General features: G+C 33.0%; 9 protein-coding genes and 1 pseudogene across 17 annotated transcripts; 4 read left to right on the top strand and 6 right to left on the bottom strand.

The window, feature by feature from the left end:
* The first annotated feature begins 45,910 nt into the window (after positions 1–45,910).
* LOC111298324 (uncharacterized) lies at positions 45,911–46,760 on the top strand. The gene is made up of 2 exons (XM_022893086.2): positions 45,911–46,022; positions 46,168–46,760. Exons 1-2 carry the CDS (start codon positions 45,911–45,913, stop codon positions 46,758–46,760), a joined length of 705 nt encoding a protein of 234 aa, XP_022748821.2.
* A 7,054-nt stretch (positions 46,761–53,814) lies between these two features.
* LOC111293963 (NADPH-dependent aldo-keto reductase, chloroplastic-like) lies at positions 53,815–56,717 on the bottom strand. Of its 3 annotated transcripts, XM_022887052.2 has the most exons (5): positions 56,482–56,717; positions 56,090–56,119; positions 55,848–55,985; positions 55,296–55,372; positions 53,815–54,045 (listed from the first exon to the last, which is right to left on the bottom strand). In XM_022887052.2, exons 3-5 carry the CDS (start codon positions 55,977–55,979, stop codon positions 53,994–53,996), a joined length of 261 nt encoding a protein of 86 aa, XP_022742787.2. In that variant the 5' UTR covers positions 55,980–55,985; positions 56,090–56,119; positions 56,482–56,717; the 3' UTR covers positions 53,815–53,993. The 3 variants fall into 3 exon arrangements, 2 of the variants coding, with proteins under 2 accessions (XP_022742787.2, XP_022742810.2); XR_016328650.1 differs by lacking the exon at positions 56,090–56,119 and having other exon boundaries at positions 54,655–55,372; XM_022887075.2 differs by lacking the exon at positions 56,090–56,119.
* A 1,002-nt stretch (positions 56,718–57,719) lies between these two features.
* On the top strand, positions 57,720–61,590 carry LOC111298323 (formin-like protein 3; annotated as a pseudogene).
* Positions 58,221–69,664, bottom strand: LOC149514404 (uncharacterized). The gene is made up of 2 exons (XM_089745300.1): positions 68,239–69,664; positions 58,221–58,359 (listed from the first exon to the last, which is right to left on the bottom strand). Exon 1 carries the CDS (start codon positions 69,660–69,662, stop codon positions 69,240–69,242), a length of 423 nt encoding a protein of 140 aa, XP_089601426.1. The 5' UTR covers positions 69,663–69,664; the 3' UTR covers positions 58,221–58,359; positions 68,239–69,239.
* Positions 64,448–66,806, bottom strand: LOC149514405 (uncharacterized). Its single transcript, XM_089744963.1, has 4 exons — positions 66,623–66,806; positions 66,175–66,446; positions 65,519–65,767; positions 64,448–65,206 (listed from the first exon to the last, which is right to left on the bottom strand). Exons 1-4 carry the CDS (start codon positions 66,804–66,806, stop codon positions 64,448–64,450), a joined length of 1,464 nt encoding a protein of 487 aa, XP_089601089.1.
* Positions 69,665–69,685: 21 nt separating the features above from the next.
* Positions 69,686–70,752, bottom strand: LOC149514403 (uncharacterized; the record flags this gene model as incomplete). Its single annotated transcript, XM_089744962.1, has 3 exons — positions 70,703–70,752; positions 70,490–70,646; positions 69,686–70,444 (listed from the first exon to the last, which is right to left on the bottom strand). Coding segments are annotated over exons 1-3 (966 nt in total), but the record flags the coding sequence as incomplete, so codon positions are not given.
* A 68-nt stretch (positions 70,753–70,820) lies between these two features.
* Positions 70,821–72,229, top strand: LOC149514402 (calcium-binding allergen Ole e 8-like). The gene is made up of 3 exons (XM_089745301.1): positions 70,821–71,225; positions 71,637–71,718; positions 71,955–72,229. The coding sequence occupies exons 1-2, from the start codon at positions 71,009–71,011 to the stop codon at positions 71,705–71,707; spliced, it is 288 nt and encodes a 95-aa protein (XP_089601427.1). The 5' UTR covers positions 70,821–71,008; the 3' UTR covers positions 71,708–71,718; positions 71,955–72,229.
* A 3,244-nt stretch (positions 72,230–75,473) lies between these two features.
* LOC111298322 (STOREKEEPER protein-like) lies at positions 75,474–78,245 on the top strand. Of its 3 annotated transcripts, none has more exons than XM_089745298.1 (2): positions 75,474–76,818; positions 77,975–78,245. In XM_089745298.1, exons 1-2 carry the CDS (start codon positions 75,674–75,676, stop codon positions 78,000–78,002), a joined length of 1,173 nt encoding a protein of 390 aa, XP_089601424.1. In that variant the 5' UTR covers positions 75,474–75,673; the 3' UTR covers positions 78,003–78,245. The 3 variants fall into 3 exon arrangements, with proteins under 3 accessions (XP_089601424.1, XP_089601423.1, XP_089601425.1); XM_089745297.1 differs by lacking the exon at positions 77,975–78,245 and adding an exon at positions 77,686–77,853 and having other exon boundaries at positions 75,522–76,818; XM_089745299.1 differs by lacking the exon at positions 77,975–78,245 and adding an exon at positions 77,898–77,928 and having other exon boundaries at positions 75,523–76,818.
* Positions 78,246–79,211: 966 nt separating this feature from the next.
* LOC111293954 (uncharacterized) lies at positions 79,212–80,333 on the bottom strand. Its single transcript, XM_022887040.2, has one exon. It carries the CDS (start codon positions 80,191–80,193, stop codon positions 79,357–79,359), a length of 837 nt encoding a protein of 278 aa, XP_022742775.2. The 5' UTR covers positions 80,194–80,333; the 3' UTR covers positions 79,212–79,356.
* Positions 80,334–81,179: 846 nt separating this feature from the next.
* Positions 81,180–95,778, bottom strand: LOC111293925 (histone-lysine N-methyltransferase ATXR3-like). Of its 5 annotated transcripts, none has more exons than XM_022887000.2 (20): positions 95,463–95,778; positions 92,675–95,317; positions 92,263–92,319; positions 90,218–91,399; positions 89,321–89,685; positions 88,680–89,234; positions 88,488–88,588; positions 86,838–87,897; positions 86,621–86,692; positions 85,489–85,599; positions 85,286–85,386; positions 84,469–84,568; positions 84,289–84,384; positions 84,004–84,171; positions 83,747–83,872; positions 83,546–83,599; positions 82,905–83,152; positions 82,715–82,823; positions 82,260–82,559; positions 81,180–81,760 (listed from the first exon to the last, which is right to left on the bottom strand). In XM_022887000.2, exons 2-20 carry the CDS (start codon positions 95,118–95,120, stop codon positions 81,584–81,586), a joined length of 7,428 nt encoding a protein of 2,475 aa, XP_022742735.2. In that variant the 5' UTR covers positions 95,121–95,317; positions 95,463–95,778; the 3' UTR covers positions 81,180–81,583. The 5 variants fall into 5 exon arrangements, with proteins under 5 accessions (XP_022742735.2, XP_022742742.2, XP_089601421.1 ...); XM_022887007.2 differs by having other exon boundaries at positions 89,321–89,682; XM_089745295.1 differs by lacking the exon at positions 83,747–83,872.
* Between the last annotated feature and the right edge of the window lie 38,132 nt (positions 95,779–133,910).

Here is a 133,910-nt window from a genome sequence, read left to right as displayed (position 1 = left end):
GTGGTACGGTCTACTTTTGATAGATGAACGACTTGATGGAGTGTTGATCATCAAGACATAATTGGGAGTTTTGTCGTCCTTTTCACTTATTTTTTTAATTTGGTCTATAAAGTTTTTATAACAAAAAAAACGCGATCTTTAATAAAAAAAAATCATACCTAATATTAATGGTTGAATAATAAACAAATAATATAAAATAAATCTTGCCTTGAAATCTTTAATAAAAAAAAATCATACCTAATAAACTTTTTAAATTATTATTTAATGAAATTTTTTATTCAGTCACGTGAATTGGTTTTTTCAAAGCATAAATATATGCAAAGCTTTTATAATTAAGAAAACAAAAAACCAAAAAGAGACAACCAAGAGTGGCATGTGGCGCAACGGTTCTAAACTCTTATTCTTTTTGATATATTTGTAAAATTTATCTTATGAATTAATTATTTTACTTTCTACCGGTTTAGAGGCAAATTATAGCAAAGGTTAAGTAGATTTTGAACTCTATATTCCATAAGCAACCAATGATTTGATACCAGAATTATTAGCAAAACGAAGCATACACAAAGCTATTGATATTTTGCCTCCTCAAGTGAGAGAGAGACTTTTTTCTTGCTTAAGAAAGAAAGGACTTGTCCTTCATGCTTCTGACACAGACATTACCTTTAAGCAGTGGTTCCAGACGTGTCTTATTTTTTAGTAGAAGATTTAAATTTTCAGCATGTTAAAAAAATGATTTAGATGTAGTACGTATAGATATCCTTTTACATGCAGCTCCTATATATATAAATATATATATATATTTTTTTACATGCCAAAAATGATTCACATCTATTTTGCTACATTACGAGAAAAGAAAAAAAAAAAAAAAGCCAAAAGAGGTTTGTTACATGCAAGTGATGTAAAAGAATACCTATAGGAACTCTTCAGATCTAGAGAGGGTGATTAATCACTCCATCACCTGTAATCCAGCATATCTACTATTAAAAATTCAAAATACTTAATAGCATTTGTAGATCATATTAGATAAATGCTTTTATACGTCCATCACTTACTTTATAGCCACTCATAAATATCTAAACCATTTGCTGGCATTTGTATCGTAATGTCCACAACTAAATTCTTAAAACAGGGTTATTAAAATATCATAATGCCTCTGTTCTAGGTAAATAGGATATATAATTTAACAAAATTTAAAATCAAAGTGCAACACAAGTCAAAGTCAAGATATATCCCCCACAAAAAAAAAAAAAAAAAAAAAAAAAAAAAACCTCAATAGAATGAAATTTTTTTGCATAATAACTAAGAAGTCAATAGCCACATATTTGATGAATTCAACCACTACCAAAGTATCAATTATGAAACAATTTAAATAGCGGGGATGTTTGCTTGCAGGTTTAAGGTAACCTTTTTGTACCAGATTCATTGTGTTGTAGCCATCATCTTTCATCAGACTAGTAGTTACAATATTCTTATGTCAAAACTTCACAAAACTAAAAAAATGTTCGTACTTTGTAGATGATCTGGTTAAATGCTGAACTTGTTATTGATGACATGATCTTTTTTTAGCAAAACAGCCTCGCAACAATTCTTTTGTAAACATTGATACAAAAAATGATATTAGAGTAATTTCCATATAAAAAACTGAATTGGTCTAGTATTATTAAGTAGGGATTTCTCAATAAACAAATAAAAAAGGGGCACAAAAGCATATATGAAAACACCAATTCTTGGAATCCATGAAAGCAAAGCGTATATGAAAGTATTTAAGCATTTTCAAGATCTGTTTGACATAGACTGGAGATGGAGTTCATTCCCACCTCTTAATGAGATAGCAATAATTCTGATGTTAGACATGCAAACAAAGAAATTATTATTCTCCTTTTATCCACAAATGCTTCATGACAAAGAATCATAGGTTCTGCATTCCAACTGTTTTTTACAATATAGAAATAAAAACTCTAGATGGACAAATATCTATCTATTTTAGTTTATAGTGCACTTTCTAAGATACATAGAGAAAAAGAGAAAAATTACCTGACCCACATCAGTCAGATAACTACCCATAGTAGCAAATTCCCTTCTATAAACTTGCATCAAAAGATTTATAGCACGCTAAAACAGCAAAACATTCACATTAAGCATAATGACATAAAATAGAGAAAAATCAGCAAGTGAAGCTATGGTAATTCCATACCTCGTTAATTTGGTTAAAAAAATCCAATTGAACTGGATGAATTAAAATATAAGCAATTAAACTTGAAAATTAAAAAAAAAAAAAAGACTCGATGAATTTGTAACATAAGCAATTAAAAATAAGAAAACAATAAAATAACAATCCTTCATTACCTGTAACAGGTAAGTTAATAATCCTTTATTACTTGACATAAGCAAATGTTGGTTTAATTGCAACATAAAAAAAACTTGGCCTAAAAAAAATCCATCTAGATTAGTAGCCAAATCAGCTTAATTCATCAACCAAACTCCTAAAATTTGCCAAATTAAAATAATATAAAATTCAGACAAAAATTCACCAAATGAGGCCCCTTGTGTTCCTCTTACAACAGATCTGTGAGGATTAACCCCTTGTCTTCCTCTTATACTTTAATGTATGGCTTCTCTATGCCTGTCGATCTATCATCTTCCTTCTTTTTCTTTTTTTTTTTCAAGAATCATGAAGCTCCTCTATCCTGCTTCTCTTTACATTTTTTTGTCCTTTTTTTCCTTTTTTTCAAAACTGTGAACCTTATGGATCCTCAAGTTTATAAAGGCTCAAAAATCTTCCTTTTTTATTCTTATGGAGGAGCCTTGAGCTTCTTCAAAACCTTCACTTTTTATTCTTTAACATTTAAACAATTTAAAAAATATATGTAAAGGAAAAAAATATATGTGCCAAGTAATTAGACTTGGATATTTGTCAGGTAGAAATTCAATCGACTACTATTAATGATGTTATAGAATTTATAGATATATGTAAAAAAAGAAAGGAATATTTGAATTTAAACAAAAGAGGTCCACACAATTCCTTTCCGCAATTTCATGCTCGTACCCCAACTTTTCATTATATGGCAATCTTGTTTTAATATGAGTCACATAGTTAATTCATTGTATCTAGCAAATCATTTAGTGAATCATTAAGAGAACTTTGCATAGGTTAAAGTGTTTTTATCATTAAAGGGATCAGCCAGATTTATCTTTTTCAGTGGAGCAAAGACACCATAAAGTTGTTGTCACTATAGAACCATGGCTAGTAATAAAGTTTAACACACATGCTTAAGAATATTTTTGACCTTTTCAGCAGGACAAAAATTTTAATCACATAATGCTAATTCATAAATTGTATGCCTCTAAAAATGTACTTTTGTAACTTAAAATTTTTGTCTATTCAATTTGCTTTTCAATAAATTTTTTATAGCAAACTACATGATCTTATTGGTGATAGGAAGAATATCTTACAGTTTGGAGAAGGAAAAAAATGGCCCAAACATGTCACTTAATTGGTTATGCAACTGGCTATAACCAGGAGTTCTGCATTTTCACAAATGGTAAGAGTTTAACTGGCCATGGACCTTGTACCAAGAGATAAACAATTACAACATTACTTACAGGTTTTGAAGAAAATACATCTGATTGATGGAATAAGTGACGCCTCTCATAAATTGATTAAACGCAAGATTTCTGCATATAAATGAGCATTATATATTGTAAACTCATTTATGTCCGAACCTAATCGGACTGATTCCTTTTATATTTTTGTTATTATAGTATATATGATATGGTACCATTAATAATGTCACTATTATTATTATTATACTATATGATTAATATATTATTATTATTAGTATTTATTTATTTTCCTTTTTTTTCTTTAGTATTTTTGTACATATCATGATGTAGTATTATTGATGCCATTATTATTATTACTGTTTTTCCTGTTCCTTTTCTTTCTTTCCTTATTTCCTTTTTTGTTCCAATTTGCACATGGACAAGAAAAGGGAATTAGGACCAGAATCCCTCAATCAAGGTTAATACAGAATTGTATTAATGTGATTGACTGAAATTTTGGACCAAAAATCACGTTGGACAAAATATAATCCTATGATTCAAACCTAGGATTGATTTTGTCCGTTTCTTAAAACTAATCCTAGAACTACCTATAAATTCAATTGGCTCCATAGAGGGTGGACACAGAAGAGTTATTAGAGAAAAAAATCTAAGAAATTTTGGGCAAAAGGGGTTTTGGGAGTTTGATTCTAGGATTTTGGGTACAATTTGAAGTTGTGGGTTTGATTTTAGGTTTCTAGGTTATAATTAGGGTTCGATACGATTTCAAGAGTAATTGAGACAAATTTTGAGAGAAATCTGAAAAGATTTGAAGAAATTTGGATTTTTCTGAAAATTTTTAGATTTTTTTAGGTTTGAATGAATTTTTTTGTGAAGGTTTGAATTTTTCGATGAAGTTTTCGACGATCTATTGAATTTTTCAGCCAATTTTTCAGAAATCGATGAATTTTTCAATTTTCGATTGAATTTTTTCAACGACATCCCCAGAAATCAATAAGATTTTCAGTTTTCGATTGAATTTATCGATAAGTTATTAGGAGATTTTTAAAAAGAAGGCAAAAAAAAAAACTGGGAGTAGAGAAAGAGGGAGTAGAGACCGTCTGAGAAAAAAGTTGAAGATTACCTTTTATATTGACCCAGAACGACGTTGTTTTAGACACCTAAGATCTACGCATTAACCTAATGACCTATGTGCTGACCCATGCTCTAATCCGACCCGATCACAATTTTTTTCTTTTTTCTTTTTTATTTTATTTTAATTTTTTGATTTGATTTGATTTTATTTTTAACCCATTTTATTTTATTTTTTGGTTTTATTTTTTTAAAAAAATGTTATTTCTATCATTTTTGTTTCTAAAAGTAAACAAGGAAAGAAAAATGATTCAATAAAAAAATCTTTTCAAATAAAGTTTTCAAAAATATTTATAAAATTTTTTCAATAAAAATAAAAAAAGGTAAAAAAAGAAATTTTTTTCAAACAAAAATCTTTACAAAATAAATTTGTGAAGTCCACCAAACTATTGAGAAATTTCATAAATTAATTTTCAAAGCAAAATATATATATATATATATATATCTTCTAAACTATTGGAGGAGTACTTCATATTAAGTTTTACCAAACTATTTGGAGATTTTATTGAATAAAATACTTTAATAAATCCGAAGATTGACTCTCTTCAGAATGAGACACTAGTTTCTATGAATACTCTTGAGGTAAAAAAAATATCTTAAATTACTACCAAACTATTGAGATAATTTGAAGATATATTTTCAATATGAAATTATTTAGTAGATCATAAAATAATCAAGATTTGGACAATTTGAAATCAAATTGGTACCTTTTTTGGATAGGCGTTGTAAGGGTGTTACAATCTTCCTCATGCGTAACCGACTCTCAAATCTAACATCTGTTTTCGCAGATCAGAATATGTTCTAGGTGACCAATCACACTTAAACAAAAAAGATTGGTGACAACTCCTTTCATCTATATCTAACGATAGATCCACAAATCTATACGTTATGCAATTTTCAATAAAAAAATAATTAAAAAAAAACAAAAAATATTTTTTTCAAACAAAAATCCTTACAAAATAGATTTGTGGAATCCATCAAACTATTGAAAAATTTCATAAATTAATTTTCAAAGCAAAAAAAAAAAATTATATGCTAAACTATTGGATGATTGCTTTATATTAGGTCCTACCAAACTATTAAGAGATTTTATTGCATAAAATATTTAATAAATCCAACGATAGAGCCTTTTTAGAATAAGACACTACTCTATGAATACTTCTGATGTAAAAAAATTATCTTCAATTACTACCAAACTATTGAGACAATTTCAAGATATATTTTCAATATGAAATTATTTGGTAAATCATAAAATGAACAAGAATTGGATAATTTGAAATCAAACTTGTACCATTCTTTGGATGAATGTTGTAAGGATGCTACAACTTTCTTCATGCGTAATCGACTCCTGAACCTAATATCTATTTTCGCAGATCAGAATATGTTCCAGATGACCAATCACACTTAAATAAAAAAAATTAGTAGCGACTTTTTTCGTCTATGTCTAACAGTAAGTTCACGGATCTATACATTATGATAGTTTAACGACTCCGTTGGGGACAATGAGAGTCAAGCCAGTAAATAATTTCTTATTATTCAAGTCTTGCTTAATAAATTTGAAATTATTTTATTCCCTTTCATTGCTTATATTTGCTTTATTATTTATTTTCTTTTTCATTGTGTATACCTACTTATTTATTTGTCTTTCTTTTTATTTATTGCTTATATTTGTTTAATTATCTATTTATTATATATATATATGTCATTCATTTACATGTGCATAATATAAGCCTTCCACCCAGGCTCTAATTTTAGGAAATAATAAAGTACATATGCTCTCTTGAGATTTCATGTCTCTGTATGAACCTACAAAACACTCATACTCGGATTGAATCATTTTCACTTGTAGCCTATGATGGGTGAAGATTGGATGCCTTACTAATTTGTAATGAACCATGATGTAGGGAAAAATTTAAGAACCTTTTAGAATTAACCCAAACGACATATAGTCAACATTAAGAGTCCAACCATAAATAGAGCCTTATCCCCACCCTTTATAGTCAATCCAAAATTCAAGGTCATGTTGTTATCTTACTTGTTATGTGATGTTTACTCTATATTTTATTGAAGTGACTAACTAATTTCTTTGTCTTCTTTTATTTTTTTTCCTTTTGTGCACATTTATAAACATGTTTACAGATCGTATAGTATTCTTCTCCCAAAGCTATTTCAACAAAAGCCCTCATGAATTCCACAGAAGGTCAGTTTTACACCTCATTTATGTTGTTCAAATGTGACTCTCCCATAAATGTGAAGATAAAACTAGAGAAGAAACAGCTAGAAGAAAGATATTGTTTATCACCTGGTCATACCTCTACACTACCAAAGTTTGCCTACTGCTCAAATAAAATGACTTGAAAAGCTTATCAGATATATAGAACAACATGACTCATCCAAGGCAAGAAGCTTTTTGTCAAAAATTTAAGCATATTGCACACTTCTTGTTAGTGGATGTTAATAACCCGTTTATTAAGGTGATGATACAATTATGGGATCCTTCCTACAATTGCTTTATCTTTAATGAGGTTGATTTAGTGCCAACCATAGAGGAGTATTGGACTTTAGTGGGCAAGCATCTACTATACCCAAATAGAATATATGTGAAAAACCCAAAATCAAGGAATCGTAAAAAATTAGACCAGATTCTAAGAGTGAGAAAGGAGATTATAGATTTTTACATCTGAGAAAAAAGAAAGCATAAGGGTTTCCCATGGGAAATTTTTTAAGATTTCATTGTCAAGCATCCACATGATGATTAAAGGATGAATGTGTTTGCTCTAGCCATATATAGGTTAGTCACTTTTTCCAAGGTTTTAGGCTACATTGAAATAGAAGTGATTGATTTTTTTAAATAGATTGAAAAAAAGTGTAATCCTTCTTCAACTATCTTGGTAGAAACTATCATATTTTTTAACTTTTACAAATAAAATAATAAGGCAAGATTCATGGGTTGCATACCATTACTATATCTATGGATGAAAAGCCATTTTGAATGAAAAAAGAGTGCCTTATCCAAGCTTTTATTTTTACAAGTGAAACTTGATTAAGGAGTTCTATCAGAGTAGTTGGCCAAAAGTAAAGACTTAGAAGGAATGGAAACAATTATTGCAAGAGCTCACAGTTGATCAAGTAAAATAATTAGCTCCATGGATGACAAGGAATCAATGTTATATTAGTGTGGGGATGAGACAAGGGGTTCCACTTTTAGGATTATGAGGATCAACAAGTTATACACCACTGATGATTAGGAGACAACATGGAACCGAACAATTTACTCTTAAAACAAATAAGCTCAACCGGTTCGATTGTTCTTATGAAGAGCCTAAAACTTTTCAGAGGATTGACAATGTGATCAAGGCTTGAAAAAAGCCCAAAAGGATAAGCCCAAGACTATTTACTAATAAGCCTATTCAGAAGTATTTGATTTAGAGAACTAAAAGGGGTTAGAAGGTGTCACTTACACCTAAAGACCGTTGCTAGTCAGTGGACCATGAGACATATGATGTATTTTTGAAATCTACAAAGAAAGAAAATGAAGTAGAAAAAGAGAAACTAAAATAAAAAATTTTAGAGCTTCAGAGAGAAAAGGACCAGTGGTAAAATAAAATAAAAAAAATTAGACATCCAAGTCCATAGGACTTCTAAGGAATACAACAAGGCCCAGAAGATTGTTAGAAAACGGAATGATACCCTTAAAGAATTGAATGAGCTGTAACAAAAACACAAGAGGTTGCACATATAAGTGCAGGCCAAAGAAATAAAAAACACAGATCTAGCTCATGAGAATGAAAAATTGAAAAAAAAATGTGCACAAATAGAAGAAGATTTTGAAAAAGTTCAACAAGAAAATGAAATATTCACAGACTATGTTTGGACTTTGATGGTGAAATTAAATGAATAAACAAATCGTGTCAGAACTCTTACAGAGAAGCACAGAGAATTATCCTATCAGGTGTGATGTGACAAAAGAGAAAGGTTAGGAAGACAAAGATACATAAAGTATCTCACAACTCAGATAGGTAAAGTAGTGACCAAAGTAGGTGAGATAGCAAAAAAGACTGAAGCACTAAGAACTTCGATTACACTAGTAGAGGAGCATGGACAGAGGCTGTTAAACTTCATTAAGGAGGCTAAGGATCAGTATAAACAAGTTAAGCATTTTTATAAAGGGACAGTATTAGGTTTGATGTAAAACAAAGTCCTATGGAATAAGCGAAAAAAATTTTTTGTTAAATTTTTAAGGGGCAAATATTTTATTTTTCTTTTCTTTTTCATGTATTTACATCACATTCATTCATTCATTATTATAACATCATCATTGAATTTTTAATTATGATACTAAGGTGTAAGAATAGCTACACATCCATACAATACTCGAGCTAAAACTAAGAAAATGGAGCAAGACAATGCAAGTCTTGAAAGGATAGAGAAGGCTCAAGGCACTGGAAGGAAAGTTGAGTAAGATTTTAAAAGCCCAAAAAAAAAGTAAACAGAGGAAAACAAATAGAGGGGGATGCCTCACTGGAAGCTACTGAATCAACATATTCTCTAAGTTTTGGTCTACAATAAACTCAAGCAGCCTCGATATTCCAATCTCAACAAGTAACTTTTTTAAAGTACAGTTATCCGAGGATGATTATGCACCGGTCATAAGAACGTTGTCGTAATGGTTTTGAGATCGCCAAACGTAAAACGAGTTTTAAAAATGAAGGAAAATAAAAAAAAAGAGTCGCCATAAATCTTTGTTAGGGTGTGATTGGCCACCCAAAAGGTTATCCTTTTAATAAAACTATAAAAACGGATTTAAAGTTTATAAAAAAGATAAATTTCGGTCTACGAAAAATCAAGTTGGGTCCAGGAGTCGGTTACGCGTAGGGAAGGATTAGCACCCCCATAACGCCCATAAATTGGTACCATTTAATTATGCGCTATTTTCGGTGTTGGATAAAAATTGTTTTAATTTGAAATTTAACAATAATTCCCTTCACTTTAAAATAAAATAAAATAAAATAAAATTTTGCTAAAATATTTATTTAGAACTATTGAAAAAATCTTTAAGTTAAAAAATTATCTTAAAATTCTCCATCGTCTAGGCAGAATTTAAAATAACTCTTTTCGCCTAAGATTTAACACAATAATCCTTAAAATGAAATAAAAATCTTTATAGAAAATAATTGTTAGTGACTCTCCAACATCTAAGCAAAGTACCAAGAATTATTTCTTTAGGAATGTTATTTTTGTTTTATTTTATAATATCACAAAAAGATTTTTTTTTAAGTATTATTTTTTTTATTATAAAATATTTTATCATTGAACAGTAAATTAAAGGGAGAATAATGTAATCAGTTATTGATGATAACATGCTAACGTATGTATGCTAATGAATGTCATGTAAAATACAATTTAAGAGTTGGATTCTTAAGTATAATGAGACCAACCTTAACTCTCTAACATCTAGACTGAGCTTAGGTGCGACTATTTATATTTAAGATCTCAATTTTATTATACTTTTTATTTATTAATCTTATTGTTAATGTGAATTAAGAACTCAGTGTGAAAAACTTAATGAAATGGAGTTTCTTAAATACCTCATCATTTAGGCAGCATTCGGGAACAAACCATCTCATGCGAGACTTTCACATGTGTCTTTAAAGTTTTGTAATAGATTTAGGGTGAAATTTTAGGGTTTAAGTAAACCACGAACATCTCTAAAAATCTCCATCATCTAGGTGGACTTTCGAAGCAAGTTTAATTTTTTTATATAATTTTTGAGAACTAATTAAAAATTTCTTATGTGTTTTTTTTTAGGAAAATTTATTCATAATAATTCCCCAACATCTAGGCGAAATTATTTGTTTGAAAAAATATTTTTTATTCCCTCCAACATCTGGGCAGAGAAAATAAAAAGCTTATTTCATTATTATTATTATTATTTAAACATTTTCAACATATTTTATTATTTTATATTATTTTTATTTTATTATTATTAATAACAATTAGATATTTATCCTAATAAATTTAAACATTTATGATACATAATTATAAAATAACAAAAATAATAACATAAAAAAAATTTAGAAAAAAAAATTATTTTTACTTGAACCGGATTGATCAACGGTCCGGTCAACGCTAATTCAAGTGGTTTAACCAGTTGACGGTTGGATCGATGGTTCGGGCGATCTAACCAATTTGACGATTCGGGTGACCAACGGTTCAGATCGATTCACTGACGGTTCATCTGAACCGATTCAAGGCTGGTTGAAGCGAGTCGTTGGGTCGGGTTGCGCGGATCTCAGATTGGGTTCGATCTATGCATGGATCCTCTACGCTTGGAACAACGTCGTTTTAGTCCTATGCTCAAAACGACGTCGTTTTGATCTTATGTTTTCTATAAAAGTCAAAAAAATTTTCTTTCCTCGGTCTATTTGGTTTCACAAAAAAAAAGCTCTTGGGGGGGTCTCTGGTCTCGCCGAAATTTGACGTCATGCTTGTACCGGCCGTCGTGTGAGTCACCATCGGCAGTGGTCGTTAGTGACCGAAAAATGGTCAGAAAGTCACCAAAGATTCCTCTAGACACCTTTTTTCCAGATCCGACCTTCGTTTGGCCTGAAAGTGGCTTGACTGTCGTGAATCTGTCTTTAAAGTTTTGGATCTCTCATTTTTTCTCTTTTTTTTTTGTTATGAACAAAAACTTATATATCTTCTTTGTTGCTGGTAGCTTGGTGCTGAGGTTCCTCCCTACGAGGAGGACTGTGTTGTTTTTTTTGTTTTTGTTTTTTTTGGCTAGATCTGTTTTGTTTTCGGTTTGGGTATTTTAGGGGGTATTTGAAGTTTGGTTTTTCTTTTTGCGTTGGATGGGGTCTATCTGGGGCTGTTGAGGGTGTTTTGAGGGGGGAAGAGTTCGTCTGAGTTCGAGGGTTTTCATGGGTAGATCGAATGGGTTTTTTTCTTTTTTTGTTAGAGAGCCGAGAGATATTGAAGGGGAAATGGCTAGGGATTTTAAAGGGCTTCAATTAATGGGATCTAGGTGGTTTGTAGGGTAGCTGTAGGTGGGTTGAAAGGGAGTTGGTCAGGGGGTTGGTCGGGAGGCTGACAGGGGCGACAGTGACGCCATACCAACCCCTGGTTTCTGTCTCATTTCCCTTTTTTTCTTTTTTTTTTAATTTAATTTAATTTTTTTAATTTTATAATTATTATATATTTTAAATATTTATTATTATTATTATTATTATTAATATTTAAAATGGAAACAGTAGACCCAGATAAAATCGATGTCTATAGCTACCCCTCTTTGCACATTACTGAGAATCAAGAATAGGACAAAGATAAAGACAACGATTTTTTTCGACAAGCAAGTCATAGATTTTTTTTTCAGATCAGGTCAAGTAATAAAGAAAGCAACATCGTGATTTGAAAAATAAAGAATCGATTAAGGCAACACCTAAAGTCGAATAAAAGAAAGTGTCGGGATGACACCGCGAGTCAAGGATTAAAGATGACTGAGACTGAACCGTAAGTCGAGGGAATTAATGAAATGACCGAGATTAAACCGTGAGTCAAAGATTAAATATGATTGAGCTGAACCGTAAGTCGAGGGAATTAATGAAATGGTCAAAATTAAATCGCGAGTCAAAGATTAAAGATGAATGAGACTGAACCGCAAGTCGAGTAATGAATGAAATGATCGAGATTAAACCACGAGTTAAAGGATAAAGGTGATTGGGACTGAACCACAAGTCAGACAATGAAATGATCGAGATCAAACCATGAGTCAGAGATTAAAAATGACTGAGATTGAACTGCAAGTCAGAGAATGAAATGATCGAGATTAAACCATAAGTTAAAGATTAAAGATGACTGAGACTGAATTGCTAGTCAGGCAATTAATGAAATGATCGGGATTAAACCACGAGTTAAAAGATAAAGATTACTGGGGCTGAACCGCAAGTCAGAGAATGAAATTATCGGGATTAAACCACGAACCAAAGATTAAAGATGATTGAGACCGAACCACAAATCAAAGAATTAATGAAATGATCGGGATTAAACCATGAGCCAAAGGTTAAAAATGACTGGGACAGAACTGTAAGTCAGAGAATTAATGAAATGATCGAGATTAAATCATGAGCCAAAGGTTAAAAATGATTGGGATTGAATTGCAAGTCAGAGAATGAAATGATCAGGATTAAACCACGAGTCAAACATTAAAGATGATTGAAACTGAATCGCAAGTTGGGCGATTAATGAAATGATCGGGATTAAACCACGAGTCAAAGATTAAAGATGGTTGGGACTGAACCGTAAGCCAGAGAATGAAATGATCGGGATTAAACTATGAGTCAGAGATTAAAGATCACTGGGACTGAATCGTAAGTTGGGCAATTAATGAAATGATCGGGATTAAATCACGAGTCAAAGATTAAAAATGATCGGGACTGAATCGTAAGTCAGAGAATGAAATGATCGGGATTAAACCACGAGTCAAAGATTAAATACGACTAAGACTGAATCGCAAGTCAGACAATTAATGAAATGATCGAGATTAAATCACGAGTCAAAGGATAAAGATGACTGGGATTGAACCACAAGTCAGAGAATGAAATGATCAAGATTAAACTACGAGTCAGAGATTAAAGATGACTGGGACTGAACCACAAGTCGAGCAATTAATGAAATGATCGAGATTAAATGCGAGCCAAAGATTAAAGATGACTGGGGCTAAATCGCAAGTCAAAGAATTAACGAAATCAAAGATTAAAGATGATTGAAACTGAACCACAAGTCAAAGATTAAAGATGACAGGAACTGAACTGCAAGTCAGAGAATGAAATAATCGAGATCAAACCACGAGTCAAAGATTAAAGATGATTGGACTGAATCGTAAGTCAGACAATTAATGAAATGATCGAGATTAAACCATGAGTCAAAGATTAAAGATGATTGGAACTGAACTGCAAGTCAAAGAATGAAATGATCAGGATTAAACCATGAGCCAAAGGTTAAAGATGATTAAGACTGAACCGCAAGTCAGAAAATTATACAAGACTGAGCTGTGAGTTGAGAAACAAGAGATTGGGTACTCCATGACCAATAGTTTTGATTTTAAAGATTGTGCTAACATACCATCTTCAAGGCCATCATCTTTGTTTCAAGAAAGTGAAATGTTGATTCTTTCTGATGTCTCATAAAGAAACCTTTTATGCAACTTATCGAGAGGCATATAATGCATGCAATGATTATGATGAAAGAAAAGATAAAGATGCCGTCAACAAATTATATCAATGCACACATCCAAGTTAATTCAACTTTTGGTTCAATTCTTTCAAACTTTAAAAGTCGCTTCCAGTAATCTCGACCAAAAATCTCTGTCTCATTGCAGACCCATCTGGCTTTTAGTCACTCCAAAATCTCTTTTTTTTTTTTATTCTTTATCCTTTTTTTTTTTTGTCTTCAGTAATCAATTGATTTTTTTTTATTCTTTTTGCCCCCATATTATTATTTTTGTCATCCTCATATATTCCATTCTCTTTTCAAGTAATGCATTGGTCTATTGTGAGCTTTATCAGTCAATATGTTAATTTTAAATGACAAATGCAATGATTTTAGGTTCAAAGTTGGGTGTGCAATATGACCAATAATAGGGTATTTTAGGTTTAGAAAGATAAGCTTTTCGAGACATAAAGAACAATTAACTCAAAATATTTCAAAAATCAAATATCAATTCTCTAAATAATGAACATTTGGATGACCTCGGCTTACTTAGACCAGGTCTTTTCCCAAAAACTCGTTACATTTACGATCTTGTCACATGTGATTTCATATGACCAATCTTTGCCCCATATCTGTGACTAATGAGAACTTACCCCCTAAAAGTCATCTCTTTTAATTCTGGTGACAATTCATCTTTTCGGTGTCACTCTTTCATTTTCTGAAAATTTTTTTTCGAGCTTCACCTTCATTCAAGCCGCCTTTACAGGTTTTCAGCTTAAATGACCCCCCCTTTGACTCAAATCGCCCTTTTTGAGTTTTCAATCCGAATCACTTCTGTTCTCATTTTTTTTTCATTTTTTGTTTTTTTTTTATTTTGTTTTCATTTTTTTGTATATTTTTTCTTTTTTTTTAAGGCAAAATATTTCTTAATAGTGTCTAAATTTACAGGATTTGGTAATTCATCTCCGTCTATTTCTATAAAGATCAGAGCTTTACCAGAAAAAACCTTTTTTACCACATATGGATCTTCCCAATTGGGCATCCATTTTTCTTTATTATCATGCTGACATGGCAAAATCTTTTTCAAAACTAATTCGCCCTTACGAAAGCATCGGGGTCGTATCTTTTTGTCATGTGCTCGCATGATTCTTCTTTGATACATTTGTCCATAATTGAGTGCTGAGAGCCTTTTCATTTTAGTAGGATTCAGTTGCTCGAAATGATCCTGAACCCATTCTGCCTCATCCAATTTTGTCTCCATAACAAAATTAGAGAAGAAATTTCCACTTCAATTGGCAGTACAGCTTCCATCTCATACACCAGTGAAAATGAGGTGGCCCTTATAGAGGTTCGAATTGATGTTCTATAGGCAAGCAAAGCAAAAGGTAACTTTTCATGCCAATCCTTATATGTATCAGTCATTTTTTCTAATATTCTCTTGATGTTTTTATTTGTAGCTTTCACTGCACCATTCATTTTTTAGCGATATGGTGCTGAATGATAATGCTTGATCTTGAATTGTGCACATAATTCTTTCATCATTTTATTATTTAAATTGCTAGCATTATCTGAGATAATCTTTTCTGGGAGACCATACTGGCATATTATCTCTCTTTTTATAAATCTACACACAACTGATTGCGTAATACTAGCATACGAAGCTACTTCCACCTATTTTGTAAAATAATCGATTACCATAAAGATAAATCGATGCCCATTTGAAGCTTTTGGGGTTATGGGTCCGATCACATTCATTCCCCACATGGAGAAAGGCCATAGTGGTGCCAAGACGTGTAGTGAGATGAAGGAGAGTAAATTTTATCTGCATAAATTTGGTATTTATGGTATTTTTTGGCATAACTGATGCAGTCATTTTCCACTAGAGACCAGTAGTAACCAGCTCTCATGATCTGTTTAGCCATTATATGCCCATTAGCATGTGTTCGACAAATCCCTTCATGTATTTCTTCAAGTATCATTCTTGCTTCCATAGCATCGATGCACCTTAGTAAAATCTGATCTCGACTCTTTTTATACAAGATTTCTCCATCAAGTATAAAACCTACTGTTAATCTTCGAATGATTCTTTTATCATTTTCTAAAGCCTACTTTGGGTAGTTTCGACACTTGATATACTATACAATGTTATAGTACCATGGTTGTCGATCCATCTTTTCTTTCACATTTGAACAGTGGGTTGGTGAAACTTTCATTTGTACTCTAATGGGCTGGATTCCCACACCATTGTTTAACTTAAACATCGTTGCCAAAGTGGCCAAGGCATCAACAATTTGGTTTCCTTCTCGAGAAACATGCTAAAATTGAATCCCTTTAAAATGTTTCCTCAAGTCAGCTATGTGCCTTTGGTATAACACTAGTTTCGAGTCTCTGGTCTATCATTCACCTTTGAGTTGATAAATTACCAAGGCTGAATCCCCATATACTTCTAGTGTTTCAATTTTTTTTTCAATAGCCATCTGTAACCTCATGACACATGCATCATATTTCGCGACATTATTTGTGTAATTAAAATCTAACCTTACAGTACATGAGTAATAATTTTCTTCTGGGAATATTAGCACTGCTCCAATGCCATGCCCCATTATATTGGATGCCTCATCGAAAAACATTTTCCATACTTCTTTTGTAGGCTTTTTATCTTCATCCTATAAGATTGCCATCAGATCTTCATCTGAAAAGTCAAACTTCATAGGTTCATAATCATCTGTAGTTTGATCAGCAAGAAAATCAGTAATTGCACTCCCTTTTATGGATTTTTGTGTCACATACATAATATCATATTCTGAGAGCATGACCTGCCATCTTGTTAGCCTGTCTGATAAGGATGGTTTTTCAAAAATGTACTTGACGGAATCCAATTTTGATATTAGCCACGTTGTATGGTAAAGCATGTATTGTCTGAGTCTACGAGTAGTCCAAGCCAGAGCACAACATATTTTTTCTATTTGGAGGTATTTGGCCTCGTACTCTATAAACTTTTTACTCAAATAGTACATAGCATGCTTTTTCTTGCTAGTTTCATCTCTTTGCACCAATATGCATCTCATTGATTTTTCTTGAACCGTTAGATATAAAATCAACGATCTTCTTGCAACTGGTGGAACCAACACCGGTAGGCTTATCAAATACTTTTTAATCTTTTGAAATGCATTTTGGCATTCTTTATCCCATTCACCAGGATTATTTTTATGAAGCAACTTGAAGATTGGATCACATTTTGAGGTAAATTGGGATATGAAGCAAGAAATATAATTTAACTACCCCAAAAAGCCTCTCATCTCTTTTTACGTGCGTGGTGCTGATAATTCTTGAATGGCTCGAATTTTATCAGGGTCTACTTCTATACCTCTTTCACTGACTATAAACCCTAACAATTTTCTAAATTTAACACCAAAGGTACATTTGACTGGATTCAGCTTGAGCTGGTATCTTCGTAATCTTTCAAAGAGCTTTCTGAGATTAACAACATGATCTTTCCTTTCTTGAGACTTAACTATCATGTCAGCAACATATACTTTTATCTCTTTATGTATCATATCATGAAAAAGGGTGACCATCGCTCTTTAATATGTGGCACCAACATTCTTTAACTTAAAAGGCATAACTTTATAGCAAAATATCCTTTACATTGTCACAAATATAGTTTTCTCCATATCTTCATGAGCCATTTTGATCTGATTGTAACCAGAGAACCCATCCATGAATGAAAAAGTGGAATGTTTAACAGTGTTATCCACAAATGTATCAATATGTGGCAATGAAAAGTTATCATTTGGGCTAGCCCTATTTAAATCTCGATAGTCCACATACATTCTAACTTTTTCATCTTTCTTGAGAACTGGGACTATATTGGCTACCCATTCAGGGTACTTGGCTACTTTTAAGAAACCAGTATCAAATTATTTTTTTACTTTTTCTTTTATTTTCAGTAACATTTCTAGCTTCATGCGTCTCAACTTCTGTTGTACTGGTCGATATTCTAGTTTTAAAGGTAGCCTATGCTCAACTACCTCTATGCTAAGTCTTAGCATATTCTGGTAAGACCATGCAAATACATCCATGAATTCTTGCAGTAGATTCACCAACTTTTGCTTCTCAATCGGTGATAGTAAAGTACCGATCTTGACTTTTTTTTTATTGTCACCATCTCTCAAATTTAATGGGTCAGTCGATCTCTGGTGGGGTTCTATAATTTTCTTCTCTTGTTCCATCCATTTCAATAGATCATGAGATAAATCATAGTCTTCTGAATCAACATCATTGCCGTAACGATTTTGGGACTGCCAGACGTAAAAATGAAGTTTTAAAATCGAGAAAAATAAATAAGAAGGGAGTCGCCACCAATCTTTGTTAGGGTGTGATTGGTCACCCAAAAGTTTATCTTTTTAATAAAACTATAAAAGCGGGTTTAAAGTTTGTCAAAAAAATCAATTTTGGTCTACGAAAAACCAGATTGAGTCCGGGAGTCGATTACGTATGGGGAAGGATTAGCACCCCCACAACGCCCATAAATTGGTACCATTCAATTACGCGTTATTTTCAATGTTAGATAAAAATGGTTTTAATTTGAAATTTAACATTAATTCCCTTCATTAAAAAATATTTATTGCTAAAATTTTTATTTAGGAATATTGAGAAAATCTTTAAGTTAAAGAATTATCTTGAAATTCTCCAACGTCTAGGCAGAATTTAAAATAACTCTTTTCACTTAAGATTTAACACAACAATCTTTAAAATAAAATAACACTCTTTATAGAAAATTATTGGTGACTCTTTAACATCTACGTAGAGTATCATGAGTAAATTAAAGAGAGAATAATGCAGACAATTATTAATGATAATACGATAACGTATGTATGCTAATGAATGTCCTTTATAATGAAATGCAATTTAAAAGTTGGATTCTTAAGTATAATGAGACCCAACCCGACTTTTCAATATCTAGGCAGAGCTTAGATGCGACTGTTTATATTTAAGATCCCAATTTTATTATACCTTTATTTATTAATCTTATTATTAATACGAATTAAGAAATCGTGTGAAAAGACTTCACGAAGTAAAATTTCCTAAATACCCCATCATCTAGGTGGCATTCGGGAACAAATTGCTTCAAATAAAATTTTCACACGTGTCCTTAGGATTTTTTTTAGGACTTTGGATTTCAAGGATTTTGGATTTCGGGGGATTTTGGATTTAATGGATTTTGGATTTTTAGGGGTTTTGGATTTAATGGATTTTGGATTTTTAGGGTTTTAGAATTCTAAGATTAGGAAATAGTGCTTAAGGTTTCGAACATCTCTAAAAATCCCCAACATCTAGGCGGATTTTTTAAGCAAGTTCGATTTTAATAATTTTTGAAGATTAATTAAAAATTTCTTATGTTTATTTATGAAAAATAATTAACAATAATTCTCCAACATCTAGGCGAAATTATTGTTTTAAAAAAATATTTTTATTTCCTCCAACATCTAGGCAGGAAAGATTATTATTATATATTTTTAAAGCATTTTAATATATTTTTTATTATTATTTGTTCTTAATTTTATTATTATTAAAACGATTAAACATTTATTCTAACAAATTTATAAATTTATCGTGCATAAATATAAAAATATATTTAAAATAACAAAAAATAATAATAAAAAAAATTAGAAAATTTAAAAAAAAAAATTTTTTTTTACCTGAACCGGACCGGTCAACGACCGGTTCGGTTGGACCACGGTTCCGTTCAGGAATGGTTCGAACCAACGCTCGGTTCGATTCAGGAACGGTTCGACCGGTTTGATGTTGGTTCGTCTGAACCGACTGGAGGTTGGCTGAGGCGGGTAGACGGTTCGGGTCACGCCGATCTCGGGTCAGATTCTGTCCACGCGCGGATCCTCTGCGCTTGAAACGGCGTCGTTTTGGCCCTATGCCCAAAACGACGTCGTTTTGCTCTTAATGTCTTCTATAAATAATTGAAATTTTTTTTTTTGCTCATTTGGTTCTGTTTCCAGAAAAAAAAAGGGAGAGAGAGAGAGCCGGGGGGAGAGTTCGGCCGGCTATCGTCCTGCCGTTGAACCACCGCGTCGGTTGCCATGCGGCTGGTTCTCGACCGTCGCTGCTGGTGGTTTTTGATCACTGAAAAATGCCAAAAAGTCACCAGAACTTCCTCTTGACGCCCTCTTTTCAGATCCGACGTCTGTTTTACCAGAAACAGCCCCGATCGACGTAGATCGGGACTTGAAGCTTTCGGTTTCCTTTCTTTTTTTTTTTTTTTTAGACAGCTTAAACTGATGATTTCTTTGCTTGTTTACAGGGCTTTCTGGCGCTGAGGTTCCTCCCTACGAGAGGACTGTTTGACTTTTTTTTTTTTGTTTCTGTTTCTGCGTTTTTGGCTTTTTACGTTTCTATTTCTGTTTTTTGGGTTTCTGTTTCAGTTTTTTTTTTTTTTGGTTTTTATTTTTGAGTATTTTTAGGGTGTTTTGAGGGAGTTTTTCAGAGGGTTGAAGGGATTCGAGAGTAGGGATTCCCGAGAGTTTTTTTTTTAGCCAGCTTTTGAATCAAATTTAAAAGGGGATCTAGTAGGGTGATTGTAGGTTGGTGAGTGTGGGGATGGTAGATAGGGCTGGTAGATAGGACTGGTAGATATGGCTGTAGGGTGGCTGGTCGGGTGCCAACCACCCTACAGCTTATTTTTTGTTTTCTTGTTTGACTTTTTTATGTCTTTTTTATCTTTTTATTTTTTTATTTTTTTATATTTTATATAATTAATAATTATTTATATATATTATTATTATTATTATTATTATTAAAGTAGACCCGAACAAAATCGGTGTCTACAGTTGTCCCTCTTTGCACATTACTGAGAATTAGAAATAGTGTAAAGACAAAGAAAACGATTTTGTCTGAATCATTTTTTTCTTGGAAAAGCTCCTCTCAGCAGAGGCTCAACAACTTTAAAATCTCATCTGAAAAGCTCCTCTCAACAGAGGCTCCACAACTTTAAAATTCTCATCTTGGAAAAGCTCCTCTCAGCAAAGGCTCAACAACTTTAAAATTTTTTCTTGAAAAAGTTCCTCTCAACAGAGGTTGCACAACTTTCAAATTCTCATCTTGTAAAAGCTCCCATTAGCAGAGGCTCAACAACTTTAAAATTTTTTCTTGAAAAAGCTTCTCTCAACAAAGGCTCCACATCTTTAAAATTCTCATCTTGGAAAAGCTTAACGCCGTAAGTCAAAAAATAATGAATCAATCAAGATAACATCGCGAATCAATTTTATGTTCGGAGGTCTTACAAATCATGCCCGGAAATCTTACAGAATTGATTGAGATAACACCACAAGTCAAAAATAAAGAATCGATCGGGATAACATCGCGAATCGAAATTATGCCCAGAGGTCTTAGAAATCATGTTCGGAGGTCTTACAGAATCATGCCCGGAGGTCTTACAGAATCGATTGGAATAATACCTCAAGTCAAAAGATAAAGAATCGATCGAGATAACACCGCGAATCAAATTTATGCCAGAAGGTCTTAGAAATCATGCACGGAGGTCTTACAGAATCATGCCCGGAGGTCTTAAAATCATACCCGAAGATCTTACAGAATTACCTGAAGATCTTAAAAATCATGTCCGAAGGTCTTACAAAATTACCCGGAGGTCTTAAAATCATACTCGAAGGTCTTAAAAATCATGCTCGAAGGTCTTACAGAATTGTCCGGAGGTCTTAAAATCATACTCGGAGGTCTTACAGAATTACACGGAGGTCTTAAAAATCATGTCCAGAGATTTTATAGAATTGATTGGGATAACAAGTTAAAATCATAGAATTGATCGGGATAACACCGCGAATCAAATTTATGCTCGGAAGTCTTAAAAATCATGCCCAGAGGTCTTACAGAATCTTAAAATCTTTGAATGCTCCTCATAATCAGAGTCAATAAAAACTTTAAAATTTGAAAATCTTTTAATCTTGAAAATCGTGCGCAAAAGCTTCTAGAGATTATGCCTGGAGGTCTTACTAATCTAAAAATCTTTGAATGCTCCTCATAATCAGAGGTAATGAAACTTTAAAATTTGATAATCTTTTGGAACATGACTTTTGCCTGATTAGATATTTTTGAGACTCTAAAGGTCTTTTCCGAGAAAGGTTCCCTTTAAACAGAGGCTTTAAAATCTTGATTGAAATTGGTTCTTCTTAAACAAAGGCTTTAAAATTTTGATTGAGAATGGTTTCTCTTAAACAAAGACTTTAAAATTTTAAAAACATGCCCCCTTTTTTTGTTTTTTAATATTTATAAAGTTGATAAATGCAAACATGATACAAATGTCTATTCTCATCAAATAATGTTGATGCAAATGTTAATGCCAACGTAAGAATGCAAATGCTTGATACATTTGACTTTTTCACAATGCAAATGACAATGTCTTTTCATGTAGATGCCTCTACAAATACCTTTTCTTAAGATGCAGATGCCATGATGCAAATGCAAATTCTTCTTATGGCGTGAATGCAAATGTCTTATACAAGTGATGCAAATACGAATGTCTTTCTTGTGATGCAGATACCATGATGCAAATGCAAAAACTCTTCTTGCCCTACTTTTTTTTGTGAAAAATTTTGTTTTTATCTTTTTTTTTTAAAAAAAAATTTTGTTTAAATTTTCATTGTTTTTCTTTCACCCAACAAATGATCTCAGTATTATGTGCAAAATGCTCCAATAATCTTGAAATTTTTCAAAAGTGATCAAAAATTACCCCACAAAAAGTATCTTTGTAATTGAATGAAAAGATTTAAAACTTAAGACTTTTGAAACTCTTGAAAATTGATGATTACTATTTGAAAGGCTCATAGGTGAGGTAATTGACAATTCAATTTTTTCACTAGTGGCATATCTCATGTAAAGCTCGACGAGGGTTGCAAGGATTTCTCTCGGGTTCCCAAAAGAGAAAATTTAAAAAAAAAAAAAACACTTCTTTTTATTGAAAACGTGATACTCCAATGTGAGTCAAAACTAGTCATTACTCTTCAAACAAGATTTGAGAAGAAGATAAGGCTTTTTTTTTTTTAAGAAAGGTTTTTAATGGGTACTGGTCTTTCAAAAGGTTTTGTATCGAAATTTTTTATTTCGGATAGAACCTTGAAACTCTGAAATTCATTTTAGGGCCTCAAAAAATGAATTTAGCTCTAAACTGCCCTTTTGGGGTTTTCACCTTAGAGCTAAATTTTATTTTTTATCAATGAAGAATTCAACAAGTATATACAAATTCAAGGATATTGCTCTTCAGTCTAAGTATCCAAATTTGATCAAAATGGGCTTTTCAAGGTGTGTAATATAAGCCAAGATTAAGGGTTCTGAAAAAAAATGGATAAATAGGCTTAAATATATTATTCAGGGTGATTAGGCCAAGGATCCTGATGAGCACTCTCTGACTTTCTTCTTTTGCCCCTCTTTTTTTTGAAAATTTGGCTTTAATTTCAGCAACTTCACGCACCCCTTTTTTTGCCTTGAATTCTCATTTTCAAGGTATATATATTTTTTCTTCTTTTTTTTTATTTTTTTTTGAATTCTAAGTGAAGCTTCATATTCTTATCTTTAAGGTTTTTTTTTTATTTTGCCTTAGAAATACTTAACTTTATCTTTGGCTATTCACTTTCTTGAATCTTGAAAATTTCAATCGAAGCCTTGTTCACTTTTTATCTCAGACATTCACCTCCGAAGGGCATGTTAGACGCTTTCAATATCGGATATTTTTCTTGAAATTAATCTTGAATGTATCCCAGCTTTGCCCCTTAATGTAGAAAATGATCCTTGGCTAAGGTTTATTTTGGAACAAAAAATTTAATAGGCTCAAATGGGTAGCAAATGGATAATTTTTATGTACGAGAAGGATAGAGAAAGATGGCCATTCATCATTTCAAACATGATCACTTGGGTAGAAGAGCAAATCATTGAATACGTCTCTTTTGTTTTTTTATTTTTTATTTTTTGTTTTTTTATTTTTTTTATTTTTTATGCCCTATCCTTTTTTACTCAAGGTTCTAACGACGATTAAGTCGTATAGGATTGATCGCATAGCTCAAAAAGGCTTTTTGGGCTCTAAAATTTTTTTTTTGACATTTTCTTGGTGAAAAGGAAGAGAAAAGGTATAAAGGTATGAAATAAATTGTCTTAGGCAGAAAGGGATTTTTTTTTTTTATGTGCCTTAAGACATGGAACAAAGGTTATTTAAGAAAAAGGCTCAAGTGTTTTTGTATCTATGGTCATAGTAAAATTTTGACACACATTGGACTATCAATTGAAAAATTTGAAAGAATATCTGATTTTTGAAATTCAAAACAATCTTTCAAAATTAATCTCTTTTGTTCTTTGCCCAGGAAAAGATTATCGGCCCTTTAAGGTCTGAACTCAAACTCACATTCCCTGAAAAGTTATGGTTGATGAGTCCAATCATTTAAGTGATTAAGGACATGAAAGTATTTGAAAAGGTGTGGAGGTATTTGATGAGCTTTTTCCTAACAGTAATCATCATTTCCTTTAAGAGTTCTTCCATCTTTATTACAAAATAAAACTTTCTTTTTTTTTCTTTTTTTTCTGTTTTTTTTTGTTTTTTTTTTTGTTTTTTGAAAATTACTTATGTGGGACTTTTATCCAAACAAATGCATAAAGAGAAAATTTCATGAAAAAGATCCAAAGTATTCAATTTTTTCCAAAATAAGTTAAATAACTCCTAGAGACACAATGCACATGTCCTACATACATAGTAAAAAAAATCATCCTATCCTGATTTTTAAAACTTGACACCTCTCTCTTCATCTCAACTTCTCACATTTAACAATTGAATGGAGTCAACAACTTCCATTGTTCTATTACCTCCGGAGTCAAAATACCATTCTTGATAAGATATTCAACTTTTTCTTCCAACTGTCTGCATTTTTCAGTTGAGTGACCAATTGCCCCCATATGGTAATCACATTTATCATTGGGATTGTAACTCCTTGCTGATGGATTTGGTGTTGTTTTCAAAGGCACAAGAGTGAGATATCGACCTTCTATTAGCAAAGGCAAAAGGTGAAAAATAGGGATGGGTAATTTCTCTTGATCATTTCTTGGTCTCTTTCGATTTTTTATTGGTCGGGTGATGGATTCAAATGTGGGAACAAGATCATGAATGACCATTTGAGGATGAGAGTTTGCTGGAAAGCTCAAATGCTGGCTTGGTTGGCAAAGATATAGGTTTTAAGAGATATGGCTTATGGTAAGGTGATGGGGTTGATAAGTAAGATAAAGATTATACGGGATAAAGCTATTAGGTAGATGTCCCTCTAGTGTGACTGCTTGCACCTCTTTTTTATTCTGTTCTGATGTACTTTCTTCTTCAACATCGGTCGCATCTTTTAACTTAATCCTGCCACTATTAATTGCATTTTCTATAATTTCACCAGAAATCACCATGTTCAAAATTTTTTTGAAGAGATTCCCAATCATTCTTTCATAATAGGGAGTGTCCAAAAAATTGACAAACAGAACAGTAATTTTTTTCTCTGATAAGGGTGGTTGTACTTGAGCTACTATGTCTCTTCATCTATGTGCATATTCTTTGAACGTTTCAGTTGATTTCTTCTTCATGTTCTACAAGGACAACCTATCTGGCATCATATCTTCAACATGCTTGTATTGTGCTAGAAAAGCCCTAGCCAATTCATTCCAAGAGTGAATCTTATTTCGATCTAACTGAGCATACCACCTTGCTGCAGGTCCAGTGAGACTATCTTGAAAGCAATGGATCAACAATTTATCATCATGAGTGTAACCTATCATCTTTCGACAATACATGGTAATGTGAATTAAAGGGCATTTCGTTCCATCATACTTCTCAAAACTTGGGACTTTGAATTTTGATGGAATAACAAGATCAGGTATTAGACTAAGTTCACTGGCGTCAACATTTCTGTACACATCATGGCTTTCAATTACTTTCAATCTATCTTCCAATAGATCATACTTATCTTTCATCACTATATCTTCTGATGGATCTGACACCCTTTTTAATTTTTTCAATTCTTTATGATCATCCACATTGGGCATAGTAGTGAAGTCGTGAGGAGTATGCCCAGGATTGACATTTGTCTGAACTGATGGTAACTTGGCAAAATGGCCAACATAAGGTTGATCAGTTGTTAGAGGCGCTTGTGACACATGAAGGTCTTGAACATATGTGAACCCAGATGGATACAATGGTTCTCGATAGCTGTTTCCTCCTTTATCCTCTGCGTCTCAACAATTTCTTTTTCTTTTGTCAATTCCACTATCATCTGTTTTAATTCTGCTAGTTGTCTAGTTAGGTTTTGTTGCATTCTCGTAACTATTTCACCAATCTCTCATTGGGCCTTTTCTACTCTGTCCATTCGACTGGCACCTTCATTTTCCATGATTATGGTACTGGCTCGAGTGCTATAAGTATGCAGACTCAAATGACCTTGTTTCCTAAAATAGCTATCCTTGAACCTTTTATTAATTACCAGAAGTCAGAAATGCATGGCATGAATTCTAAAAAAAAAAAAAAAAAATTGTTTCGAAGGTTATGACAAGTATATTTACAATTATCATTCCTTATCCTTAGCTGGCATTAAAAACAACGAATTCGAGCAAATGATGCATGATATGCAAGTCAAATTTTGTTACTTTGGTGAGGGGAAATTTGAATTTCATCCTATATTCAAAATAGGTCATCTAGATATATCCCTTCTATCTTAAAAAATTGGTGAAAACATACTTGCAACCATCATTCTTTAATAAAATAAACAGATGCATCAATTCATAGAAAATCTAGGTTAAAAGAAGTTTTCATTCATTTTCAAAAGCATCAAGTTTACACATCATGAACCATTCTAGGACTAGAGCCAAAAAGTGCCAAACATGCTCCCACTTCCTTTTATCTTTCCTAAAAAATAGTTGACTATGATTACTAGGGAGGATAACTCTTTGCTTAAAAAGCTTTTTATTCATCATTCTGACCAACTTTACTGTTAGCTGCAGCACTGCCTACCATTTCGACATGGATCAAAGAAGGGTTCTTGTGAATAACTGGTTTCATTTTGGCATCAAAACTCAGATATCCGACTGTCATCAATCCTTGCACCCTATGTTTCAAAGCTGTGCAATCTTCCAGAGAATGACCCACAACACCAAAATGGTATTCACATTGGGCATTAGGGTTATACCATTTAGGGAAAGGTGGTTTACGAGGTTCAGCAGGGATAGGGGCAATGAGGTAGTTCTCTAAGAGCAGCGAGTATAACTCTGTGTAGGACATGGGTATTGGATCAATAGGAGCTTTTCCTTTGGTGTTACCAGAGTTTTTCTGTCCTATGGTTGGTTTATTTTGTTGAAAAGGTGCTGGTATAGTTGGTCTCGAGGTAAATTGAGAAACTCTGGGTCAAAGATTGGGTTCAAAAGGTAGTGACGGGATAGCATGCTGAGCAGACGATTGTGAAACATGAGATGGTGGATATGGGTTCAGGTGTGAAATTTTTGGTGGTTGCATGAAAATTGGGGGTCTAACCCTAGGTGCTTGGAAATGAGGTTGAAAATGGTCATAAAGAGGATTTAGGTATGGGTTAAGACTAGAGATAGATGGTTGTTTGAAGCCAGGTGACTCCTTATTGGAAATCAAACTTTTAAGCTCAGTTATTTGAGTGGCTAATTCACCCATTCTTCTCTTAAATTCGCCCAAACTTCGATCACTGTTCAAATCACCCAATGCTTTAGCATACTCTGGCAGAGTGTTGGAACTAACAGGAGCTAATTGACCTTGACTTGACTGTAATGACAATGGTCTTTGAGGAGGAACAAACTCAACTCCATCACTTCCTCTAATCATTTTTATCAATTGAGCCATCTGTTGTTTCATCTCTCAAAGCTCAAGCCATAATTCCTCTTGATTCAACTCCAAAGCACTAATCCTTGCTTTCAATTGATCTTCCATTTTCGTCACTCTGAACCCCACCAAGACAGACATTTTATTCCAGAACTTAGATAAAAATTTCTAGACTATTACCCTTATTGAATGAATATCACAAAAAAAACAAAGACACACAAAGTTGTTTATGAATACATGAATATGAGAATGTCATGAAATGCATATATACTTATGACAATGAATTTTTATATGTACAAAGACCCAAATAAAAATTTCGTCAACCATGAATGCGTATGCAAAGAATGCAATGTTATGTTGCAAGAATGGTGGGATATGAAATGCAATGTATGTTCCATACGACCTTATGAATCTATATGCATGAAATGCAATGACATATTTACATGAATGGTGAGACGTATTCTTATGACTAATACAACATACTTGTATGGAATGCATGAACCTATCAAGTGCATGTTACATAGAATGCAATGCTTGTATTATGCCAACCTAGTGAAACTGATACTACCTTTTATAATGTATATGGGATGTGATACATGTATTATTTTTTTTATGATGTATGAAATGCAAAAGATGAAACAAAATAAAAAAAAATTTAAAAAGGAAAAACAAAATAACTAAGACATGAAAATTGATTTTTTGATTGGGCCAATAAACAAAAAATTTAAGAAAAAATTTTAATCTTTAAAAATGTTCTTTTGCCCTTTTTTTTTAATGATTGACCTAAAATAAATACCACATATTCAAATATAATACACACAAAGAAAGAAAGAAAAAAAATTAATAAAATAAAATGACTCAAGAATTCAAAACAAACAAGTAAGAGAAATAACCGTATAATGTCCTAATTTTTGGTAATTTTCTAAAAGGTGGCATAGCTTTATCCTAGGCAGGCTTCCTACAGCTCACGATATGCTAGGTTAGGATTTGTATGTCTAAAGGTTCTCAGACTATTCCTCACATCATCGTCTATTATAGACTAGTAAGGTTCACCGATCCTCGCCCATTATGGGTTATTAACGGAAAAGATTCAATCTGAGTGGAAGTGTTTTGCTAGCAAATGTGAAAGTTATCACCTCACGAGAGCGTAGCTACTTCACTTCCTATTAAAAGGGATGGAGCCCGGGTATAGAACTCATGCATGCGAGTGAATATACAAAGTGTGTGCAAGATAATGTATTAATTAAAATAATATGAATAAATCATAACCACAAAATCAAAATAAATTAATAACTATCATACAATTTATTTTGTTTATTAACTCTAATGTTTTTGACAAATAAAATAAAAGAAATTAAATTAAATATTAAATAAAATCAATTAAATCCAACCATCATCAATAGCGCATAATTAAAATTTTGGCCTGACTCTCGAATACGTCTCCAGCGGAGTCGCCAAGCTGTCGTAACGGTTTTGGGACCGCCAGACGTAAAAATGAAGTTTTAAAATCGAGAAAAATAAATAAGGAGGGAGTCGCCACCAATCTTTGTTAGGGTGTGATTGGTCACCCAAAAGTTTATCTTTTTAATAAAACTATAAAAACGGGTTTAAAGTTTATCAAAAAGATCAATTTTGGTCTACGAAAAACCAGATTGAGTCCAGGAGTCGATTACGTATGGGGAAGGATTAGCACCCCCACAACGCCCATAAATTGGTACCATTCAATTACGAGCTATTTTCGATGTTTGATAAAAATAGTTTTAATTTGAAATTTAACATTAATTCCCTTCATTAAAAAATATTTATTGCTAAAATTTTTATTTAGGAATATTGAGAAAATCTTTAAGTTAAAGAATTATCTTGAAATTCTCCAACATCTAGGCAGAATTTAAAATAACTCTTTTCACTTAAGATTTAACACAACAATCCTTAAAATAAAATAACACTCTTTATAGAAAATTGTTGGTGACTCTCCAACATTTAGGCAGAGTACCATGAGTAAATTAAAGAAAGAATAATGCAGACAATTATTAATGATAATACGATAACGTATTTATGCTAATGAATGTCTTTTATAATGAAATGCAATTTAAAAGTTGGATTCTTAAGTATAATGAGACCACGACGACTCTCCAACATCTAGGCAGAGCTTAGATGCGACTGTTTATATTTAAGATCCCAATTTTATTATACCTTTATTTATTAATTTTATTATTAATACGAATTAAGAAATCGTGTGAAAAGACTTCACGAAGTAAAATTTCCTAAATACCCTATCATCTAGGCGACATTCGGGAACAAATTGCTTCAAATAAAATTTTCACACGTGTCCTTAGGATTTTTTTTAGGACTTTGGATTTCAAGGATTTTGGATTTCGGGGGACTTTGGATTTAATGGATTTTGGATTTTTAGGGGTTTTAGAATCCTAGGATTAGGAAATAGTGCTTAAGGTTTCGAACATATCTAAAAACTCCCAACATCTAGGCGGATTTTTTAAGCAAGTTCGATTTTAATAATTTTTGAAGATTAATTAAAAATTTCTTATTTTTATTTATGAAAAATAATTAACAATAATTCCCCAACATCTAGGCGGAATTATTGTTTTAAAAAAATATTTTTATTTCCTCCAACATCTAGGTAGGGAAGATTATTATTATATTTTTTTAAAGCATTTTAATATATTTATTATTATTATTTGTTCTTAATTTTATTATTATTAAAACGATTAAACATTTATTCTAACAAATTTATAAATTTATCATGCATAAATATAAAATATATTTAAAATAACAAAAAATAATAATAAAAAAAATTAGAAAATTCAAAAAAAAAATTTTTTTTACCTGAATCGGATCGGTCAACGGTCCGATCAACGATCGGTTCGGCTGGACCACGGTTCGATTTAGGAATGGTTCGAACCGACGCTCGGTTCGGTTCAGGAACGGTTCGACCAATTCGATGGCGGTTCGTCTGAACCGGCTGGAGGTTGGCTGAGGCGGGTAGGCGGTTCGGATCGCACGGATCTCGGGTCAGATTCAGTCCACGCGCGGATCCTCTGCGCTTGAAACGGCATCGTTTTGGCCCTATGCCCAAAACGACATCGTTTTGCTCTTAATGTCTTCTATAAATAACTGAAATTTTTTTTTTTTGCTCATTTGGTTCTGTTTCCAAAAAAAAAGGAGAGAGAGAGAGAGAGAGCTGGGGGGAGAGTTTGACCGGCTGTCATCCTATCGTCGGACCACCGCGTCAGCCGTCGTGTGACTCGTCGCCGACCGTCACTGCTGGTGGTTTTTGATCATCGAAAAATGCCAGAAAGTCACCAAAACTTCCTATTAACGCCCTCTTTTCAGATCCGACGTCCGTTTTACTAGAAACAGCCCCGATCGACGTAGATCGAGGCTTGAAGCTTTCGGTTTCCTTTCTCTTTCTCTTTTTTTTTTTTAGACGGCTTAAACTGATGATTTTTTTGCTTGTTTACAGGGCTTTCTGGCGCTGAGGTTCCTCCCTACGGGAGGACTGTTTGACTTTTTTTTTGTTTTTGTTTCTGTGTTTTTGGTTTTTTGCGTTTCTGTTTCTGTTTTTTGGATTGCTGTTTCAATTTTTTTTTTGGGTTTCTGTTTTTGAGTATTTTGGGGTGTTTTGAGGGCGGTTTTCGGAGAGGTTGAAGGGATTCGAGAGTAGGGATTCCCGAGAGTTTATTTTTTAACCAGCTTTTGAATCAAATTTAAAAGGGGATCTAGTAGGGTGACTGTAGGTTGGTGAGTGTGGGGGTGGTAGATAAGGTTGGTAGATGGTTGGTCGGGGCTGGTAGATAGGGCTGGTAGATAGGACTGGTAGATAGGGCTGGTAGATAGGACTGGTAGATATGGCTGTAGGGTGGCTGGTCGGGTGGCTGGTTGGGTGCCAGCCACCTTACAGCCTGTTTTTTGTTTTCTTGTTTGACTTTTTTGTGTCTTTTTTTATCTTTTTATTTTTTTATTTTTTTATTTTTTTATATTTTATATAATTAATAATTATTTTTATATATTATTATTATTATTAATATTATTATTAAAGTAGACCCGGACAAAATCGGTGTCTACAATCGTTATCAAGCCTGTTAATGTGAGTTTTCAAAATCAAACCCAGTATTATTGCCTTGGTCATCCATAATGTTCATTATTAGAAAACCTGAAAATGGGTATAATCACAAAGAAATATATATTGATCTTGACAAGGGCAAAGAGAATGGTAATAAAAAAAAGATAAATGAAAAATAGGGAACACGGTATAAGTGAAATGTATTGCATTCATCATTTTATTAAGACAATGAAAATAAATCCATACACTTAACCCTCGCATGCCCTTGGGCAGAAGCAATTGAAATTTTTAAGTTTAAAGGTTCAAGGACAACAAAAATGATACACCATTCTTTAAGTCTCTTAAAAAGGAAAAAGATTTCTTCATTTTGCATGACTCCTTCATTTGCTTTCACTTGAAGTCGTGAGAAAGTTTTTTCTAATCCCATTACCAGTTTTCCTTATTCAACTCCTATCGACCCAGGATAGATATGTCGATTAATTGAAAAGTTTCATATAAATAAGGGAACACCATTTTCCCATCAATCAAATCTTATCCTTTGAAGCATGCCATTCTCTTTTTTTTTCCAGCATTACATTCTTTTTATCAGCAGCTGTAGGCTTATAACCTAACCTTCATCTTTCTTTATTTTCAATCGAACATGGTGCTCTTATGATCCCTTGTAAAGCTTTTTTTAAGTCTTACATCACTTGCCAACCCTTACCAACAGTCTGCTTAATTATCATATTCGTAGCTTTTGACAATTGAGGGATCGATATCTTTGACCCTTCTCTTACATAAGTAGCATTTACTACTTCAAAAGCTCCAAAAAAATATTCAATTGCTTATTCTACTGTCTCAACATAGGGAGTTGTTAAGGTCTTTGTTACCAATAAGTTCTCTTCACTATCCACACAGACTTGTTTTCCTTCTATGATGTATTTTACCTTCTGATGTAATGATAAAGGTACAACTCTAATCGTATGAATCCAAGGTCTTCCAAGTAGACAACTATATACTGGAGTTATGTATATTACTTGAAATATGACATTGAAGGTACAAAGATCAATCTATAATGAGATTTTTATATCGTCAATTACCTCTCTTCGTGCCCCGTCAAATGCTCTTACAATCATATGACTATTTCGCATGTGAGAGGGATCCACTGAAAGCTTTGATAATATCGTCAGAGGCATAACAGTAATAGATGATCCATTGCCAATCAATATTTTGGCCATAGTGTGAGACTTACACTTGACAGTAACATGTAAAGTCTTAACACTACCACGTTCTTTCGAAAATATTTCATCATCATTGAAGGTGATAAAATTTGAGATTATAATATTCCCAACCATATGGTCTACCTTTTCAACAGAAATATTATGCTCGACATAAGCTTGGTTAAGCACTTTCAGCAAAGTATTTCTATGCTATTCAGAATTCAGTAGTAACAACTGTAAAGAAATACGAGCTGGTAGTTTATTTAGCTAGTCCACCACACTGTACTCACTGTGTTTGATGATCTTCAGAAACTCACAAGCTTTTTTTTCTGATACCGATTTGTTAACTTGAACTTTCGAGCTTACCACCGATTGAGAATCTTAGCTTTTCTTTACGTCTTCTTCTCTTATCTTAATTTTCTCTTTTCTGACCTTTTCTGACATTTCAGGAGTGTAAATTCTCTGCACTCAAACTATTCGAGGTCATATTAGACCTTCGCATCACTACATCATAATCATATCGCCATGAGACTACTTTGTTGGTCTGATAAATGAATGGACTAGGGACATGAATGGTCATTGGTGTCCAGGAAGAGAAGATAATTTTTTCAGTTAGGGGCTCTGATTTCTCATCATAGTAAATAATGAGGGGTTTGAGGATAAAAGACTTGCTAGAACGCTCATCACCCATTATTTCCACCATATTCATCATAGAATTCAATGATGGCCTCATATCAAGCTCTGTAATATTTGCTTAGAGACCTCACAACTTTGGATCGAATGTCCAATTGCTCTCCCATGTTATTTACAAAAATGGTCAGGGTCTTCATGAATGCCATTGTGATCCAAAAATAATGGTTGAATCATGCCCATCTCATATAAACAGTCATACACCCATTCAAAAAGGGTCTTCACTTTATCCGTGTATTTTTTTATCTTCACATATTTTTTCTTACCCACCATATTGATTTTCCCTTCGGTGTGATCCGGTAAAGGGTTTCCATTGACATTTGACTTGAATTTAGTATCAAAAAATAAAAGCCCATCATTTATCAAACCTTACACCTTGTGTTTAAATGTTGTGCAATTTTCAGTAGTGTCCTACAACTCCGTAATGATAATCGCACTTGGCGTTAGGGTCATACCAACTTGGGTAAGGTGGTCTTAATGGTTTCGCATAAGTAGGAACGACAAGGTGACCTCTCATTAACTGGGGGTACAAATCGATATAAGACATGAGAATTGGGTCAAAATGAGGTCTTTCTCGATTGTTATTATTCTGTGAGTTTTTTTTATTGCTGTTTGGGTAGGTTGGTCAAGTAAATGGTCGAGCTGGAGGTGCAAGGGTGTAATTGGATGGTTGAGGGCTAAAACTTGGTCTGGGTAACGGTTGTTAGGGTGCTCGATAATGGTATGGTTATTAAGAGATTTGGTTTGTGGCAGGGTAGTAAGGGGGTATGGATTATACAGGATAAAAAGATGGTGTGAAAGATTTCTGTGAGTGATGGCATGTGTCTTCTACTCTTTCTTTCTTAAAGTAGCTGTCTTCTTTTCAGACCTTTTAATTTTATCACTTTTGATAGCGTTCTCTATCATCTCTCCTGAGATTACCATGTCAAAAAAGTTTTTCATGGTATTTCCCACCAATCTGTCATAATACGGAGCCTTCAGTGTATTGACGAATAACACAGTTATCTCTTTTTTAGTCAGTGGCGGTTGAACCTGGGTCATTGTATCTCTCCATCGATATACGTATTCTTTGAAGGTTTTTATCGATTTTTTCTTCATATTTTGTAATGACAGCCTATTAGGGGCTGTATCTAATATATGCTTGTACTGGACAAGAAAATTTTTGGTCAAATCTTTCCACGAATGGATCTTACTTTGATCTAACTGTATGTAACATTTAGCTGCTGAACCAATTAAACTATCTTGGAAACAATGTATCAATAGTTTGTCGTTATGGGTATGACCCATCATTTTTCTACAAAACATAGTGATATGAGCAGAATGACACTTTATCCCATCGTATTTCTCAAAATTTAAGGTCTTAAATTTTGATGGGATAACTAAGTCAGGTACTAGGCTAAGCTCATTGGCGTCAATAACCCCATAAATGTCATTACCTTCAACCGCTTTGAGCCTTTCTTCGGGTTGGTCATACTTGTCTCGATTTTTTGAATTTATAACAGGTTCTGACATTTCATGAGACTTTTTTTGTTCAACAGGGTCGTCAAGATTTGGTACCATGATTAGATCAACTAGGATGGGTCTCGAATTGGTATTTAAGTGGGTCGGTTGCTGACTTGCAGAATGATTGACATAGGGGTATGACTGTGCACTTGGTGGTTGTATGTGTATACCTCGAGGAACTTGAACCTGGACTTGAGGTGGAGTGAATCTCGAAGGGTATAATGGCTCTTTCATGTTAACCTCATCTCCTGTCCTTGATGCACCAGCGACTCTTTTTCCTTTCATTGATCCAATCAGCAGTTGTCTTAATTCAGCCATTTGTGCTTCAATTCTTTGTTGTATTTCCATCACTCTTTCTTGTATCTCTTCCTGTGCCCTTTCGACCCTTTCAAATCTAGCTATATTCTCTTCTTTCATGGCTCGAGTCTGAGAACGAGTATTATATCTATGCAAAATTAACAAATTTTGGTTCAGTGGCTTTGCTATCCTTAAACCTTAGTTTATTAACCATGAATTAGATTGCATGATATAATGTCGTTGATATTATTGTTAATATGAAAATGCATGCATGAAATGAATGAAATACAAATTAGGGTATTGTCTTGGATCGATCGAAACAAAAAAAAACTTTCATTAACCATGTGAGTCTTTATACATCATCCGATCATTCTTGTATTAAAGCTATAAAAATATTTGATTTGAGCATATTGCTCCCTAGCTTCATACAAAAAGTGTAGTAATTTTGACTATGGCTTTGGATTGGTACAATCTCTCGTTCCAGTGCTTTCGCCTTTTCAATCATGTTACTTGCTTTTCGAACAGCCTTGTAGATTTGAGCAGTCAAATGTTCGATGTATTATTGCCTCCCTAAACCTTTCGCTCTCCACATCTCTCGAGCATCTACCTTCATATTACAAGTGCGAGCCCAATAGTCCTCTCTCTCTCTTGCCACTTAGTCAAAATCTTGTCTGTGTGACTTTGATTGCTTGTCAATTGAAACTTTAAGCTCATTAATTCATGCTCTAAGGTTTTTTTCTCACTTTGCAAATTGGAGTTCTTGTTTTGCTCCCTTCTTAGTTCGACTTTTAGCTTTTCACTTTATCTTTGGGGCCTTGCTACCTTTTCAAAAGCTCTGAAAGTTTTTCTTTCCATTCATGCTGTTCTTTAATGAGTGTGAAGATCATTTCTTTGTTCTTTCAAGCTCTGTTCTTTCAATATTCCACCATATCTCGTAGTTCTTTCATATCCTTCTTGGATCCCTTCAAACCTCAATTTTTTATTTTCTTAATACAGATTTTGTAAATCTTCTTTCAATACTTTTTGTTCTTTTAGTCAACTTCTGTACTGCATCATCTCTCATCATCAAATCATATCTTAGTTGGTTAACCTGATCTATCATAGTCATCTTTTCTTTCTCTAACCTTTTCTTTTCAATCTCAAACTCTCGTTGAGCGATCTCAAGAGTAAAAAATAACGATACTGAAACAGGAGCTGATAATTTCTCTGAAACATCAGTTGGTAGAGGCCTAATTTCGTTAACCCTTTTCATCTTCCATGCAAGGTAACCTTCAACAACATTATTTGTGAATCTAGCTGGGCTCATTCGATTGACCTATTTTCATGCTTGGATGATTTCACGAACCCTTTTCACATAACTGGGTATTTCATAATCAAACTCGAGTGAACTGAACTTATGAGTCATAGGGATGAATTACCGTGAATCATATTGTCTTTGAACCATAAGGGACGCGTAACTCACTGCCCCTTATATTCTTAACAAGGGTACCCATGGCTCATCTCAACAACTATACAAGATGACCATCGGAAACATCCATGGTGCCCTCCATGTTACATCTTGGCTAGTGATCTTCAGAAAAAATGCCAACCACTAACCTTTTGTCCAATCTTTTCTCCATTCTTTAGCCATAAACTCCTTGATAGGACTAAAATGCACGGAGAACGACCAAAATGATATCTTTTTTTCCCCAAAAAATAGCTTCTAAACCAGACAAAAAGTAATTGAGCACACCCCATAAATCGTCCTTCACCTTTTTTTCGACAAAAATTAAGTGATCTAATAATCTCTGCCAAAATAATTGGTGAAGGGTTTATACCTTTATCTAATTGCTCAAAGAAATCAACCACTGATGCTTCTATATGTCCTAAAACCTTAAGAAATATCATCAATCCATAGATGGCCAAAGCAAACGCATCCAAACCCTGATCAGTATCAATATACTTTCTTATGTACTCGAGCAAAAAAGTTGATGGAATAATCTCAATCCCGTTTTTTTTTTCTTGTGCTTGTCTATCTTTTCAACTTCCACTTGCATGATCTTGGCCAATTTCTTTCTATCTGTGGTAGTTTATGCTCTTTTCAATATATCTTATCTTGACTGATAGACTCTATCCGAAGTAAAGAAGAATATTTTTCGATCGTGGGGGTCAAGTCTTCTTGGTTGAATCAAAGCATCGATAAGATGGATCCCAAAACTGTATTACGGCTCTCATCAGCTGTTCATCAACCTTCATTGACATAAGCAGTGCCACATCCCCATATTTCTTAGAAAAAGATTCCTTTTTTTTTGTTCTCCACTGTTTCCAAATGGCTTCCAATTCTGATATATTATTCTAACTGAGATCCATATACACTGACTATGGTAGCATTGATATGTGGCAATCTACTAAGCAATCTCTTTTTTTCCCTTGAATACTTTCTGAATGACTCTTGACCTCTAAGTAGCTCTTACACAGACATCCTTTCAGGTTTTCTGAAAGTTTTTCTTGCTAAAGATTGATTCAAAATAATACCCTCTAGAAATATGGTACATATATGATGCATGCAATAAAATTGAAGACAATAAAACAAATCAATAATGTAAATAAAACGAATAAATAAAACTAAGTAAATGAATGAACAAGCATAACAGAATATACATAGTATCCTAATTTAGGTAATTTTCTCGTAGAAGGGACTATATGGCTCTATCCTAAAGTTGGACTTTATGGCTCACTATATGTCGGGTTAAGATTTACGTGTCTAAAGGTTCTCAGACTATTTCTCACATCATCGTTCATTATAGACTAGTAAGGCTCTCCGATCCTCACCCATTACAGGCTATTAATGGAAAGGATTCAATCTGAGTGAAAGTGTTTGGCTAGCAAATGCGAAAGTTATCACCTCACGAAAGCGTAACTACTTCACTTCCTCTTAAATGGGATAGAGCTTGGGTCTAAAACTCATGCATGAATATGCAAAATGTGCACGAAATAATATATTAATCAAAATAACATGAATAAATCATAACCACAGAATCATACAATTCGTTTTATTCATTAACATATATATATATATATATTAAAATCGACATGAAGGGGATTAAATGAAATGTCAAATAAAACCAATTAAATCCAACAATTCTTAATAGCGCATAATTAAAAGTTTTGGCTTGACTCTCAAACTTTTTTTTCCAGTGGAGTCGCCAAGCTGTCGTAACGATTTTGAGACCGCCAGACGTAAAACAAGTTTTAAAAATAGAGAAAAATAAAAAAAAATCGTCACCAATCTTTGTTAGGGTGTGATTGACCACTCAAAATGTTATCCTTTTAATAAAACTATAAAAATGAATTTAAAGTTTATCAAAATGATAAATTTCGATCTACGAAAAATCAGGTTGGGTCTAAGAGTCGTTTACACGTTGAAAAGGATTAGCACCACCACAACGCCCATAAAATTGATATCATTTAATTACGCGTTATTTTTTATGTTGGATAAAAATTATTTTAATTTAAAATTTAACACTAATTCCCTTCACTTGAAAAAAAAATAAAATAAAATTTTGCTAAAATATTTATTTAAAACTATTGAAAAAATCTTTAAGTTAAAGAATTATCTTAAAATTTTTTATCGTCTACGCAAAATTTAAAATAACTCTTTTCACCTAAGATTTAACACAATAATCCTTAAAATGAAATAACAATATTTATAAAAAATAATTGTTAGTGACTCTCCAACATCTAGGTAGAGTAACAAGAATTATTTCTTTAGGAATGTTATTTTTGTTTTATTTTATAATATCACAAAAGAATTTTTTTTTAAGTATTATTTTTTTTATTATAAAATATTTTATCATTAAACAATAAATTAAAAGGAGAATAATGCAATCAGTTATCAATGATAACATGCTAACGTATGTATGCTAATGAATGTCATATAAAATGCAATTTAAGAGTTGAATTCTTAAGTATAATGAGACCAATCCCCACTCTCCAATATCTAGGCAGAGCTTCGGTGTAACTATTTATATTTAAGATCTCAATTTTATTATACTTTTTATTTATTAATCTTATTGTTAATGTGAATTAGGAACTCAGTGTGAAAAACTTAATGAAATGAAGTTTCCTAAATACCGCATCATTTAGGCAGCATTCAGGAACAAACCATCTCATGCGAGACTTTCACACGTGTCCTTAAAGTTTTGTAATAGATTTAAGGTGAAATTTTAGGGTTTAAGTAAAACACGAACATCTCTAAAAATCTTCATCATTTAGGCGAACTTTCAGAGCAAGTTCAATTCTTTTTATAATTTTTAAAAACTAATTAAAAATTCCTTGTGTTTTTTTTATGAAAATTTATTCATAATAATTCTCCAACCTCTAAGCAGAATTATTTGTTTGAAAAAATATTTTTTATTCCCTCCAACATCTAGGCGAAATTATTTGTTTGAAAAATATTTTTTATTCCCTCCAATATCTAGGCAGGAAAAATAAAAAGCTTATTTCATTTTTATTATTATTATTTAAGCATTTTCAACATATTTTTTTATTTTATATTATTTTTATTTTATTATTATTAATAACAATTAGATATTTATCCTAATAAATTTAAACATTTATCATACATAATTATAAAATAACAAAAATAATAACATAAAAAAAATTTAGAAAAAAAAATTTTTTTTTACCTAAATCGGATCGATCAACGCTGATTCGGGCGATCTAACCAGTTTGACGGTTCAGTAGATCTGATCGGTTCGACTGTTCAGGCGATCTGACCGGTTCAACGATTCAGGTGACCAGCGATTCAAATCGATTCACTGACAGTTCGTCTAAACCGGTTCAAGGCTGGTTGAAGCCAGTTGTCGGGTTGGGTTACGCGGATCTCAGATCGGGTTTGGTCCACGCGCAGATCCTCTACACTTGGAACGACGTCGTTTTGATCCTACGCTCAAAACGACATTGTTTTGGTCTTATGTTTTCTATAAAAGTCAGATTTTTTTTCCTCAATCTATTTGGTTTCACAGAAAAAAAACTCTTGAAGGAGGGGTCTCCGGTCTCACCAAAATTCAGTGCCGTGCCTACGCCGACCATCGTGTGATTCACCGTTGACGGTGGTCATCGATGGTCGAAAAATGGTCAAAAAGTCACCAACAATTCCTCTGGACATCTTTTTTCCAGATCCGACCTTCGTTTGACCTGAAAGTGGCTTGACCGTCGCGAATCTATTTTCAAAGTTTCGGATCTCTCATCGTTTCTCTTTTTTTTTTTTTATGAACAAAAACCGATATATCTTTTTTCTTGCAGGTAGCTTGATGCTGAGGTTCCTCCCTGCAGGGAGGACTGTGTTGTTTTTTTTGTTTCTGTTTTCTTTGGCTAGAACTGTTTTGTTTTCGGTTTGGGTATTTTATGGGGTATTTGAAGTTTGATTTTTCTTTTTACGTCGAAATTGGGGTCTGTCTGATGTTGTTGAGGGTGTTTTGAGAAGAGAAGAGTTCGTCTAAGTTCGAGGGTTTTCATGGGTAGATCGAATGGGTTTTCTTCTTTTTTTGTTAGAGAGCCGAAAGAGATTGAAGGGGAAATGGCTAGGGATTTTAAAGGGCTTTAATTAGGGGGATTTAGGTGACTGTATGGTGGCTGTAGGTGGGTTGAAAGGGAGCTAGTCAGGGGGCTGGTCAAGAGGCTGATAGGAGGCTGGTTGGGAGGCTGACAAGGACGACAGTGACGCCGTACCAACCCCTGGTTTCTGTCTCATTTCCTTTTTTTTTTAAATTTAATTTAATTTTTAATTTTAATTTTTTAATTTTTTAATTATTATATATTTTAAATATTTATTATTTATTATTATTATTAATATATTTAAAATGGAAACAGTAGACCCGAACAAAATCGGTGTCTACAAACGTCCAAAGTTATGACAATTCTGTTTATGCTAAAAAGATAACTAAACCCATTCAACTCTTTTATTGCAACTAAAGTAAAGAATAAAAAGAAACTACAGACAGCTGTGCCATTAAGAAGTTCTAAAACTAATCAGGCCATAGATTGAGGGCCATAAAAAAAATTGATTTTTATGGATCCATAAATATAGTGAGACTTTACCTGATACCTGATGTAGTGGTACCACCTAAATTTAAAGTGCTAGAGTTTGAAAAATATGATGGCACTAAGTGTCCCATCACGCATATCACAATGTATTATCGCAAGATGATGGCACATGTCGATAATGAGAAACTATTCATGCATGTTTTTCAAGATAGTTTAACTAGATCTATAGTGAGATGGTATGTCCAATTAGAAGGGACACATATAAAGACATGAAAAGATCTTATCGATCCTTCATCAATCAGAATCGTCACATTATCGACATGGCTCAAGCTTGTCTTTCTTTGCAGGCAATGAAAAAGAAAACATCTAAATCCTTCAAGCAATATGCCCAAAGATGACGGGATGTAGCTACTCAAGTGCAACCTCTTTTGATGAAAAAAAAAACTACAATGCTGTTTGTAAGTACTTTAAAGTCACCATATTATGAAAGGATGAAAGGAAATGCAACTAAGAACTTTGTTGATATAGTGATTTCACGAGAGAGCATTAAAAATGTCATTAAAAATGATAAGCTTAAAGTAAGAAAACCTTCTAAAAGAGCAAATAAGAAAAAAAAAAGAGGCTCAGGTTGGGAATCTTGAAAGACAATAATTCATAAGTTATTCTTAACCAATCTATCCCACATACCATCACACAGTAAGTCATACCTCTGCCTATCAACCGATTACATGACTTTCTTATCCATTTTCACCATGATCACTAGCTCACTCAGTCGGTGCAACAAGTAGTGCTTGAGAGCCTCGAACTTGGAAAAAACCTACATTTGACCCTATCCCTATAAGTTACACCGAGCTATACCAAGAACTCTACAAGAATCACCTCATTGCTCCTGTCTCTGCTAAACAGCTTGAACCCTTTTACCCTAAATGGTATGATTCCAATACTCATTGTGATTATCATTATGAAATAACAGGACACTCTATTGAGAATTATGTGCGTTTTCAGCATAAGGTGCAAAGTCTAATCAATGAGGGATAGATAAGCTTTGATACTAGTGAAAGTTCAGTACCCAATGTCAACGAAAATCCTTTGCCCAATCATACAGTCAATGCTTTGGATACAGGTGAAAAACATGTGAAAAAAAAGTAAAAGAGCTTAAGATGCCATTTAACCAGTTATATGAAATCTTATGTAAAGCTGAGATGATACACTAATAGCTCCATGCATTTATATGAGAAGATGTATCCCAAATCAAATATGTAAATATCACAACGAGGCTCCAAGACACTCAATTGACATTTGCAAGTAATTCCATGATAAAGTTAAAAAGCTGATTGACTCTTACCAAATAGAGTTCTATAAAGAATCAAGAGCCTAAAAAAACATTGAGGGTGACTATGACAAATAAATGGGTGTCGAAACCTATCACCAAATGTTGTAAGAAAAAGCCACAATCAGCTAAGAATAAATTTGTTCCTAAACCAGTAGCTTTCAGAATCCCATGTTCATTTTCCCATAAAGATGAAAAAGTAATGCCTTAAAGATATGAGTGTGAAGTAATGACTCAAAAGTAACAAAAAGGTATATCGAAAGTTGAAACTGCCAATATAACAGATGTAGGAGGCATAACTAAAAGTGAAAGATGTTATACTCAAGCAACTTAGGAAAAAGAAAAAGAGAAGCAAACTAAACCAAAGATTCCAGAGAAAGACACCCCGAGGTCTATGCTTGAAAAAAAAGCTGTGAGTTTTTAAAACTAGTAAAACATAGTGAATACTCTATGGTGGAGCAACTAAATAAGATGCTAGCCAAGGCTTATGTGACCCATAATGTATCTATGAAGTATGTGAATCACTTGGTAAGGAATCTAGTAGTACCACATCACATCTCTTTTAATAATGATGAAATTTCACTTAATGGTAAATAAAACACCATGGCATTACACATCACTGTTAAATGTAAAAGCCACATAGTAACGAAGGTCCTCATTGATAACGGGTCAACTATTAATGTTATACCTGTGTCCACTTTGGCTAAACTGCCCTTTGATATGTCCCATATTCAAGACAATCAGATGGTGGTCCAAGCATTTGATGAAACTGGATGACAAGTCTTGAAAAATGTTGAGTTTCTCATACAAATTGGGCCGTGTGTCTTCAACATAAAATTTCAAGTCATGGATATATCTCCATCATATAGTTGTTTATTAAGAAGAGCATGAATCCATAAAACAGGTGCCATCCCCTCTTCACTATATCAAAAGATCAAATTCAATGTAAAAAGACAATTGGTGATTGTGGCTAGATAAAAAGATCTATTGGTAACTTAACCTATAAATGCCCCATATGTGAAAGCAACAGAAGATTCATTAGAATGTTCTTACAGATCTTTTAAACCTGTTAATGCAATTGGTGAAACACTCAAGTTCAACCACATTGTAATCAATTAGATTATTAACAAAGGTTACAGTGTTAGGTTTGGTTTAAACAAAAACCTTCAAGGGATAAGAGAGCATTCTAAGATATAGGATTACAGTTGTAGATCAAAGTTAGGCTATGAGACAAAAAAAATGTAAAACAACAACAAAAATGTAAAGAAAAAATCGATGATCTTTTCTCATTTGAGTAAAACTTTCATTCCTGGAAGATAAATACACTAAAGAGCTGAAGAGAACATAAAAGAAAAACCAAAATGAAAAAAAGCTTTTGCCAAGTTGTCCATTTATATAGGGGATAATGAAAGTCAAAATGAGAAAGTTTTGGTCTACCCCTGCCCACTTGGATATGAATTGTAAAATTGAAGGGTCATCCAAATGTCTATTATTTTTTATTTTTCTTATGTTTAAGTCTTTTATTTTTCATTATGTCAATAAAAGTAGAAGCATGCATTTTGTTCATTTCTTCCATTCCATTGATTATATGGTGGATCAAAGTTTCTTGCCAATATTTCCTATTTCATTAACTTTCAGGATCCTAAATGAATGCGAAGGTAATCATGACAATGATCCAAGGTATAACTTTAAAAATTCAATTAATACCAATAAACTTAATACTAAAAAAAATTCTAAGAAATACAATCTCCAAATTTAATGAGGCTAATTGAACAATAAGATAAATCCATTAATCCTCGTTAAAAAGTTGTTGAATTAATCAATTTGTGTGATGTCGAAAACAAGAAAAAAGTCAAAATTGGTATTTCACTATCAACGATTGATTGACAACGATTAAAAGATTTATTCCGAGAGTTTGTGAATGTAATTGCTTGCTCCTACCAATATATGCTTGGACTCAACATTGAAAATAATGAAGCATAGGCTACCATTGAAGCTAAAATGCAATTCGATATAGAAAAGCTAAGAAGAATAAAATCAGTTATGCTATTGAAAATCAAAGAGAAAGTTAAAAAGTAATTTCATGCAAACTTTTTGCAAGTGACTAAATATCCTGAATGAATAGCTAATATAGTATTTATCCCCAAAAAAGATTTAAAAAAAAAAGTACGAATATATAAAAACTATCGAGATCTAAATAGAGTTACTCTAAAGGATAATTTTTCTGTCTCACATAAATACAATGGTGAATAATACAACCCGACATTCAGTGTTTTCTTTTATGGATGAATTTTTCGATTACAATCAAATAAAAATAACCTGAGATGATATGAAAAAAACCATATTTATTATTATGTGAAAAATATTTTGCTACAAGGTCATGCTCTTTAGGCTAAAGAATATTGGGGCCACTTATCAAATAACTATGGTGACCCTCTTTTATGATATGATGTATAAAGAGATTGAAGTATATGTCGATAACATGATTACTAAATTTTTAAAAAGAGAGGATCATGTAGTCAATCTTAGAAAATTATTTAAAAGATTAAAAAAATTTTAACTCAAACTAAATTCAGCTAAATATACATTCGAAGCCAGATCAAATAAATTACTGAGATTTATAATCAGTGAAAGAGAAATAAAAGTTGATCCGAATAAAATTTAAACAATTCAGCATTTATCCCCCCCCAAGCACACAAAAAAAGGTTTGAGGCTTCTTAAACAAATTAAACTATATTTTTTTATTCATTTTTTAACTCACTCTTAAATGTGACCCCATTTTCAAACTCTTTCGAAAGAATAATCTTGAGGAGTGGAATGAACAATGTCAAAAAGCTTTCGATAAGATTAAATAATACTTATCAAATCCTCTAATATTAATATCCCATGTTTTGAAAAAATCATTGATTCTATATATAGTGGTACATGAGAGATCAATGAGATATGTGTTAGGCTAACAAGATGAAATCGATAAGAAAGAGAAAGCTATTTATTACATGAGCAAAAAATTCACAGAATATAATTCTAAGTATTCATCACTAGAGAAAATATGTTATGCTTTAGCTTGGACAACTAAAAGACTCAAGCAATATATGCTTTACTATATAGGTAAATTGGATTCTATAAAATACGTCTTCAAGAAGCCATCATTATCAAGAATAATCGCAAGATGACAAGTGATATTTTCATGATACGACAATGTATGTGAGCTAAAAAGCAATCAAAAGAAATATTATTGCTAAATTTTTAACAGATAGAGCTATTGATGATTACAAACCTATGAAGCTGAATTTTTCAAATGATGAATTAATGGCCATCTCAAGGATAAAAGAAGATAACAGCAAGGAAAAGATATGGAGAATGTATTTCGATGGGACTGCCAATGCTATGAGGCATGGGATCAATGCAATCTTAATATCTCCAATAAAGCATTACTATCCTGTTACAACAAGATTGAACTTCAATTGCACCAATAATGTAATTGAATATAAGGCTTATGTTATGGGCCAACATGTTGCTTTGGATAAAAAAATTAAAATGTTAAAAATGTTCGAAGATTCAACTCTAGTCATTTATCAATTAAAAGATGAATGGAAAACAAGGTATTCAAAACTCATCCTTTATCACAAATACATCTTAAAGTTATGTAAACAATTCAAGGCAATTCAATTTGAACACTTGCCCCGTGAAGAAAATCAAATTACAAATGCCTTGACTACCTTAGCTATAATGGTACAAAATGGTGATACTATTAAAATTCAACCTGTCAAACTAAATATCAAAGATATGCCAGTACATTGTGCCAAGCTTAAAAGAGGAAAAAGATGCCCACTCTTGATATCATGATATTATGCGATATTAAAAGAATCAACAGTATCCAAATCGAGCAACAAAAAGTGATAAAATAATTTTAAGAAAGTTGAATATTATATTCTTTTTAGATGAAAAAATTTTGTACAAAAAAGACAAAGATCAAGTATTATTACGTTATGTATGTGCTTCTGAGGCCAAAAAGATTAATGAGGAAGTTCACAATAATGTATGTGAAGCATATGCAAATAGGCATATGATGACAAAACAAGTTATGCAAACTGAATATTACTGGTTGACAATGAAAAAAGATTGCATTAATTATGCTAGAAAATGTCACAAATACCAAATTTATGCTGACAAGATTCATACTCCACCCAATGCTTTACATGTCATAGCATCACCTTGACCATTTTCTATGTAGGAAATGGATTTCATTAGTCTTATCACACCAAAAGCCTCAAATGAGAATAGATTCATTTTTTTTATGATTGATTACTTCACTAAATAGGTTGAAATCACCTCTATCACAACTGTGATTAGATCAGTGGTCTATAAATTCATCAAAAGAGAAATAATTTGTAAATACGAACTCTCAAAAAAATCATCTTAGACAATGCAAAGAATCTAAATAGCAAGATGATGCAAGAAATATGTATTTAATTCAAAATCAAACATCACAATTCAGCTCCATATCGCTCAAAAATGAATGAGACAGTGAAAGCTGTAAATAAGAACATCAAAAAGATTATGAAAAAGATAACAAAAACATACAAAAACTGACATGAGAAATTATCTTTTGCCCTACAAACGTATCAAACTTCTATGCGCACTTCTATTGAGGCAACTCTCTTTTTCTTGGTTTATAAGATGAAAGCTGTATTGTGAATAGAAATAGATATCTTATCCCTAAGAGTTTTAAGAAAAGTAAGATTAAAAGAAGTTAAATGAGTCCGAAAGCGCTATAAACAATTAAACTTTATTGAAGAAAAAAAATTAACATTACTCTATCATGGCCAATTGTACCAAAAAAAAATGATGAAAGCTTATGACAAGAAGGTCAAACTACGTCAATTCTGAAAAAAAGAAAACTACTATTGAAAAAAATCCTTCCAAGTCAATATGATGATAGACGAAAATAAACTCTGAATTATGAAAAATCATATATGGTTAAAAAAAGCTCTTTCAAGAGAAGCCTTAATCTTGTCAAAAATAAAGGAGATGAACTTCCTAACGCTGTTAATTTTGATGCAATGAAAAAGTATTTTGCTTGATTCTAAAAAAAAAAAAGTTTAAATTGAAAACTCAAAAGAGCAACTTGAACAAAAAAAAAGTTCGAGTTGAAAATCGGAAGGATGACTTGAACAAAAAAAAATTCAAGTTGAAAATTCAAAAAGGCGACTTGGATTCAAATAAAAAAGTTCAAGTTGAAAACCTTGAAAGGCAGCATGAATTAAATGAAAACAAACTCAAGTGAATAGAATATGCCATCACTTAAAAGGTATACTAAGGACAATGAATTTCAAAAAGTTTTGAAGTATCGACGCATCGTATTTTAATTGAGTTTTTGAAAAAAATTCAAGATTTGTTGTCATGATTATCTAATCATTTGTCTTGAGGCATTGCTACCCTAAATAGCCGCTCTTGTACATTTTTTTTATTTTTATACCATCATTTGTAATTTATTGCTTATCCAAATAAATAAAAGCCATCTTATTGTTATCTCTTAGTTCTATACATTTCCAATATATATTTGTCTTTTCTCTTTATGCCTTGCCATGAATGAAAGAATAACATAATTTGCATCCCACACTTTCAAATTGAAATAATGATTAATAATTAAACAAAATCATAAGAAGTGTGTGTTACTTTGAAAGATCAAAGAAGACAAGAACTGAAGATGAACTCCTCCAAAAATTGAACAAAATAGCTTCCGTAGCCTTTCTAGGGATAAAGATAAATATTCATGCTAATGAAAAACAATTTCGTTGTCAAAAGTGTGCAGAAATGAGAATGTAAAAGCCCTAGTACCATAATTAATGTTTCATTTACATCCTAAATAGCGCATGCATTTACATCATTCACTTGATATTGACTCAATCCAAATCATTTCTCATGAGTCGTGATTTCATCCTGATCATTTTTTATCTCAACTTGTCTTGATTACTTCATTTGAACTCATGATTTCATCCAGATCATTTGATCTTGGCTCAGTCCAGATCATTTTTTATGATTCATGATTCATCTCGTTCATTTCCGACCTCGACTCGATCCTGATTACTTCATTTTTTGACTCATGATTTTGTTTCGATCATTTTCGATCTCAACTTGATCTTGATTCATGGTTTCGTCCCGATCTTAACTCGTGATTTCGTCCCGATCATTTAATCTTGGCTTAATCCAAATCACTTATCATGATTCATGGTTTCATCCTTATCATTTTTTACCTCGACTCGATCCTGGACACTTTATTTTGACTCGTGATTTCGTCTCGATCATTTGATCTTAGCTCAATCTAGATCATTTCTTATGATACATGATTTTATCCCGATCATTTTCAACCTCGACTCGATCTTGGTTGCTCTATTTTTTAACTCGTAATTTCGTCCTGATCATTTTTGATCTCGACTCGATCCAATCGCTTCATTTTGACTCATGATTTCGTTCTGATCACTTGATCTTAACTTAATTCAGATAATTTCTCATGATTCGTGATTTCATCTCAATCATTTTCGACTTTCATTCAATCTTGATCGCTTTATTTTGACTCTTGATTTCATCCGATCACTTGATCTTAACTCAATCCAAATCATTTCTCATTATTCGTGATTTCGTCCAGATCATTTTCAACCTCAACTTGATCCTAATCGCTTTATTTTAACTCGTGATTTCATTTTAATCGCTTGATCTTGACTCGATTCAGATCATTTCATATAATTTATGATTTTATCTTCGATTATTTTCGCTCTCAACTCAGTCTTTGTTGCTTCATTTTGACTTATGATTTTATTCCGATCATCTGATATTCGCTTAGTCCAAATCATTTTTCAAATTCATGGATCATTTTTTATTTGACTCGAATGAAATAAGTGTCTAAATCTTTACAACATCCCTATCTAACAAAAATGTACAAATAAGGACAACTGTAAATGCCCATTTATATTCGGACCTAATCAAACTAATTCCTTATATATTTTTGTTATTATAGTATATATTATATGGTACCATTATTAATGTCACTATTATTATTATTATTACTATATGATTAATATATTATTATTATTATTATTATTATTCCCATTCTTTTTCTTTCTTTCCTTATTTCCTTTTTTGTTCCAATTTGCACATGAACAGAAAAAAAGAATCAGGACCAAAATCCTTCAATCAATGTTAATACAAAATTGTATCAATGTGATTGATTAAAATTTTGAACCAAAAATCACACTAAACAAAATACAATCTCAAGATTCAAGCCTGAAATTGATTTTATCCGTTTGTTAAAATTGATCTTAAAACTACCTATAAATTCAATCGACTTTAAAAAAGGTGAACATACAAAAAAATTGTTAGAGAAAAAAGTTTAAGAAATTTTGGGCAAAAACGAATCTAAGAACTAAATTTTGAGGTTTTGATTACAATCTGAAATTATGGGTTTGATTTTAAGTTTCTGGATTAAAATTAAGGTTTGGGACAATTCTGGAAGTAATTAAGACAAAAATTGAAAGAAATCTAAAAAAATTTGAAGAAATCTAGATTTTTCTAAATATTTTTACGTTCGGATGAATTTTTTAATAAAATTTTCGATGATTAATTGAATTTTTCAACCACATTCCCTCCAATTTTTTAAAAACCGATAAAATTTTTAATTTTTGATTGAATTTTCAAATGATATCTTAAAAAATCGATAAGATTTTTTATTTTCAATTGAATTTGCTAATGGGTTCTTAAAAGATTTTTAAAGAAAAAATAGAGAAAATTGAAGGTAGAGTGAGAAAACAGAGAAAAAAATTAAAAATTACCTTTTATATTGACCAAAAACATCTTTTTGAATACTCAAGATCCGCGCGTTAACCCAATAACCCACATGTTGACCCGTATTCCAACCAAACCCAATTGTATGTTTTCTTTTTTCAATTTTAATTTTAATTTTAATTTTTAATTTAATTTTATTTTTAACCCATTTTATTTTTATTTTATTTTAAAAAAAAGTTATTTCTGTCATTTTTGTTTCTGAAAGTAAAAAAGGAAAGAAAAATGATTTAATACAAAAAAGCTTTTCTAATAAAATTTTCAAAAACATTTATAAAATCCTTTCAATAAAAATAAAAAAGGCAAAAAAATCTTTTTCAAACAAAAATCCTTACAAAATAAATTTATGAAATCCACTAAACTACTGAAAAATTTTATAAATTAATTTTCAAAGAAAAAAATTATCTTCTAAACTATTGAATGATTGCTTCATATTAAGTCTTATCAAACTATTGAAAGATTTTACTAAATAAAATACTTTAATAAATCCGACAACGAAACTTTTTTAGAATAAAACACTAGTCTCTATGAATACTCCTGAGAAAAAAATATTATCTTAAATTACTACCAAATTATTGAGACAATTTCAATATATATTTTCAATATGAAATTATTTGGTAAATCATAAAATGATCAACGCTTGGATAATTTAAAATCAAACTGATACCATCCCTTGAATGAACGTAGTAAGAATGCTACAACATTCTCCATGCTAACCGACTATTTTCACATATCAAAATATGTTGCAAATGACCAATCACACATAAACAAAAAAAATTAGTGGTAACTCCTTTCATTTATGTCTAACAATAGATCCACAAATCTATATATTATGACATATATATATATATATATATATATATACAAATCACTAAAAACAAATCAAAAAGGAAACATTAGATATAGGAGAGGAAACAAATGCACAAAGGAAACATACAATCACTGCAAGTTCTGAAGAATATTATACAGTATATAGCCTGCAAGATTGTTATGGCTTATGTCCCTACAGATTTTGTTAAATATCATTATAAAGATAATCAAATAAAAATAGAGAAAATCAACCAACTATTAAAGATGATAGACTCCTTAGAGTTCCTTCGATAATGTTAAACTTTGAAGGCTGTAACCTGTTGACCCAGAAATTCCAAGATTTGATAGTTTACTGACAAAAAGGACAATGGAACTTGGATTTGTTTGAATTATCAGTTTCAAACTTGACTTTTTTAGACAAATTCCATTCAGGCCTACTGATTCTAATAACAAAAAAACCTTATAAATAGAAACTCAATTGATAAGTTGAACAAAAATTCCCAACAAACCATCATTAGTTCATTAGCAACAGTTGAATGAAACCTTATATACTTTAAAAGTACCTAAAATTTTACTTTATAGTTGAAGCCTATATTTACACTTGTAAAATAACAACAGAAAAAATAAAATAAGCTTTTTGGCAACATTCTTCAAGGAGGTATCAAATTTTAGATAGATAAAATAAGCTATGTATTTTATAGAATAGTGTACAAATATATCAATTTCTAAATTCAAACACGTTTTTAGAAATTTCTATGGAATAGCATATAGAATTATATAGTCACAGTGGAGCATGCCTTCCTTGATTACAGCTGTAATCACAATAGTGCACAAATATATCAATTTGGACATTCAGTTGGTTTATTAGAAATTCCTTAGGATTCTTAAATCTGTTACAGTATATTCTTGATACAAAGAAGGGCAAAAGAAAGGCTATTGAATGGTTCACCATAATTTCTATCATTCGTAGTGTTGCGAAAGTCAATTATCTTCTTGCCCACTAAGATAGTACAAATATTTTTATTTGGTCATTTTCATTTGTAAATCAATATGAAAATTATCTAAAACAAAAGATAAAATGATAAAAATAAATAAATTAAAATAGCATACAAAATCCTAAAGAATTTCTAATATTGCAACAGAAACATTTGGCCCAAATTCATGTATACAAAACCCCCAAAACTCTAACTCCAATCATGGTAAAGATAATTTATAAGAAAAATCTAAAAACTGAATCATGTCAAAATGCAAGCTTAGAAGACAAAATTAAGAGCAAATTTATAGTGAAATAAATGAGAGCAGATTTTCCATGAAATTTTATGGATCCTAAAAAGAATTTCAAAAACTTCAGGAATGATGGCATGCCTTATCAATAGTGTCATAGTGTGTTCAAAACTACTTTATCATCTATTTCACTGTAAGAAAACATCAAAAAGAATTAAAAGAACTAATAATAATTCAGCTTGAACAAAGCAGAGGTTTAGGAGCAAATGCAACAACTTAAGTTAAATCAAGTCCATGCAACAACAACCATTGGATAAACTTACACCTCCAAAACACAAATTAAGTGCAACTAAAAATAATAAGCATAAATCATAGTGCTAAAGCATTTCCAAACTTTACACACTCAAAAACTTCATTATAACACACAAATTAACCAAAAATTTATAAACAAATAATAATAAGCAAGCATTACTATTTGAAATAAAGTTTCAATGATCACTTATAGAGATCAAATTGTATTTGTAGAGGTTAAATTAGAACAAATAACAATAAGAAAACATATACATAGAGATCAAATCTTCATGTGACTTCATAGACAAATTGTATGTTAAAATTTAAGTTATTATACTTTTCACGTGTTATTATAGATCAAAAAGTGCACAAACTAACTAATAGAAGTTAACTTTCAATTTGTTGATAGATCTTACTTTTTGTTTTAATTCAAGATCATTTGGCTGAAAAGTAAGAAAGTAGGTTACAATAATGCTTACAAAATTGTCACAAAAAGAAATTTTAATTGTAAATGTCAATAAGGAGTTTAGTAGACAGGTTAATATATAGCACTATATCAAAAGGAAACAAACTTTAAAGAACAAAAACCAAGAATCACAGCTTTTTAAGCAAACTGATAATTGTTTTGAAACGCTAAACAATTTTAGATGCAAATATTATTCCAAGATGGATTAAATTATAAGATTAAAGCTTTCAAAGTAAGCACAAATTTTCATTTAGAAAAAACAACGAAAATGAAGAATCAACTCGAGATGCAATGTAAATTAAGAAATCAATTTATGATCGTACATTGTTTAGATGATAAAGTTAACCAAATTTCATAGCCATTTTCATATGAAAAAGCAGTTCTTACCCTCATCCTCTTCCCCTTCCCACACCTACCATTTTATGGCAAGACTTATCAGCAACCAGTCCCTACATATGTGCGTTAATGCCAATGCAATTCCACCACCAAAACACAGCAAAGCTACAACCATAGATGTAAATCAATTTCACATATCCAAGAGAGATAGGCTGTATGAAAATTTAATTTTGAAACCAGAAATTGAAGATTTTTAGTGTCTACAAATAATCAAGCGGGGACAAACATAAAAATAATATTTCACCAAGTCAAATACTATTATTTTAAATAGCACAAAAATAAGTGAAAACAATAAAAAATCTTGCTACCACCACCATATCTAATACCATCAATCAGATTCCACCACTAATCTCAATAAAAAAAAAAGTTTAAATTTTATTTTAAAAATATTGCAGTAATAAAAAGAAGAAAACACCTAGCCTAGTTGCCTCAGCAAAAACATAGATTATTTTAAAGTATATCATTTATTGTGATGATGATACCTGCATCTTTTGGTTTGCCTTGCACTTGATTCGACTGCCAAACAATTTTTTGGGGGGTTTTTGTAATGGATTTTTCAAAACAGGGAGCTATTTTTTTCTTTCGATAGGAGAAAAAAGTCTTAATTTTCTGTAAGAAGCCTAAAGATCAAGCAAAATTAAACAAAGCTCAAGGGATAAGTTTTGTTTTCAAAACAGACGCTTAATCTGATGTAATGATGAATTTAATATTTACCAGAAGAGTGTTGCTCATTGATTTGCATACCGGGTTAAAATGTCTAGTTTTTCTTCTCCCTGTAGTTAGTAGAAGGAGAGTGATGGAAGCTAATCTGATTCTGATCTGATGGATGGGAGACAGGTTGAAGTGTAGGCAAAATGTGAAAAGGAATGGAAAATTGTACCTTACCTTCCTTTTCCTTGAACTGTTAAATATTTCAAGCTAAATTGTTTTTCAATTCTAAAAGCACAGGAAAAAAATATAAATGAGTCAACAAAAAAAATAATAAAAGAAAAAACAACCTGCAACTTCGTTGCATTGTATAGATAATGCTATTTCTACGCAGATGAACAATCATTCAATAATGCAAATCAAAACAATTCTATGATTAACTACCTTCATAGAAAAACATAAAATCTAAGCAATAAATTACCATCAAATATTCAATGTAAAAAAAGGATTAGATGCTTATATACAACAATTATAATCAAAATTTAAGGGCATTTCTTTAACTCAAAATTATCGATCTAAAGATATGGATATCATACTTTTGGAATCGTCAATATAAGATGTATAAAATCCAAATAACCATACAAAACTATTCCTTTAAGCAATCAGAGCTTAAAACCAAAAAACGAGAGAAAGATTAAAATAGATACCATAGTTTTGACGTGATGAACAAATCACTGCACTTCACCAGTTCTGTGGAAAACAGTCCCTTCAATGCAAGCTCAATCTACATTTCATGAAACATATGTAGCAAAAGAAACAATCAGCTATATCAAGTAACATTTGTAAACAAATTGGAATTTTTTTAAAAAGACTGGAAAAGTTTACCTCTTTTTCATTATCATAAATATGGGCACAATCGATGTGCCTATAACTAGCTTGCACAAAAATGAAACCAGAATATTCAAAGCTTCAGCAATTACTTTCCATTTTAACTCTAATAAAACTTGAAGTTCATCTGAACTATATGCTTGCAGAGGTAATAAATGTAACAAAGTTCAATTATGTAATACTACAAAATTCCACCTAGATCCTCAAAGTATATTGATAAAGCAACTAATTTCGGGGCAGAATAAAATTGATGAAAATGGGATCTTTCCTGGGTAATGAAGGGAAAATTTATAGAATTAGGTTCTAATACAAGGAAGAGCAGGAAGAGCAGGAAGAGAAACATATCAAAGGCAATAAATTAAAGACAAAACCTTGACTGCAGCAATGACAGCTTCACCAATAACACCTGAAGGAGCTTTCCATGTTCCCAAACCAACAGACGGCATCTTTGCTCCGGTGTTAAGCTCAAAATATAAAGGTCCCTGTCCAGTTTCCTTGTCCATTTTTCTCTACAGGAACAACCAAAACAAAGAGCAAATACTAATTACAGCAATAAACTTGCAGTACTACACTGCAATGCAATTGAAAAGGAAACAATTTAAAAAATATATACCTTGTTTGATCCAAATGATAATCAGTAGCTCTTTGGAATAGGTTTGTGGCAGAAAGAGAAAAAAAAGATATAAAATAGATTAGAAAATCACGATTCTTCAGCTCCAAACCCCGAAACTAGTGGGATAGTTTAGGCTGACTAGGTTGTGATCACTGGCAGTGATCTTTGGGAGGCATTGAAAATTTAAATTTGAGTTTAAAAAAATGCCCCTGAAAAATCTTTGGAAGGCTTTGAAAAATTTTTAAAAAAAATGCTTTGAAAAATTAAAAGAAAACTAAATCGGTATTCTTTCGAGAAGACTGAAAAAAGCAAAGAAAAGAAAATAGAGATGAAGAGCAACAAACTGAGGGATTAAGAGGAAAAACAAAGGAAACGGAAGATCATTCACTTACCCATCTCCTATTTTTTCTTTTGAATCTGTCAACTACTCCTTTTTTGATTCACCTGCTCCCTTCTCAGTCATTCTTTATCAAATCAAAAATCTTCTGTAAAAATCACCTACCCCTTTCTCTCGTCTCTTGTCTATAGTGTTGTTGGGTGGGTGTGATAATGTTGGAGGTTTTTGGTAAATTTATCAAGGAGGCAGAAGAAAAGGAAAAAAAAAATGGTTAATGGGGAAGATGGTGCCGGAAGAAAAAAAAAAAAAAAAAACTGAAAGAGTGCCATTAATGTGAAAAAAAAAAAAAGTCTAAATAAAATAATTTTACTTGAAAGGTTTTTTTTTAATTTATGTAATTTATATATATACAATTTTCTTATATATTTATTTATATAAGAAAAAAGATAATCATGTTTAAATAAAAAAATTTATATAATCACAAGAAATAAAAATAAAAAATAGAATAAACAATATTTTCTAATCTAATATATCTTATTTAATAATGACAGATTTAATTTTTTTAAGTATGCATTTATAATTTATATAAAATATTTTCGGTAGATTTATTAATTTTATTAATAAAAATAATATTTTTAAAAAATTTTGATAATATCAAGAAAAGTTTTTCTTTAATTTTTTAATTTTTTATTTTTGAGAGTGATAAAAAAAATTGAGAGTATTTAGGGAATTTTTTTAATTTTTGTTTTTCAATTTTAAAAGATTTCCTGAACATTCCATTACACTATTTGAATCCACCCCTGCTAGAAAGATTTTAAGTAAAAAAAAATGTTTTTCCTGCTAATCTCAATTGAATGGTGGAAGGGATTGTTTTTTTTTTATTATTATTTGTAGTTTCAAAATACCTATATCGAAGACAGATAAAAGTGGTGATGGGAGCTGATTTGATTTATCTCTTTGTAATTTTATCTATTTCTATGATTTTATTTGTCTCTGAATTCTACGGTAATAATAAGTAATCATTTTTATGGTAAAATGTAAGTGACTTGGATTGAAAATGTATCTGCCACCGGCGTTTCTACAATTAATGTGATGGGATAGAGAGTACGAGAGGATCAAGTAGTATTATACATTAAAGACCACGTTTTTAAATTAAAAGACGTATCCTTAGTGGTAAGAAGTCCCACACGGAGCGGGTGAAGTATTATTTTATGACGGGAATTTTAACCACGTTTTTAAATTAAGAACCGCAGTTAATAATATTAAATATTATTATTTTAATAAAAATATAGTTAAAATATTAAATTAATTATATTATTTTTTATTTATTATCAATCTTATTTTAAAAATAAAACGTGAATTTTTAATATATTATTAATCATTTTTTAAATAAAAAAATTATTTTTATTTAAAAATATTACGTTTTTGTTATTAAAAATATAATTAAAAAATAATATAATATTATTTTATAATATATTAATTAATATGTTTACAACATAAGTAACGTGCGTGATATGAAAACGAAACAAAGAAAATCATAAGAAACAAGGGCGATTGCAGAAAACAAAATAAAAAAAGCGGAGCACAAGAGTTGACAATGAATAAACCAAAGTAAAGTCAAAAAAAAAAAAAGAAAGAAAACCAGAAAACAGCCACGTGACACCTCAATGAAAACTTTTGTACTCCGTACAACACATAAGCTCAGGTCCTTCTCCAGCTCTAGTTCCTGAGATTGAAGTAGCACCAGCAGCAACATCTGTACTAGCACCTGCACCATTTAGTTATGGTCCGGCAATGTCCTATCAAGCTCATGCAAGCATTGTAAAGTTACATCCACCTGGAGGTGCATTAGCGAAGTCACTTTATGTTTCAAATATGATTTTCACTTCTTCACCACCACCATATCTCAAACATTCTCGTTCTAGCCCATCACCTGCAACACATAAACATTTATCACCTGGAGCCCATGATAGAACTGTGCATTCAGCGGACGAAAAGAAGGATGTCATGAAGACTGTCATTGCCGTTATTGCTACTGCAGCCACAACATTTGTGTTGTTGGCTGTTGCACTGGTCTTCTTTTGTTGTCTGAAGAGAAGGAGCCGAAAAAAGGATGAAGGACCTCTTATCTACTTTAAGTAATGTACCTCATGGTATGTGGTTATTGTATTTCTTTGTCACTGAGTTGTTAATCATCTTTATTTTCTTGTTCATGTTTCCACAAGCATTTTAACTTTACGATCTTTTAGATTCTTCACAGAAGTCCATTAGTTTAGGAAGTTCCGGCAAGAAAGAATTCAAAATTAGCAGCGGAAAGAGCCCTTCTCTTAATAGTAGTTTGTTCATGAAGCAAGCTAATCATGATGCCTCACTTGCCAAAGCACCGCCACTAGAAGCAAGTGCAGAAAAACCATTCCCTCCCCTGAAACCTCCTCCTGGAAGATTAGCTCCTCCACCTCCTCCCCCTTGTCCTAACCCCCCATCTCAACCCTAAGTTGTTCGTCCTCCACCTATGCCACCAAAATCAAAACCTTCACCTCTTGAGCCACATCATCGAGGACATAATGCTTCTGGTGGTGGAGATGAGACTGATGGTGAATCAGGGGCTCCAAAAGCCAAGTTAAAACCATTTTTCTGGGACAAGGTTATGGCTAATTCAGATCAAACAATGGTTTGGCATGAGATCAGTGTTCGATCATTCCAGTAAGACAACAATTCTACCTTATATTAATTTTAGATTTTCTGGCTAAGAATGTTTGTCAAAATCTACTTTGATTCCAAATTGTATTAAAACCCTTTACAGGTTCAATGAGGAGATGATCGAGACCTGATTTGGTTATAATCACAGGACTAATAACAAGAATCATCAAAAGAGAGATTCACCATCAGAACCTTCAATCCAGTACATTCAGATTATTGACACTAGGAAAGCACAAAACTTGTCTATTCTTCTACGTGCACTAAATGTCACAACAGAAGAAGTTGTTGATGCTCTCCGAGAAGGTTTCTATGCTATCTCTTAGAGAAATACTATCAGAAGTATTCTGTTATACTAGCAACCAGAATTTCCTTTTCTGGTTTGACAGACATTTAGAATGCACAAAATTTGATTGAAGAAAGAATTAATTGCTTAAATTGATAACGTTATCTTCAGTTCAGATGCAAATAGTCTTCTGTCTTCACTACTCAATGGTTCCAAACAACTCTTGCCTTTGATATTTTATTTGTTCTTTGCTTCATAGAGTTTGAGTTTTTAACATTTTCTGATGGTTCATAACCATGGTATTAGAGAAGAATAAGTGATGAAAAATTCACTCATATCAATTTTCAGGCCATTTAAGGCTCTTGGACTGTGAGTAATATACAGTCCTATATTTTATCTTCCAAAACTATTTCTATAATTTTCATTTTGTCTGAACTAGATCGTTAAGGTTCAGTTCTGCTGTTAACATTTTACTGGTAAATGGTTCTGAGCATTCACCTGTTGTCTTGCTACTTAAGAGAAAAAAGCATGTCAGAGGCAAGATAGTAATTGAGATACTAAGTGCATACTCATTGGTTGCAAGGGCAGAAAGTTTTAAATTAATATTCATCTAGCCAGTGAAATATGCTAGTGAAATGTGTGTTCCAGATCCACCTTCTTCATTCTTAAATACATGTGACAACAAACTCTTCAGAATTAAACTGAACCAGGTAACAAGCTTCCAGCAGAGATCCTTCAAACATTGCAGAAGATGGCACCAACAACAGAAGAGGAACTTAAGCTTAGATTATTCACAGGATATGTTTCTCAACTAGGTCCTGCAGAGAGGTTCCTTAAAATCTTGGTTGAAATAGCTTTTGCCTTCAAACGAATTGAGTCATTGCTGTCAGTGACTACTCTCCACGAAGAAGTCACTGGCATTAAATAGTCTTTTGCAACTCTTGAGGTGAAATACTACATATACGAACTGAATAATAGAGAGTCCTTCAGGTTCCCCAGGAAGGAAGGAAATGAAAACTAGAATATTTCTCATAGGTCTCTATTAATTTTTTAGTCAATGGAATCTTGTCCTTCTCAATAATAAGGAGACCACAGAATTCAATGATATCCTTAAAAACATATGTTCTAGGAATTTATGTCCATGAATATAGTTCCTACATCAAAGATGCTTTATTAGATAAAGATAAGTAGCCAGCTGGTTCTGATTATTGTCTTAATGGCAGGCAGCTTGCACCAAGCTCAAAAGCAGGAGATTATTCCTAAAACTTCTAGAAGCGGTGCTTAAAACTGGTAATCGCATGAATGATGGTACCTACCATGGTGGTGCACAGGCATTCAAGCTTGACACACTCTTGAAACTGTCTGATGTAAAAGGGATAGATGGTAAGACCACGCTCCTTCACTTTGTAATTCAGGAGATCATACGTTCTGAGGACATAAGAGCTGTTCGCACACAATTATCAAGAGGGGGCCTTTCAAGCTTCAATTCAGAGGACTTTGTTGAAGATCACAACCAAGAGGCAGAGGAACATTACGGCAGTCTTCGTCTTCAAGTTGTTTCAGGTGTAAGCAGTGAACTTGAAGATGTTAAGAAGGCCGATGTATTTGATGTTGACGCCTAACATCTACTATGTCAAAACTTAAATCATTCTTTGCAAAAAACTACAGAGTTCGTGAATTCAAAGATGAAGACTATGGATGAGGACAGTGAATTTTTTCGTTCACTGTCTAGTTTTGTTGATTACGCAGATGCTGATGAAAGGATAATGGACCTGGTCAAGAGCACAGAAGATTACTTTCATGGACAGGCAGGAAGAAACGAAGGCTTGCAGTTGGGCATGATTTCTTGATAATGTTAGAAAAAGAATGTAAAGAAGTTAGTAACACAAGCGCTAAGCCACTCAGGAATTCCGGAAACGAAGGCGCATCACTGCCAGCTTATCTAGAGAACCAACAATCATCTTTGGAAAATCAGCAACCGTTCTCAGATATTCATAAACTACTATTTCCAGCAATTTCTGATCGGTGGATGGACTTAGCTGTACATTTAGAAAGGTATATGAGATTTTCCAATGGATACATATACTATTATTATTTTTATTATTATTATTATTATGAGTTTATATTTGATATATTATTAGTGTATTAAATATTATTATCTTTAGTGTATCAAACATTATTATCCTGCTTTAACTCGTCTACAAGAAAAATGATTCTAGATGAAGCTAATTTGATTAACATAGACATCAAACTTTGGCCAAGGACTTCGGATTTATGTCAGTTTGTTTTATGACAAGTAAAACATCCTAACAAATGGGGGAATTTCTTTTCCAGGTCATGTCTCACAACCTGATTTTAACCAAATAAAGAAAATAAAAGTTAGAAACCAACTGGTTTTGTTGATTTTGGTTCTTTCTATTTTTAGATTCGATCCACCACTATAGAACAACACAAAGCTTACATAGGAACAGAATAAAACTGTGAGATTTATGAACTATGGAGCTTTCTCATTTCACTGCTCTCAATAGATTCAATTACCATTCATAATTCATGATTCTAATTATTTCTATTCTCTGTGTTGCTCATTCAGGTGGTTCAAAATAGTGCATTATAGGAATCATGACCAGATGGAAATTGCAGAATCAGGGTCTTTGTCAGTTGTGTCTTATGAACAGAATGCAAAGCTTTAAGTTTCATTATCTTGTCGAATCGTAATGAAAAATACCAATAGAAAGGAGAATGGCTAAGAGCCAAAGAGGGAAAGAACCTCAAGCAATCAGGACTTTCAGAAGATACAACAGATTTCATTTGTACGGTTAACTGTGTCTATATCCATGCGAATACATCAATATATAACTGCCTTTTTCTTTTCTTTTCTTTCCATTTGTGCTAATGAGAAACTGCATTCTCAGTTATTCACGAGTCCAATCCCAGTATTTTTTGTTTTTATGAGCCCGAGTTTTTTATGATTAGCTAGAATAAGGTGTGTTGATACTTGGAATACTGCTTTTGCTGGTAAAGACCATAAAGATTATTATTCAACCATAGTTTGGTGATTGTTTGATGGGGTGGTGTACCATTCAATTGTCTGTTGAATTTTTTTCAATAAGCAAAAAACCAACATTTTTACTACCTTTCTCAAAGATGAATAATACGGTTAAAACTAATCTAAATTTAATATTTATTTTTAATTATTTTTTATTTGACTTTTTAAAATTTTAACCATAACTTTTTTTTTTATTATTCAAGGGAGACAAAGTCTTACATTAAAGGGGAAGAGGAAAAATTGGGTTCGAACTCCAACATTGATATCTTCTTAAAGACTGTCTTGATTACTAAACTAAACAGCTGAAGATTAATCATAACTTTAATAATGAAAAAAATCTTTTCTCGTTCATTTTTGTAAAGTTTTCCTTATTTTTAATACGTTATTCAAGCAAAATTAATAACATAATTAAATATTTTTAATCAAAAAAATATTAATTAATCTTTAATAACACCGGTTAAAATGATATTTAAGAAAATAAAATTTGTAATTAATATATTATTTTGTATTGAATTTAATCAAAATAATGCATTCAATATAAAAATCTTTCATAAAATAACATTTTAATTAATTTTAAACGGAATCTATAAGCATTCGGATTTTTTTTTTCTTTTGAAATTAATAGGATCTTATTCAAATATAGTAAAAATAACAAATAGTACTAGTAGTACAAGATGCACCTACTCTAGCAATTTCCCAAGCTAATGATACCAATAGAAATCTTATATAAATATATAAAAATTAAAATTTTTAGTAAAAAACTCTAATGTGAATAACTTATATTTTTGAAATGTGGTTGGATTTAAAAAATTATCATGTATTTTTTAATAAATTTATTTTATTTATTTAAAACATATTTATTTTTTTATACTAAAACTTTTATTACTTAAAAAATAATTAGTTAAACTAAATTAATTACATTTATTATCTTTTAAATATCTAATATTTTGTATTTTATATTAATAAATTACAATTAATTTGATCAATAATACAAATAAAAAAAGAAACTAAATAAAAAGCTAATTACTCATTAATATATTTCTATATCTTCTAATTACTCAAGAAAAATTAAATGAAATTTAATATAGTAAATAAGAAAAATGAAATTAGCCATTTAATGGATTGATAATAATAATATCATTAATTAGGGAAAAAAATTTTAAATACAGATTAAGCAAGAATTGATAATTTATAATTTTAAGCGAATATTACATTAATTTCATGTCTTTTATATACATTATCCTATTAATAATAGTAACTTTTTAATACATTTATGATAATGTCTCTTAATAGTAATATAAATATAAATATTCTACCAAAAAGAATATTAAATAAATTGAATTTGACTATTCTTCAACTTTGTTTTACTGTAATTTTGTTTCTATTGTCTTATAAGAAATTTATTTTGTAGTATTGTTTTTTTTTTTTTTGTAAGTTTATTGAGGTTTTACTCATATTTTTGTTGTGCAATTATTAAGTTTTATTTTTAGAATAACAATTTTATCAACTATATATCTTATTATAATTTTTTTATTTTATAATTTATAATTTAAAAAAGAATCTTTAATATTTTCTATAATATGTTGAATGTGATATTGTTAGAGAATTCTTTTCTTTTATGAGGTATTAATTAGCATAAGTTTAATGATTTTGTTTTGTTTTGGGAGGTTATTTGATAAGATTATTTTAATTTGTAAGGTTTTACAATTAGATGCCAAGAATGATTAATTAATTTGGATGCTATTATACTTTGCGGCTATGTATTGATTAAAAACTAAATCATAAGAATTCTAAGATGTTATATTGGCAATCAACATGCAATTATATATTTAATTATAACTTGACTAAATATGTTTTGGTTTTAATTGAAAAAGAAAAAAATATTTTTTAAATTCTTAGTAAATGAAGTTTTTTTTTTTTTTGGTAAGAAACATAAATGAATTAATTATAAAATAGTATGATACATAACATGTCCAGCTTCATTGGCGAGGACTAAATCTTTAACAAAGGAAGAAGGTTCACTAAACACCACATAGTTGGCCTCATAATAACTAGAACTATTACAGCAATTGCTATACCAAACCGAGCAAGGGTATTAGCACACCTATTCCATTCCCTAAACACATGAAGCATGCGTTGATCTTTAAGATCTTTCATCAACTTCCTGCAATCAGAGACCAGAAGGAGTACCATGGGATTAGTCACTTGGTGATTCTTAATCATGAAAATAGCAGTGGTGATATCGAGTTCAATTTTCAAAAGTCTTTTCACCAAAAATAATCCATTTCTGAAAGCCCACAATTCAGTCAAAATATTTGAATACACCTCAATATATCTAGAGGAACTAAAAATCCATTTTCCCTTACTATCTCGAATAATAGCTCCAACTCCTGTTTTCCCAAAGTTGCCTAATGCCGAGCCATCTATGTTCAATTTATACCATCCCTCGTTGGGAGGATTCCACCTAATGGACACAAAGGATTGCAATGGAGCCCGAACTCCTCTTTGGTTCATCGCAAAGAATTCAGTAGCCTTCGCAGTGGCCAATTTCACTAAGTCAACGATCTCACTATTATGTCTAAAATTTCTTCTATTCCTTTCAAGCCAAATCTCCCATAGAATATGGATAAACAACAGGTACCAAGGGATACCATGCATGGATCGGTGCTTGTTTAATGCATTTTCTTTGATCCATTGTCTATAGTTCATAATTTGATGGGATAGAGGCAAAGAGGCTCCTCGCAAGGTAACCTATATGTTTTTGGTCCACTGGCAATTGTAAAATAGGTGTGCCAAATCCTTTTAGTCATGCATGCAGAACACATAAGTAGTCGGGACGTTCAACCCTCTTTTAGCAAGGTCATTATGTGTAGGCAAGATATAGTGCATGCATTGCCAGATGAAAAACTTAATTTTTGGCAGAGCCTGCAACTTTCATATCCACTCCCATTGACTTTTATTCTTATTCAGACTTGTTCCTCTAGCAAGATCATAAGCAAATTGGGTAGTGAATACCTCACTAGAGAATGCAGACCAGCATATACTATCTTGTCCCTATCCCACCAGTTGAGTAGACATAGCATTTACCTTATCTAGAACATCATCATTAAGTTTGAAAGAAATTGGAAGAAGTTGATTATTTTTTAATGCATTCAGACACTGGCTCACTGAAATTTGATCCTCCTGCCAGTTAAGAGGGCCATGAACAACATTTCTCAAACTCTCAGACCCCAACCAATTATCATGCCAAAAGCTCGTAGATGAACCATCACCAATGACCCAGCTAATACCTTTTTCAACAATCGGACCTACCTATCTCATGGCTTTCCATGTCATCGACACTTTAGAAGCTTTTCTTAAAGTGCCGTTTTCCTGGAGATATTTTTCTGGAGATATTTCCCTTTCAACGTTTTAACTCACAAAACATACTTTTGATGAAGAAATCTCCAAACCAACTCAGTTAACTGTGCTTGATTTTAAGCTCGAGTCTCTCTCAAACCCAATCTACCTTCACTTTTTCTCTTGGTCACTTCACTCCAGTTAAATAGGTGTAATCTCTTCTTATCCTCATTTTTCTCCCATAAAAAATCCCTGTTAACCCTATCCAACTCATTTGAAATGCTAACTAGAATGGCTCTACATTGCATATAATAACTAGGGATGCTTTCCATAGTCGGCTTGATCAGCACCATTCTTACTTAAAGAGAAAGCAGATTTACCTTCCAACCAGCTAACTTTGCTCTAACCTCTTTGACAATGAAAGCATAATCATTCTTATTAACTATCCCTTTATGGATAAGAAAACTCAAGTATCTTTCGAGATCAAGGGTTTCGTTAATGCCCAAAAAGTTAGTAATATCCCTTTTGTAGTCTTGTCTAGTGTTGGCAGAAAAGAAAACTTTAGATTTTTCTAGATTAATGGTCTGCCCAGATTTACCACAAAATGCCATGACTACCTCTTGCATACACTTTGGCAGTTTTTCCTTTTGTTCTACTTAGAAAAATAATGTCATTCTTAAATATGACATGAGAAAACACATGGCCATTTCATGAACTTTTAGTAGGCTACCATTTTTCGAACTTCTACAGCTTCAAGAATTTTTAGACTTAGAAACTCCATATACAAAATAAAGAGGTAAAAGGATAAAGGATCTCTTTGTCTCAAACCTCTGGAAGACTTGAATTTTTCCAGCATTCCTTCATTCATCAAAATGGAAATAGATGAGGATGAGACATAGCTCATGATTAGGAAAATCCAAGACTTTGGTAGATTGAAAAAGGTAAGCACCTTCCTAATAAATCCCCATTCAAGCCTATCATTGGCTTTTTCCAGGTCCAATTTGACTATCATATGTCCTAATCCTCTTTTCTTAGTTTTAAATTAATGGACAAGTTCTTGAATAATAATGCAGTTATCACAATCGTTTTTACCAGTAACAAAGCTAGCTTGGAGAGGTGAAATCAATTTGTCCAGCAAGGGCCTTAGTCTTTGAACCATGATTTTTGAGATAACTTTATAGGGTATGTTACAAAAACTTATGGGCCTGAATTGATCTATCAGAACGGGATTAATACATTTAGGAACCAAGAAGATCAACGTCTCATTTAACTTTTCGAGCATGGATGCCATCTCGAAAATATGTTGACAGTGGCACAGATCTTATCTTTCACAATATTCCAGCAACGATGGTAGAAGAAGGGGTGGTGACCATTCGGACCAGGTGCTTTGAAAGACTTGAAGCTCCAAAACATTTTTTGAATCTCCAAATATGAGATAGGTTTCAACAAATCATGTTGATATTGTGTGGTAAGCTTAGCAATACACCAAGGTCCAAGAGTGACGAAACGGGAGCTTTGAGAGAAGGAAGAAGTATATAGCTTCATGAAGTAATCTTGGACCACCAGGCCAAGATCGCTAGGTTCAGTAATCCATACTCCATCCTTCGTTAGGCTAGAAATTCTATTGTAATGCCTTCGTAAAACGGTAGACACATGAAAGAATCGAGTATTTCTTTCTCCTTCAATAAGCCAATTCACCCTAGACTTAAGAATCCAAATATCTTTCTCTGTTTTAAGGATGCCATTAAACTCCCCTAAAAGGGTTCTTTGAAGGTTCAAGAGAAACTGGTTCGGTGAATTTGCCAGGGCTTTTCAATGCCCAACAATCGAGCAAGAATTTTTTTTTTCTTCAAAAAAATATTACCAAAGGAGTTCAAGTTCCATTCATGCATGTCCTTTCTCTAAGTCAGCAGGGATTTAGCTAATGATTCTTGGCCATTACTCCAACTATTGCGGACGAGGGTTAAAAACTTGGGGTGGTCAAACCACATCTTTTGACGGCGAAAAGGTTTAGGACCTACCCTAGGAACTTTGTTTTTCAAAGACAGTAAAATGGGGCAGTGATCAGAACGGGTTTTTGGCAAATGAGACACCCTTGCTCCAGGAAATGCGAGGCACCAAGCGGGGTTGGCAAAAACAAAGTCAATCCATTCTTGGATCAAGTCCAACACATTCCTATTATTAGACCAAGTGAACCTAGGTCCAGAGAATCCAAGGTCCGCAAGATGGCAGAAATTCAGACAGTCCTTAAAAGCCCCAGATCTAACCAAAGAAACAGGTCTACCTCCCTTCTTATCTAACTTCATTAAAATCCCCTAAAACTAACCATGGAAGATCATGATGGGATGCAACAGTTTTAAGATTTTCCCATAAAGCAATCTTTCTTTATAACGAGGGCTAGCATAAATAGCAGAAATTAACCAAGAAAAATTATTTGATTTTACCTTGATTGTAGCATGGATCTCCTGTTCTGTAGCGTAAATATCATCGATGTCCACTAGATCAGATTTCCGCAGCAACCAAATCCCTCCTTTGTACCCTATAGTGGGTGTGTCCTTCCAAGAATCGAAAGGAAGGCGATCAATGATATGGCGAACATCCTCTCCTCGAGTGCGAGTTTCAGTAATGACCATAATATCAGGTCCATGCATACCAGCCAGCTCTTTTACCGTTCTCACAAAGTTCGGATGCCTCGCACCTCTACAGTTTCATAGTAACACCGACATTGGTAAGGCTAGATTTTTGGGTTGGGGTGACCTATTCCTCTCTCAAATTCCACCCCTGATGCAGTCTTCTCATATTGGGATACATAACGATCCTGTGGATCAAGAGCTCCTCCCCTAGGAGTATGGGCGAGCTGAGGCATATTCTGAACTGCTTCACATGTAGGTTGGTCCTTATCTTCATCACTATAGTTTGAAGGCTGTTCATCAATATCTCCAGAGGGTGACTTAAGAGCTGAGTCACCTGAATTGCTAAAACCCACATTGGATGATTCAGTTTTGCTTCTGTCCATGCAAGAGCCTGAGATTGTGTGGAGTCTGAATCCTCGAAACTCTGCACTGGTTGGGGGTAAATCAGAGTAGGCAGGAGTTCGTTTCTCCTCTCTATTGCATTCTCGGCCATCCTCTCTTCTAGGATTTCTTCTTCGCTCCCTTGGTGATATTGAACGACTGAATCTCCCACAACCCTGTTTTGAGTTCTGAAAGTGGAAGTTGGACTTTCCCAGATCGACTGAGAGCTCTGAGGAGCTACTATTCTTGTTTGCTACTGATCTGATGAAAGGCAGTCTCTTATGGTTGTTCTTGCATATCTACTTGCTCTCTCAAAACTTTCAGCTTTTCTTCCCTTAATCTCCTCATTTCCCTGTACAAAAGAACTTTCTGTGAACGTCATGTGTCTGGAACTTTGACTCCAGGACCTTCTGGTCCTTTGGAATATTGGCTCAGGAGGCATGATCATTGTGGTACCAATTTCCAGCTCTCCCAACGTTGGGTAAATTGGGGAATTGTCCTGAAGCTTGCTGTGCACTTTTTGCAATTTCAAAACAACTATCAACCCCTTCCTTTACACTTGGGCACGCAACATCAATTTTCATGGAAATAGGATTGCTTAAATCTCTCTCAGCAGTTTGTGACCTGACAGACTCCCTTAATTCATCACTTGTCTTATTTTCTGACATAATGATGGTGGCCTGTTCACCAATTTTTGCTCCTGAAGTCTCACCCAACACCTCTTTGACTTGCCCCTTATAAGCTTCTTTACTTTGTGTTGCTTTTCTAGGAGTTGACCAATGGGGTCCCTCTTGTACAAAGTTATCTTTTCCTAAGCTTTCCCTGGCCAAGCCTTGTTCTATTTTTTTTCTCATGTAACTCTTATTTTTTGCAAGTCACGTCCATATGCATTGGGAGAGGACCCAATATTCCTCCGGATGTCTTCTTTCCCTAATGGTTTTTTCCTTAACAGATTTCCTTTTTGTCTCCTCTGAACAGCCATCCAAGGGCCAAAACCCTCTTCGCCTTTGTCACTGTAAGTGGAAATGGTTTCCTTCACCGATGGTAGTCGATTCCCGTTTGAACCACCTCCTCTATTAACTCCATTCGTGGCTTCTGGGCATATCTCCTGTCGATGACCAAGTTTATCACAATTGAAACACAAGGCTCCTATGCTTTCATACACTATGACTTGTTTCCTGCCCTCAACCCTAATAAATCTTGGTAAAGGTTTATCCAAATTCAACTGAACACAAATACGAGCGTATCTACCTCTTTCCCCTGCTAATGTGTGGCCATCAACTCTTAAGAGTCCTCCAATGCCTTTCCCTATCTTCTTCATGATTCCCAAATCGAAGTATTCAACTGGGAGCCCCGGGAGTCTTAACCATACCGTTACTGAGGAAAGAGATGCCTCGGACGCCCTGAAATTTGGTTCCCATTTTCGGATGGCAAGGAAACGACCTCCAAAGAACCAAGGTCCTCCTTTTAAAACATAGTCATAGTCTTCAACATGCTTGAACTTCAACAGAAAGAAATCCCTCCCCAGGACAATCACATAAGGACTATCTTTTAGTTTCCAGAGCTGATTAATCTTTAAAACTAAGTACTTATAACCCACAGTCTTACCAAAAACTTTGACGATAATTGAGTGCGACTATCTGTCCCTCACTCTTTGTTTTTCTTCCACCGTGAGTCTAACTTCCAGCTCATCAGCATCTCTATTGTCCTCTTGAACCAGATCTTCAGTTGCTTCCATGGGAAGATCTTCGTTAATGTTATCATCCTCAACATTATAGCAACCATACTCACCCCCCAAGAGAGAATCCTTATACGAAATTCTGGGTCTCGAACTAGGACTTTCAAGAAGAACACTCCCAGCCTTATCATCGATTATTTCATGCTTATCCTTGACCTTCTTCGTGCTTCGATGAAGTTCAGCCACCTCTTCTCCCGTGAGTTCATTTCTCTCAACCTCCGTAGAGACTCCTTAGTTCAAAATTTTTTCACGTGCTCTTAAATGAAGTTTTAGATGATGTAAGAGATGTTAAGAGCACGTGCTCTTAAATTTGTTCCAGCACCTTCAATGTCGACAATAAAACTAGACACCGCTCAGAAAATGTCCTCCTTCTCCCAGGATAACATGGACCAACTTCAAAAAAGTTCAACCAATTCGATGCCAACAACGATGGCAAGATCTTGGTAACGGAACTTGAAGACAATGGGGTCTAGCTACACAGAGGAGGAACTCAAATGTGTCATGGAAGACATCGACATCGACAAAGACGGCTTCATCGACCTTTTTGAATTTTGTTCCCTCTGCCGTTCATCTCCCGATGCTGTCACCACCGCCTCATCGCCTCGACGCTGTTTTCTAGCAAAAGACCACAACCATCAGGCATTCGCAAACACTGTTGGTAGCCGAACTGCCCAAAAGGGTTAGTGTCAGTTTCACAAGTTTGGGGCTTTTGTTTGTTGGACTAAGTGTCAGCTTTCAGCTCTTAGCATTCACTCCCTCCTTCTCTTTGTCTCGTGTTGAGTTTATTTTGCTCTGTAAGCAAACCCAATACTTTTTTAGTTGGAAATGAACCCCTAAATTTGATCTTCCGGTGATGTCACCTCTTAATTTGAAGGAGAGTGATTTCAGTTAGTGCCAAGTTCTCTGATTTTTGATAGTAGCTAAACATTGTCCCACATCATTTTTAAGTCGGTCATTAGATTTTGAAGCAAATGTTTTTGAAGATAATCAGTTATGTAACTGAGTTTCATTTGGGCAATTTAGTTACAAAAGAAGCATTTTTTTTCTAAAAGGAAGAGAATCAGTTACGGTTTTCTTCTTAGATTTGCAGGACTTCCTACTTCGTGCTTGAGTGCTAAAGCTGAACAGACAACCTCTACTGACTGCTCGAAGAGCTTCTGACCATTCTAGAGGTGAAGCTTCTTATCTGACTAGTAGAATTTCTACATGCTGTTTAGGAAAGTTTTAAGAAATTAACAAACACCTATTCTTCGAGCTTAAATCTTAATGCATCTTCATTGCTTTATTGTTTCTTGTGCCATTTTGTTATCAGTTCCCTGTGGATTTGTTTCATCTTGTTTGAAATGTTCCATATATGTTTTAAACATTAATTGTACTTGCATTGCCTAAAAAGAAATGGGTTTTGCAGCTGAATTGAAACACGTGATTAGGCAAGAAATGGAGAGTAATCGAGATTGCAAGGATAAACAAAGCATCAGCTACTTGATTAGTAGTGAAGGAACCGAGGGATTGAAAGGTCTGACTAAGATGCTAGGTATGCAGGGACATTGCTAGTGGAATGAAGCTGCATTTGCTATTTAGCTTATTGAAAAAAATTTTGAAATCCCCAATTTATGGACCATCTTGTATAGTTGCAGGATAGCAAGTTCTTCAAGAAAAACATCTTATTCACCAGGATTTAAAGCCACAGGTAGTGGTACTTGATTATCATAGTTTAATCGTATAAATGATGATTCTCGAATTAGATTCTGTTATTTGCTGTGAAGTTAGATCATTGATATGAGAACCCCTAGTGTAAACCATGTTGTTCGCTTTGAGAATTTATATAGTTAAAAAAGAATCAAACATTTTTGTTTTGTAGGGCTTTGTAGTGTACTTGCTCTTGTTGCATCTAGTGTCTCTGTTTAGAAATTAACTAGCATCTAATATCTATAGTTATCATGTGATGAAGACTAGATCTTTGGTTTATCAATTTATTTCTTATAAATTTGTTGTAACTTTGCAGAACTTACTACTGTCAACTAAAGGAGCAACTTTGCAATTGAAGATAGGAGATTTTGGTTTTGTAAGGTAACCATTTTAATTGGCCTTAACAAATTGGCACAAGACTTTGCTTATTGACATTGCTTGACTTTTAATTCCTTTTATTAGTATTTTTGTAAAATATTCTTTTGTATCCATTTATGAGAAACAAAGTTGAAAAACAAAGACAAAACATAAAGCCATTTCGGGGTCTCCCTGGTTTAGCAGAACATGTTTCTCGAACCCCCAACTAGGTCCAAATAGCTGGGCAATCCCATTTCGGCATCGCCTTAGATGTATCCTTTCATTTTTTCTGATATTGTTGGATTCAATTTCTCAAATATCATGATCTGGCATTGTTTCGCTTAATAGGCTTGAAGTAAGGTTTATTTAGTTGATGTCAACTTCATCTCGCTTATTAAATGGATGCATTTGGCATTTTTTCTGGTCAATCTGATAGTGCTATCTTCAAATTTTTTTTTTTTATCACTTTAGGACTCATCTATTGTACTAGCAATAGTTTTGATACTCTAGGTGGTTCACCATTGGACATAGCTTCAGAGATTATTCATAATCAGAATTATGACGCAAAGGTGAAAAAACTTCATGGCGTTTAGTCCCCGCAGCCCTCCCTTCCCTTGTTTTTTCTTTCGCTATCTTTTACATAAATGTAATGATCTATGTAGGCAGATTTGTATTAATGCTCTTTAATATTATTGTATTAAATTTTGTAGTTACATACATATTGCAAAAAAATTATGTATTTGATATTTAAATATTTATAATATTCAATTTATAAATTTTAATTCATTTTTATTTATTTCAATACTTTTTTATTTAATTACAATAATAATTATTGAAAAAAAATTAAAAAAGTAAAATTTTTAATTTAGTGGCATTTTAAATTTTTTAATATAATGACATTTATAATTAAAAACGCCACTAAATAATCAAATTTAGCGGTGTTTGTGTCTAAAAATGTCATTGAATTTAGTGACGATTTTAGACACAAACGTCGTTAAATTTGATTATTTAACGGATTTTTCATCATAAACGCCATTAAATTTAGTAGTATTTTTTTTTTCAAAAATGTCATCAAATTAACGACATTTTTTGATAAAATGTTACTATATTTTCCAATGCAGGTATAACCAATGCTATTAATGTTGTTTTTTATAAATGTCGCGAATCGTTTAATAGCATTTATAAATGTCACAAATCATTTAGTGACGTTTATAAACGTCAAAAAAAAATAAATCGTTAAGACCTATTTTACTGTAGTGATATATAGACACTTTAAGATGTCATATTAACACACCACTAATTCATAACAAAAATACACATAATGTTGAAATAAAAATACCAATGATTTGGTTTTAATGTAAGTTAAACTCTTTTATAATATAAGATATATATATATATATATTAATATGACTTATTCATCCATTAGAAGAAAACATATACACAATTAAATTCTAAATTTAATATATTAATATTACAAAAAGTCCAATAATTAATATCAAAACTTTATTTTTATATTGATTTTTTTAACATGTAACTTTATCTAATTAATTATTTTTAATCCTTTTAAAATTAAGTGAATATATATGATATTCGATTTAAAGAAATAATTATTTTTTAGATATTCAACACATATTCTGGAAGAAGTGAAAAGTTTTTATTTATTATAAGCAAAAATGAAAGTGTTGATTTTGTCCATACCTCTAGGGAAGCAAAGTATTATTATGTATTAGAGTCTTTTTTTACGAGATTCTGTACTTTTTTGTTTTATGAATGAAATTACCTTTTTGACTGACATTAATTTTATATTACCCTTTTTTGTTTTATACTTTTATATCTTTATTTTAATAATCAAATTAATATTATCTATTAAATTATAAATAAAGTGATGAAAAAAATTATGTGAGGTGACTTTAGTGTTTTTATTAATTATTATCAATAGTTGTAATCATGAGAATAAAATCTAAACTGCTCTATAAAATCTTTAAAATTGTAATTATATTAAATTTTAAGATAATATTATATTACAAAAATTATTATAAATACACCCGTCCGTACATAACACAAATATAAAAATTTTAAATTTTTAAATAATATTTTATAGTTAATTTTTTGAATTGAAAAAAAAAGTAACTTTCTTGACTTTAATTTTTTGAAATTATATAATATTTTTAAATATTTAATAAAAATAAAAAAATTATAAAAATATATATTAAATATAATTATATATTTATTATATCAATATAAATTAAAAATTATATATAATGAAAATTATAATTGATTTGTATATCTATATATAGCACAGATTTAAAAATAGATTTGCTTATAAGTTGAGTTATCCATTCAAATTGAAAGTTAATCCGAAATTTTAAAAGATTTAAATATAAATATTAAACTCGTCAAAAGAGCTTGAACAAATAAATGAGACTCAATTAAAAAATAAAATCAGATTTAAGTTTCACCATTTAAGATCCAAAATAAACCTAACTCAATTTTAAAATTAAAAAATATTTTTATTATAATAAGATAGTCTATTTGATTTATTTTTTTATAATGGATAAGATTCATTTACTTTATTATTTATAACAAGATAAAACTTAATTTTTTATGTAAAATATTAAAATAATAATATAATTTTAAATTATATTTAATAAAATAAAATTAAATTTAAACTCAAATAACTTATAAATTTAATTAAAATTAATTAAATTAATATTTTATAAAAAATAAAAAATAAAAAATAAAATTTTAATTTTTAATTTTAATATTTTGAACGAATTTAAATTTTATTATTTTATGAAAAAAATGAGATGCGAAAAATCAAATCAAATCGTGCATAAATACTTAAAATATCATGTTGAGCCAAAGTCGACCAGGTCTGACAACGAGCAGCTCTACTTAAAAGTAGTAGGAACAGAAATAGAAAGCTCAAAGCTGGGCTGTGAATTGACATACATTCTTTTTGTGTGGTCAAAAGTGAAATCCCATTCTAATCAGACCACTCTGTGTAAGCCTATAAACCCTCATCCATCGCCTTCCCATGTCTCTGTGGACATCTTTTTTTTCACTCTCTGTGACCAAACAATGGCTCACAAGCGGCCTATTGATGACCCTACTCCCGCCTCTTCCTTTGAAGAAGAAGAAGAAAAAGAAGAAGAAGAATCCTCTGAAGGAAACACCTCTGCTGAAGATGACGATGAACCGCAAAACGATGCTGTCGACGATGACGAAGAATATGAAGATGAAGAGGCAGGGGACGTGGACAAAACCCCTTTGAAAAAACAAAATACTGATTCTGGTAAACTCATGTCAGACTCGGAGTCTGACTCGTACAAGTCCCTGGCCTCCCCTAACGTCTCCGATTTCACCATTAAGCCCATCGTCACGAAGCCCAACAAATCCACTCCGAAGTCCACTCCCAAGCCAAAGCAGATTGCCACCGAATCAGGCTCAAAGCAAAAGAAGCCACCGTCATCTGCATCAAACGGCGCTGGTGGTAAAGTGAAGACGCCGGAGACCTCACGGCTTTGGAGCGAAGCCGACGAGGTCGCGATCTTGGAAGGAATGATAGAGTACAAGTCAAAGAAAGGATCTGACCCATATGCGGATTCCAGTGGGTTCCATGAGTACATCAAGCAATCGATCCAAGCCGAGGTGACGAAGAATCAGTTGACGGAGAAAATCAGAAGACTCAAGAAGAAGTACAAAATCAACGCTGAAAAGGGGCGGAATGGGAATGATCCTGTTCTATCAAAGCCCCATGATCACAAATCTTTCGAGCTATCAAAAAAGATTTGGTGTAATGAAACTAATAACAAGAGTAACAAGGGTCAAAAGAAAATGAAGACTTTGGGCATCGAAGATGAGGACCTGACTGAAGTTAACGGTGAAGTAACTATGGGATTGCCCTGTTTTATAAAAGAAAAGGAAGTCAATGCTGACGTTTCAACTGAAGTTTGCTCTGGCAGTAAAGAGGACACGGTGGATTTTTGGAAGGTTTATCCGTGCTTGAAGGGGTCTTTTGAGACGGGAGGATGGGAGCACGCCGGTGGTTTTTTGAAGAAGTTAGTGGAGAAGAATGGCGAGATTGGAAGAGACAAGTTGAACAAAATGGAGAGAGCATGGAGGGAGCTAAGGAGAGAGGACTTGGAGTTGTACTTGAAGAGGCTTGAGTTGGTTCAGGAAGTGGCTCAGGCTGCTTTGAATGCTATCAAGGACTTGAAATTTAGGTACAGTTTTTTGGTTTAAGATTTTGAATTGTGGGAATTTTTGTGTTGACAAATAGTTTTATGTTCTCAGTCTGTTTCTGTTTTGGGCTGAGCATTGATGTCATGTTTCTTCATCATAGTATGTTATGAATTTTGATTTAGAAGTGGAATCTTTTGATCCCATTTGTCTTAATATAAATAGTACTTATGTTTATGATTTCTGATGGATGGTAATAAGCTTGCAACTGTTTCTTCATGAAGCACTTGAAACCAAGTTTTTATAGCTGCCTTTAGGATATGGTTCACTTGTTATAATAAGCAGCAGATAATTCTCTGTTCTGAAACCTGGGAGGTTTTAGTTCAGTAGAATAATATGTTAACTGACTTAAAAAACACTTTTCATACCAAAGAATCGGTTTTGGAGAACTATGCAGTATTGATCTATTAAAAATAAGTAATCTTTTGTTGAGATTAAGTTATATGCTTTTTATTTAGATTTGTTAGCAATTGTTAGCAATGGTAATAAGAAACATGTAAAAGCCTAACGTCTTGTTAAAAATTTGGGGGCAGATCATTGTCTATGCGATGTTAGTTAGATTCTGAAAGCACATGCTTAAGAAAAGAAAGTTAAATCAATGCATAGAAGTTATCCACATAAATAATTTCTGTTCTAGAAGCATTGAAAATTTGATAAAAATAGGTTGATTCAAAACATAGAAAGTAGGTCTGACGACATATTCTTCAGAAAATTTTCTCCCTACACTGGGGGCTTAGACAATTATCTTTGCTTGGAAATAGGTGGTCTTCCCTACGAGTGAACTTACCATAGACCAAGTAGACCCATCACTCTTGTCTAACCTTATTTGTTTGTTCATTTTTTTGGTTTAGGGGGATGGTACAGCCCTTACAAGGAGGGAAAGGGGAAGGAGATCTTGGCTTGAAACCATGACCTCTATATCCTCATAAAGCCTCCTTGGCCTCTAGACCAAGAGGTGGAGGACTCCTTTATTTGTATCATGCTATAAAGGAAAGATGTTTTCAGATTTTTGAGATCTGTCTAGCTGTGTAAGGCTTATATGATCGATTCCTGCCTTTAACAGGTGGCTTCGCTATTAATGAACTTACCAGAGAGCAACCAAGTAAATTCATTACTCATCCAATTTAAATCTATTTTCAGATTATTGAGAGTCTATCAGGTTGGATAAACAATCCTCCCATGGTGTGCTAACTTATCAGTTCCCACGCAAGTAGATCTTTCCCTCAAGTTCCATTTTGAAATTATCCTTAAGGCTAAGGCAGCATTCATGGAGATGGTCCAATTAAGGGGTCTGGTACTGGTTCTGTTTTGTGATTTCGATATGTTCTCGCTGGTATATATGATTTGAACTTGAAAATTTTATAGTGCTATATATTTTACGTTACTGATTAAAATTTTGTCTTGATGCGACAAAGATGCTTTACCAAAGCTACACCAAGTTTTCATTGCTATCTTAAGATATTCAATGGTTCTTGTACGTGGAAATCACGTTTGCTTATCTTGATATCACGCATCTAGATTAGCAATGAGATAATTTAAAATTTAGTTCAGTTGATTCATATAATTAATTTTTAAAAATAATATTAAATAAATCTAATATTTAAATTTTAGTACAGTATTTATAATCTATTCTCTTATCCTCGATTGCTTATTTGTACCAAATAACCCATTTTGCAGTTTATTTGTATATAAAAAAAAAGAGGTGCGATTAATCTTTCTGTAAAGCCACCTATACGTCAGACCAATATAAAATAAGCGGTAAATAAACACTGAGAATCAAAATCCCATTTCTGTTGCTTTATTTCTTGTTAAGGACGGCAAAGCAATAAGTTTTTATTCACCCGAATGCAAAGAAAATATGAGATGAGCGTGAGCCTCATCGTCAAGATTCGGTATCCCGTACTTATGAACTCGCGAACCCCACATTTTCATCAACTTTCGCACGCACAAACCAATTCACTCACAGCTCAGGTTGTCACTTTCGCGCCTATCATATCAAACCAAATCAGGATCTACAAAGCCTTGAAGTTCATGCTAGCCATTGGTACAAAATTTCCCCTTTTAAGCCATTACTTGTTTGGGATCGAAACAGTTCCGCTGATGCATAAAGTGGAAAATCAGGGCCAAGGCTGGCTGTATGAATCTCAGTTTGGCAGACTATATGTCTCCCAAATTGGTCCCAACAAATACTACTTTCTTTTCACAATTGTTTTTTCTAACCAGTGAAAAAACTCCCCATAGACTTCAAATCAGACGTACAGAAAAAGTTAAAACTGAAAGACAAAAAAAATTTCAAAAAACATTACCAGAACTCAAAATGATGAACCATGCGAAATCCCCTATTCCTTTCCAAACAGATTCATTTCATTGCATTGATTTAAGCCCTGTACCTAAAAACTAGTATTAAAACTAAAATCCAGGTACATATAACCCTAAAGATTGAAAATCTAACAACAAAACAAGAAAATCGATCCGTAAAACATTATGGTAAAACCATATCATGGCTCCATTTTTTTAGCAGTTCAATTACCAAAGAGAAACTGTTGAAGCACCGTTTTCCTCTCCTTAGCCTTCTTGAGCGAAACCAACTGCTCATAAGCAAAAACGCAAAGACTCTGTGAATAAAGCATGGTTTGAGCCACTGGAGAGCTAACCAACACCTGCAAAAGCTGCTGTCTATTCAACCTTTCCAACCCGGCATAATCGAATCCAAGAGGAGCATTAATATGTTCAATCGATAAAAAGCAGGAAGTGATTGGCATTGATTGGAGAATGGCGATTTGAGTTTGTAAGAACTGGATATATTTATAAGCCTCTTGAAGCATGGTGCCAGTGTCCATCTTCTTGTCCCATGGCATTAGCTTTTGGAGACAACGGATCTTCTCACTTAGCTTTTGCCTACGCTTTCGAGCTAGCTCACTGTGTGGGATGATTGGAGGAGGAGAGTTGAAGCTCTTGACAATGGAGTGGAGGGTTTGAGGGTTGTCAGAGTGGGAGAGGTTTAAGTCGAGTCGAGTACGTTTAAGTTTAGGCGTAGATGAGGTGGAGGCAGGGGGTGGGGGTTGTTGGAGGGAGTGGAGGTCAGGTAAGGGTTTGGAAAAGAAGTTGAGAAAGTGAGTGGAGTCAGGGAGGAGGTCTGGGAGTGAGTAGTCGAGATCGATGGGAAGAGAAGGGAAGTCTTGGGTGAAGAAGTTGAAGAGACAAGGATCAGAGGGTAGAGGGACGAGAGGTTGGAGATTGGAGTCGTTGAAAATGGAGTTCAAGTTGGCTTCATGGGAGTTTATGTTAAACTCGCTACTGAAAGCAGGATCAGAATTTGGTGGATGAGCAGTGGAGCCCAAACTCGTCTCCATTTTCATGCTGCTTTTTGTGAAAAAAACGAACTGTTGCAAAGTGGTAGGCAAGGAAGGCGATGGAGCTCTTTGTTTCTTTTCTTTATAACAGACAAAATGCAAAAAAAAATGGGAATCTGTCTCTTGAGGCTCACGCACATAGGGACGTTATGAGAAGTGGGGCACGTGGGGGTTGGTTATTGGATGAACAGTACTGATGTTGGGAATGAGTGAGGCGGCGACTCGGGATTCGAGGATGATTGGGCGTCTGAGGCTACCACTGCTTAGCCGACGGTTTGTCTTTTAGGTAGTTTCAGGTGATCGGACGGGTTTGTGTATGTGATTGATCATTGATGCAATAAGAGAGAGAGAGAGAGAGAGAGAGAGAGAGAGAGAGAGAGAGAGAGAGAGAGAGAGAGAGAGATGTATGCTTGGGACTGGGACATGTTGGGAAATTAGATGGATCTTCTTTTACGTATAGCCAAAAGGCAGCGGGAGGGAGTAGTTCAAAATGCGAAAGCAAAGGGACAAAAGCTAATGGCACTCCTAATCTGGTTGGCACTGAAACTGGCACTGGCCTCACTGTTAAAATTTCATGGATGTTGGGGCTGGCCTGCTTTAAATACAGTTGGGAAGGATTAGCTGGCTTGAGGTACCAACGAATGGCATTGATCAGTTGCAGCTTGAATTTACCTCAACAAGTTCATATTAAAGTGAGACGAGTGATCATTACTGCTATATCCTCTTTCTGTCTCCAAATAGACCAAAAATGATCCCTGCTTCTCTCTATATTGGCCAAAATAACATTAGGCCCTATGTTGATTCTTTTGAGTTTTGATATAGTATCAAACTGAAATATTCTCGCTTCGAGAAAATAACATAAACCTTACTATCGAAACTCTGAATGCTGATGCTGTTCAAAGATGACACATAATAAGTTAGTAACACCTATTTTAGGCATTGTTTTCTGTTTAATCAAAAGGCAATCTCATTGGTCATTCCACAATGCAAGATGGTTTTCTAATCAGAAAATGTACCTTATTATTTATCCAGCCTGAGAGATACCAAATCTTGGACAGAAACCTTATCCGCAAGTTCTAGTCTTCAAAAATTGCTACCCTAATGTATCACCAATGATATTCCGTCAAGTTATGAGACAAGTCGAGGGAAAAAAAAAGCCTCGAGATTTTCTTTCTTTTCCATCATTTCCTGGAAAAGGAGAGAAAAAAAAAAATGCCCTACTACAACAAAATGAATTACAAATACAAATATGAGAACTGTACATAAGAATGAGACGAGAGCGGCACAAGAAATGATATTCTGGAATGACTACCAGCTACCATGCTAAAGGGTAGCTGCAAACTAAAATTGAGAAATCATTCCAAAACATTTACAACAACCCAAACCTATAAAAGCCTCACCGATCCCACATGGCCTGGAATATTGCTGGTCTGTGCTTCAACCAGTGCACCATATCTCTGTCCGGTGAAGAATTATTTAAAACAGCATCTAGCATCGGGCTGCCAAAAACTTTAGGAGTAGTTTTGAATGACCATATTGGGTCCTTGGGCCACGGTCTCTGGGGTTGCTTCTCCTGCACAAAGAACAGGTAAGTAACCACAGTATCCACCGATAACAATATACCATGCTGGGGGATATAAACCACCAACCAGTGTGAGTTTCTCCATATGGCAATATTCTTTCCAGTCAATACTATTGGTCTCTACATACAAGTTAACAGTGGGAATGCTACTTTTCTATTTGGGATTATAAAGGATAATTAACTGTAGTCCACTCTGGCAAAACAAAGACAACCTAATCCACAATACAATCAGGTTAGAATTGAGGCCTGTCATTTGAAAACAGTTTTAAATAGATTAGCTCCATCCCCTCCAAGTTTGTATCACCACAACCTAACAAATTCTATGATGTAAAGATGGATAAAAATTATCTGAACAATCTAGGGAATGCCCAATGTTTGTGAGTTGACAATAAAATTTAGTCCGGGAAGCATGTGGGGTATCCCCATACTTGAAATTCAAAGAACTCAGATCGGTATTTGCATCATTACAAAATGTATGAAAGAAGCTTACCATCCATGACAGCATAAATTTCAGAGTCTTTGGGCCATAAACACGATGCCTTAATGGCTTATGAACCTTGGCATAGAAGCAACCAATCTCAGGTAATGACAAGCAACCCCTACTTGCTCTAACCAGGCTGCAATCTGGCTCAACACTTGTCTGGCTATACCAAAAAATCAGCTGCCCTAAACAATAATTTTCACCATATGTCTTGCAATACTCCTGAAGACCTGTGAACTTGTCAGCATGCTTGGGGCCCAGGTCGAGAGGACTGATGTAGACTGGGGGAGAAGTTACTGCTTTGTATTCCTGTGCGTACAAATAATTGATTTAGATCAAATGATAAACGATACAATAGCATTGAAAAACATTGTCTACTCTGCAATCCCCCTCCCCCCCTCATCCCAAGAATAAAAAGAAGAAAAAATATCTATTATCAGAAAGATAATAGTAAAAAGACTCACCCTAACTCTTAAGAAGCACTTTGTGTAAGCATAAATATGTATCAAGTCAGCTGCAGCATCATGCCGACACTTGTATGTGCATGGAAGATTCCGAACCTCATCCCTCAACCTTGAAAACAATGAAAGAAATGATTAGATCACATCTTTACTAGAATGCAACAAAATGGTTACAAATTTAAACCGGACTCACCATAACAAAGATTTCTGAAGTTCTTTCAGAATGTTGTCAGAACCCAATGGGTCATGGGCCCTAATCTTGGACTTCAAATTATTGAGCATGTCATCTTCCACATGAGGAGCCATGCACTGAAGAAGCTCCTCAACCAGTGATCCTTCTCCTTTCCAGAGAAAGGAAACAGCTTCTTCAGGACTAAGCCTCTCTATTGGAGGTGGAGCCTTTTTGGGGTCACCAAGCACACATCTCATAACATATCTTACCTGAAAACAGAATCAAAGATGATAATGTAGGGATACTAGTATAATATAATCAGCAAGTACAAAATTTTCTCTCATAATGCAGAAGATCTAGCCTCTACATAATTTGATATCATTAACCGCAATGTCAGAATTTCATGCGATAAAGATGACTGCCATCCAACCATTAGTCCAAATGAACAAGAGAGTAATCTATGCATTCCAAAAAGTTGCTCAGCTCTTCAAAATCACAAACATCAGGTCAAAATAAACAGTTTTGCATCCTTCTTGTTTGCAGGATGACCATAGAAACGATCCCACCATGCACAACAACATATTACACATGACCATATTTTGTTCCATGGAAGAATATTTAAACTTCAAAATTTGTTATACAGAGACAAAGAGGGTAATCACCTTGTCAAGAGTAATTGCCAAATTCTGAAGCCTTTGGTTATAGACACCTTCAGCCTATCTCGATCAACAGAAAAGTATACGATGAGCATTTATATTTAACTGCAAGCATAAATAACTTCAAACAAACATAAGTAGACGTAACCATAGGCACAGAGACATGCAAATGCCATTCACACACACAAAATCAGAACAGCAACATGCCTGAATCTCAGCATCGTTCCTCTCTGCATCAAGAGATACATCTATACAGTATTTCCGTTTCTCTTCCAAATTATGCCTTAAAATTTCCTCAGGGAGCTTTGTTCTCTCAAAGTTTATGAACCTCACCTACACCAGAAAATAAGTTTCAGGAGAATATAAGCTCCCCACTCCCTCCTTCCCTTCGTTTTTTTTTCCCCTTCTTTCTTTAAAAAAATAAACAACTAATGAAATGGCAAGAGAGCAGAGCAAAGACTAACCACACGAGCTGAGTATGCAACCAACCAATCAGGCAACCCACCAAGCAAACAACTTCCTAGACCAGCCCTCCCTAACTCAAGGTAATCTTCTTCACATACAGAATTTAGTTCACAAGCTTCTAGCATTAGCTGTTGTCGATTAAGCATTCCGTGCCACTCCTTCAATACCTGGTGAACAATGCATTTCTTATGATAACTTTTCAAAACTCAGAAGAGAAAAGGATCAATTGATTTAACAGGCAGTAAATAAAGTATCATTTTTTTTTTTTCTTTTTTTTTCTATACCTTCTGAAATACACCTTCACCAGTCAGATTCAAGTAGGTACCACGGCAGACTTGACTACCACAGAGACAGACAGATGCTTCATATTCTTCCTTGCTCTAATAAGATAAGTGTCAAACATGAGCTATAAGAATATAGGAACTTTCTTCAGTAACAAAGCTGATAGGACAGAAGATTCAAACCTCTGTAATGGAATTATAATCAAATGTAATCTCCTCGCCATATCTTATTGCACGTAGAGCATAGATTCCAATTTGGTACTGACCATCTACAGCAGTAACTCTGCATTCAAGAAATGGTAAAACAAGAAGCTGAAATAACAGAAACAAAATCTTGGTAATACGAAAGGAACACGATTTGTAGCTGGGCTAAGTTGTCTGTTAAGGAACAGAAGTTAAGATAGAGTATACTCACAGATGTCATGCCAATCAACAAAAACTTTATGCACCAAAAAAAATCAATCAAAGCATAAAACTGTTAAATAATCAGATAATAGAGACTGGTTTAAACTACAATTTGTCCCAAAAGAAAAAGGATAAGTTATTTGGAACCACAGGGTAACAGTCATACTAGCATACAGTCTATCCACATAAATAACAAAATACAAACATGTTTAACATCCATGCTACTTTTTGATGTAGAACAATCACTTTTTCAGCTTTTAGGCATCCAAAATCCTTGCACAAGTTAATTTAAGTATATCTGAAGTGCAAAACCTCCAACCAAGAACAAATACTTCATTTTTCCTGTCCACAGGTTAAACTTGTCCAACAATTATACGAGTATTTGTCAAACATCTAGTACATAATTATTAATATAAATCGCCAAAATTGGCACTGGTGAACATATCATTCCATATTAAGAAAATCCAAATTATTCTGCCCTACAAAAGTCTCGAAATTCACAAACTATGGGGGAAATGAGGAAGGTACTTTAAAAAACTGGATATGTTGCTTTACAATCCTACACAGACCAAAAAGAGCAACAGAATATACTTACTTGGCCTCACAATTAGGATGACATGAATGACAAATTCGACTCGCATAATTTGCCTTGTGCATGGCATCAACAACAACTAAATCATACCCAGCAGCATCACCCTGATAAATAAGAGATGTTCAGGCAAACATTTTCAGCAAAGCAAGTAAAATTAAGTAGTTAACCACAAAAAGACACAGCACAAGAAGTGTTGGCGTAGACACCTTTGGCCTCTCAAGGTTGATGTTGTAAAACTCAGGAGCTGGATCGTCACTGTTTTTCTGCAACAACCGAATTCCATCCTGCTTCTCAAACCATTTCCAGACGGGATAAACCTATGAAATTTAAAACCTGTCAGCATAAAGGACTTCAAAGAGAACTTATTCAAACGCCAGAAGCCAGAGAGTAGCTACACAGTAATAAAAAAACAGTAATTTTTTTTATATAGCTGGAAGTTAAAAACCTTATAGTAGTGTTTGGCACAGAGTGATCATCCAAAAAATCACAGTGATCTACATATGGTGATCAGATCGCCATGTTTGGTAAGCACTTAATAATCCTAAGTGGCGGTGATTTTGGATTATCAAGAGTGATCATATCACTGCATTGGAGGATGATCTAATTACCAACCAAAAGGGTGAAAAACTTTTATCACTGAGGTGCAGTGAGATATAAAATTAACAATAATCAATATTATCCATTTACTATGTGAATTAAAAACTTACTTTCTCTCAAAATTGTAATTATTTTATATTATAAACTTTTATATTTTCAAACTAATATTTATTTTAACAAGTTCAAAAATAATTTATGTGCTCTCTTTTAACTTTTTTTAGTGTTTTATATGTATATATAATATATATATTTTTTTACTTTCTTTTGTTATGATTTGAATAGATTAATTTTATTTTCAAATCCAAATTTTTTTTTACATAATTTATATTATATAAATTAGTTTACCTATTAATAAATATATTTGTTAATCTAATTATATTTTATTTACTTAAAAATAAAATATTATTAATATTTTATAAATTATTATCTTTAAACAACATTGAAATTATTAACTTGTGTAACTATTACAATATGCATGACTATTTTGATATTTTCAAATAAAATTATGTTTGATTTTAAGTAATACTAGACACATTGATCTTTAATTCCCATGAATTAAAGATCGTTAAGCAAACAAAGTGATTCCAAATCACGAATGATAAGATCACCTTGGTAATTAAATTATCATGGTGATCTTGAAAATGATACCAAACATTACCTACAAGAAAAATGGAAAGGATATACCATCCGCACTAAGGCTTATACAAATGAAATTGCTTGTAATCTAATTCGAATCCATACCTCTCCCAAAAACTCCACAACAAAATCTTGTTCTCCAAAACCACCTACCTTGTTGCATAGGACGCCCAGACCCTAATAAAGCATATTGCAGTGTAAAAGGAAAATGTAAACATCAGCATCATAAAACTAAGGAGCAAGAGAAAACAATATAATGTTATGAAATATAACGGAGAAAAAGAACAGAAAATAAAACATGAGATATAAAGCACATGTATACCTTTCGGTAAGCAACATAGTTTTCATCAGGACGAGCATCTATGGCTTTCAGGATACCTTGACACATTTTCATTGTCCTTATATCACAATCCACCTCAGCAACTCTTTTAATTTCTTCTACAACGGGTTGCAATGGATGCATCATTGGAGTGTTCCCAGTGCCTGTAAACTGTCTAACTTGCTTATTCAGAGTTTGAAGGAGAATATCTTCGATAAAAGATTGCCTATCCTCTAAAGGCCATTCCAACTCCTCTGGCATGGAATCAAGTAAAAGGTTATGAGTATATGGATCAATTCCATAAACTTCTTGCTCCATAACTTCATCTCCAAGCTCTTTTCTAGGTTTATAATCTTTGACTTCAGGAAGTTCCATATCCAACTCCTCAGTGCCAGTTTTTTGAGCATTGAGCTTCTCAGCATAGTCCTCTGGCAAGGATACCTGCATCTTACGTCGCACTTCCTCCTCATCAGCTACAACAACATACTGCTCAATGACTTCATATTTCCTGGTGACAGGAGGAACCAAACTGGCTTTGGTCATGCGAGCACCCCATTCACGATCATCAGCCATAGAATCAAAACTATCACCTGCCACAAAGTACCCATCCCCTCTTGAATCCCCAGACTGACCTTCAGGCTTGAAATCCAAGTCACTCTCTGTATCTGAAGCTGTACTCTCAATCTCACTCTCGTTTTTGCCATCCTCAGAAGAGGGATCAAGTTCATCAGATGTTTCACTTTCTGAGTCAAGAGATTTCCTATTAAGTTTCGATAAACGCTTTCTAATTTCTCTATAAGATGCATATTCCCCATAACCAACATCACCATTCGCAAAAGAAGTGCCATTGCTCTTGTTCATGTACTTCCTTTCATTGACTGCCTTACCAACTTTCTCCTTGTACTTTGAGAACCCGGTAGGTGAGTAATCTTTCCATGACTTCAGCAACTCATCTCTTTCATAAGAAGAAGTAATCTTTGCACCCTCTTCTAAATGTGTGGCAAGCTGAATAAATAAAGTAATTATGCGATTCATATCCCGAGCACTGCCACGATTTTTTGCTCTACATCCAAAAAATTGGTAAATCAACAAGAGAAAGAGGAAGCTTACTATCAGATACTCATGCTGAATGTATGACCCTAAAAATAAAGCGGAAAAAGAAGCAGGTGAAAAAAATAACAGTTTATGTTTAATAAATTAAACATAAAAATAAAAAATAAATATTAAAAAAGGGCGGGGGAGAACAGCTTTAGGCATATAAAGAGGAAAATACATTACAAATTTCACAGAAGAAATAAAATACATTATATGTGGCGGCCATAAGATCTAAGCGCCAAGGAGTAACAATTCTGTCAGAACTTGTCAGGCTGAGGAGTATTTAAGGACAGAGAGATTAACAAATATACATATACATAATATATATTTATGTACACAACACACACACACACAACATATATATATACACACACATATATATATATATATATATATATATAAACCAATGCTAACCTACATTTCAATTTCTCACAGCAAAATAAAATGGGTAACCACACTACTTAGAAAATGACCACAGCTTGGATGATTTAAAGCCTTTGCAACTTAATTATTCTTCAACTTATAAAGTCGAAAAAAGAGGCAACTAGAAAACCTTACTTTATTGCATCCCTGCACATTCGGCTGATGTCCTCTTTAACAGAACCCAGACCATGGCCAACGTAATAACCATTTTTCATTCTTTCCTCAATGTCTGCAACCTAATAACCAAATGACAGCAAAAGAATAAAGCCTTTTACACATAATGTAGAAAAAAATATGGCCAGACAGAAAGCAGAAGACTAACAGTACCTTGGGCACAAAAAAATCAAAAGTATTCTCCTTCATGATGTCCCTCAGACTTGAAGTGAGGAATTCCTCCATCCGCTTATATCCATTTTCAGATTTCTTGATGGCCCATCGCCTGATACGAGCTTCCCTAGATAAAATGGATGAGGACTTTCTAGCATCAAATAACTTTGAACGTCTATATAAACTTTGACAAAATAATTGGTTTGCAGAGTCTCTTTTATCTACACTTTCAAAATAACTCTTCAATTCACCAAAATCATCAATAGCACTCCCCAAGCCTGTTTTAAGGCCAGATGAAGTTTTCTCAGTAATCTGTTTCAGACTCCTTACTTTAGAATTTGATTCATCCGTGATTGTCATAGCATGCAAACTTCGGCTCCTGAACCACCTCAAATTGGGAAATTTGACAGTCAACTCCCCAAACTGACTGCAACCTCTAATATCTATATACCATAAACTAGGAAAAAGATGAAGAACATCTTCAAGAGTGCTGGGAATTATGTTTGTGCAACCAATTAGAATCATGGAATTCATCTTTTCTTTGTTGTAACCATTCTGCAAGTAGAGAATTACATTAAACCTGAGTGGTAAAAGGGGAAAAAAAAAATTCATATTCAAGTATTTACAACCATTAAACATACCATGATATTCCGCAAAACAGAGTCACTACATTTAGGACCAAGAGATGACAAGTCAACCTGCCTTGTAATCCCCTTGTAAAACCTGACAGCAGCTCTCCAGTGTTTACAAGTCAAAGAACCAAAGGCAAGGGATTTCATGTCAGATCTCAAGAAATGGAAGACTCGTGCCAGCACATGACCATCCAACAAACCCCAGTTCCCCATCTCAGTAACAGAACATACACCCTCTTGTTCATGGAAGGCCGCATCACCACACAAATCTTCAAATGCAGGCTCATCCTTACGGGTTGATTGCAACTCATCTTCAATGTCATACTCTTCTTCACGTCCATTAATCATCATCCGTGCTCGTTTGCCATTATCTACTATTTCAGGCCAAAATTCATCCACATATGTACAAAGAAAGAAAAATAAATAAATAAATGTCACATAAATTAACAAAATAAAGAAAAATGGCAAAAATTTGCACATCACACAATCATCTTCACCAAGTCCAAGAAGGTAATAAAGACCCTTACCTAGTTAAATTGGTGAACAGATGCACATACACACCTTGACAAATGGATGTATGTGATAAAGCCAAAATGAGCATGCCAGAAAGTCAAAAAAGTGAAATGAGGAAAAAGGAAATGACCTAAAAACACTAGTCTGCTCCAAGCAGAATTCTTTTGTTTTAATGAGAAGGTACACTAAATATGCATCATGAAGACAATTATCATATTAACTACTAAATAATTAATTTTTTATATATTTAAAAAAGTCATCAGATTTTGCAAAATGCCTTAAGGCTGCCCCAAAAACTTGGGAAAAGCTCTAGCATCTCATTTTAAGTTAAAGTATTTCTTAGCCAATCCAAACCTAGACTCATATGTAGCAATTAAACTTGCTTGAACATACCTGTTTTTTGGAAAATATTCTTGTCCATCTCTTTCTTTGGCTGTTTTACACTGATCCATGGGTCTAAAACCTCATTTATGGCAGCAGCAAATTCCCGGCTCTTAAATGATTTCATGACCAATTCATGAAGCTTCCCACGAGTATAACCAATAAATTGGGGGTGTAGGCTGTGAAACGAACAGGATCTTGTATTATTATCACTAATTGCAGCATCTTGCAAGTCTAAAAGCAGAGGTCCTGAAGAATCAGCAGCTGGTCCAACATTCTCGAGCCGATTCCATGCAGTGGCTTCAAAACCCCCAGCAGCAGACGTGACTGGAACCCAAACTTGATCATATTTATGGTAAACACTGCTATGTTTCTGGATAGCTCCTTGATCCACCAAGACCTGAAGTTCAGAAAAAGATGAAGGTCCCCTTTCATGCCCAGCACCATCAAAGTAGTACCACTCACCCAAGTGCAACTGCAACTCATCAACAGTACAAACATGGTCTTTAGGAGTACTAACTGGTGCAATGAACTTCCATGATCCTTTCAAGCCTTGATCATTAACAGCCTTTGATAATGAATCACATTCTACTGATGATTTCTTGATATCACTAGTTGTAGAGTGTGACCAAGCAGATCTCGAAGAGTGCCTCTCCTTCCCTCGAACTTTTGTGCGGGGTGCAAATACAAATGAGCCCTGGTCCTGAACCACACATGCATTTATCCTGATTACTGGAAGCATGGTTCCCTTCACTCCTCTCACAACAGAAGGCTTAATTTGATTAGATCTACTAATATCATTGCAATCACTTCTCTCTTCTGTATTGGAGAAAGCCCAAGAAGGGAGGTCAAGCTTTCTGCTATGAGAAGGATGGTACAGATCATCTTTCATAGGCCAGCGAGGGTCCTCATACCCAGACTTTGGCATATGGCACAAAGGGTAACCATCATTAAGAACAAGTTTTTTCCTAGAAGATCTCTCCTGAGTAGCTTCATCATTCCTCTTCCAGTCCCCACCCTTGCATAACCATTGACCAGAAAACCAGTCACTAGAGTCAGCACATGAGGAAACATCAGAGTGTGCACCAACCCTGAATTCTGCAGCCTCCTTTGAGTTGGATTCAGAGTAGCTAGATATTTTGTCAGTTATTTTATCATGTTGATCCCCTATACGACTCAAAAACCAGGTGAAACCTGTAATACCAAAGATAAAGAATAAACTTACATCACAAGATGGATGACTAAATGCCCAAAGTTATGCTGTCAGATTCTGGATATTCCATTATTTTCTTCATTTTGAATTCATCTCAATGTTATATATTGTTTGGATAGAACTAATGTAATGATTTCATTTCAGTTGCAATTCAGCCTGCCACTCTACCTGGAAAATCTAGATGAGCTCAAGTGCACATAATAAGAAGACCAAAAAACTTCTGAGAAATGAAATAAAGCTTGAAAGTTCAAAGATGTAATAACTAGGACAAATATTAACTCTTGATCAAGCAAAAGAAATTGAGCGTACATGTGAACAAAATAAATGCTGAAATATATCAAATAAATATGGAACATTAGTCCTTTCTAAGTCCAATGTGATTTAACACAAAAATAGACGAATGGTACCTCTACTGGCATTTATACTAAGTCTTGTTAATACAAGATATTAAAACTTTATACATTTTAATTAAAAAAATCCCTATAGAACTATCTGAACAAAGCAAGTAAATTCTGAGCTAAGAATAATCCTTGTTAACTGTAGGAGAAGACAGGAATTGAATACCCCAACCCCACAATTGCTGACCACAACCAGAAGAATAGAAGGACGATTACATTTGAAAATAAAATTGGAAACTGATTTTACAGATATTAGAAAAATAAAAGTCAACTATGATGTCTGAAATACTACTATTATCCAAATGCCATCTGTTTGTACTTATCACCTTCAAATGTATCATCTCACCAGTAGAAAATAGGGGGAAACGAACCAAATGCTAAGAGGTGAGCTAAGCGTTAATCAACAAGTATGAATTGAAATGCAGGCTACTCCAAGAAATACATACCTTCAGAATTTCCCCACCCTTCCCATTGTACATCATCAAATGTCATTTGCAGAACTTCTGCATGATGATAAAATTAGAGAAAAACAGGGAATAAATAAGAAATCTCCTCAAATACACAAAATCATGTGTGAGCCTATATTTGTGTGTGTATATATATATGCATATAAGTGTATGTATACTGGTGTACACACATATATATGTGTGTATGTATATTATATATATACATATAAGTGTATGTATATTGGTGTACACAGATATATATATATATATATATATAAATGCATGACAAACCGCAAAAAAAAAAAAAAAAAAATCAAGAACAAGAAAAATGTGCGTACAGAGACTCAGAGAGGAGTTAAAAAAGCATTGGTACGAGAAAACAGTCAAAGATATATAGTTAGTGATGGCATACCCCCAACTATCTCAAGCTCCTTGCCAGGAATAATGTTAATACCGTCCAACAAGGCTCTAACCCTTTCATCAATGTGAAGATCTTCTAAGGACTCGGATGCAGCTGCACTGTCATCTCGGTAGCTCATCACTGTCTCATCACCACTGTGAGTGCCCAATGGCCTTGGATCTCCAATTTCTACCAGTAAGTTGCCAGGAGCTTCAGGAGGGCTAACCAGCTGTGTTACAGTGTCAGATACAATGGATGGGAAACTTGCAATCAATATTGGCGAAGCTGCATTTTCAACAGTCACCCACCTATCACTATCTGAATGCTTGATTAAATGATCTGACAAAAGAACCCTTTCTTCCACAAGTGCCTTAAGGTCACATAATTTTGAAGGCCCCCGTTCAACACCAAAATAATCAAGGTAAATCCATTTACCCACGGCTGCCTCAGCCACCACAGGAATGTGAGGCGGTGTGTCACATATATCCATATCTTCCTCCATTGATTTCAGCTCTTCAGGAGATGCCTCATCAACAGGAAGGGGATGTTCTTGGCAATTTACACTGGGACTCAGAGATTGATCTTCTTTGTGAAACTCACACACAGCATTTTTTTCATCTGATCCATTCATATTGCCAACACTGGTCCTATCTTGAGATTCTTTAACTGAGGAAAGTGAGTCTCTTCCACTAAGATCCCTCTGGCTGACTTTACCTTCTTGCCCCTTAGAACCATATTGTGAATTACGCTTCTCATTTACTGCACCTTTTCTACTAGTGTCTCTGTGATTATTGGGCTTATTCCGGTCATGTGGGGACAGCTCCAAATAGCTTGGGGTCCGGTCCCTGCGATCATGGAATCTAGCTCGATCTTGTGGGGACCACTCTGCATTAATAGGACTTCTGTTTCTGTGATCATAGCGACGACTCTGATCAAATGGGGATCTCTCCCAAGCATACAGGGATCTATCACGCGCATATGGGGATCTCTCAGGGGATTTCTCAAAGGTATATGGGGATCTGTCCCGAGCACATGGGGATCTCTCCCGTTGAATTGGGCTCTGATCCCTGTGATCATAATTCCTGATCCTATCACGTGGGGACCGCTCAGAATATCCTGGACTACGCCCATGCCTATCGTAAACAACTCTAGATGACAAAGAGGACTCGTGACGTCTTGAACAGTATTTATCCAATGAAGACATTCTTGAGGAAGAAGAATTTCTATAGAACCTCTCAACAGAGTGGTGTGAATAGAGCTCCGGGTTGGAACTGCGACCAAAATCGTCAGAGAGCCTCCTGCTTTTTGAATTTGCATAGTCGCCATAATCTCCGTAGTGCTTGCGCTCAGTGCTATCTGAATCAGTACCATGCCGCTTCAACCGATTACTAGAAGGGTAATCTCGTCCATGGTTCTTACCATTGCTGTACTCACTCTTATACCAGCCTTCCTCATCCACAATCTTTGAACTGATCCTGGAAGTCCTTTCATGACCAGTTTCCCATCTGGAAGAACTTTTGCTATGCTGAGTACCACTTCTACTGAATTCCTTCCTGCGATAAAGATCATCAACCGAGTACTTTCCAGAAGGTGTTGTGCGTTCCATCTCATTTTTGCAACTTTTTTCCTTTCCTAACTCATACTTACGAGATTTACTGTAACTGTATTCATCCTTTATCACTTCCCCTTTATGCCATCTATCAGGAACGAACTCTCCTTTATCTAGGTCATCTTTAGCCCCTCTCCATGACCCAAATTCCCTCTTTTCAGCTTCCCCTTTCTTTCCTTTTTCCAGAACCATGTCCCTCTTCCCAGCCTCCCCTTTTCGCCATTTACCCATAACAATCTCTCCATTCACCAGCTCTCCTTTTTTCCCAGAAAAGGTTTCCCCTTTCTCCACCTCTCCCTTTTTCCCAGGAACAGTTTCGGCTTTCTCCACATTCCTTTTTCCCTCAGAAACAATCTTCTCCTTCTCTACTTCCTCTTTCCTCCATTTCTCACTGGCAATCTCACCCTTCTCAATTTCTAGACTCATTGACTTCTCAATCCCAACCTCCCCATTCTGCCCTTCTCTGGGCCACTTCAACGTTCCCAATTCACCTTCTTCCACTTCCTCCTTCTGCCCAGAATTCTCACATTTATCAACCTCTTTACTGCTCTTCAGCCCCGCTTCACTCTTTGCTTTAACTACCAATTCACTCTTCTGTGCTTTTGCTGTTACTGCTGCTACTGCTCTTGCTACCACCTTCTTCTTAACCACCACTACTTTCTTAACCTTCACCATTTTCTTCTTCTTTCGTTGCCGCGGCTGCGGTTGCTGCTGTGCGTTGTCTTCGAGCTTAACAGGCTTCGAAGTAAGTCCATTGTTGGGGCAAAGCGTTTTTTCTGTAACTGGAAACCTCTCCATGATATGCTGATGCTGCTGCAAAGGCATGCACGCAACTCCTCCATCACCCATGGAAATTCCCACAATTTCCTCCGAATTCTCCTACTTGTCTCAAACCCTAGCTCTCTCCCCTTTCCCGGGACTATCGATGCTCATACTTCACAAACTTCCCCTCTTTTCCAACTCCTCAAATCACCTCCTCCAAATTAACTTAATTCACAAAAAATTTCACCACAAAACCAAACCAGCCAAATCAATGTAGGGTTTCGCTGAAAGAAAAAAAAAAACAAATGAATGAGAAGAAAAAACGAAAGCATTTGAAATCCAACACGGTTTCTAGGGTTCGAATACCGTGGGAATGGAAACCAAAAATTGCTAAGAATTAAAGAAGAAACTAAAAAGAAAGAGAATTACCGATAGAAAAAAGAAGTGAGATAGATCGGGGGCGAGGAAATCGTGAGGGAAAGCTATAAATCGATGAACGTGAATAACAGATCGAGAGAAACTACGATGAATTTGAGAGCTGTAGAAAGAGAAATCTTTGGGCAAAACAAAAAGAAATGAAATAATAAAAGAAAATCTCTCTATCTATCTGTTTCTTTGGCTCTCTGTTTTGTATCTGTTTCTTCCTCTCGCCTTCGTGTTCTTGGTCCGAAAGAGGAAACTTTGGTGTTGTAATTTCTTTTCTTTTTTTTTTAATAAAAATTAGTAAGTATTTTTTTTTTTTAACGATCTTATTTCATTTTATGATTGTAAATTTTATGGATTTAGGAGGTGAATGTACAAAAGTACAAGATTACCCCTGATAGTTGTAGGTAATGAGATGAGGAGGAAGGAAAAGGACGGTAAGTTGAGTCGTATAATAGTACTGCTCCTTCAAACTTGGAGTCCTCACTTGGTTGACTGGGAATCATTTTTTTCTTTTCTTCTTTTACTTTCAAATCAATTATTTTTAACAAAGAAAATAAATCATGATAATGTCAGTAAAGTTTGTTTAATATTTTTAATAAATATAAAAAATATTTTTGTCTCGTGATCAAAGAAAGACTTTTGAGTTCCAGCCACACTACCCTTTATATATAAGAAAAGGGATCAAGTAAATTTTTTAATACATTAGTAGAATTTTTAAAATTCATCAATAAATTAAAAATTAGTACAAATTTCATTAGCATATATTTAAAATTAATAAATTAATATTATAAATAAATATATTTTAATTACATTTGTAAAATTTAAAATGTTTCTATCGATAGTGAATAAAATAATAATTCATTATTTAATAACTAGTTCTTTTTTTTTATTCTCCTTTTTTATTCACCTACTTAACTTGAGAGAATAAAAAAACATACATGGACCATTAAACCTACATGTAATTTTTTTTTTAATTGTTATTGAGAGATAAAGCTGCAACTTTGAATTGGGGTTTTAATGTACACAAATAACATTTAAATTTTATAGAAAATAAAAAAAATTCAGATCATTAATTTGGAAAAATAAAAAAAAAACAAAGACTTGTTTTCCATTTTTAACCCAAAAATAACTTAATTTTGGAGTTTTTTTTATTAAATGGCAATTTTAAAAATTATTTTCCATATTTTTATATTTTTAAACTTGTTTCTCAATTTCTAATTTCTTTTTTCATGTATATTTTTTCTCTCTTTTCCAAAGTTATCTTTTATAATTGATGAATTGATAATTCATATGTTTTTTTAATAGTTCTAGTTATGTATAATTTTGATGCATGATGTCGGCTGAGCTTAAGTTTTATTCTTTGATCTCATATGTACCTGCAACCGTTAAAAAAAAGAGAAAAAAAAAATTCAGAAAAGATATTTTAGATTGAATTAATACAACACCATTAAGTTCATGTTAGATTAAAAGTTGGATTTTTATTAAACTAAGTTGGATTTGCATTTTTACAACTATATCTGAATCCAAATTAATCAGATATCAAAGAGATGATTGACCATAAAAAAATGAGGCATAACAAGATGCGTTATTAGGCGTCCGTGGCATGCAGCAGCCTCTCCCGTTCCCCGAAAAGGGCGAGGCAGCAGAAAGATCAGTTTTCATTCAAATACTCCATTATCCTATACGTTTATCGGCGTCTGCTCTCGAGCAGTACAGAATATGAAAATGAGTGCATCGAGGGCGTTTTTTGTCATTTCGGGGAGCTTTTACGGTGAATGGAATGTTACGGAGTTATCAGAAATGAGGGGAGGTAAGAAGATTCGGGAAAAATAACGGAAGTGTTTTGGCGCCCAACTTGGAATGAATATTTTAGGAAAGTTGATCATCAGTGTTTGGCTTATTTGAACACTGAAGTTGTCGTTGAAAGCCCAAATTCTTTATTTTTTTGTTGGGAAAGATTTTGCCTATCTTTTTCATTGACTTTTTATGGGCTACCCTAACCTATAAGCCCAATCGCTAGTTGCCAATCTCTTAAGCATGTGGAGCTCATTAGGTGCCTTTGTCATGTCTTGGGCGAGCGCACCAGGTGCACAGGCCCGAACACTAGGAGTGAAGGCTCGAGCACTAGGAGTGAAGGCTCGAGCATTAAAGATATTGATAGGGGATTGTGCACTAAGCTTTGGAGAGGAGTTCAGATCGTTTGCATAGCATGCAAGCCTGCCTGCACAGCCAAAGTCAAGCCCGCAAGATGCCCGCATCATATCTACGAAGGCCCAGGGGAGTAAGACTAATCCAGGATCTTTTAGAAGCAGTTAGGATCGATAAGAGCCTCCAAGAGGATCTGATTGACCCTGAAAATGAAAAGAAACCTTTTATATTAATGTATAATTTATGTAATCCCTGACTTTTAGGAGATATTGTAATCCTCTTGATTTTAGGAGCTAACCATAGGTAGAGCTGAGGGCCTTAACTATAAATAGAGGGTCGCCCCAACTTTCTTTGTACATCATCAGACACTTTGCTTCAGTAATATACAGAACATATTTTAACAATTTTTTAGCTCTCTCATACTTGTGCATTCTGTCATTCCTATTGTTTTAGTGCCCACATGCTTGTAGATTAAGCTGACTTAGGCTAAAATGAGGTGATTCTAAACCTAAGGCCGCACAGATTTTGAGTTTTAGATCGGAGCCCGTGACAGTTGGTATCAGAGCATGTTTGGTTTAGGTTCTGCTTGTGTTTGTGTGCAGGTTAGATCGCAGTTGAGGAGAAGGCATCCCAGGGCGATGTTGTTAGCCAACAACCAAAAGCTCTAGAGCAAGGCCACAAAAAGGGCAAGAAGGCCAGTTCGAGAGACATCTGGTCTACCATGAATGGGAGGCTATCCAAGATAGAGGTGACCATAGGTGATGTGAAGGAGAAGCTTGACAATGTGGAGACTTACGTTGAAGTGCTAGACTCCATGGAGGAGGAGCTCAAGGGTGAGTTGCAAGTTGCTCTCAATGAAGGCCACAACATGATCACCCAAAAGAACGAAGTATTGGAAGCCTAAGTGAAGACCATGCGCAACGGGATGGAGGCCATGCCCAGAGAGATAGAGAAGCTCAGGGGGAGCTCGCTATTTGCAGGACTGCTATTGGGAATGGCATGTTCGCTGGGATGTCTAAGACCCATATGGAGATTTCCAAGCCTAAAGAGTTCAAGGGGACAAACGCGGCCAAGGAAGTAGACAACTACCTATAAGGGATGGAATAGTACTTCTAAGCCACGAGCATGCAAGACAATGCTACCTAGGTAAGCACCGCCTCAATATATCTTATTGATGTTGCCTTATTATGATGGAAGTGTAGGGGTGATGATGTCTGGTGCGAGGGCACCATGATTGAAACCTGGGAGGAGTTCTAAAAAGAGTTCAATGAGCAGTTTTATCTATAGTACGCCAATGATGAGGCATAGGCAAAATTATGCCAGCTTAGCCAGTAAGGGGACATGAGGGAGTACATCTAAAAATTCTCTAAACTGATGCTTCAGATATCGGATCTGAGTAAGACAGAGAGTCTATTTACTTTTATGGATGGGTTGGGTCTATTTACTTTTATGGATGGTTGAAACCATGGGTGAAGCATGAGCTACAATGAAGGGGAGTTCGTGACTTGACTAAAGCCATAACTATTGCTAAGTCGTTAGTGGAGTTCAAACCATAGAACAAGTTTGAGTTTTTCAAGCCCAAGGAAAAGGGCAAGAACAAGAGGGACCAGGAGAGACAGTCTAAAGAAAAAGACCGTGACTAGTAGTCCAAGGATAGGGATCGAGACTATTCGAACAAAAATGGCCAGAAAAAGCTATCGACAGAAAAATGAAAGGTAAAGGGAGACTATGAACTGATCTTATGCTACCTATATGGTAAGGGACACATAGCATGCAATTGCCCAAGGTGCAAAAAGGGGCAAGTACCATCAAAACGATGAACACTAAAGAGGTTTCAACCATTGGAGTGGCTCGAGGGGTAGAATTACAACTCAGAGATTGGAAGGGCAAGAAAACCATTGAGGTAATACCCTTAGATGACTATGAGTTTGTGATTAGGTTAGATTTCCTTGTTTGAATTAATGCCCTCATTGTGCCTTTTGCCAATTGTTTGTGCATTCTAAATGCACAATGCCAATGTCCTATTCCATTGAGGCATTGAGTGAGGCTTAAGTCCAAGGTGCTGTCGACCGTATAGTTTGCCAAGATAGTGAACAGGAATGGAAACACCTTCTTAGTTGACCTCAAGTATGATAAACCGAAAGAGGTAGAGTTTAACACCCTTTTGGAGGTACTAAGGTTGGAGGCCTTTAACGATGTGATGCAAGCAAAGTTGCCAAGCAGGTTGCCATCCAAGAGAGAGGTGGACCATAGGATAGAGCTGGTGTTTAAGGTCAAGCCACCAGCTAAGGCCCTTTATCGAATATCTCTTTTAAAGTTAGAGAAGTTGAGGAAGTAGCTCAGAAAGTAGCTTAGGAAGCTAATTGATGTGGGTACATCAGGCCATCCAAAGCCCCGTATGGTGCATCGATGTTGTTTCAATGCAAGCATGATGGGTCACTGTGGTTGTGCATAGATTACTGGGCATTAAACGAGCTAACCGTGAAGAACAAGTATCCTATCCCATTCATTGTAAACTTTTTTTATCAATTTAGAAGCGCAAGCTAGTTTTTTAAGCTGGATTTGAGGTCGGGTTACTACCAGGTCAAGATCACAGAGGGAGATGAACCCAAGATAACATGTGTCACCCACTATGGTTCATATGAGTTCTTGGTCATGCCATTCGGACTCATAAATGCTTCCAGCTATGTTTTGCACTCTAATAAACAAGGTACTTCAGTCGTTCTTTAATATTTTGTTATGATTTATCTTGATGATATTATAGTGTATAGCTAGACATTGAAGGACCATATAAATCATTTAAGATAAGCGTTTGAGGTGTTACAGGTGAACAAACTATATGTTAAGAGGGAGAAGTGCTTATTTGCCCAGCAAAAGATCTCATTTTTAAGCCACATAATGGGAGGTGGTAAGATATGCATGGATAAAGGTAAGGTGTGTGCCATCTTAAAATGGGAACTACCAGCCAAGTTCATTGAGTTGAGGTCATTTCTTGGGCTGGTCAACTACTATAGACGTTTTATCAAAAGCCACTCAGCCATAGCCATGCTATTGATTGACTTGCTCAAAAAAGAGAGAGCATGGGAGTGGAGCGTAGGATGCTAGAAAGCCTTTGATTGATTGAAGCAGGTTGTGATCAAAGAGCTAGTCTTGGCCTTACCAAACCATGCCAAGCCATATAAGGTGCATACGAATGCATCAAACTATGCAATAAGGGGTGGTTAATGCATGAAGGTCATCTGGTTACATTTAAGAGTTGAAAGCTTAATGAGATCGAGCACAGGTACATGATTTAAGAGAAAAAGATGATAACAATGGTGCACTGCTTATGCACTTGACACCATTACCTATTGGGATCAAGGTTCATGGTCAAGATGGATAATGTGACGATCAGCTACTTCTAAATGTAAAAGAAGCTATCCCCTAAGTAGGTGAGATGGTAGGATTTTCTTATGAAATTTGATTATAGGTTAGAGTACAAGCTTGGGTGGGTAAACCTAGTGGCTGATGCATTAAGCAGGAAGGCAAGCCTAGCAGCCATTAGTCAATCAGAAGGTTTTTTGGTGCCACGTAATAGGAAAGGGCTTGCTCATGATCCTATAGCCATAGCTTTCATCGAGCATGCCAAGCAAGGTAAGACTAAATGATTTTAGGTGTAGGATGATTTGTTGCTTACCAAGGGTAGTAAGTTATTTATGCCATAGCATGGGAAGCTTCACAGAGAAGTCATGCATGAGTGCCATGATTAAAGGTGGGCTAGACATCTAGGGGTGAGCTGTACCTTAGCTTTACTAGAGGATCAGTACTACTGGCCACACATAAGGGAAGATGTGAAGGTCGATGTGAAGACTTGTCTTATATGCCAACAAGACAAGGTGGAGCTCAAGCCACCAAATGGTCTCTTGAAACTATTGCCAGTGCTAAGCAACCATGGAAGAGTGTCACTATAGACTTCATAGTTAGTCTTTCCAAGGCAGAGGGGTTTAGGAGCATCATGGTAGTGGTGGACAGGTTTTTCAAGTATGAGATTTTTATTTCAGCAACCAAGGAATGTCCAGTCGATGAGGTAGCTCGATTGTTCTTGAAAAATATGGTGAAGTAATAGAGAATGCCAAGGATAATTGTTAGTGATCGGGATAGGCATTTTATAGGCAGGTTCTGGATTGAGTTGTTTAAGTTATTGGGGTCATACTTGAACTTTTTTACCAGTATGCATCCACAGACTGATGGGTAGACTGAGTGAGTGAATGGACTATTGAAAGTTTACCTCAGACACTATGTAAGTGACACATAAAGGGATTGGCCAAAGCTATTGATGTTGCCTAATTTTTTTACAACTTACTAGAGAGTGAAGTAATGAACTAGAGTCCATTTGAGATTGTGATAGGTCAATAACTGCTAACACCCAATTCGATTGTTGTAGGTTATACAGGGCCTAATCCAATAGCATACAAGTTTATCAAGACTTGGTAGGAGCAAGCCAACTTGGCCAAAGTTTGTCCCCATAAAGCTATAAAAAAGTCAAAGAAGTGGGCAAACTAAAAGAGGTGGGACATGCAATTCCAAGTAGGGGACTTGGTTTTGGTGAAGTTGCATCCTATTGTACGCCACAGGGGGCTATACAAAAGCCTAGTCTGAAGGTATGACAGACCTTTTAGAGTTCTCAAAAAGGTAGGTAAGGTTGCTTACAAGCTAGATATGCCACCAATATTGAAGGTACACTTAATGTTCCATATTAGCATACTCAAGTCATTTTATGAGGATGGGAAAGATCCAGGATGGGCAGAGTTAAAGGATGCGTCATTGGGAGCCAGGGTCTCATATGAAAAAGAGGTCTACAGTATCATTGCTAATCGAGAAGTGAGGTAGAAAAACTATCAACCAAGACAAGAGTACTCAGTGCGCTGGAAGAAACTTCCATATAATAAGGCGAGCTGGGAGCTAGCGAAAGACTTATGGTAGTTTCAAGACCAAATTAGGTAATTCAATGCAGAAAATGTGACAAAGGCATCGCGCAATCAGGTGAGAGAGAATGTCATGCCCTGAGTGGGCACACTAGGTGTATAGGCCCGAGCATTATGGGTTAAGGCTCGAACACCAAGGACATTGGTAGGGGTTTATGCATTAAACCTTGGAGAGGAGTCCAGATTGCCCACATAACATACAGGCCTGCCTGTAACATGTCGCACCACACTTAGGAGGGCCTAGGGAGTAAGATCGATCTAGGATCTTTTAAAAGTAGCCAAGATCAATAGAAGCCTCCAAGAGGATCTAGTTGACTCTAAAAATTAGGAGGACTCTTCTGTATTAATGTGTAATCTGTGTAATTCTTGATTTTTGAGAGATATTGTAATCTTTTGATTTTAAAAGTTAGCCATGAGTAGAGCTGGGGGCCTCAATTATAAATAGAGGGTCGCCCCACCCTCATTTATACATCATCAGATACTTTGCTTCAATAATATACAAAGCATATTCCAACAATTCTCTTACTCTCTCAAACTTACGCATTCTATCTTTCCAGTTGTTCTAATGTTCGTACGCTTGCAGATTAGGCTAACTTAGGCTAAAAGAAGGTGATTCCAAGCCTAAGGCCACATGGATTTTGAGTCTTAGGTCAGATCCCCGTGACACCTTGATATGGTTATTGTGGCATTGGCAACTAATTTTTGCATGCAATTCATGTTTCTTTTGTTGCCTGGATATGCTACCTAGTAAAGTAGCATTGCCATTACTTACCTAGTAATTTTAAATACTTATGGTTTAAGGTGTAAAAAAATATATGAAAAAAACACAAAAATGTTTAACCAATTTGTGTTCAAGATTAAGTGCTACATGGCAGATGGTTTAGTTATCACCTATCAAAAAATGTGAATACTAAATTATTTACCAAAAGATTGTCTATATTTATTTGGATAAATGTCTACATGTAAAGCAGAAGATGTAACTTTTTTAAATCTAAACTAGCTTCAACCATTTGCTTTAAATTCAATTTTGGTTTGCTTTTTTTTATCTTGCTCTATAATGAAGTCATTCATTTAAATGCTTAATTTCTTTGAATTGTTAGATATTTAAATAACCAAATCAAATTTATGCCATTTTTAGTGGTGTGGTTCGATATGGATCAATCAGTTTTGTACCATGTTACGTCAAAATCTTATAACAAAATAATTTTCAAAATTCTTTGAGAAGTCATACTTTGATCCATTTTTTTAAAATTATGGTTTTTTAATAACTTTGTTTTTTCTCTCTCTCTCTTAATCTTTTGATTTAACATGCATTTTTTTATAGATAAATGTATTAATTTTTAAGTAAAGAAAGTGAAGTAATTTTCTTTCATTCGTTCATACATTCCATTAATATATGAATTATAAACAAAACTATCATTCATTCATTCCATAATTATAATTAAAACTCTTTTTTGTTTTAATTACATTCATTAATTAAACAAATTTTTTGTTTTAGTTGATCAAGTTTAATAACATTTAATACTTATTAAACTTCAATAATTAACTTAAGTTATTAACCATAAATAAAAGATATTTTAAATTAGATAATAGGTATGTAGGCTATATAATATCTAACATTCTCCCATTTGGCCTATGTGAAATTATTCAACTTTATGGTTTAATAGCAAAACATAGTGCACAGAATATAAGCTAAGTCCTTTCTTAAATTGATCAAATTATAAATTATCATTAAGTAAAAACTATTAAGGATTATAGCAGTTGTATGTTATTAACTAGATATAATCCCTTCTATGTATCACAATATCTATAACAATAACTAAAAGTAGTCCCCAATCTTGCATTAACAATACACCTAAGCAATGTCTTAAAAAAATTGCATGATAATTTTGGAAGAAAGCAATTCTATAAGCTTCTAGATCTTTAGGGTTTCATATTTGAAACAAAGTGTAAGAGGCATGTTGCTCTTTTTATTAAAAACCTCGATGGATATTTCAACCCTGCCTTCTCTCTTTCCCAACTCTTTCTTCCTATTCCCACCCTCACTCACCTCCGTTTCTCTCATTTTCTTTCTTATTTTCTTACCAACCAATCATGTGCTGAAGATTGAAAAAAAATGTTTTTGCCATGAAATTTGGAAAAAGCTTTAGAAACCAGATTGAGTAGATGTTGCCTGAATGGTAGGATAATTTCCTTTCTTATAAAAGGCTTAAGAATAAATTAAAGCTTATTGAGTCTAAGTATGGTGATAGATCGAATAAATGACTTAGATTGGATGAAAATTCTAGCAATGTTATCGATGTTGGAGATAAGGTCAGTGTCGGTGATTATATGTTGAGAGAGGAGACGAATTTTATTAAGCTTTTAGAAGATGAGCTCAAGAAATTAAACACATTTTTGTTAAGAAAGAAAAGAATATATTATTAGATTAAAGGCAATTCAAACTTTAATTTGATTTCGATTGCTTTGGTTGGGGAGTTTTTTTTTAGCTGTTAGTTTGTTATGTTCTTTTTTATTGTTGGAATTGTCAAAGGTATTGTAATAAAAAATTTTAGGTTGAGAAATTTTTTCTAACTTAGTTGATTAATTTTTTTTTTGTTGTTTCTTCTTTTTCTTTTCCATTGCAGGTATTATCAAATCAGTTAGATTCCTATCTCTTATAATGTAGTCAGGCTTCTACATGTCCATGCAGTATGCTTTTCTTTCTATTTGCTTTGCTTTTTGCTTAAATTTGTGCATTTGCATCCATTAACTTATTCATTTAGCTATGCAGTTTTCTTTAATGACAAACAAAATTGCTTATAGAAGTGTAATGACAAACAATATATTTGTTACCAACTATAGAAATTTCTCTAAGTTAATTTGAATGGATGACAATATTTGTTTGTTATTTATGTAGTGCTTGAATGGATGATGATATTTGTTCTATTCATTGATGGTTTCTTGCATTTTTCGCAAATGAATTTGCCAAGTTCTTTGAATTGCATATCCTTTACTTGTTTTGCATCGAGATTGATCATGTCCTTATATGAAGAAATGCTTATTTCTATTACAATGATTCTATATTTAACCTTGCATTGTGTCATTTTTACAAGAAGCTTTTTGACATAAAAAACATGTGTGAAAGTTGTTTCTTACAAGTCCCTTATAGGGATTTTACATAAGGATATTAAATTGTTTATTGATGAAAATATGAAGTTCATCTGTCATTGCTTAGTGGTAAAATAGATGAAGAAATAATTCTTGAGAAGAGTAATGATTATCTGTGTTCATGTTGTAAGGAGTTATTGAAGGTGAAATCCTCCTATCCAAAAAGAAAGAATTTACCCTGTCATTCCTTGCTTCTACTCTATCTCCTAAGGCTCCAACCAATTGAAATTTAGATTTGTCACACATCAAATATAGAGAGTTCAAGCTTAATTTGGATGAATAAGAGGTTTACGTGCATAATGACACTTAAAGGGTGTAAGCCATTTGAGTTTAATGCTTAAACTAGTATTTAGTTTCATTTTGCTTTGTTGTTTATCATATTACTGACTCTAATGTTTCTACAATCAAGAAAGATGCCTAGGCTATTTCAACACCATTGTTGATAGATGCTGATGATGAAAATAAGACCTCTAACATTATCAGAGGAAAGTTTTTTGGAATCTTACTGTCAGATTCAACAGCAAATAGTCCTAGATAAATAAGAATTCTAAGGAAATCAGCTTTTGAGAAAACAAAGTTTATTTTAGAATCAGAGTCAATAAAACAAATTGGGCCTGGCTCAGTAGGGCTAAAACTTTAAGCCTAATAATTCATTTTTTAGGTTTTATTGACTTATTTATATATTTATTTTTGTTATTTATCATTATTATTATTATTGTTGTTGTTGTTGTTGTTATTTTTGGTTGATTATTCATTTCTTGTTTATTTTTTATTTTTTTTTATTTTTGATTTGATTTTATCTTTAGTCATTCAATTGAGATAACAATGATAAAAAAGGTCAAAAAAAGAATAATATTAATAAAGGATTTTTATCATGGATAGATTTGTAGATGGATTAGAGTTGATAAAGATAAATTTTGTCCTGTGATCTGATTAAAAGGAGTTGTGGTTAATCAAAAATTTTTCTGATTACTCCCTATAAATTCACATTAATCAAATAGAAAAGATACAGATCATAAGCAACAAACATACAGAGAAAAACACATAAATCACATGTAGAAACACAAACATAGATTAGAGACAAAACAGAGGGAAAGTACACAGAAAAGGCAAAAAATATACCGCAGAAAAGCAGAAAGGTCAGTAAAAATAAAAAAAAATTTTAAAGATTTTTAGTTTAGGAAAATCTAGAAAATTCCTAAATTTTGATAAAATTTTTCAGATTTCGACGAATTTTTTGGTGAATTTTTTGGTGAATTTTTCAATACCAATTGAATTTTTCGATAGGCTTTCCAGAATCCGATTGAAGATTCTAGCAAATGTTGAATTTTTCAGTGAATGTTCAATGAACTAACCCAGATTTTGACAACTCTTTCTAGAATCCGATGAAGATTCAACCAAAGTTCTTTAGGTTGTAGAGAGAAAGGGAAAGAAAAAAAAAGAAGGAAAGAGAGAGGGGAAGGAAATCTGAGAGAAAAATCAGAATCCAGGCTTTTATACCCTTTGAAAATTACGTTGTTTTGGAGCTTAACAAACCCCAAGATCAGTGTGTTTTATAACGGGCAACCTAACCCGAGCGTCAACCCATTTTTTCGACTCATATACCAGCTGAGCCTCCAAGTCACATTCTGTGCCTCAAGCCAAGCCATGTCGTAGCCACTTCAGTAGAGCCGTTTTTTTTTTTGGTATTTTTTATATTTTATATTTTATTTTATTTGGCTATTTATTTATGTGTTTTTTTAAAAGTATTTTTACCTGATTAAATTTATGAAAAATAAGAAAAATATAAAATTAAATTTGAAATTAAATATTAATTATCCAATGATGAAATTTTTAAAAATTTCAAATGGTAAATTTTTATAAAATTCTTAGGTAAGAAATTGTATCTGAATTTGTACCAAATGGTGGAATAATTTAGATAAAGTTTCAACAACAATAATTAATATAATTTTCAATTAAAAATGGAAAGATTTTAATAAAAATTTTGGAAATAAATGCTAATTACCCAATAATGAGATTATTAAAAATCTCAAATGGTAAATTTCTTAAGAAATCTCTAGGTGAGAAATTTCTCTAAATTTATCCCAAATGGTGAAATAATTTAAATGAAATTTTAATAAAAGTAATTGTATTCTTTTTGAAATAAAAAATTTGGTTGAAAATATTTGATAATTATCCAATAAGGAGATTCTTAGAAATTTCAAATGATAAATTCTTAAGAAATCTTTAAGTGAGAATTTCTTTAAATTTGTCCCAATTGGTAGAAGAATTTAAATGAAATTTCAAGAAAATAATTATTATATTATGTTCTTTCCAAAGATTAAAAAAAAAATTCTAAATTGACCTAAATGGTGAAAAAATTAGAAATTAAGTTAAAAAAATTGAAAAAAAAAAGAATTTCTAAATTGGCCCAAATGGTGGAGAATTTACAAATTCAAAAAGAAAAAATATTTCTGGTTTTGGCTCAAATTGTGGATGAATTACAAATATTTTCAATAAATAAAAATGATTAAACGTTTTTTTTACTATTGAGCCTCTTCAAGAAAACAAATAGGATCCTTGAATACTCTTGAGGTAAGAAAATATTTTTTAGAGTTTTGTCAGATTGATGGAGAATCTTAAAAGTTATTTTCAATATTCAACATAAAAATTTAAGACCATTAGAATCAAAACCTTAGGATAAATTTAAAATGAAATGGTACTATCCTTTGGATGGGAATGTGGGGGTGCTATAACCTTTCTCATATGTAATCGAACTTTCAAACCCTATTTTGGTTAGTAGACCCAAATCTATTCTTTTAAGGATCTTTAGTCAAGCTTAGGAGCTCCTTAAAAGAATGGATTCAATAGGTGGCCAATCACACCTAGTTAAAAAAGATTGGTGGCGACTTCATTTGTTAAGTCTAGCTATAAATTTACATATCTATATGTTATGATAGAGAGCAAGTGCCAAATGATGAAGAAAGTGATATTTTGTATTATTTGAAGAGACAAGTTTATATGGATCGTAGGTTACTGCTGGCTTCATACATGAAATTGGATGAAAAAAGAATTGCATCTGCTGTTGCTGCTAATAGTGCAATAGTTTTTCCAAGTTTGCCTTTAGGTAACTATCAACCTTAAACATCAATGTATTCCCAATTTCATTATATCCTATTTTTTTTAATTTGACCTTAAAAATATATTTTTTACGATTTCTTGTAGTATAACATAGGTTTATGTTTTATTACAATAGTTAAAATTATTTGTAAACTCTTTCTTTCTCTAATTTGTAGGAAACCTTTTTCGTGTCTTAAATAAAATTTTAAGGTAAATTTGGGGTATAGATAGTAGTCTCCAACTAGTAGAGAGAATTGCTAGAGAGATATCTTATACACTATCCTACATGCATTTAGGTTCATTAAAGCCTATTGTTCATCTGGATGTTAAAACTATAAACTTGTTTTTGGATAAGCATTTCACTATCAAATTATCAAACTTTGGGTTTTCAACATCTATATCCCTTGGAGAGACCGTCTATAGCTGGGAAGTCTTGGGCATATACGATGCATAGACCTCGAATGCCAAAACACATCTCGTGGTAAGGAAAAATGTGATGTTTATAGCCTTGGGGTTGTACTAATAAAACTATTCACAGCCATTAATCCCTTTGCAATATCATAGAACTTGGCAAATTACTTTGTTTCTTTTTTAGAAGAAAATCGTTTAATCCAAATCATAAATTGTAAAGTTCTCAAAGAAAGAAGCAGAAAAGAAATTCAAGCATTAGTAGCACTTGCATTCAAATGTGTTGGGAAGAAGAGAGATGAGAGATTGACAATGTGTTGGGAAAAAGGTAGCTTTTAAGTACTACTTTTTTCTTACCTATTGTTATGATTCATTATTAAAAAGATTAAAATTATATATTCTGGTGCTTTATTTTTTGCATTATAGTTTTCTTTCATGAAACTTGCTTTCACTAAAAGTTCATCACTCTTACTGAGGTTTATCATGTAACAGTTTCAATTTTCTTCTAGAAAACTTTTAAAATACTTTAATGTTTATTACAGCATGTCTGCTTTGAATCCAAGTAGTTCATTGTTTATGCTAGTTTGGATGTATGGCACATCTTAGGTATAATTTATACTTATAATGGTTTCACTATAATTTAACTCTTTGGCAACCTATAGTCTAAATTAATGACCTCAGGGAAGAAACATAAGGAAGCTTTACTTATTCTATTAGCTAAAGAGAATTGGAATTGTTATCAATAGGTTTAGATAGCCAAATCTATTTAATCCTATACAAGAATCAGAATTGCCATAGTAAAACTACTAAATAATAAGAAATGACTTCTCATCTTCATTTCGACCTCTTCAATTTTTCACATGCAAAAGCAAATAAGAAAATACTATTTATACTTAGGTTAACTTAAAGACTATGTATCATAATGAAATTAGAGATTCGTATAAAAAACTTGGTCAATTATTGTAATTTCAACATGTAACTTTAATTGTAACATTGAAAATTGTCAACGTTTTGAGATACGTTATCTATTTTTTATGTTATTTCTTCATGTCTTAATTTAGTTATACTTGCTTTGAAGTTTTGTTACAACTCTTTAAATATAGGTTTCATATGTAATTTTGTAACTTGAAATTTTTTTGTAACTCTTTAAGTGTAGCATTCATATTTATTTTTGTAATTTTTTATTTATTTATTTATTTTGTAATTTGTAGTTCACAATAAGTTATTGAAGTAGACTTCACCATTAGTCATATGTTAAAGAATAATTGCCAAAAGCATTGAAGTTTAGGTATGAAGATTTTTTATTTAACTTTAGTCTTGCTTCTAGGTGCATATTCCTCATTTCTTTACATGATCTCCCATTGTTTTTTACAATTAATAAAGAATTCTTGATATTATTGCTTTTTTGTTACATGACGTGTTCATTAAATGTCTTTGGTGACAAACCTTTTGTTAATGGATTCGCATCCATAAGATTGGTGCTAACGTGATCAATTGACACTTTTTATTTCTAGACATCTTCTTTAATGGCAAAGTGTTTCAATTTCATGTATTTGGCAACTTTTAAATACTTGTTGTTTTTAGAAAAGAAGACTGTTATGACATTATCATAATAAATTTTTAACGACTTGGTAATACTTTCAACAATTTCAAATCCTGAAATAAAATTATGCAACCATCAATGAATAATGGCCTTAAAAGATGCCACAAACTTAGCTTCCATAGTGGATACAACAATGACAGATTACTTCGTACTTTTTTCATGAGATTGCTTCACTAGCTAAAAGAAACAAATAGCTAAATGTGGGCTTTTTAGTATCCACACACACCCAGTAAAATTTGAATCAAATATCTTAACACCTCAAGATAATCAAACTTCTTATAAGTGAATATATAATCTTTCGTTTCTTGCAAGTATTTCAATGCTTTTTTTGCAGCCTTCAAATTATCTAATCCCATATTACTTTGATACATATCTAACATTCCGACACTAAAGCTGTCTGGTCTGATACAAGTTTAGGAATACATCAAACTTCCAATAATAGATGCATAAGGAATTTGTTCTATTTGTTTGCGTTCCATTGTATAAGACTCATTTTATCTCTTTTTGAATTAAAGCAACACTTGTAGAACACTTTGTCATTTCAAATCTCTATAGAATTCAATTAATATGTGTTTTCTAAGACAATCCTGATAATCCTTGTGATTTATCACATAATATGTCAATTCTAATTACATAGGATGCCTCTCCTATATCTTTCATTTCAAAATTCTTAGAGAGAAATTTCTTGGTTTCATGTAATAAGCCAAGATCATTACTAGCAAGCAAAATATCATCAACTTACAAAATTAGAAATATAAACTTACTCCTACTAACCTTCAAATAATACACTGATCAACAATGTTTTTCTTAAATTCAAAAGAAGTAATAGTATCATTGAACCTAAGATTCCATTTTAGAAAGCTTGTTTAAGTCCATATATTGACTTCTTAAGTTTGTACACAGTGTGTTCCTTTTATTCAATTGAAAAACCCATAGGGTTGGTCTATGTGTTCTTTTTCTTCTTCTAAATTCCCATTTAGAAAAGCTATTTTTACATTCCATTTAATGTAGCTTTAAGTAATAATGAGCCATTATTGCTATAATAATTCTAAATGAGTCATTTTTAAAAATTGGAGAAAAAGTCTTTATATAGTCAATGCTATTCTTTTGAGTAAAACTTTTGGTAACAAGTCTAACTTGTATTGTTCAACATTGCCACTCAAGTTTCGTTTGGTTTTGAAAACGTAGTTACATTTAACTCTTTTACAAGTTTCAGGCAATTTAACAAAATCTTAGATATCATTATGGTCTGTCATAACATATAGATCTGAGGACCCATCGCGAAACATTGATTAGAAAAAGCTCCACCAATTTTTTTTGGTTAGGTGTGATTGGCCACCTAATTGAATTTGATTTACAAGATAGATGTTAGGTTCAGGAGTCAGTTGCGCTTGGAGAAGATTGTAGCACCCTACAACGCACATTTAAAGGATGATACTAGTTTGATTTTGAATTTTCAAAGCCTTGGTCATTTTATGATTTTACCAAATACTTTAGTATTGAAAATTAAGCCTAAAATTGTCCCAATAGTTTGGTAGCAATTCAGGATAGTTCTCTCACATCAGGAGTATTCATGGAGTTTAGTGTCTCACTCTGAAGAGGTTCCATTGTCAAATTTATTAATTTATTTTATCCTAAAAAAATTAGTGAAGCCTCCCAATAGTTTGGTAGGGCTTACTTCGAAGCAATCCTCTAATAGTTTAGAGGGTAAAAATTGTTATTGTTTGGAAACATATATTTTTTTTATTTTTTTCTCTTTTTTTTTTAAAGGTTTTTTTTATCACTTTTTTTTTCTTTGAAAGAGTCTTTCTTTTTTTCTTTTTTTTTAGAAATACCAATGACAAAAATATTTATAACTTTTTTTATCTTTTTTATTTTTTTAAAAAAGAAAAAAATAAACCAAAAAATATATAAAAAATGAGTGAAAATAAAATAAAATAAAAATTAGAAAATAAAAATGAAATGGAAAGGGAAAACCTACGATTGGGTCAGGTCAATACCAAGGTTAGCGCACGAATCTTGAGTCGGGTTCACGTGGATCTTAAATGGCCAAAATGACATCATGTAGAGGCGATATATAAGGCGCCCTTAAGTATTTTTTCTCATAAATCCGAAAACCTTTCTCTTTTTAACCTAAAAAACCTCTGCCTTTTCTTTAAAAGATCTACTGGCAAATTCAATTAGAAACTGAGAATCTCATCGATTTTTGGGAATGTCGTCGAAAAATTCAATCGAAAACTAAAAAACCTAACTATTTTTGGAACATTCTTCAGATTCTGAAAATCTCGTCAGAAACTTCAACCTTCACCGAAAAATTCCATTAAAAAATTCAAAGTTTTTTAAAAAAACCCAGAAAACCCAAAAAAATTTAAAAAAAATCTAAAAAAATCCAGAAAAAATTTCAAATAGCTCATAACCTTCCCCAAACCTTTTGCAACCCTAAGATCACACCAAAACTACAAATTAAACCTTGAAACCCAATTTTCAAATCCCAAAAACCCTTTTTGCCAAAAAGTTCCTAAAATTTCCCTAATAATTTTCTCTGTGTTTTTTGTGTAGTCCTCAATGTTAGAATTGGTCCAACTTATCGGTAAGTTTAAGAATAATTTTAGAAAATGGACAAAATCAATCCCAAGCTTGAATCTTGGGATTGCATTTTGTCCAGCATGATTTCTGGTCCAAAATTCCAGCAACTTGATCCTTTGTTTGACCCAGAGATTCTGATCCCAATTCCATTGTGCACGTGTGGATTGAAACAGAAAAAGAAAGTAGTAAGGAACAAAAAAAAATAAAAAATAAAAAATAAAAATAAAACATAAAAAATAAATTAAAAAAATAATGATAATAAAAATAAAAACAAGCTGTCTATTTAATTTTAGACCCAAATGGGTTTAATTGGGCCCGAAACTTGATGAGCCCAAACCTCAATGGGTCAAAACAAGTCCGGATCTTAATAGGTCCGGACACAAATAGGTGTTTACAGCTATCCTTTTTTGCATATATTTGTTAAACAAAAATGATGCAAAGGCCCAGACACCTGCTCCATTCGAGTCAAATTAGCGAGTAAAATCGATCGGGGTAAACTTTAAGTCCAAAGTAGAATAATCTAATCCTGAGCCAAGGTTGAATGATTGGGACAATGCCGTGAGTTAGAAAACAATCTAACCGAAGCTAAGATCAAATGACTAGTATGAGGCTGTGAGTCTGAAGATGATCTAACTAGAGCCGAGATCGAATGACTGGGACGATATCGCAAGTCAGAAGATGACAAGATTGAGTTAAAGTAAAAAGTAAATGATCAGACTAATGTCACAGGTCTGAAGATGATCTGACTTGAGTCAAGATCAAATGACTGAGATGATGCTACAAGTTAAAATGAAACGACCAGGACTAAGTTGAGCTTAAAAATAAATTATCGGATTGATGTTGCTGGTTCGAAGATTATCTAACCTGAGTCGAGATCAAATGACTAGGACAATACCGTAAGTTAAAATAAAGTGACTAGGATCGAGTCAAGGTCCAAAATAAATGACCAAATTGATGTTGTGGGCTCGAAGATGATCTAATTTGAGTCGAGATCAAATGACTGGAATGATGCCGTAAGTTAAAATAAAGTGATCAAGACTGAGTCGAGGTCAAAAATAAATGACTGAACTGATGTTGAGTGTCGAGGATGATCTGACCTGGATCGAGATCAAATGAGTGGATAGTGCAAGTGCATGTTTTATGCAAATGAAACATCAATTGTGGTACTAAGGCTTCTGCATTCTCGTTTTCGCACACCCTTAGCAGAGAAACCATATTTCATTATCTTGAATATTTATCTTCACTGTATGAAGAAATCATCTTTCATCAACCTAAATACCTAAATTTGACAAAAAAACTATTTTTCATCTACCGGAAGTGCATCTTTGGCAAAAAAACTATTTTTCATCCACTTAGAGGCATTTTTTTTACATTAGCTTGCATATTTATCTTTTCTCCAAAAAGGCTACGAAAGCCATTTTGCTCTTATTTAGTAAGAGCTCATCCTTGATCGTTGTCTCCTTTAATCTTTCAAAGTAACACATACTTCTTATGATTTTGTTTAGTTATTAATCATTATCCCAATTTCAAAGTGTAGGGATGCAAGTTATGCATTTCTTCCATTCTTGGCGAGGTAAAAAGAAAAAGGGCAATGTATAGGACTAAAATAATAATAACATAGCTTTCATTTATTTGGATAAGCAATAAATTACAAATGATGATTATAGAGATAAAAAGAGAGTATTTAGGAGTAGTTATTTGGGGTAGCAATGCCCCAAGATAAATGATTAGATAACTATGACAACAAATCTTGGATCTCTTTCAAAAACTCAATCAAAACTTGATGTCCTAACACTTTAAAGCTCTTCAAAATTTACTGTCCCTGGTATGCCTTCCTAAGTGATGCTAATTCAAGCTGCCTTTCAGAGTTTCAATCTGAATCTTTTTCTTTGGATCCAAGTCGCCCTTTCAGGTTTTCAACTTGAACTCTTCTCCCTTTTTTTTTTCTTGTTTTTTTGGGTTCAAATTCCCTTTTGGGTTTTCGATTTGAAATTTTTTTTTATTTTTTTGAATCAAGCAAAGTACTTCTTTACTACATCAGAATTGACAAGACCAGAAAGTTCATCTCCATCTATTTCTGATAAGATTAAAGCTTCTCTTGAAAAAGCTCTTTTTACTGCATAAAGGTCTTTCCTAATTTGGGGTCTAATTTTCTTTATCAACATGCTAACTTGAAAGGGTTCTTTTTGACAACAACTTTCATTCTTGAAACTGCTAAGGTTTGACCTTTTTGTCATGAGCTCTCATTATTCTTCTTTGGTACAACTGGCTATGGCACAGTGCTGTCAACCTTTTTTCCTTAATAAAGTTTAATTGCTCATAGCATTTCTGAATCCATTCAGCTTCTTCTAATCTCACTTATTTTAGGATCCTTAGTGATGAGATTTCTACTTCTACTGACAATATAGCTTTCATCCCATAAACCAAAAAAAAAAAGAGTTACCCTAATAGAGGTATGCACAAAAGGTCGATATACATGTAAAGCAAAAGGTAATTTCTCATGCCAGTCCTTGTAAGTTTCAGTTATCTTCTTTAAAATTCTTTTGATATTTTTATTTATAGCTTCTACTGCCTCATTCATTTTTGGGCGGTATGAAAAGAATTGTAGTGTTTGATTTTGAATTGAACACATACTTCTTGCATAATCTTGCTATTCAAATTCTTGACATTATCTAAAATGATTCTTTTTTAGAGTCCATATTTGTAGATTATCTCTCTCTTAATGAATTTGTAGACCACTGATTTGATCATAGTTGTAAAAGAGGAAGCTTCAACACATTTAGTGAAATAATCAATCATCACAAAAATGAATCTATTCTTGTTCAAAGCTTTTGGTATAATAAGCCCAATAACATCTATTCTCCATATAAAAAATAGTCAAGGTGGTGCTATGACATGTAAAGCACTAGGCGAAGCATGACTCTTGTCAGCATAAATTTGACACTTGTGACATTTACGGGCATAGTCAATGCAATCTCTTTCTATTATCAACTAGTAATATTTAGCTCGCATAACCTGTCTTGTCATCATATGTCTATTTGCATATGTTCTACATATGCCGTTATAAACATTTTCTATAATCTTTTTAGCCTTAGAAGCACCTACATAGCGTAATAACACTTGGTTCTTACCTTGTTTGTATAAAATTTCCCTATCTAAAAAGAATCCCATAGCCAACCTTCGTAAAGTTCTCTTATCACTTTCTGTTGCTCAATCTAGATTCTGCTGATTCTTTAGATATCGCATAATATCATGATACCAAAGATTGCCATCCTCTTCCTCTTTTAAATTGGCACAATGTATTGGTATGTCTTTGATATCTAGTTTAATAAGTTAAATTTCTGTAGTATCATCGATTCATACCATTACAGCTAAGGTGACCAAGGCGTTTGCAATATGATTTTCTTCTCAAGGCAAATGTTTAAACTAGATTGTTTTGAATTGTTTACACAACTTTAAGATATATTTGTGATAAAGGATGAGTTTAGAATCCCTTGTTTCCCATTTATCTTTTAGTTGATAAATAACTAGAGTTAAATCCCCAGACACTCAAATTTTTTATCCAAAGTAGCATGCAATCCCATAACATAAGCCTCATATTCAACTATATTATTGGTGCAGTTGAAATGCAATCTCACTGTAACAAGATGGTAATGCTCTGTTAAGGATATCAAGATTGCTCCAATCCCGTGCCCCATGGCATTAGCAACCCTATCAAAATAAATCATCCATATTTCTTCCTCATTATCATCTTCTTCTAATTTTGAAATGGCCATTAGTTCATCATCTGAAAAATCAAGCTTCATGGGCTAAATTATCAGCGACTTCGTCTATCAAAAATTCAGCAATGACACTTCCTTTGATTACTTTTTGGCTCGTAGATACTATGTCATATTCAGAGAGCATTACTTGCCATCTGACGATTCTTCCTAATAGTGATGATTTCTCAAAGATGTATTTGATAGGATCCAGTTTAGCTATGAGCCAAGTTGTGTGGTAAACATATATTGCCTGAGTCTTTTAGCTGTCCAAGCCAAAGTACAACACATTTTCTCTAGTGATGAATACTTAGACTCATGCTTCGTAAACTTCTTACTCAGGTAATAAATAGCTCTTTCTTTTTTATCAGATTTATTTTGTTGTCCCATCACACAGTCCATTAAGCTCTCTTGTACCATTATGTATAGAATCAGTGGCTTTCTTAGAACAGGGGTTGCTAATATTGGTGGATTTGATAAATACTACTTGATCTTATCAAAAGCTTCTTGACATTGTTCATCCCACTCCTCAGAATTATCTTCTGAAGGAGTTTGAAAATGGGATCACATTTAAGAGTGAGTTGAGAAATGAACCAAGAAATATAATTTAATCTACCTAAAAAACCTTAAACTTTTTTTTTGTGTGCTTAGAGGAGATAACTTCTAGATAGCTTGAATTTTATTTGGATCTACTTTTATCCTTCCTCACTAACTATAAATCCTAACAGCTTCCCTAATCTAGCTTTAGATGTATATTTGGCTGGATTCAATTTGAGCTAAAACTTCATCAACCTTTTCAAATAATTTTATGAGGTTAACTGTATGATCTTCTCTTTTTTTAGATTTTGTAATCATGTCATCTACGTACACTTCAATCTCCTTGTGCATTATATAATGTAAAAGTATTACCATGACCCTCTGATAGGTTGTGCTAGTATTTTTTAATCTAAAAAACGTGACCTTGTAACAAAAGGTTCTCTTCATGGTGATAAAAATGATCTTTTTCATATCGTTTGGAGCTATTTTTATCTGATTATAGCCAGAGAATCCATCCATGAAAGAGAATACCGAATGTCGGGCTGTATTATCCACCAAAGTATCAATATGAGGTAGGGAAAAATTATCTTTAGGGCTAGCTTAGTTCAGATCTTTATAATCTATACATATCCATACCTTTCCATCTTTCTTAGGGACATGTGCTATATTAGCCACGCATTCAGGATATTTGACCACTTGCAAGAAGCCTGCATCAAATTACTTTTTAACTTCCTCTTTAATTTTCAACAGCATCTTCGATTTCATTCTTCTCAACTTTTACTGCATCGATATGCATTTTGGTTTCAATGGTAGCCTATGCTCTACTATTTCAGTATTTAGTCTAGGCATATCTTGGCAAGACTAGGTAAATACATCCACAAACTCCTAAAGCAACTCCTTTAACTGCTGGTAGTTAACAACTGAGAGTGAAGTATCAATCTTGAATTCTTTCTTATTTTCGACATCACCCAAATCGATCAATTCAACCACCTCTTGATGAGGCTCAATGGATTTATCTTTTTGTTTAATTAGCCTCATTAAATCCGCCGATAAAGTGTATTCCTTAAAATCTTTTTTAGTATAAATTTATTGATATTAATTGAATTTTCAAAGTTAAACCCTAGATCATTGTCATGATTATCTTCACATTCATTTGGGAATCTAAAAATTAATATAATAAAAAATATTGGTAAGAAATTTTGATCAAGTAATGAGTGGAATGGAAAAAATGAACAACATGCATGCTCTTATTTTTATTGAAATAATGAAATATAACAGACCCAAACATAAGAGTTCATCCTAATGCTTTTGGGCATAAGCAATTATGAGGTATGATTACATTGAAGGAATATAAAAAATAGTAGGCATTTGGATGACCCTCTAATTTTGTAATTCATATCTCGACGGGCATGGGTAAACCAAGGCTTTCTTATTTTAGCTTCCATCATCCACCATGTGAATAGAAAGCTTGAAAAAAACTTCTTTCCATGTTAGTTCTTCTTTTATGTCCTTTTCAGCTCCCTGATGCATGTATCTTCCAAGAGTAAAAGTTTCATTCATATGGGGAAAAACCATAGATTCTTTCTTTGCCTTTTTACTGTTGTTCTACATTTCTTCTATTTTATAACCTAATCCAAACCTATAACTGTAATATTCAATCTTATGAATATCTCTTATCTCTTGTAAGCTTTTGTCCAAGTCTAACCTAATACTTCAACCCTTGTTAACCATATGATTGATCACAATCTGATTGAATTTGAACCTTTTGCCTGCTATATTAACAGGTTTAAAAGATCTATAAGAGCACTCCAATGATTTTTCTACTGCTTCCACATATGAGGCATTTATGGGTTAGGTCACCAGTAAATCTTTTTTTTAACTACAATCATAATTGCCTTTTTACATTAAATTTGATTTTTTAGTGCAATGAAAAAAGGACGGTGCTTACCTTGTGGATCTATGATCTTTCCAATAAACAATTGTATGTTGGAGAAATATCCATAACTTGAAATTTTATATTGAAAATACACAAACCAATTTATATGGGTAGCTCAACATCTCTTAATACTTTTTGCCTAGTCATATCAAATGCTTGGACTACCATTTGACTGTCTTGGATATAAGAGATATCAAAAGGTAACTTAACCAAAGTGGACACGGGTATAACATTAATGGTTGACCCATTATCAACAAAGACCTTGGCTACTATATGGCCTTTATATTTGATAATAATATGCAACGCCTTGGTACTCTTTCTACCTTCTAGCGGGATCTTATTATCACTGAAAGAGATATGATGTGGTACCACTAGATTCTTTGCTAAGTGATTCACATACTCTATAGATACATTATGAGACACATAAGCCTGATTCAATACCTTCAACAAAGCATTGCGATATAGTTTAATGTTCATAAGAAGTGATAATAGAGAAATTTTGGCTAGCATCTTATTCAATTGCTCCACCACAGAATACTCATTGTGCTTGACTAGCTTTAAAAACTCACAGGCCTCTTTTTTATGCACGAACTTTAGAGTATCCTGTTCTGAGATCTTTGTTCAGTTTACTTCTTCTTTTTTCTTTCTATTTTTTTTAAAATCTCTAGGGTATAACATCTTTCACTTCTAGTTATGCCCCATACTCTTGTTATATTAGGAGTTTCAACTTTCAACCTTTGCTGCTCTTGAGTCATCACCTCACATTCATATCTCTAAGGTACCGCTTTATTATCTTTATAAGGAAATGGGTGGGAAACTTTGAAAGCTACTAGTTTGGGAAAAAACTTGCTCCCAATCGATTGTGGCTTCTTCTTACAATGTATAGTGATAGGTTTTGGCACCCACCTATCTGTCATAGCCATCCTAATATTTTTTAAAATTTTTAATTCCTCATATAACTCTATCTAGTAAGAGTCTATTAATTTCTACACCTTCTGGTGAAATTGTTGACATTTTTTAATAGAATGCCTTGGAGGCCCACTATGATACTTACACTTTTGATTAGGGATATGCCCTTCCACGTAAGTGCATTGAGTCACTAGTTGTATCAATCTAGCTCTGTATAAGGCATTATAGAGCTGCTTTAAGGGCATTTTAATCTTTTTTATCCTTCTTTTTATACCCCTTTTATCTTTGTCCAACGCATTGACTGTATGATTGGGCAAGAGATTCCCACTAACATTAGGTGCTAAGCTCCCACTGGTATCGAAACTTATTAGCTGTTTTTTAATCAAATGCTGCACTTTTTATTTTAAAGAAAGCTAATTTTCAGTAGAATGGTCTTTTATTCCATAATAGTAGTTATAATGAACGGTGGCATCATACCATTTGGGATAAGGAGGTTCGGGCTATTTGGCTAGGATAAAAGCAATTAGATGGTTCTTGTAAAGTTCTTGATATAACTCTGTGTAGCTTATGGGTATGGGATCAAAAATGGGTTTTTCCTTAGTTCATGTTTCTCTAGTATTACTTATAGTACTGACTGAATAGGCAGGAGATCTTGGTGAAGATGGATAAGATGGTTGAGTAGTTGACTGGTAAGGAGATACAGAGGTATGGTTCACTTGTGATGGTATGTAGGGTAGTTAGGTCGAGAGTAACTTTTGAATTGTTGGCCTTCAAGACTCACAGCTTGAGTCTTACTCTTCTTCTTTTTAGGTATTTTTTTAGAAAACTCACATCCTTCAAGCTTACCATTTTTAATGGTGTTTTCAATAATCTCTCTCGAAATCACCATATTAGCAAAGTTTTTGGTCTCATTATTGATCATCCTCTCATAATAGGGTGACTTTAGAGTGCTCACAAATAGCACAGTAGTTTTTTTTCTCTGTCAAGGAAAGTTGTACTTGAGTAGCTACATCTCGTCACTTTTGAGAGTATTACTTGAAGGATTCAAATGCTTACTTTTTTATTGCTTTGTAGGAAAAAGTGATTCAAGGCCATATCGATAATATGGCGATACTAATTGATGAAAGATGGGGTTATATATTTTCATGTCTTTATTTGGGTCCCATCCAACTAGACATACCATTTTACTGCAAACTAAGTTAAACTATCTTGAAAGACATGCATAAGCAACTTCTCATTACTAACATGTGCTGTCATTTTATGACAGTACATGGTGATATGTGTGATAGGACACTTGGTACCATCATACTTCTCAAACTCTAGTACTTTAAACTTTGATGGTATCACTATGTTTAGTACTAGGTAAAATCTCACAATATCCATAGATCTATAGAAATCCATTCCCTCTATAGCTGTTAATCTTTCCTCAAGTTTATTCATAGCTCGAACAGTCTTAGAACCCTCTAAAGGCATAGCTGTCTATGGTTTTTCTTTATTCTTTACTTCATCTGTAATAGGGATTTAAATAGGCTTAGCTGCATTTTAAGTAAAGATAGGATTATCATAACTTTAGACATTCTCATGACTTGGTGCATAGGTCATTCCTGGGTAGTTGTATTTTAAAAAAGCTGTTTGTTGAGATTGGAAGAGTGGTGTGATTTGATTTTGTTATGGACTAAAGCCTGGAGGATATGCCAAATTAGTAGCTTTTTGTGAAATATCTTCTTCCACTAATTTTTCCTTATTTCCCTTTTTTTGGGTCTTTAAAATTTGGCTCAGCTTTCCCGATAGTGCCTCATAGGCTTTTTTTATCCTTTGAAAGCGGCTTGCATTATCCTATTCCATTTTTCTAACTCAAGCTCGAGTATTGTACTGATGTGTAGCTATTCTTGCATCTTAGTACCACAATTAAAGATTCAATAATATTGTTATGATAATGAATGAATGAATGAATGAATGTGATGCAAATACATGAAAAAGAAAAGAAAAAAAAAATAATATATTTGCCCTTTAGGAAAAATCCAACAAAAGGAAACTTTTATTTATTCCACAGGAGTCTATTTTACATCAAACATAATATTGTTCATTTATAAAAATACCTAACTTGCTCATACTGATCTTTAGCTTCCTCAATGAAATTCAATAGCTTCTGTCTATGCTCCACTACTGGTGTAATTGAAGCTCTTAGTGCTTTAGCCTTTTCTGTCATCTCACTTGCTTTGATCACAGCTTTGCCTATATGAGTAGTGAAGTGCTCTACGTATCTTTATCTTCCCAACCCTTCTTTTTTGTTGCACCACACCTGATAGAATAACTCTTTGTGACTTTCTATAGAGATCCTAACACGACTTTTTTGTTCATTCAACTTTGATGTTAGGGTCAAAATGTAGTCTGAAAGCCATTGATTCTCCTGCTCAACCTCCATAAAAGTATTTTTTATTTGGTCATGCTCTTTTTTTAGCTCTTCATTTTCACGAACCAACTCTTAGTTATTTATTTCTTTGGCTTATACTTATATGCGTAACCTTTTATGCTCTTGTTATAACTCTTTCAGCTCTTTAAGGGCTTTATCTTGTTCTCTAACAACTTTTTAGGCCTTACTGTACTCCTTGAAAATCCCGTGGACTTGGATTTCTAATTTTTTTACTTTATTCTACCACTAGTCCTTTTTTCTGTGCAGCTTCAAAATTTCTTGCTTCAATTTCTCCTTTTTCGTTTCATGCTCTAACTCAGAAAGCTTATTGTCTGACTCTTAGCCCACTGGTATATGATGACCTTGAAGCATAAATGTAATCTCCTAACCTCTCTTATTTCTCTAGATCCGATACCCCTAAGTGACTTGATCAGTGAATGGCCTTGGGCTTACTCTCTTGGGCTTCTTTCAGGCCCAATCATGCTATTAATCTTCTAGAAAGTTTTGGGCTCCCTAAATGAGTAGTCAAATTGGCCATGCTTATAGGTCATAAGAGTAAACTATTCAGCTCCATGCTATCTCCTTACCATCAATGGTGCATAACTTGTTGACCCCCATAAGCCTGGAAGTGAGACTCCTATCTTATCTCCACATTGATACAACATAGGTTCCCTGTCTATCCATAGAGCTAACCATTTTACTTGACTAGCTATAAGCCCTTGTAGTATACATTTCACTTCTTTTAAGTTTCTGCCTCTAGCTAAGTACTCTGATAGAATTCCCTAATCGGGCTCTGAGTGTGGAAATAAAATTTGGAAAAAGCACTTTTTTTGCATTCAAAATGGCTTTTCATACATACAAATAATAAGGGTATGTAACCCATGAAACGTGCTTTATCCATCTGCCTACAAAAATTCAGAGACCTGATAGTTTCTGCCAAGATAACTGGTGAAGGATTATAGTCCCTTTCAATCTGCTCAAACAAATCCACCACTTCCATCTCATTGTAGCCTAAGACCTTAGGGAAAATAACCAACCCATATACGGCTAAAGCAAATGCATTCTTTCCCTGATCATCATCTAGATGCTTGATAATGAAATCTCAAAGAACCTCCCATGGAATACCTTTGTGATCACCTTTCTCTCGAATGTATGAATCTATAGTTTTCTTTCCCACTCCTAGCATCTAACCCAGCTTTTTGCGACTTATTGATTTGTGTTTTTTCATGTATACTTTATTTGGATATAGTAGATGCATACCCACTAGAGTTGAGTACTCTTCTATTGTTGGTACCTCATTAAAGATAAAACATCAGTAGGAAGGGTCCAAAATTATACCATTACCCTGATAAGTGAGTAGTTAACCTTCACTGACATGAGTATGCGATGTGTCCAAACTTTTCACAAAAAGCCTCTTCCCTTGAAAGGGTCATACTATTCCACATGTCTAATAAGCATTTCAAATCATTATGTTTGGAGAATGGGCAAACTTCTCCTGATAGTGTAGGGACATGACTAAGTAACAAACAATCTCCCTCTTCTAGCTACCTTTTTTCTGATTCCATCCTCACCTCTGTGGGAGAGTCACATTTAAATAGCATGGATGAAGCGCAAACCTAACATTTTGTGGAATCTATGAGGGATTTTGTTGAAATAACTTCGAAAAAAAATACTATGCAATTTGTAAAAATGTTCATGAATGTGCAAGAAAAGAAATAAAAAAGATGAAGAGGTTAGTTAATCACTTCAATAAAACATATAGTAAGCATAGCAACAACAACATGACCTAGAATTTTGGATATTTACAAAGGGTGGAAGGACAGGGCTTTATCTATGGTTGGGCTTCTAAAGTTAACTATATGTAGTTTGGGATTATTCTAAAAGGTCCTTAAATTGTTCCCTACATCATAGTCTATAACAGACTAGGAAGGCACCCTAATCTTTACCCATCATAGGCTACAAGCAAAAAGGGTTCAATCTGAGTAGGAGTGTTTCACAGGCCCATGTCGGGACATGAAGTCTCACGAGGGCATAGGTACTTCATTACCTCTTAAAGGTAGAGCCCTAGTGAAGGGCTTATGTTATACAAATGCAAATGTCTGACAAGTATATATATAATAAATAAATAATCAAGTAAATATGGACAAATAAATAAGAAGGTATACACTAGGAAAATAAATAATAAAGCCGATATAAACAATAAGAGGGCATAAAATAATTTCAAACTTATTAAGCAAGGCTTGGATAATAAGAAATCATTTACTGGCTTGACTTTAAAGTCCCCAGCAGAGTCACTAAACTGTCATAATATATAAATCCTATGACTTACTGCTAGACATGGATTAAAGGAGTTGCCACCAATTTTCTTTGGAGATTGACCGCCTGATTGAATCTGATCTGCAAGACAAATGTTAGGTTCGGGAGTTAATTATGCTTAAGGACAGTTGTAGCACCCCCACAGCATCCATCCAAAGGACGGTACTAGTTTAATTTTGAATTATCCAAGCCTTGATCAGTTTATGATTTTACTAAATACTTTAGTATTGAAAATTAACCATAAAATTGTCCCAATAGTTTGGTAGCAATTCAGGATAATTCTCTCACCTCAGGAGTATTCATAGAAACTAGTGTCCCACTCTAAAGAGGTTCCGTTATTGGATTTATTAATTTATTTTATCTTGAAAAAATTAGTAAAGCCTCCTAATAGTTTCGTAGAACTCACTTTAAAGCAATCCTCCAATAGTTAAAAGGATAAAAATTATTATTATTTGGAAATATATTTTTTTATTTTTTTCTCTTTTTTTGAAAGGTTTTTTTTATCACTTTCTTTTCTTTGAAATAGTCTCTCATTTTTTTTTAGAAATACCAATGACAAAAATATTTATAATTTTTTATTTCTTTTATTTTTTAAAAAAAGAAAAAAATAAATCGAAAAATATATAAAAAAGGAGTGAAAATAAAATAAAATAGAAATAGAAATCAAAAAATAAAAATAAAATGAAAAAGGGAAAACATGTGATCGGGTTGGGTCAATACCAGGGTCAGCGTGCGAATCCTAAGTCGGGTTCATGCGGATCCTAAGCAATCAAAGCGACGTCGTGTAGAGGCAGTATATAAGGTACCCTTCAACGTTTTTTCTCAAAAATCCAAAAGCCTCTCTCTCTCTAATCCAAAAAATCTCTACTTTATCTTTAAAAGACTCATCGGTAAATTCAATCGAAAATTGAGAATCTCACTGGTTTCTTGGAATGTCATCGAAAAATTCAATCAAAAATTGAAAAACCCATCGATTTTTGGAACACCTGTCAGATTCTGGAAATCTCATCGGAATCTCATCAAAAACTTTAACCTTCATCGGAAAATTCCACCAAAAAATTCAAAGTTCTTGAAAAAAACCCAAAAATGCCTAAAAAAATTATAAAAAATCCAAAAAAATTTCCAAATAGCTCCCAACCATTCTCGAACCTTCTGCAACCCTAAGATCACACCAAAACTATAAATTAAACCTTGAATTTCAATTTCCAAATCCCAGAAACCTTTTCTACCAAAATTTTCCCATAATTTCCTTAATAATTTTCTTTGTGTTTTTTGTGTGTTCTTCAATGTTATAATTGGTTCAATTTATAGGTAAGTTTAGGAATGATTTTAGGAAATGGACAAAATCAATCCTAGGCTTAATCCTGGGATTGCATTCTGTCTAGCGTGATTTATGGTCCAAAATTCTAACAACTTGATCCTATGTTTGACCCAGGGATTTTGATCCGATTCCATTGTGCACGTGTGGATTGAAATAAAAAAGGAAAGAAGCAAGGAAGGAAAAAAGAACAAAAATATAAAAATATAAAATATAAAATATAAAAATAAATAATAATAATAAATAAATAAATAAATAAAAATAAAAAAAGCTGTCTACTTAATCCTAGAACTAAATAGGCCTAACTGGGCCCGAACCTTGATAGGCTCAATTGGACCTAAACCTCAATGGACCCAAATGGCCCTGGACACAAATGGGTATCTACATGGTCCATTAATTTCATCTTTTATTTCATGGCATCTAACCATTTGGTAAAATTAACACTTTTTATGGTTTGTGAAAATGAAACTAGATCTTTACCAATTCCTAAGTCAAATTCTGACTCTTATAGATAAACTACATATTCATAAAAATCGTAGATCTCTCTTACCTTTGAGACCTTAATGCTATTTCATTAGGTTCATCCACTGTAGGTTCATTAGTAATAATTTTATTTTGGGGTGTTTGATCATTTATTTGTTGTTCTTATAAGTTGTTAAACTGTTTAATAATTGTAGGAACAACAATTTGAGAAAAAATTATAGGTAAAGGAATTTGTATCTTAACATCTTGAAGTTTCACTTTACATGGTTTCACACTCTTATTCGTTTCATCATTTTCCATTAACCTGACATTTCAATTTCAACAATTTTTGTACTATGGCAAGGACAGTAAAATCTATACCTTTTAGATTTTTCTGGATGACTAATGAAAAATCATTGATTGTTCTTGAATCTAATTTCTTCTTATGCAGATTATAAATTCTTACTTCTATCGAGCAACTGTTAACATGCAGGTGCCTTAAACTGGGTTTTCTACTTGTCCATAGTTCAAAAGGAGTATTTAGAATTGCCTTAATAGGATCCCTATTTAACAAATACATAATGGTTTCAAGGTATACATTTATAATGATAAGTATAAAGAAAAATTGCTTCACATACTCCTAATCATGTATATTAAAGTACGATTACACCTTTCTACAATACCATTTTGTTACAGTGCATTCGGCATTGTGTATTGAGCACATATGCCATGCTTTTCAAGAAATTAAGCAAATGAACCAAGACATTATCTATTTTCATCATACCTTTCATAATATTCACCACCTCTATCAGATTTGATAATTTTTTCCTTACTATCTAATTATCTTTCAACCTCATTAATAAATACCTCTAAGGCATTTATTATTGAGATTTTTCATGCAATAAATAGAAAAAATATAATGTGAAAAATTGTCAATAAAGATGATAAAAAATTTTTTTTCACTAAATAATGGAAACATAAAAAATTCTACAAATATTAGTGTGCATAATCTCAATAAACTGTGTACTTCTTATAGCTACTTCCTTTATTGTGTGTTTTATGTATTTTCCCTTAGTACAATCCACACAAATACCAAGATTAGTAAAATCCAAATTAATAAGGATTTCATTCCTTGTCAATCTTTGTATTCTTTCTTTAGATATATGACCTAAACGTTTACACCACAAGTAAGCTGAATTTTCATTCATTAAACCATGTTTAGTACCAATATTATGATGTAAGGTCATCAAGGTTTTTGCAAAATGGCTATCAAGATTTAATTTGTATAAACTATCACACAAAATTGGAGTAAAAAAAATAATTACATTTAAATAAATTGAAACATCCATTTTAAAACTTAAAGGAGTATCTAAATGTATCAAGTTTAGATAAAAAAAATTAAATTTCAAGAAACAGAAGGAATATAAAGAGCTTGAAAAAGATCTAAATGGCATTTAGTATTTAAAATTAAACAATAAGTTCTATGGCTTCAACTAAAGCTTTGACTTGATTTCTTATAAAAATAAAATTTTCATTTGGATTTATAGTTTAGGTCATAAGAAATTCTGCATCACATTTGAAACATGAATGGTGCAACAAGAATCAATCCACCAAGTGTCATAAGGAATTTCCAAATTTGATTTAAAACATACAAAAACACTAGGCTTACCTTTCCTTTTGAATCATGCCTTATGTTTTAGGCAATCTTTCTGATAATGTCCAGACCTTCTGCAAAAATAACACTTATCTTTCTTTTGTTCTTTCTTATGGATTTGAATAAATGACACATTAATCTTTAATGATCCTTTATTGTCTTATCCATTTTTCTTTACTAGTTTCATTTTAGCTCTTAGTTGGCCTATTAGATTAATTGAGTGAATTCCTTGCTTCTTAAGTGTCGTTTCCTCTTGAATAAGCATATTTTGTAGTTTAGTGACATTTTTTTTATCCTTTATTGTGTTGTAATTTATATAGAATGGACCTACTCAAAAGGCAAAAAATTTATAATAAATTATACAAGAAAACTTTCACTTACTTCTATTCTCATGGATCTTAATCTTGCTGTTATATTTGACATTTTAATGACATGCTAGTGCATGGTATGAGAATCATCAAATTTGATGGTAATTAACGTACCCATTATTGTCCCAAGAAGTGACTTATTAGTAGAGTTAGATTGAGACATATCTTTCACAAACTTTAGAAATTCCTTAGCATTATTAGTTTTTGGAATCATTAACTTAATGTTTGTTACTACCATTCACATAAACATTAAAACTCAGCCTATTTGATCTTTCCTAAGCATTATGAAAAAACTTTTGTTCAGTACTGCTAGGATCAGTAATAGCAGTAGGATATCATTTATAAGTGCCAAATCAATATCTATAACACTTAGATGGTATTGGACTTGTTCACACCATTCAAAAAAATTAAGCCCATTGAACTTTATGATAGACGAAGCTTGCGAATGAAGAAAAACAAGAATAGATGATGCAAAATAGATAAAATGCTCATACATTAATGCTTTGAGTTGTAACTTAAATACATAATAAAGATTCAAATACTATTATATAAACATTAAATGTGCATTGAAGTTCTCTTTTGAGTGATCCAACTATATACAACAATAAATATACTTAATGCTTATTTTTTATTTCTCATAATTGCAATTATATATACTCCAATTAGATATACTTGCTATCTTTGGATATGTAAAAATATCTAATAAATTATATCAATTAACCATGATCATGTTTATGATTACAAAATTAAACAATTTACCTTTGGACAATCCTTAAACATTTTATAATTATTAAACTTCAATTTACTCAATAAATATATATCATCATGTCATCTCATTTATAGCATCACATAATCACGAGTAATTGAATTTTATTTAATTTGACATCTATAATAAACATAATCATAATCCAAAACACATATATGAGAAAGGTATTACTATAGTGAGTAAACAAAAAACCAAAAAACTATCATATACAAATTTCACATAATTATTGTATCTCACATATATAGTAAAATACAACATATATATTATAACAAGTAGATATGTATAAAACAATAAAAAAATTCATTTGCATTAATGACTTTCATGATCATTATAAAGTATGTAATATTAAATTGTATTATATAAAAAAAAAATTATCACAAGATAAACATTAATGACTTAAAAAAATCTAAATCAAAATTTCAAAACCTCATTATTATTATTTTTTAAACAACACTTTAATTGAAAGCATCCTAAAAATTAAGTTGAATTCATTTATTTATATTTATTATGCTAGAGTTATTGATTTTTTTTTTATGGTTGATATAACCTTTAATTATATTATGCATTTTGTATGATAAAAAAAATTTAATTATTTTTTTTGGGATTTCATCATAAAATTTTCATGTAGTATACTATCAGTAGCCTATAGAGAACATTGAAACTCTTAACTTTCATCATAATATAAAACAAAATTAATAATAAACAAAAACATTAAAGCTAATAATAAAATAATAACAAATATATAAAGAGTGTAGTTTTTAAAGGAAAATCACAATTTCTTAAATAAAAAGCTTTGATACTACATGTTAGATTTTTTTTATTATACAAATTGAATCTTAAATTTGCATAATCTTATTGTCCAAAGTCTTAGAACAAAATAATTTTCACAATTTCTTAATTAATAAGAAGTCATACATTGATCCATATTTTCTTTAGAAATGATTTTTTTTTATAATTTTGTTTCTTTCTCTCTTTTAAACTTTTGACTTAACATCTATTCTTGATGAATAGAATGTATTAATTTATAGATAGAAAAAGTAAAACAAATTTCTTTCCATTAACATGTGAATTATAAATAAAACTCTCATTCATTCATTCATTCCATAATTATAATTAAAACTTTTTTTTTGTTTTAATTACATTCATTAAACAAAACTTTTGTTTACATTCATTAATTAAACAAAACATTAAACAAAACTTTGTTTTAACTGATAAAGTTTAATAGCATTCAATACTTATTAAACTATAATAATTAACTTAATTTATTTACCAAAGTTATTAAATCATAAATAAAAGATAATTTAAGTTAGATAATGAGCATGTAAGCAACATAATATGTAACAGCTCCTCCCCATACTATTATGAGTGATATGGTATTCTCTTTTCAAAATTGCTTCATCAAGAATTAAAGCATGAATATATGTCTTTTGTTAGGGTTTCTTATGCACCAATGTTGAAAATAATGTTTTTGTCATAATGTATAGATCCGTGGACCTACCGTTAGACATGGACTAAAAGAGTCGCCACCAATAATTTTTGTTAAGGTATGATTGGCCACCGATCGAATCTATCCTATTTAAAGAGGAGTCCTAAGATTGACTTAGGCATCTTTAAATAGTAGATTTTAGTATAAAAAACTAGATTTTAAGTTATAGAGTGCAATTACGTACGAGAAAAGTTATAACACCCTCACAGCGCCTACTCAAAGAACGATACTAGTTTAATTTCAATTTATCTAAGTCATAAAATCTCTTTGTAATTTACCAAATAATTTATTATTAAAAATTAATCTTAAAATTACTCCAATAGTTTGATAGAAATTTAAGATAATTTTTTCACTTTAGAAGTATTCATAGAGACTAATGTCCTATTTTGAAGAGGTTCTGTCATCGGATTCATTTAATTTTGCTTCTAGAAATAAATATCTATAAATTGGTTATTGTAAAAAATGTCCTCTAACTATGGGTAAGACTTTTAGTTAAAAATTATCTTCCAATCTATTTGTAGGATTTTATGCAAAATAAAATAGAAAATATCATTTTATTATTTTATTATTTATTTTTTTTAAACTTGACTTTTGAAAATTATGAGACTCTTCGATATATTGATAAAACTTTATTTAAAAAATATTGACCCTCCAATCTATTGGTAAGGCTTTTATTTTTGTAAAAATATAATTTTTAAAAAATAATAGATAAATAAACAAGTAAATAAATAAAACAATTAAAGATAAAATAAAAATAAAAAAACACCTTAAGTCGGCTCCATTGGGTGACTGGATTGCGCAGCTTGGCTTTAGGCATAAAAGGCTTAAGTGGCTTGGCTTGGATAACTCAAATCCTATGCAGCTTGGCTCAATGAGATGCGGTTAGAAATGGATCATGTAGATCTCAAGTTGTGATTTGGTAAAACATGCGGGTTTGAGAATATCCCTTTAGATAAAATGGTGTCGTTTAGCTATAATATCAAAGTATAAAAATTTTTTTTTCCTTTTAGATTTCTTTTCCCTTTTCTTTCTCTTCCATTTCTTTTCTCTATTTTTTTTCTTTAATTGTATGAAAACCAATTGAGTATCTACTAGTTTCAAGAAAATTACATCGAAAACTGAAAATTTTTGTTAAAAAGCTGTTGAGATCTGGAAAATGTCGCTAGAAACTTCAAACCAAAACTAGAAATTCTAGAAAAAATTCTAAAAATAAAAAAAAAAAGTTAAATCCCCTCTCATAAAACTTCCTAAATCAATACCAATTTTCACAATCTTAAAAAACTGTTTAAAGACTTTCAAGAACCCTCTTGCCAAAAACCAAATACCTCCCTTTGATTTTTAAAATTTCTTCCTTAGAGTTTTGGTCCCTTATTCCAAAAACCCTAAAAAACCAATTGAACCCAAATACCTAGAACCTAATTCTCTACCATTCGTTAAAGAATTTCCCCTATTTTATTTTCCATGGTTGATGGTTTGTTTTTATAGGGATTGAATCCTTTATAAATTTGGTAATTAAATCAAACGGATTATTAATTTGATTTGATTTTAATTCCATTTTCATGCAGATTGAGATCAACAGAATCAAATCTATTCTTTTTGTTTTGGGTTTCTTGATTTTTTTTATTATATTTTTTATTCTTTATTTTTTTTTTACTTTTGACCTTTTTTTGAAGCAAGTAAAATTAAACAAAAATAATAAATAAACAAATTAAATTAAATTAAATTAAATTATTTCTTATTGGGCTAGAAGTTTCACAATTGAGCCCAATTCATAGTCGAAACCTGGTTTCTATTTCTAAAAAATCTCAGACAAAATGGAGTGTCTACAGTTACCATTTTTTGTACATTTTCTGTGAAATAGGAATTACGTAAAGAAAAGAGACATCCATTTTGTTCGGGTTTAGACAAATTGAAAATTTGAAATCATTCAGAATTTGAAAATCACGGGTTTCATAAAATTTCAAAAATTTGCAAAGCTTCGTAACAAGAATTGAAAGATTCTAAGACTTCAAGATTTGTAAAAGATTCATAATGATTTCAAAATTTGCCAAAAGTCAAGATTCACAAAGGTTTACAAAAAATTTCAAGATTTACAAAGGTTCTAGATTCATAAAGACTTCAAGTTTCCCAGAGGTCTGGATTCGTAAAAGTTTCAAATTCATAACATTTTCAGATTTGCAAGAATTGAAGATTCACAAAAATTTATATTCGAAAGAACTTAAGATTCGAAAGAAGTTTATTTGTTTTCTAAGAATTCAGATTCGCAAGATGGAAAGATTTGTAAGAATTGAGATTGGCAAGAATTCGTAAGAGTTTTAGATTCATAAAAATTAGAAGATTCGTAAAACTTTCACAAGAATTTTAAGTTCGTAAAAAATTCAAGTTCGCAAGAAATTCATATTCACAAAAAATTTAGTTTCACAATAAATTCAAAGGTTCACAATCAAAAGATCCAAAATCTAAAGCTTTATGTTTGGAAATTTCAGGGATTCACATAAAAAATTTTAAAGTTCAAAGATTCTTATTTAAAAAATTTGAAGGTTTCACTTCCAACAGTTAAAGATTTTCAT

This window comes from Durio zibethinus, chromosome 16 (genome assembly GCF_047325235.1).
Source record: "Durio zibethinus cultivar Kanyao isolate XHJ-2024 chromosome 16, ASM4732523v1, whole genome shotgun sequence".
NCBI lineage: Eukaryota > Viridiplantae > Streptophyta > Magnoliopsida > Malvales > Malvaceae > Durio > Durio zibethinus.
The sequence above is the reverse complement of the archived record's forward strand: the minus strand, read 5'-3'. Positions and strand labels throughout refer to the sequence as shown.

Coding starts and splice junctions, on each gene's coding strand:
- LOC111293925 (XM_022887000.2), bottom strand. CDS start 95,120: ATGGGTGATGGAGGAGTTGCGTGCATGCCTTTGCAGCAGCATCAGCAT. Junction 92,320..92,674: donor GGAGCTTGAGATAGTTGGGG/GTATGCCATCAC, acceptor ATCATCATGCAG/AAGTTCTGCAAATGACATTT. Junction 91,400..92,262: donor AGGGTGGGGAAATTCTGAAG/GTATGTATTTCT, acceptor TTGGTATTACAG/GTTTCACCTGGTTTTTGAGT.
- LOC111293954 (XM_022887040.2), bottom strand. CDS start 80,193: ATGAAAATGGAGACGAGTTTGGGCTCCACTGCTCATCCACCAAATTCT.
- LOC111293963 (XM_022887052.2), bottom strand. CDS start 55,979: ATGGACAAGGAAACTGGACAGGGACCTTTATATTTTGAGCTTAACACC. Junction 55,373..55,847: donor CTGTCATTGCTGCAGTCAAG/GTTTTGTCTTTA, acceptor CATGAAATGTAG/ATTGAGCTTGCATTGAAGGG. Junction 54,046..55,295: donor TTCATCACGTCAAAACTATG/GTATCTATTTTA, acceptor CTATGGTTGTAG/CTTTGCTGTGTTTTGGTGGT.
- LOC149514402 (XM_089745301.1), top strand. CDS start 71,009: ATGGGGTCTAGCTACACAGAGGAGGAACTCAAATGTGTCATGGAAGAC. Junction 71,226..71,636: donor TAGCCGAACTGCCCAAAAGG/GTTAGTGTCAGT, acceptor TTAGATTTGCAG/GACTTCCTACTTCGTGCTTG.
- LOC149514405 (XM_089744963.1), bottom strand. CDS start 66,806: ATGATAGTCAAATTGGACCTGGAAAAAGCCAATGATAGGCTTGAATGG. Junction 66,447..66,622: donor AAAATTCAAGTCTTCCAGAG/GTTTGAGACAAA, acceptor TTTTCTAAGTAG/AACAAAAGGAAAAACTGCCA. Junction 65,207..65,518: donor ATGCTATGTCTACTCAACTG/GTGGGATAGGGA, acceptor AAAAACATATAG/GTTACCTTGCGAGGAGCCTC.
- LOC111298324 (XM_022893086.2), top strand. CDS start 45,911: ATGAGCAAAAAATTCACAGAATATAATTCTAAGTATTCATCACTAGAG. Junction 46,023..46,167: donor ATATATGCTTTACTATATAG/GTAAATTGGATT, acceptor AATTTTTAACAG/ATAGAGCTATTGATGATTAC.
- LOC149514404 (XM_089745300.1), bottom strand. CDS start 69,662: ATGAGAAAAAAAATAGAACAAGGCTTGGCCAGGGAAAGCTTAGGAAAA.
- LOC111298322 (XM_089745297.1), top strand. CDS start 75,674: ATGGCTCACAAGCGGCCTATTGATGACCCTACTCCCGCCTCTTCCTTT. Junction 76,819..77,685: donor ATCAAGGACTTGAAATTTAG/GTACAGTTTTTT, acceptor TTTTTGGTTTAG/GGGGATGGTACAGCCCTTAC.